Source organism: Armigeres subalbatus, chromosome 1 (genome assembly GCF_024139115.2).
Source record: "Armigeres subalbatus isolate Guangzhou_Male chromosome 1, GZ_Asu_2, whole genome shotgun sequence".
NCBI lineage: Eukaryota > Metazoa > Arthropoda > Insecta > Diptera > Culicidae > Armigeres > Armigeres subalbatus.
The window spans coordinates 233,310,765-233,441,942 of NC_085139.1; the positions used below are offsets into that span (position 1 = coordinate 233,310,765).

The 131,178-nt window shown below is 42.2% G+C and overlaps 1 protein-coding gene and 1 non-coding gene across 6 annotated transcripts; both read right to left on the reverse strand.

Annotated features, from left to right (window-relative positions):
• Positions 1-31,548: 31,548 nt before the first annotated feature.
• Positions 31,549-113,947, reverse strand: LOC134205875 (transcription factor kayak). 5 transcript variants are annotated; one of them, XM_062681537.1, is made up of 4 exons: positions 113,503-113,947; positions 109,837-110,252; positions 33,380-34,272; positions 31,549-33,308 (listed from the first exon to the last, which is right to left on the reverse strand). In XM_062681537.1, exons 2-4 carry the CDS (start codon positions 110,113-110,115, stop codon positions 32,930-32,932), a joined length of 1,551 nt encoding a protein of 516 aa, XP_062537521.1. In that variant the 5' UTR covers positions 110,116-110,252; positions 113,503-113,947; the 3' UTR covers positions 31,549-32,929. The 5 variants fall into 5 exon arrangements, with proteins under 5 accessions (XP_062537521.1, XP_062537520.1, XP_062537524.1 ...); XM_062681536.1 differs by having other exon boundaries at positions 109,837-110,257; XM_062681540.1 differs by lacking the exons at positions 109,837-110,252; positions 113,503-113,947 and adding exons at positions 34,371-34,502; positions 35,687-36,165.
• On the reverse strand, positions 84,573-84,646 carry Trnai-aau (transfer RNA isoleucine (anticodon AAU)). The gene has a single exon. It is a non-coding gene; the product is annotated as a tRNA-Ile (tRNA).
• Positions 113,948-131,178: the final 17,231 nt, after the last annotated feature.

The following is a 131,178-nucleotide window of genomic DNA, read 5'->3' on the forward strand; positions in this document are numbered from 1 at the left end:
ACTTATGTATCTCTGTATACATCTCGTCTAGCGGTACGAGGATGTGCTTCTGATAGAACTTGCGTGTTTCTTGAGGTTGGCACATCTTCTCCATCTCTTCACATCTTCATCGGGCGTTGCAGAACATTACAGGAAGCCGGATCTCTTGGACAATTAGCCGGGGTTCTCCCAAGCCCCAACAAAAACTTGCCCATTTTTCTGCCGAAGCTTTCGTTTACCAGATTTAATAGATCACAAATCGTATCGGATATTCCGCAATCTCATAAGTGAGGATATCCTACAACAAATGTACGTGTGAATTGATATGAAAAGATTTCCGTTTTCCTTTTACGAACAGAATATCACAAGTCAGATAAGAAGCCGCTGGTGCGTTTTGGCAGAACCACGACCAATTAACACTTTCAAGTATATTCTGAATCGAAACATAGTGATTCCCTAATAACATTTTGGTTTTATTACTTTATTGTAGGGTAAATCATGGTCTTCAAGAGCGTTATAAAACTAAAAATGTTACTTGGCATTGTTTTTTAATATTTTTTTAAAATTATTTTTGTTCCACTTCTTAATTTAATATCCAGCCTTGTTTTGCAAACGACCAGAACCGCCTTCCTATGTTTCAAACAATTTTCTCCGCAGCTTAGGAACACACATTTTTCCAATTTTCCTCATGTCACGCGATGTCATTTTTCTACCTTTACTCGTTAGAAAGAGAAGTATTAGATTGCAACTGAAACCAAACCAGAGTATATCCGAAAAGAAAAAAAGATAAACCATTGCCTTTTGATATTAAATTTAAAATTTTAATGAAGAGAAAATAAATCCTACAGAGTAAAATAAAAAGAAACCCTAACAGAAACTCTAGTGAAGTAGAGAGGAAAAAAGAAGCCCCTTAATCAAATCGATAGAAATCTCTTATTTTTTGTAAACGATGTTTGAAAGTAAGATTAACTTACTGCGAGAAGAAAGCTAATTAGGGAGATTAGAATTCAAAATAAAGGATATGAATGATATTTGCCATCCTAGATTATGCAGGATAGGACCAACATTGTACCACCACCTTAAGTGAACAGGTTAAATATATTTTCATAAATTTTCTTTTCAACAGTAATATTGGTGTTAACTACCAACAATTAATTATGTTTATGTAATCGTAAGGAATAAACCTAAAGCATTCGGAATTCTTGTAATCGCTCTCAGTTCGTATAGAATACTTGCAAGCAAATTTGTTGCTTCGTTGAAAAATGATAATTGATAAAGTATTAGCATCTGTTTTACACTGTTCCATAGTATCATAATATTAACAAAGCTAATAAATTTATTTTCTTATGGATTCTTAATAGTTGTTTGTTACTTACGGTTACATCGACAGTTCAATTGTAATAATAAATTAATATTCGTGAAAGAAGCTCTTGCAGGAATGAAGGCGTAGTTGCCGGTTTATTTCCCCTCTCTAAATGGAAACTTTTGTTAAGGTTTGCTTAGCGTACCACATAGTCGGAGCGTTAGCAAATAGTAAACTTTCAGTAAATCTTAAATTAAGGAATGATAAAACAAAAACGGATACTTCTTCGTTCGAAATTCGATGAATTCGATGCAAAGAACTCTCTTTTGAGACTAACGACCTTATTCCTACGAGACCTTGAAAACTTTTGATACCACACAAGAAGAGAGAATGTAGGGTACGTCGAAAAGTACGATCATAATTGAGAATATTTCGTATTCGATGTTTAATACAACTCTCCGACAACCGACTTATAAACCTTATGATGATCAACCTGGATGGTGCGAAAGCTATATATGTGTACGGTGTGAAGATGACGGAAATCTGATTTTTTACTCTATCTGTCTATTCAATGCGGGGCAAAAGTGCAAAGAAGAATTATAATAATTCCAATATATTTTTTCTTCTAATATCAAGTTCGTTAACTAATGGTTATTTGTCGAAAACCTTGGATGTGATGATATCAAATTTGCGAATAATTCAACCAGACAGTGCGATCGGTCTGGATCCGGATTCGGATTGCCGTCGACACGGAACGAGTCGCGATAACTAGTAGACGTATGTACTGGTACAGAATTTTATTTGTAACTTGCGTTAATCGATAGGTATATTAATTCTGAGGAACGACCAGAAAACAAGGGGTGATGAGGAGCATCATTTTTAATGTATAGTGTAAATGTGTAAAGTCCGAAGATTTCGAAATGTTGAAAACAGCTGAAAATGAAGCCACTGCGAGTTGTTGGACTGATTTCTTAAATAATAGGAACGAAAGAAAGCCTTGACTTGAGATTATTTTGAAACATGACTTGTACATTGTTGTATAATGGTCGATAATTCGTCCCAGACAATGCCAATTTCAGTTGGACGGGGCTCTGCCAAATCGAAAGATTACCTATTTTAAGGCTCAAGCTTTTGTTTAGCAGATTCAATTGATCAAAAATCGTATTAGATATTCCTCAATTCTATAACTGAAGATATCCTACATTAAATATACGTATGAATTGAATGAAAATAACACAAATCAGGTAGAAAGCCGCTTGGTGCGGTTTGGCAGAACCCCGACTAGTTGATGTCTACACTGCACTAGGGTCGCTATTTAGTACTGTTTCATTTAACTTATTCATTTATTTCGCTTACATCTAAACAGATAATCAACAGTTTGACGTCACAATACACGATTCTAGGCCACATTTCTCCATCATCAGTTGCGCCCCTCACTTGCTTAGTATGGTGTTCCTGTTCCGGCCACCTTACTCGCTTACCCGTAACGCTGGGTAGACACCTTTACGTGGTGTGTTACGGGGTAAGTTCTACCACGGTTACATTGCCAGCTGCAGGCAAATCGTGACCCAACGAATACCTTTCTCATTATCCAACTCTGTGGTGCTTATGAGGGTGTCGCTAAGTTGGTGGCCTCTCGTTAAGTAAGTACCACATCAACACTTCCTTCCTCTCCCTAGTTACGGTGAAAATAAGCGTGGCCAGGAGTAGTAATCCTCATGCTTTTGTTAAGAAAATTATTTTGAGCTTTTTAGTGGAATGTCTTCACTTGTCATAAGACAAGCTCATGCTTTTGTTATTTTGACTGGAATCAAGGACCACTCCCCTTCTTGATTTCTGATAGCATTCTAGATAAGGATCTCAAAAATAAAACATGAGTATCACTAGTGTCCAATCTACGAATTACACCGTAACAATGCTAATGCTATGCTGTTCCGTCCACCTTACTCGCTGCGCTCCACGCCTATTTGTTCCAATCGGCTCCGAAGCGAATGCCATATTTACAGGGTTGCTTTCCGGCATTCTTGCAACATCGTATCCTTCCAGCTTTTTCTACCTTCTGGATAGGGGAAGAGGCCCCAAAACGCCCGCCCGATGCAAAACGCCTTTTGTGGTTTCCCTCATATTTACCGTCATTAAGATGGTCGTAACAAAACTAGATCTAAAATTATGTAGGTTAGGCGAAAAAAGTTTCAAAATAGTGTATGGGAAGGTCGGAAAAACTTCAAATTTCCACATTTTGAAGAAACATCTAACATTTTGGCGAGGCACGCCCTAGTGGCTCTAACCTACAATGTACTTGCGTCTCCACGCACTATCCATACCAGAATGCTGATTCGCCGACGCGTGGTACTTTGTTCCCTAGGAGCTGCCAGCTAAAAGGCGTTATGCCTCATGAGTTTTCCGGCAACAGAATATCACCACTTTTTTGAAATGTGAATATTATCAATATGATTGAGATTTTTGACAATTTTTAATGGCATCAACTTGCTATCTTGTTTAACTGTTGCTTAATGTAAAAATACCCAGGAATAGCGTTACAAATAAGACAATAAAGCAGTATTTGCTTAGCTAGGGCATATTGCCCCCCCTTCCCCTACTGGGTTCGTCGGAAAGTTGGGTTGGTTCATCCTTCGCTGCTTCATACCGGTCTCTTGCACACACCTAAGCACTCAAATGTGCCTGCGGCTGCAAGTCTTTCTCGAGCATGGCCCAAGTTTTATGTCCGCGTGATTTTTTGTTTCGACTGCGCTCGGTTCCGCGCACCTTGTCTTCGAAGTATTCACCACCAGTCCTACTTTTGTGTCCTCACGTTTCAGGCGGGTGTACAGTTTGCCCACCTTTTCAAGTGTTCGACCAATATGATGATGTGATCCATATAATCCGCGAAACAAAGAACTTTAATGGATTTGTAACTTTGAAAACTTTAATGGATTTGTGCTCTTATATTCATGGCATTTTTTGAAAGATATGTCGTACTGTAGGGGAGACTGGCGAGACTTGATCCCCTTTTCGGATTTCCGATGTATCATAGCCAAAAATAAGTAACCATACGCGCTTTCCACACAGACTCTCTAATAAATATAGTATTTAGCTTTACTGATGTTTGACAGTCCTTAAATTATTGTTGTTATTGATACACAATGGATTTTTTGGAGTGCTGTCAAAAATCGACTTTTAAAATATTCGGGGGAAATTGATCCCTCTCCAAGAACTTGCTTTGATAAAATTATAAATGTGCCCTCAGATTTTTTAAATATTTTTCCTTCAAAATACGCGGAATTTTCGATTTACTGTGCGTATACATGAACGAATTTTGTCATTGAATTCGACAGCAAACGCAATTTTAAAATTTGGGGAGACTTGATCCCCTTTCTATGATATCTACACAATCAATAATTTTTCCTGCCAATCCTTCATCAAATCTGTCAAATCTACAAAAAAAATAAAGCCTGAGAACAGATTCATATTTTTTTGAATTTTTGTATGGGTGACTAATGGAGGATCAAGGGTCCCCATATTGAGGCAATAACTTCAAATCCAAATATCCTAAAACTTTGATAGAATGTTGACATTTTCATCACTACAGATCATTAAGCATATTTATGGCTTTGTGCTGTGAAAAAACGAAAGTATTTGGTCATTGTTATCAAAAGTTTTTCAAATTTTGCGTGGCCAATAAAAAAATCTTTAGGAAGGTAAAAACATACAAACCGCCCTGCAGAATAAATAAGGTTGTCATTCCAAAAAATAACTTACCACATAAAGGTCATTTGTCTAGAGGATCTACACTGAAAAATACGCTAGAACAAAACTACTTTAGTTCTCGATAAAACAGGGGGTGATCAAGTCTCCCCACCTTCCCCTAGAGATCTGCTCCGTTGTTGAGCGACCGTCGACGAATTCGGCTTGATAGTGTCCCACAAACTCGTTCACTATTGGTGACAGACGACGGTAGATGATTTGAAATATCATTTTGTATACGGCATTTAGAATCCAGCCTCCAGAACGTCGCCTTTCTTGGGCTTATGACCCCTTCCATCCACAGTGGAGAACACTCAACGGCTGAAGGTGTTCATTAACAGATGCCTGCGGTATAAAATTCGGGCCTGGTGGCCTCACAACTGGATCTCAAACTACGAGCTCCATCGTCGTTGTCATCACAGGCCGATAGCAACAGAAATTCGGGATCGGAAGTGGGGCGGGGTCGGCCATACTCTACGTAGGGGCGGAAGCGAAATCTGTAAACAAGCATTAGACTGGAACCCAGCGGGACATCGCAGCAGATGCAGACCCAGAGGCTTATCGCGGCGAAGCCTCAATAAAGAAATAAAAGAAGTCAACCGAAATCTAACCTGGCAACAGGTTAAAGCGATAGCCGGGCATCGCTCAGGATGGAGATCTTTCAAGTCGCCCTTTACACCACCGGAGGTGTACAGGATCCATAACTAACTAACTTGAAATCAATAAACAGATGATGTGTCAGCAAGTTGTACTCCCGGAATTTATCAAGGATTTGTCTCAGGGTAAACATTTGATCCATCGTTGATCGGTCCTCACAAAAACCTGCTTGATATTCGTCGACGAAGGACTCTTCAAGCGGTCTCAATCTGTTGAACAGAATACGGGACATAATTTTGTACGCCGAATTAAGGAGGGTTATTCCTCGGTAATTGGCGCACTCCAGTCTGTGCCCTTTCTTAAAGAGAGGGCAAATGAGGCCGTTCAACCAGCTAGCAGGCATTTCCTCGTCTTCTCATATTTTCGACATAATATGGTGCAGAACTTCATAAAGCTGCTCACTGCCATGTTTGAGAAGTTCAGCCGGGAGCTGGTCCTTCCCCGCAGCCTTATTGTTTTTCAGCTCTTTGACAGCTTTTTTAACCTCATCTAGTGTAGGCGACTCCACAGCTTGGCCATCGTCGCTAATATTTGTTCTGCTTACCGATGCACCGTCATTTCCACTATTCAACAAAGTCTCGAAGTGTTGCTTTCACCTGGCAGCCACTTTAGTTTTATCTGTCAGCAAATTCCCTTGTTGGTCGTTGCACATGACGGGAGATAGCGCACGCCATTGTCAGACTCATAGAACCTCCGCATATCGTTCTGCTCCATTTTTTCCTGCGCCTTGCTAATCACTTGTTCTTCATACTCTTTTTTCTTCCTGCGATGGGTTCGTTTTTCGGCTGCTCTTGCTTCCTTGTACCGATCTCTATTCGATCGGGTACCCGACACCAACATACGGCTTCTGGCAACGTTCTTCTCGTCTGTCACTCTCTGACACTCCACATCGAACCAACCCGTCCTGGGTCGCCTCTGTGCAGTGCCTACCACTTCTCGTGCTGTTGTGCTCACCGCTCCATGGATCGACTCCCATAGATCGTTGATGTTGTCGCTAACGTTGATTGCACTTAGCCGTTCGTCGAGCTTCTGGCGGTACTCAGCCGATACTCCTTGCGCCGACAATCGCTGGATATTGTAACGCATCGTTCGCTGTGATCTTTCGTTCGATACAGTTGACAACCGTGATCGAATTTTACTGACAACGAGGTAGTAATCAGAGTCAATGTTCGGACCTCTGAATGTCCGCACATCGATAACATCCGAGAAATGGCGCCCATCCACCAGAACATGGTCTATCTGGTTGCAAGTTTCACCTTTTGGGTGTCTCCAGGTGTGCTTTCGGATGTTCTTTCGTGCAAAGTAGGTGCTACTGATGGCCATCCCTCTGGCAGCAGCAAAATTTACTAGCCGTAGGCCGTTGTCATTGGTAGCGGAGTGAAGGCTCTCCCTACCGATTTTGGGACGGAAAAAGTCCTCTCTACCGACCTGAGCGTTAGCGTCTCCGATAACAATTTTCACGTCATGCTTTGGGCACTCTCCATAGGCTTTATCAAGACATTCATAAAACGTGTCCTTCACGTCGTCGGATTTATCGTTTGTCGGTGCGTAAACGTTGATTAGGCTGTAATTGAAGAATTTGCCCCGTATCCTCAACACACAGATTCGTTCGCCAGTGGGTTTCCACCGCATCACTCTCTTCATCTGCTTGCCCATCACTACGAAACCAACTCCATGCTCTGCTTTTTCACCACCGCTGTGATAGATGTTATACTTGAATGCAGTATTGGTCGTGGGGTCCACGGCTCGGAATTCACGTTCTCCGGATCTAGGCCATCGGACTTCTTGAATAGCAGCCACGTTCACTCCAACCTTCTGCAGTTCACGAGCCAGAAGGCTCACTCGTCCAGGTTCATTTAGGGTTCTGACATTCCAGGTACCGAGTTTCCAATCATAGTCCTTATTTCGTTGCCGGGTCGGTTGCCAAAAATAACGTTCTCTTTTTCTTCTATCTCCATTTTTCGTGGTATTTGAGAGGCTTCAGTAAGCTACCTTACCGGGGTCGCGTTACCTACATCGCGATGATGGGACTGCCACCTTAGGTATAGCTGACGCGATACAGCATTTCGTTAATCAGCCGCTGGGTACCAGGCAGACGCTGTTTGAGCCGCACCTCCTGGTGAACAGACGCTCGAGGCGTACCTTCTCACTCTAGCTGATGTCAGAAGGACAACAGTGCCCAGGCTGTACTACCAGCTAAGTACACAACCCTTAGCTGGCGGTCTTTTGTCATCGGACGACCCGTGGAAGCGTGAGATAGGGACTTATGGGGACTAGAGCTCTGATGGGCGCTCCTTCCTTGATGTCAACCCACCATTTTGCAGCCCAATGAATGAGTTATTGACAAACTACTAAATGATCGAACGCAGATTACTAAATGATTGATAACATCCTTGCTAGTGGGAACTGTTTTGGAACGCTGTAAACGGAGGACTTCCTCGTTTCAAAAGCGTATTCCACTTATTGTGCTACCCTAAAATGTTATTGGAAGTTCGAGGAATACTGTTGAGGGATTTTCATAGACCGACCATAGTGAAGGGAAAAAAGTGTGTCTCTAGTGGTCTTTTTGTGCGTTGATTGGCGACCATTCACATGAGTCTACGCATTACGGATGTTAGGGATAATGGTCGTTTGACATAATTCTGCCTTCTTTATGTCATGGGCTGTTCTTTGGGTCATTTATATATAACGTCCATTGTGCCTAACGGGTACACCCCATTCACATAATACTTGCTTACATAAAAAAAATATCTTTCTTTGGGCAAGATTTTCGAACCTCCTTGAATGCCTTTGTTATATCTTAACATAAAAAAAAAGTGCTAAGATAACAAACTTTTTATAGGCAAGTTGAAGTCTGTAATCCTTCCCGTATGCCGATTGTAATCCCAATCGGTGATGTTTTCTAAAAACAAAACTTTGGTTGAGGAGAAAGAAACATCCTTGAAACTTGAAAACACGTTCCTCAGCATTAATCTCAGCTATCTTAAAATCCAATAGTATATACTCTGGATCTAACGTATACTGATAAATTTCGTTCCATCAATGAACAAAAGACTGTATCATACTTTCCCGTGTTTTAGCATTAATACCAATAGAACGAACCGACGGTGTTGACCTTCGCCTACAGTTCCGTGAATTGTGAACACTTGAGCAAATTGTTGTGGAGCAGTTGAGAATGTTCCGTCAATTATCCAAATCTTGGGTTGTGCTTACAACACTGAATGATGTGTTGAAGAGAATAGAAAGATCGTCCCATCATTGCCATGGATTGACGATCACAAGAAAGGTTCTGCGTATCATATAGCATCTGGCGATATGCACATATAGGGACACGGCAGGTATTTCCGTCCATCGTCGTAGGGTCTAAAACCAATGAAAGCAACGTCCATTTGCCATAATTTCACTATAGTTGAACGTTTCTCCTGAGCTTACGATTTGGTACGGATGAGTTTAGCAAAAAAGTGTCTCTTCTATTGGTTTTTGAGACTATGACGAAAAGACGAAAATACCTGCCTTAACCCTATATCGTCACATTCTGATGATAAGAAAATTATTTTGAGCTTTTTAGTGGAATGTCTTCACTTGTCATAAGACGAGTTTATACAATCCCATTGAATTCCACCACTTAATTGTATCTTGACAGATACGTATTTCGACCTCAACAGTAAGACCGTCTTCAGTGTCTCGTACTTGACTCGACTTCGAGTCGAAGTCGAGTCAAGTACGAGACACTGAAGACGGCCTTACTGTTGAGGTCGAAATACGTATCTGTCAAGATACAATTAAGTGGTGGAATTCAATGGGATTGTATAAACTCGTCTTATGACAAGTGACATTCTGATGGTTATAAGAGCTCATCACGTCGTCACCGGCGTTACATTATACGACGTGGCTCGTTTTTGCTTATCTTTAAAACGAATTTTGCTTGAACCTTAATACTTAGGGAAGAAATCATGTCTTCAATACAGTTAGAAAGAACAATGTATGAAGAAAAGAAGGGTGAATTCCTATTTGCGCCTTTTATTTTTGACGATTGGTTTAAATAAATACCCTTGCAACGTTATTTTTCGCTACAGCTCTAATTATTCAGGTTTGGTTCAATCAAAGTTAATTGCCTATTTCCGGGGATTAAACCACCCGACTTGGACGTTAATTTACAATGTTATGGAAACTCATATGTGAATATGTACGTTAGGTGGAAGATATTGATTTGGAAAATGTATTGGAGGTAACCACTTTCCCTTCGATGGGACTCGAACCCATGACCCTTCAGTACGCTAGACTGGTGCTTTAACCAACTAAGCTACGAAGGACCTCTATTCAGGTTTGATTCATTTCAGGATGTTTGTGGGCCGATATAAGTGACCAGCATACATAAAACATGTTTTAATATCGGATTCTCTCAACAATGCTGAGCGATTGAAACTGACTTTTTGCCTTTCTCGTATACACAGGGCTGGTAACGATGAATGCCGTTCAAAATAGTGACTTTAGTGACCAAAGATGACGAAAAAGTGACCAAATAGTGACTTTCAATTGCAGAAAAAGTGACCAAATAGTGACTTTTGTATGATGTTTTGAACCGGGTATAGAACTACAAGTAACATTAGCATTGCTACTGTACAATTCGTAGATTGCAAACCAGTGTGTTATTTTTGAAATTCATATGTGGAATGCTATCAGAAATCAATAAAAGGCTAAAACAATAAAAGCATAAGAATTACAGCTACTGGACGCGCACATCTTCATCGTAAGGAGAAAGGGGATGGAAGCAAGAGGCCAGTGACTGCGACACTCTTATAAGTACCACGGAGTTGGATATTGAGGATGATATTCGTTGGATCAACCAGAAGCTAGCAATGTGACCATGGTACCTCATATTAAGTAGCACACCACGAGAAAGTATCTACGCGGCGTCACGGGAACGTGTAGAGAGTTACAAATTGCGTCACAAAATTATGTTGATAATTACTACAAAATTTGTTGTTTAATATGGCCTAGAAGTTTTTTGTACAACAGCTAAAGAATGATATAAAAATATGTAATTAATTCCTAGGCAGTGAACTATTTGGACTGGAAAGTACGATTTTACCTGTTATTAAATTATGGTTAAATAACAAATAAATAACTTGATTTCGTTTTTGAGATTTTGAACTCGATGTGGCATTCTTAGGAAAATTTTGAAAATCCAATGAAACCATGGTGTCTTATAAGAAATCCACAAATTAAGTAAATTTTAACCTTGATTCGCCACGAGTATTATGGTCTATGTCTCCTCCCAACTAACTGTTAAGATAATATGATATACCATGTAAAAATATCATACTTGAGAATTGCGACTCGGCAAAGTGTCACACACGACTGAGCCTACCAAATAAATAAACTGGTTAAAAAAAAGAAATCCACAAATTCTAATAAACTTTTGAATTTAGTGGCTTGTGCCGAAATTAATTCTACAATTTGTTTGAGACTTATTCCGAAGGGTCGCAACATTTATTTAACAATATTTAACCCGTTTAACAACCATTTAACAATCATAATGTACTTTCTGTCATCGACGCCCTTATCGCTCATTATTCTCCCTGACGTTGAGAAACATCAAACATCATTGTCATGTGATGAAACTGAAGCTGTCCACTATCTTTGTCACCGGAGGGTATTAACGCTCACCAGCAGGCGTGGTTCTGGTAACAAAACTCCTAAATTCTGAACTCTTTACTTGAGGTTCGCCTTGACATGAATCGGAAATAACCTCACAATTTTCACAACATACCTACTTACTACCAGATTCACATTTGATTTCGTTGATCATGGGCATGATGACCGTGCATTTCGTGGTTGCTACTCTGTGATTGACCAGAACAATCGCAACGGCGCTGGCCACGTCCTCACGGTCTATCGGGGATGGGAAGGAATTGATGATGCAGTCACTCGCCCAATATAAGCTGAGAACGCCTCTGCACTCGCCACGGTTCAAGCGGAATTTTATTGGAATTTAGGGGTTTTCATGGCAGAGGTTCGTCTTGGTTAACGGGTTTCCAATGTGGTAGTAATGAAAAAGTGCATCTAAATTTGACGCCAGAAACGAGCTTTTCCGCTTATGTCGAACCGAATATAACCGCCGAAGCTAGCCAAATATAACCACCAGAACTAATCAAGATGTAGGTAGAGGATAGTATATGGAAACGGAATGAAAGCCCATTTCTAGTTCTAGCAATTGCTAGAACATGAGAAATATATGGAAAGATACAAAAGTAGAACAAAGAGTGTTTTTTTATATATATACTATTTCCGTGATAGAAAGAGTATTGGTCAGTGTTGGAAAAAAACTCAAATTCTCAAATCTCATCCACGATTCAAATCAAGCGCGAGGCAAACCTCACCCGACTCACTGCCCAGAGAATCGTCCATGATTCGATTCGCGATTTGCATCATTGCGTGATTTTTGCGTGTTCTTCGATTGGGTATTGATACTTTTTGGGGCGAAATGTTTATTCAACGAATGAGCGAAACGATGCGATTCTGAGTGAAAAAACTCATGCGCGATGCCTCTATGCAGAATTGCAAACGAGGCGTCTCGTGCATGGGGCTGTGGTAATGAGATTTGAGCATGATTTTACCAACACTGGTGTTAGTAAAATCTCAAATTCTCAAAACTCATAGGCGAAATCATGAGTGAGTCAAATCGCATCAGAATCATAGTCCAGAGGATCGCTCATGATTCGAATAGCGATCTGCATCATTGCATGGTTTTTACATGTTCTTCAATGTTGAATGCATCGAATTATTTTTTTTCGCTTAAGACAATGGCTAATAACTCCATATGTAAACAAAATATATACGCATCGATTGCGTTTTGACGCTTTTTGGAGTTAAATCAGTTTTCGGCGAATGAGCGAAGCGATGCGATTCTGTCCGAGAAACTACAGAATCGCAAGCGAGTTGGCTCGTGTATGAAGCCTCGCTAATTGAGGTTTGAGTATGATTCTCCCAGAGAAAAAACGGAACGGGCCTGGGATTAAACCCACGACCTTCTGCGTAAGAGGAAGAAGTGATAGCCATATGACCACTAAGCCCGTTTACACATTTGATTTGGTTGATCATAATAGGTACAAATGATTTTTATTTTGAACTTTTTTACAACAGGCAATGCAAAAATAGTGACTTTAGTGACCATTTTCCGAAAAATAGTGACTTTAGTGACTTTTGGATGCAAATAGTGACTTTTTAGTGACTAGACTCAAAATAGTGACCAAGTCACTAAAAAGTGACTCGCTACCAGGCCTGCGTATACAAAGTATACGTGAAGGCTATATGTTCGCTCCAAAAACAAACTTTTTATAGGAGGCCCGGAGACCCATAGTGTTATATACCAATCGAATTGAGGTGATGTCTGTGTGTGTATGTGTGTGTTTGTGTGTGCGCAAAATAATCTCACTCATTTTTCAGGCACTTATCCTTAACCGCAAAAAGTTGCATTCGACGCGGAATCTTGTCCCATTGTTTCGTATTGAAAATTGGCTCAATCGGACTATGGGCTTCGGAGTTATGACCAAAATATATTTTTTACGGGAAAAATTCTCACTCACTTTTTAAGCACTTACTCTTAGCTGATTTACTCGCAACAAGTTTCATTCGACGCAGAATCTTGTCCTATTGTTTCATAATGACAATTTTGACAGATCGGCCTATGGGATTCGAAGTTATGGCCAAAATACTTTTTTTTACAAAAAAAAATCTCTTATTTTTAGGCACTTACCCTCAGACGATTTGCGCGCAGCAAGTTGCATTCGAGGCAGAATCCTATCCGATTGTTTCCTATTGAAAATTGGCCGGATCGGACTATGGGCTCAGAAATTATGGCCAAAATACTTTTTTTTTTCATACCAAAAGTGCTTAGAAATTACTCACTCGAAAAAAACGAGAAAGACACCATCACCGCTAAGTGGATTAATCTGTGTTTTTAATATGTGAATGGATTGCAAGACAGTGATGAGTAGATTTTATTTAAAATCAATGCTAAATGGTGCTCTACACCTCTGGAAAGTTTTCCGCCGGATTTTGGATCAAATTCCCGAGGTGTGAAGCTACCTTGAAGGATTTTCTCATCTTTGAGCGTAGGTGGCCATCACACGACCTTTCGAAAAAAAACCCAGATCGTCCGTAAAAATGGTCATTTTGAAAAGTTCGTCCTGAGCAGTGCATTTTTGCTAAACCATTTCTGACATGTTAGACTTGTCATAATACGAACCTTCAACATAGATTTAAACATGCCTTAAAGATTTTATTACTGACCAATATCAAAAAAGATTCCAATTCTGGACAATTGAAAATAACAAAAATAATCAAAGTACCCTACCCAAAGCCGGTCTGGGCATTAGAGAGATAAGAAAAAATAACTTTAAGAAAAAAAATAATCAAAAGACAAATGCGAAAAGAGCAATATGATTGAATTACACCCAGCTCTTTTTTTACACGGGTGGGTTTTAGTCGATTATGACCTTTAGCGTTAATGAAACTATGAGTACCCCATGAAAAAAAAATCACAAAAAATCAAAGAAAATTCATGTGGTATTTAAAAAACTGTGAAAAATCAGGCGAACCGGGAATTTAAAGAATACCAACCGTGTAAAAAAAATATTGGGCGTATTGATTTCCCGTGCAAAAACCCCTTTTCATTTATATAAGTGAGGAAAAATCGACGGGATTAACTAGGAAAGAACATTAATAAAATGGAATTTTAATTATATCCATGAATATTAGAGTGGGGCGCAGTTGTATGGAAAAACGCAAACTTCGTCCGATCAAGTGAGATCAAGGTTTTTCTGAATCGTTTTGGGACCCCAATCTACTGTGCAAAATATGGGCTCGATCGGTTGCAACCTCGCATGCCGAATCGCATTTTAAATTTACATGGAGATTAGTATGGAAAAACGTTCTTTTTTACATTTTTGCTCTTAGCGGCTTCAATTTATCATTAATCACGTGACTCAATACGTTAGCATATAGTCTGGAAGATGTTGAAAGACTTTGCCGAAGAAGGTACGTAACTGGAAGGTCTATAAAAATGTTATTACATTTCGAAAATTGATTATTCAAACCATATGCAAGAAATCAATGTTTCTGCCAGCACTACCGGACAACCTGTGGTTATCGAAGGGGAAAACTCATCTTCCTTCTTGTCGGATTTTTTTTCTTTATGAAATAAATCCGGATAGCTCCCATTAGCTCAATAGCCCTATAAGATCAATTATTTTGAAATAACACTCAGTTAAATTATTGTTCTACGTAGTATGGCAGTGCTGGCAGAATAAACGTTTTTTGCATATGGTTTGAACACTCAATGTTCAAAGCGTTATAACTTTTTTCGTGGACGTTCCAGCAACGTGCCTTCTTTGGCAAAGTTTTTCGGCATCCTTTGGGTTATACTTTAACGCAATGTGCCACTTGGTTTACGATGAACTGAAACCTCTAGTAGTAGAAATGCAAAAATATACGTTCTCCCATACTAATTTCCATACAAACTTTAAACGCGATGCGGAAAGCGAGGAAGCAACCAATCGGTCCAAAATTCAATGACCATGAAGCCCCACTCTAATGAATATGGTTCTTCTTCATCTTCTTATTGGCGCGTTTTACCGCACGGCTAAGGCGGGCCCCTGTAAATATGGTTGACGCATGTGAATAAAATTTATTTAATGTCAAATCTAATCAATTCACAGTCGTTTTTAATCGAAATTGATTTAAATGGGGCTAAAAGTAGTCTAACACTTCGGGAATCTCTTATTCAATGATTTCTCTCGTGCTACCATATTGAGGTAGGATTGAGGTACATTAATAAGACACGAGAGCAACTTGTGGTCCGTGTCAACTGATGATATCCATTTTGCGTTCACCTTCTTCAAAAATATTCTGGAGTTAACCTTCGTCATAATATGGTCGTTCTGGCTGCCCTTATTTCCTCTCACCCAAGTGACTAGATGGGACCTATCCGACATTGTGCTCCTCAGAGTGAGGTTGTGCCGCAGCAAGAAAAATCTCAGCTGCTCTCCATTACCGTTGGATTGCGAATGACTTACTTGTCTCAATCTTCCAAATCGTCCACTCTAATTTAGGCATTAGTATCGCCATTAGACACAGATTAGATTTTTGAGATTTTTAACGGTCGCAAGACAACGGCCTAAATCGATCAATTTTATGTAGTAATTGTTCGGGGCGTGCATATTAATGATATGTAGAGTAATCTTTTTCCACTTTGGGGTGACTACAACTACCAGCTGTAAGTTTTCAAACGTATTCTCCATTTTAACAATATAAATGTCTATTCCTTTCCGAAGAAGTAGAACCAAACCACGTATATGGTTCCCTCCATTGCCATGCCATTAATAGATATCAACAGAAATTCGAGAATGTAAATGGAGATGGACCGACCATACATTACGTATGAGCGAAGACGAAAGCTGCAAGCAAGCGCTGGACTGGAATCCGGCAGGACACCGCACAGTGATGCCAAGGCGGAAAAAAGTGAAAAAAATTGAGTTGAGCGTACTGCTTCAAAAGTATTTTTATAATTTTTCATAATGTTTGAAATGTCTTTCCTCAAAATTTCACGAAGATTGGTTGAAAATTGCACGCGGTGCATCATGTCGATCCAATGGCAAATCAAAGATGTTTTTTAAATTTGCTTGTAACATGTATGGCGAAGACTTGATGCTGTTCAACCTGATTTTTAACTATGAGCACGCAATCGCACGCATGCCGAATTGGGCTTATTTCAAAGCTTATTTATTCAGCTTTTCGTGGATATGATAATTGTTTTGCGCAAATCTGCGCAAATAGCATTTTTCTTCATAGCATTCTTGAAGTAAACATAAGCATTAACACAGTGATCAGAAAATCGTGGGAACTAAATTTTCAAACAGCTGTATCTCAAGCGTCTTTTGACCGATTTTCACAATTCTTTTACGGATGTCTTACCTATCTCATCTAGTTTCACCATACCGCTGTGTTATGTTTCTAGGGATGCTCAATTTTTCCCTAGAGGGGCGTGAGTAAGGATGTTTTTTTTTTAAATATAGTGAATTTCAATTTACATGACATTATTCAGTCGGAACAACACTTACAGGTTCAAAAAATGTTTCATAACACTATTCTAGCATTGACTATATTATGTGTCAATAAAATGTTTCTTCTGGACATCCCTAGCGACTCCAAAATGACCTCTATACTGATGAAAGATGATATGCAAATGTTGACGATGAAAACTACGGAAACCCGTGCCAATGGAAACCCGTCAAGTTCATGCAGGTCAGTAGAGGCCAGAGGAATGATATTCTACTCAGTTTTGCCCGAATCAGATGTTCTAGGATCTCCAAACTGTTTAGGAGTTCGGATCAATTGGTCTACCAAGTCAACTGAGCTCGATAGCTATCTGAAATCGACCAATCATGTCCACATAAGTCCTTAGTGCCCACGCGTATGATTTGCAGCACAGTTATACCCATACCAGATGTTTCAGGTTCTCCAAACTGTTCTGGAGTTTGGATCAATCGGTCTACCTGGTCAACTGCGGTCGATAGCTATCTGAAATTGACAAGTCGTGTCCACACACATCCGAAGAGCCCACGTGTATAGTTTTCAACTCAGTTATACCCCAACCAGATGTTCTAGGTTCTCCAAAACTGTTCTGGAGTTCGGATGAATTGGTCTACCAGGTCAACTGCGCTCGGTTCAAATCTGATTACAATAAGATGTCCATACAAGTATGTAGAGCCCATGCATACGATTTGCAACTCAATTATACCAATATCATGTTCGAAGTACTCTACACTGCTCTGGAGTCTATCAAGTCAACTGCGCCCAATATAACTTTGACATCAACCAGTCATGTCCATACAAGTTCGTAGAGCCTTTATGTGTCATTTGTAACTCAGTTATATCCAAACCAGATGTTATGCGTTACCCGAAATGTTCTGGAATCAAACGATGTACAAGGTAATCTGCGCTCGATACAAAAATGATATCATTTTTTCAATCATTCATGTTAATACATGTCCATGGCCACCACGCTTATAAATTTCGTTTCAGTTATACCCAAACCAGATGTTCTAGGTTGTCCAAACTATTATGAAGTTTGGAACAATTGGTTTAACAGACCAACTTTTCTTCTTCTTATTGGCATTATATTCCCACACTGGGACAGAGCCGCCTCGCAGCTTAGTGTTCTTTAAGCACTTCCACAGTTATTAACTGCGAGGTTTCATAGCCAGGTTACCATTTTTGCATCCATATAACATGAGGCTAACACGATGATACTTTTATGCCCAGGGAAGTCGGGACAATTTCCAATCCGAAAAGGGTCAGGTCAACTACGCTCGATGAAAATCTGACATTGACCAGTCATGGCCATATGGCTTTCGGAGGAGCTCCAAGGGTGAATTCCAGAAGGAACTGCTCAAGACGTTCCAGAAGTAACTTCCAAAGGTATTCAAAAAGGAACTTCTAGAGGAATTCCAGGAGGAATCTCCGAAAGAACTCTAAAAAGAACCTGGAGAATTCCTGGAAGAGATTTCGGAGAAATTCCTGGAGAAAATTACCAGAAATTTCTCTGGATATTGCTCCAGGAATTGCGTTGATTATTGTTCCAGGAATTTCTCTGGAAATTTCTTTAGTAATTTCTCCGGATATTCCTCAAGAAATTCCTTTCGATATTTCCCCTGGAATTGCTCCATTCCTCCGAATATTCCTCCAGGAGTTCCTCCGGATATTCCTCCAGGAATTCCTCTGGATATTCCTCCAGGAATTCCTCTGGATATTCCTCCAGGAATTCCTGTGGATATTCCTCCAGGAAATCCTCTGGATATTCCTCCAGGAATTCCTCTGGATATTCCTCCAGGAGTTCCTCTGGATATTCCTCCAAGAGTTCCTCTGGATATTCCTCCAAGAGTTCCTCTGGATATTCCTCCAGGAATTCCTCTGGGTATTCCTCCAGGAATTCCTTTGGATATTCCTCCAGGAATTCCTCTGAATGTTCCTCCAGAAATTCCTCTGGATATTCCTCCGGATATTCCTTCGAAAACTTCTCTAGGACTACTTCCGGAAGTTCCTCCAGGCTTTTCTATGGAAGTTCCTCCAGGAATTCCTCTGCAAGTTTCTCCAGGAATTCCTTTGGAAGTTGCTCCAGGAATTCCTCCGGATACTCCTCCAGGAATTCCGCCAGGTATTCCTCCAGGAATTGCTCCGGAAACATCTCCAAAAATTCTTCCGGACGTACCTCCAGGAGTTCCTTCGGAAATTCCTCCAGGAGGTCCTCCGAAAGTTCCTCCGGGAATTCCTCCGGAAGTTCCTCCGGGAATTCCTCCGGAAGTTCCTCCGGGAATTCCTCCGGAAGTTCCTCCGGGAATTCCTCCGGAAGTTCCTCCGGGAATTCCTCCGGAAGTTCCTCCGGGAATTCCTCCGGAAGTTCCTCCGGAATTTCCTCCGGGAATTCCTCCGGAAGTTCCTCCGGGAATTCCTCCGGAAGTTCCTCCGGAATTCCTCCGAAGTTCCTCCGAATTCCTCCGGAAGTTCCTCCGGGAATTCCTCCGAAGTTCCTCCGGGAATTCCTCCGGAAGTTCCTCCGGGAATTCCTCCGAAGTTCCTCCGGGAATTCCTCCGGAAGTTCCTCCGGAATTCCCCGGAAGTTCCTCCGAATTCCTCCGGAAGTTCCTCCGGGAATTCCTCCGAAGTTCCTCCGAATTCCTCCGGAAGTTCCTCCGAAGTTCCTCCGGGAATTCCTCCGGAAGTTCCTCCGGGAATTCCTCCGAAGTTCCTCCGGAAATTCCTCCGAAGTTCCTCCGGGAATTCCTCCGAAGTTCCTCCGAATTCCTCCGGAAGTTCCTCCGGAATTCCTCCGGAAGTTCCTCCGAATTCCTCCGGAAGTTCCTCCGGGAATTCCTCCGAAGTTCCTCCGGGAATTCCTCCGGAAGTTCCTCCGAATTCCTCCGAAGTTCCTCCGAATTCCTCCGGAAGTTCCTCCTGGAATTCCTCCGGAAGTTCCTCCGAATTCCTCCGAAGTTCCTCCGGGAATTCCTCCGAAGTTCCTCCGAATTCCTCCGAAGTTCCTCCGGGAATTCCTCCGGAAGTTCCTCCGAATTCCTCCGGAAGTTCCTCCGAATTCCTCCGAAGTTCCTCCGAATTCCTCCGGAAGTTCCTCCGGGAATTCCTCCGAAGTTCCTCCGAATTCCTCCGGAAGTTCCTCCGGGAATTCCTCCGGAAGTTCCTCCGAAATTCCTCCGAAGTTCCTCCGAATTCCTCCGGAAGTTCCTCCGAATTCCTCCGAATTCCTCCGGAATTCCTCCGAAGTTCCTCCGAATTCCTCCGAAGTTCCTCCGAATTCCTCCGGAAGTTCCTCCGGGAATTCCTCCGGAAGTTCCTCCGGAAGTTCCTCCGGAAGTTCCTCCGGGAATTCCTCCGAAGTTCCTCCGAATTCCTCCGGAAGTTCCTCCGGGAATTCCTCCGGAAGTTCCTCCGAATTCCTCCGGAAGTTCCTCCGAATTCCTCCGGAAGTTCCTCCGGAATTCCTCCGGAAGTTCCTCCGGGAATTCCTCCGGAAGTTCCTCCGGGAATTCCTCCGGAAGTTCCTCTGGAATTCCTCCGAAGTTCCTCCGAATTCCTCCGGAAGTTCCTCCGAATTCCTCCGGAAGTTCCTCCGGAATTCCTCCGAAGTTCCTCCGAATTCCTCCGGAAGTTCCTCCGGGAATTCCTCCGGAAGTTCCTCCGGGAATTCCTCCGGAAGTTCCTCCGGGAATTCCTCCGAAGTTCCTCCGGGAATTCCTCCGGAAGTTCCTCCGAATTCCTCCGGAAGTTCCTCCGGGAATTCCTCCGGAAGTTTCTCCAGAATTCCTCCGGAAGTTTCTCCGGGAATTCCTCCGGAAGTTTCTCGAATTCCTCCGAAGTTTCTCCGGGAATTCCTCCGGAAGTTCCTCCGGGAATTCCTCCGAAGTTTCTCCGGGAATTCCTCCGGAAGTTCCTCCGGAAGTTCCTCCGAAGTTCCTCCGGGAATTCCTCCGGAAGTTCCTCCGGGAATTCCTCCGAAGTTCCTCCGAATTCCTCCGGAAGTTCCTCCGAATTCCTCCGGAAGTTCCTCCGGGAATTCCTCCGAAGTTCCTCCGAATTCCTCCGAAGTTTCTCCGAATTCCTCCGAAGTTCCTCCGAATTCCTCCGGAAGTTCCTCCGAAGTTCCTCCGGAATTCCTCCGAAGTTCCTCCTGAATTCCTCCGGAAGTTCCTCCGGGAATTCCTCCGGAAGTTCCTCCGAATTCCTCCGAAGTTCCTCCGGGAATTCCTCCGAAGTTCCTCCGGGAATTCCTCCGGAAGTTCCTCCGAATTCCTCCGGAAGTTCCTCCGGGAATTCCTCCGAAGTTCCTCCGGGAATTCCTCCGGAAGTTCCTCCGGGAATTCCTCCGGAAGTTCCTCCGAATTCCTCCGAAGTTCCTCCGAATTCCTCCGGAAGTTCCTCCGGGAATTCCTCCGAAGTTCCTCCGGGAATTCCTCCGGAAGTTCCTCCGGAATTCCTCCGAAGTTCCTCCGGGAATTCCTCCGGAAGTTCCTCCGAATTCCTCCGAAGTTCCTCCGAATTCCTCCGAAGTTCCTCCGAATTCCTCCGGAAGTTCCTCCGGGAATTCCTCCGAAGTTCCTCCGAATTCCTCCGGAAGTTCCTCCGGGAATTCCTCCGGAAGTTCCTCCGGGAATTCCTCCGAAGTTCCTCCGAATTCCTCCGGAAGTTCCTCCGGGAATTCCTCCGAAGTTCCTCCGAATTCCTCCGAAGTTCCTCCGAATTCCTCCGGAAGTTCCTCCGGGAATTCCTCCGAAGTTCCTCCGGGAATTCCTCCGAAGTTCCTCCAAATTCCTCCGAAGTTCCTCCGAATTCCTCCGGAAGTTCCTCCGAATTCCTCCGAAGTTCCTCCAATTCCTCCGGAAGTTCCTCCGGGAATTCCTCCGGAAGTTCCTCCGAATTCCTCCGGAAGTTCCTCCTGGAATTCCTCCGGAAGTTCCTCCGGGAATTCCTCCTCCGAAGTTCCTCCGGGAATTCCTCCGAAGTTCCTCCGAAGTTCCTCAGGGAATTCCTCGGAAGTTCCTCCGAAGTTCCTCCGAATTCCTCCGGAAGTTCCTCCGAATTCCTCCGAAGTTCCTCCGGGAATTCCTCCGAAAATTCCTCCGGAATTCCTCCGAAGTTCCTCCGGGAATTCCTCCGGAAGTTCCTCAGGAATTCCTCCGGAAGTTCCTCCAAATTCCTCCGGAAGTTCCTCCGGGAATTCCTCCGAAGTTCCTCCGAATTCCTCCGGAAGTTCCTCCGAATTCCTCCGGAAGTTCCTCCGGGAATTCCTCCGAAGTTCCTCCGAATTCCTCCGGAAGTTCCTCCAGAATTCCTCCGAAGTTCCTCCGAATTCCTCCGAAGTTCCTCCGGGAATTCCTCCGAAGTTCCTCCGAAATTCCTCCGAAGTTCCTCCGGGAATTCCTCCGAAGTTCCTCCGAATTCCTCCGAAATTCCTCCGGGAATTCCTCCGAAATTCCTCCGGAATTCCTCCGGAAGTTCCTCCGGGAATTCCTCCGGAAGTTCCTCCGAATTCCTCCGGAAGTTCCTCCGAATTCCTCCGGAAGTTCCTCCGGGAATTCCTCCGAAAGTTCCTCCGAATTCCTCCGAAGTTCCTCCGGGAATTCCTCCGGAAGTTCCTCCGAATTCCTCCGGAAGTTCCTCCGAATTCCTCCGGAAGTTCCTCCGGGAATTCCTCCGGAAGTTCCTCCGGGAATTCCTCCGAAGTTTCTCCGGAATTCCTCCGGAAGTTTCTCCGGGAATTCCTCCGGAAGTTTCTCCGGGAATTCCTCCGGAAGTTTCTCCGAATTCCTCCGAAGTTTCTCCGAATTCCTCCGGGAATTCCTCCGAAGTTCCTCCGGGAATTCCTCCGGAAGTTCCTCCGGGAATTCCTCCGAAGTTCCTCCGGAAGTTCCTCCGGGAATTCCTCCGAAGTTCCTCCGGGAATTCCTCCGGAAGTTCCTCCGGGAATTCCTCCGAAGTTCCTCCGGGAATTCCTCCGGAAGTTCCTCCGAATTCCTCCGGAAGTTCCTCCGGGAATTCCTCCGGAAGTTCCTCCGAATTCCTCCGGAAGTTCCTCCTGAATTCCTCCGAAGTTCCTCCGGGAATTCCTCCGGAAGTTCCTCCGAATTCCTCCGGAAGTTCCTCCGAATTCCTCCGGAAGTTCCTCCAGGAATTCCTCCGAAGTTTCTCCGGGAATTCCTCCGGAAATTTCTCCAGGAATTCCTCCGGAAGTTCCTCTGGGAATTTCTCCGGAAGTTTCTCCGGGAGTTCCTTCGGAAATTCCTCCGGGAATTCCTCCGAAGTTCCTCCAAATTCCTCCGGAAGTTCCTCCGGGAATTCCTCCGGAAGTTTCTCCGAATTCCTCCGAAGTTCCTCCGAATTCCTCCGAAGTTCCTCCGAATTCCTCCGGAAGTTCCTCCGGGAATTCCTCCGAAGTTCCTCCGAATTCCTCCGGAAGTTCCTCCGGAATTCCTCCGGAAGTTCCTCCGGGAATTCCTCCGGAAGTTCCTCCGAATTCCTCCGAAGTTCCTCCGGGAATTCCTCCCGAAGTTCCTCCTGAATTCCTCCGGAAGTTCCTCCGAATTCCTCCGAAGTTCCTCCGGGAATTCCTCCGAAGTTCCTCCGGGAATTCCTCCGGAAGTTCCTCCGAATTCCTCCGAAGTTCCTCCGGGAATTTCTCCGGAAGTTCCTCCGGGAATTCCTCCGAAGTTCCTCCGAATTCCTCCGGAAGTTTCCCCGGGAATTCCTCCGGAAGTTTCCCCGGGAATTCCTCCGGAAGTTTCCCCGGGAATTCCTCCGGAAGTTTCCCCGGGAATTCCTCCGGAAGTTTCCCCGGGAATTCCTCCGGAAGTTTCCCCGGGAATTCCTCCGGAAGTTTCCCCGGGAATTCCTCCGGAAGTTTCCCCGGGAATCCCTCCGGAAGTTTCCCCGGGAATTCCTCCGGAAGTTTCTCCGAATTCCTCCGAAGTTTCTCCGGGAATTCCTCCGGAAGTTCCTCCGAATTCCTCCGGAAGTTCCTCCGAATTCCTCCGGAAGTTCCTCCGGGAATTCCTCCGAAGTTCCTCCGGGAATTCCTCCGAAGTTCCTCCGAATTCCTCCGGAAGTTCCTCCGGGAATTCCTCCGGAAGTTCCTCCAGAATTCCTCCGGAAGTTCCTCCGGGAATTCCTCCGAAGTTCCTCCGGAATTCCTCCGAAGTTCCTCCGGGAATTCCTCCGAAGTTCCTCCGGGAATTCCTCCGGAAGTTCCTCCAAATTCCTCCGGAAGTTCCTCAGGAATTCCTCCGGAAGTTCCTCCGAATTCCTCCGGAAGTTCCTCCGGGAATTCCTCCGAAGTTCCTCCGGGAATTCCTCCGGAAGTTCCTCCGGGAATTCCTCCGGAAGTTCCTCCGGGAATTCCTCCGGAAGTTCCTCCGGGAATTCCTCCGAAGTTCCTCGGGAATTCCTCCGGAAGTTCCTCCGGAATTCCTCCGGAAGTTCCTCCGAAGTTCCTCGGGAATTCCTCCGGAAGTTCCTCCGGGAATTCCTCCGAAGTTCCTCCGAATTCCTCCGGAAGTTCCTCCGGGAATTCCTCCGGAAATTCCTCGGGAATTCCTCCGGAAGTTCCTCCGAATTCCTCCGGAAGTTCCTCCGGGAATTTCTCCGGAAATTCCTCCGGGAATTCCTCCGGAAATTCCTCCGGGAATTCCTCCGGAAGTTCCTCCGGGAATTCCTCCGGAAGTTCCTCCGGGAATTCCTCCGGAAGTTCCTCCGGGAATTCTTCCGGAAGTTCCTCCGAGAATTCCTCCGGAAGTTCCTCCGGGAATTCCTCCGAAAGTTCTTCCGGGAATTCCTCCGGAAGTTCCTCCGGGAATTCCTCCGGAAGTTCCTCCGGGAATTCCTCCGGAAGTTCCTCCGGGAATTCCTCCGGAAGTTTCTCCGGGAATTCCTCCGGAAGTTTCTCCGGGAATTCCTCCGGAAGTTTCTCCGGGAATTCCTCCGGAAGTTTCTCCGGGAATTCCTCCGGAAGTTTCTCCGGGAATTCCTCCGGAAGTTTCTCCGGGAATTCCTCCAGGGGGAATATTCTGAGAAATTCCTGTAGGAGTTTCGGAAGAATCCCTGGAGAAAGATTTGTAGGAATATCCGGAAAAAATCCTAGAGGAATATCCAAAGGGATTCTTGGAGGAATATTCGAAGGATACCCTGGAGGAATATCCGGAGGAATTCCTGTAAAAATTGGAAAAATTGTTCGATTTGTGTTATTTGTGTTATTTGTCTTGTTTGTCTTATTTATCTTATTTGTCTTATTTGTCATATTTGTCTTATTTGTCTTTTTTGTCTTTTTGTCATGTTTGTCTTTTTTGTCTTTTTTGTCTTATTTCATTTATTTGTCTTGTTTGTATCTTCCACATATTTGTCTTAGTTTTCAATTCATTCAATTGCATGTTTGCAAATGTAAATACGCAGTTTTATAGTGTCACGCTACATTCAAAAATTCACCGCTCTCTGTGCTCATTCCTTGCTGTTCGCAAGGGACAATGTGCTGTTGGCCGCTCTCCCAAAGTCCCAAAATGATAATTTTTGTATGCAATTTGGAAAACTTGATTGAAGTAAAAAGACATTTCTGCAAAATTTCATGCGGTTGCATATAATTATTATTACATCAAAATGATCGTTGAAAAATTTAGAAACTTTTGTCAGTTGGGTTTTGCAAAATTCGGTTCCTTATATTTCAAATCAATCATTGGAGAAAGGTGTTGAGAAGCGAAAATTTCAGTTGTACAATAGTTCAGTATTGAGACATTCCTTCAAATTTGGGAATAAGTAGGTCCACTAAATTTTCTAGAAACATTCCTTGATAAATTTGAAATTCAGCTGGGAAACGCAAAATACCTGCCCAATTCCAAGTTATACACATTTTAGTTCGAAAAAAGCGCTCTACCGCGAGGGAGCTTACCTCAGTTTACAGCACATACAATACTTGCACAAATACCTTATAATTGGATCATATTGAATAACTCTGATCATTCAGGCCACGTACCCACGTACCCGTAAGCACAAAAACCCAAATTAATCCACCTATCGGTGATGGTGCCTTTCTCGTTCGTTCAAACGGATTAAGAAATACGTAAGAAAAGTTTAAAATAACATAAATATGTGGATAGGCCTTATATTTGTTTATATGCATTATACAATTTCTCGCCGAACGCAACTTGTTACAAGCAAATCGGATGGACATACATAAGTGCCAGAAAGTGATTTTGTATTGTAATAATGAAATTAGTATTTTGGCCATAACTTCTGATCCCATTGTCCGATTTGACCAATTTTCAATAAAAAACAATGGAACAGGATTCTGCTTCGAATGCAGTTTGTTACGAGTGAGTCGGTTGAGGATAAGTGCCAAAAAAACGAGTGATGGGTTTTTACGCGTTTTTGTATGAAAAAGTGTATTTTGGCCATAGCTTCTGAGCCCATAATCCTATCCAATTTCCAATAGGAAGCAATGGGACAATATTCCGCTTCGAATGCAACCTGTTGCGAGAAAATCGGTTGACAAAAAGTGATTGAAAAGACTTTTTTCCGAGTATTGTATGGAGTGGCATCACCGCAGCACAGTGTTCAATTTCGTCGATTTCACGATCAAAATTGACTAACTTTTAAACCGTTGGATTTAGATGTTTGGTGTCTTCTAGAAAGTTTTTGGGCGTGAAAAGACACATCTTTTGATGTAATGAGTTTGATGATCAATCCTCCTAGAAGTGAGATAAAAATTTACTTTTCGTCAGAAAAATAAATAGAGAATTGGTTTCTTCAGCAAAGTTGTAGAGTAAGGCATTACGAGAAACTTTGTAGAACATTCCGAAGCTCTATCTATTAAAGGTAATTAAATATGAGCGTTATCTGAGGATGACCCCCTCAAAAACAGTTTTTTAAATATAACTTTTTAACGTGATTTTTCACATTTTCACGATCTTCTACATTGTTATTTGGGCCAACAAAATACGCATTTTGATTACGATAGAAAGTTTCTATCTTTTAAGATAACAAAGTTATTCACGATTTTCCATTTTTTCTTGGTGAACTTTCACCTTAAGTAACTTTCTCCGGCGCAAAATGGCGCAGTCGGTTCAGGTGGTATCCGAAAGTCCTAGCCTTCTGCTACAACTGACATGTGAAACTCCTTGTAGGCAAGAGTAGGCAAGGTATGTTACATTCAGAAGAAGTGTCCAATATAACACCAACAAAAAGGCAAATAACGCAGCTCGCAACCTACTGTTAATGCTTTAAATGCATTTTCATTCCATAAAATTATAAGGAGAACTACTGTAAGCCCAAAGAGAAGCACTGGTTTTATTTGGTTCATCAAACACAATTAAATATTATCAGTATTGCTTTTATATTGAATTGAATTGACTGAAACGCAAATAAACAAAGATTCTGAAAATTCAATCAAAGTTCAATGCCTGCTTTCCGGATATTGGCCACCCGGAGTGGAAATTAATTATCATGTTTTAAAACTCAATTTGTGCATATGCACAACATGTGAAAGATTTAGTTTGAAACATGAATTAGAGGTAACCACTTCTTTTGGTGGTGGTTGAACCCATGACGAACTTTGACAGATCCTATAGACATTTTCGGCTTGGAAAAACTCATGCCTCGTTTTTTCACTTTCACTGGTTCGTCCCTTTCCGTTTCCTCATAAATTATCTTCCATCAGTTCATGTGAAGAGCTTCGTATTTGTATATCTATTTCAATTGAAACTATGTACTACCAGACAGCGTTTTTTAGTTTTTTTATGATCTTATCGTTTATTGGTTCAATTGTGAGATTTCGTCCGTGTGCTGTAGCCATAGTGTTGGGAATTCGGGCTTATCAGTACCATGAAGCTGCAAAAGATGACGGAGGTCCTTCATGGCTTAGTAGGGAAAGCATCTGTATAGCATACTGGGGTCGTGGGTTGATACCGCACCGAAGGAAGTGGTTACCTCAAATACATTTTTCAAACTAAATCGTTCACATGTTGTGCATATGCACAAATTGAGTTTAAAAACATAATAATTAATTTCCACTCTGGGTGGCCAATATCCGGAAAGAAGGCAATGAACTTTGATTGAATTTTCAGAATCTATGTTTATTTGCGTTTCAGTCAATTCTTACCGTAAAAGCAATACTGATAATATTTTATTGTGTTTAATGAACCAAAAAAAACAAGTGCTTCTCTATGAGCTTACAGTAGCTCTCCTTATAATTTTATGGAATGAAAATGCATTTAAAGCATCAATAATGTAGGTTGCGAGCTGCGTTATTTGCCTTTTTGTTGGTTTTATATTGGACACTTCTTCTGAATGTAACATACCTTGCCTACTCTTGCCTACAAGGAGTTTCACATGTCAGTTGTAGCAGAAAGCTAGGACTTTCGGATACCACCTGAACTGACTGCGCCATTTTGCGCCGGAGAAAGTTACTTAAGGTCACTCCTGACGGAATCCAAGATTAAAAGTGCTCGCGATTTCGGAGGCACACCACTCGATTCGGAGGCGGCGCACAACTGTCATTTTTGTTGATTTAGCTTTGCTGCGTCGCAGCATGCGTGAAATAATAAAAAAGACAGTTGTGCGTTGCTTCCGTATCGTGTGGTGTGCCCCCGAAAACGCGAGCACTTTTAATCTTGGATTCCGTCAGGAGTGACCTTAAGGTGAAAGTTCACCAAGAAAAAATGGAAAATCGTGAATAACTTTGTTATCTTAAAAGATAGAAACTTTCTATCGTAATCAAAATGCGTTGTTATCTTAAAAGATAGAAACTTTCTATCGTAATCAAAATTTTGTTGGCCCGAATAACTTTGTAGAAAATCATGAAAATGTAAAAAATCGCGTTAAAAAGTTATATCGAAAAAACTGTTTTTGAGGGGGTCATCCTCAGATAACGCTCATATTTCATTACCTTTAATAGATAGAGCTTCGGAATGTTCTACAAAGTTTCTCGTAATGCCTTACTCTACAACTTTGCTGAAGAAACCAATTCTCTGTTTATTTTTCTGACGATAAGAAAATTTTCATCTCACTTCTAGGAGGATTGATCATCAAACTCATTACCTCAGAAGATGCGTCTTTTCACGCCCAAAAACTTTCTAGAAGACATCAAACATCTAAATCCAACGGTTTAAAAGTTATTCAATTTTGATCGTGAAATCGACGAAATCGAACACTGTGCGCAGCAGAGGTAGACCCATGGGCTTGTGGCGACAACAAAGAAATATATAGGAAGTCGAAAGGAATCTGATCTGGGTCCAGATCAAGGCCAAAGCGAGTAGCCGCCCAGGATGAAGATCTTCAACGTTGGCCCTATATACCCCTTGGGATGCTCAGAACACATGAGTTAGTTAGTGAGAACCTGCGACATGATATGTCATCGGAATTCACTTCAGGGCAATTTGAGCTCTCATGATTTCCTGATCGCTGTTTTCAACACGTTAACCAAAACCACGTTCTTCTACATGTAATAAGATTCAGGTTTCTTTTAATGCAAGTTGCCACGCAAATGCTAGTATTCTAGTACAATCCTATATAATAAACAGATGCGATGAAATTTACACATCGTTTCTAGTCAGAAGAAGTTGATGCACCAATGCTCGACTTTACCATGCGTCTCCATATGCTTGTATGCCTGTATGATGATCCACATGTTCAATATCTATCTCAATGTTTAATGTTCTCCTGAAAAACACTTATGGGACATAAACATATCCGATTGTCGAACTTCTATGGACATAAAACATGCAAATAATTTCAACGTCAAAATATTCATAAGCGACGAACTCGTGAACAAATAATCTCGGAAGTCGATTTATAGATTCGAAACTTCTAATGCGGCAATGAGTATCATGAAAACTTGACATGGGAGGTCAGTTCATATAACCTATCCAACACTTTTAACCCATTCTCCATGGACGAACTTTTCTGAATCCAAACATGGCCGCCATCACGCTCACTTTTACTCAACCAACGTGACTATGTCGAATTCGTTTTTAAAGCTGGGTCAGTGCCAACCCGAACCCTGAATAAAAAAACATTTTCAGTTCCATCTGTCATTGGATATGTTGGTGTGCGTAGCATCGTGTTTGTTTTGATTCGAAACATATGATCCAGATGATCGCGGACATCCAGTGCACTGGCAGTGCGTTGGCCTTGACTGATCAGATCATGATAAATAAATAAATATGTTCAAGTGCGTGAACTAATTTTTGCGGAGAGTGGAATTTACTTTTGGGCGAATATAATTAGGGGAACTGCTCCTGGAATTCATCTCATGGCTCCGATATTCATCCCATCAAAAGCAAAACAATGGAAAGGAATTTGGATTGTTCATTATTTTTGTGATTTTTTTTCAGCAGTTGACAAAAAGCATGTTGACAAAAAGAGGCGACGAAATTGGTGCTGCATTTCTTTGTTTCCCGATGAGATGAATATATGTATTTATGTTCAGTGAGATGGAGATCGGAAAAGTTCCCCTATTAAATTATATTATATTATCAAGAATTCCGTATAGAATTCATGTAAAAGAGATTTTATATTTTACAAAAATTCATCTATTTCTACAAGTTTTTTTAAGAACACTCAGAAGCATGAAATTAAAATTATCTACCTCTCCTGATAAAGGTAGCCTCCACCTTCGGAAAATTTTCCGCCGGATTTCGGGCCCCGTGCATTTTCAATTTTCAAGAATCTCCCGGAGGAATTGCTCAAGGTACTTCCGGGGAATTTATGTACGAAACTTGCGGAGCAATTCCTGAAGGAAACTTCGAGTAAGCTCCTGTATTCCAGAAGGATTCCCTGAAGGAATTATTGTAGGAATTTCCGAATTAATTCCTGAAGCAACTTCAAGAGATAATCCTGGAACAGTATTCAAAGATATTCCTAGAAGAATTTCCAAAGGAATTCATCTCGAAAGGATCCCTTGGAAAACATATAGTGGAATGCCTGCAAATTCAAGAAAGAATTACTGAAAGAATGTCTGAAGTAATTTCTGGCAGAATTCCCAAAAAAAATTCTAAAACATAAGAAAGAGTTTTTGGAAGAATTTCATAAGAAATAATTCTATTCGGTATTCCTCAATTATATTTTTCTGACAATTCCTAGCGGATTTTGTGAACGGGTTTCAAGGGGAATTCCCAAACTACATAATTCCATCCACCGACCTATTTTAGGGCATAAAATGTGAGGAAAACCTGAATGAACTTATGAATACATAACTTCCCTAACAATTATTTTTAAAACTGAATCTAGACAACAGTACTGGATTAATTTCATTTAAAACTACAATTACAAATATCACAAAATTCTAAAAAAAAAAAGATTTTCAATGCGCATTTTATTTTAATAAACAGACAGTTTCGTTTCTCCCTTCTGCTTGTTTATTCCGCCCAGTCCCACCCACCCACGTGGTTTTGACAGTTGAAGTACATTTGTATTGGTGAACCCGGTGCGAAACCGTGAAACAACACAGTGCGAACCCGACAGCTTTGGGGTTGGAACTAGTGCGAACCTAGTTCCAACCTGAGCGAATAAAAAAACACTTTGACAGCACTTAGGTTGGAACTGGTTCCAACCTAGGTTGGAACTTTTTAAAAACGAATTCGACATAAGATTTCTACTCTGCGTGTATCACAGCAAAGCTAAAATAAAAGTTCGTTGTATGCTGCTCTTTTGTTTGAATTGGTTTGTGGCTTCGTTTGTTGTGGGTCAGTTTCAAGTAAGAGTTTCAGCAAAGGATTTCTTTCGTATTCTCACATGAATAATAAGACGTGTTCTTCTTATTGCAGCAGCTATTTGGTATCAATTGTATTCGTTATTATCAATAATATGGCTCTCACGTTCCCAACCTCTGCATGTATAAACTGCTCACCGTACTCTCCGGATATTCTCTGAATTCTTGAGCTCGGTATCACTTGTGTTGCCAGTACTTCTTCGATTTCCTTGTAACAAAAATACCCAGAAAAAGCCAAAAGCGACCTCTCAAAAGTGTACACTTCGCCTCAGAATTCCGTTCGAATTGTTCGATCGCGTGTAGATGAAATAAATTGTAAATAATTCTGCATTATTGCGTTCTGTATCGTTCACTTCTATGCATTACTCACTTCTCTTTCGTTATTCTATATGTTAAAAACTTTTCGTCAATGGGCTTGCGGCTAAATTTGAGCGAGCTCGTTATTAGCGAAATCATTTTTGATCTATAATACTTGCGATAGCACTGAATTTTTCAAATTGTTTACCCGGGTAGAGAGGAATAACAAAGCAAAAAAATCATAATAACAAATTTTGTTATGATATCTAGTCTAGAAATTACTTCGTTATACTTCGAGACAGCAAAATAACAATTTTATAAAACATTTTGCGATCATAACAAGATTTGTTTTTCATTTATCATCAATGTATTCAACATGCCAACATGTTGGTAGCTATTGACTTGTTGATGTAATGAGAAATAATAGTTATTCTCGAGTTATTTACCCGAGCAATGTCTGTTATTGGTTTTGTTATTTAAGCAATTAAATCAAATACCAATATCAAGTTTTGTAATTCAATTATTCATATATTGATGATTAAAACTTGATATTGTTTTGTTATTTTCTTCTACCCGGGTTATCAATTATGGTTACGACTACTAAAACCTAACGTGTTTACTTCTGTCAGAGGGTTAACTCAAAAGGTATTCTTTGTCTGGTGGAAAAAGGCACAGTATCCAAAGCATTTGCGTTTTCGTTTTCTTTTTAAAAGAATGTTTTTACATCTCTTTATTCGCTTAGTTACAAACTAAAATAATGATTCGTTTTGATGAATAAAAAATAAACAAATTAATAAATATTCTTTTTAGTTATCTTTTTCCAATTGATGGGATTGGGCTAAAATTAAACGCTAATAGACTTAAAACCAATGAATGAAATACAATTACTCCTACATCTAGTTACAAAATGGCGACCACTTAGATAGAATTTTTTAGACTTTTGTGTCTTTGTAATATTCCACGTGTAGAAAAATGAACCTTTAAAGTTAAAATCACAACGCCATCTTTGATATAGGACTTGGGCTCTCTCTGTCTCTCTCGTCGCATGCACGCTCTCGCAGAAACGTCAACATTAATTGCTTTTCCTGATGTTCCTCCTGTTCCGTGTTCGTTTGGCGGCTTTCTCACAGACTGCACAGCTTCGACGATTCACTGCAGGTGGGCGTGATCAGATCCAGTGGACCACGATTCGCCTGGAGGGAGATTGGGGCGGCGACCGGCGTTAGACCGGTACCGCCGTCCATCAGACTATCGAAGTTGAAGAGGCCGCTCGAGGGTGTCGATATGCCAATGCCGGCGTCCGAGGTGATGTTGCGCAGCGGGAAGGCGGTAGTCGCCCTCACGTCCAGGCTGGCTGGCCGTGCTGGGCGTCCGTTGGCAACGCTCATGGGAACCGCGCCCGGCAGCATCTGCCGCGGAAGATTCACACTGGTTAGGACGGGCGCGATGCTGGTCGGCGTCGGGGTATCAAGGCTATCGCCGTGGGAGGTCGAGAGAATTAATCTGAAAAGGGAAACGGAAAGTGGAAAGATTAGGTTATGTTCAAAAAGGGGGTTTCAGGCAGACTGGCTTACTTTTTGGCTGGTGGTTCAAGGTATTCTTCCGGCTCCGCTTTGATCTTCATGGTAGGAAGTTCCTTGTGATCCGAGATAACCGTGATAATGTTCTGATGGACTGTGTTGATGGGTTGCTGGACTAAGGAAACAGGTTTCCGTTCCAGTGGGCTTTGGCGTCCTTGGAAGCGGCAGTGCTCCCGGTGGGACTCGAGCAGAAATTCTAGGTCTTCTTTTTCCTGTTGTAGCGACTTGATTTCGTCCTGGAGGGCTTGTTTCTTCTTTTCTAACAGATCAGTCTCGTCTACGAGTTCGTTGGTGTGATCTTCACGCCGGCGACGGCAGCGTGCCGCGGCTTGTTTGTTGCGCTCACGGCGGACGCGACGTTTTTCCTCTTCTTCGGGTGAGAGGTTGCTGGCTTTGGCAGGGCGACGCCCACCCATGTTGCGACGAGATGTGGCAGGGGTGGAGGACTCAGAGTGTTGGCTTGGAGTTTTGCGGTTTCCGCCGGCAGGTGACGGACTTTGTTGCACCATGTTGAGCGGCATAGACACCATTTGAGAAACGCCACGTGCGACGCCGGCCGGCAGCTGCGGCTGAGCGACGGTCATTTCCCGCTCGTACGAAGTGCTGGAGGACTTCGAGTCCAGGTCCTCCGAAATGATGGGCGGCGGGGTCACCTGCCAGGAGCTGTTCGACACCGAACTCATCGACTCGCGGCTATTCTCCAGGTCTTGGCTGTGGTCCTCGAATTTGTAGGGTGGCGGAACGAACCCGGCCTGGCACGGAATGTTGCTCGAGGTATCGTTCGTCAGTTCCATAAACGTTTGCTCGATGTTTTTTAGCGTGGTCGGCGTCAGGGTGGGGGTCGTTTTGGTGGGCACACCACTGTGTATGCCGTCGAAGGAGGCGAACTGCAATGAGAAACGGAGAAGGAGTTGAATTAGGTTGGCTTTTATTTAAGGACGCAAAGTAATAGAAGGATTGGATGGCAAAATAACGTTAGCAATACCTGGTTCATAAATAGTTCCTTTGCAAGGAAGTTGGCAATTTCACAGGCATCCATTTTGATGGGATTTCTTAGTTAATTAACAATATCACTTATTAAATTTGTGTATTTTAAAAAAAGGTACGTAGCTTATATCTGTAAAATACGTGTTTCAGACATAAATGTTGAGATTTTTAAAATAAAAATTACAGGAAGTCACGTGTTTAAGATCATATGCACGAACAAGCTTTTATTGAGCTCTGGGTAGCTCATTCAAAGCGTTTCGTCCTTTAAAACCACGAAACGTTCTAACAAATATTTAGATCCGCCACGGGAAAGACCGATTGATTATCTCAGTTGCATTCAATCCAATTTTCCAAAACCTAAACGAGTTCAACTTTCTTTTCCTTCTCAAGTGAATAGAATGAAAATGTTATTAACTGGCTTGCTCAATCTAAACTTAGCATTCAGCAATCGCACATTCATAGTAACGCCATGAGTCGATGCTCTTCTAAATAGAACCAATAAATTGCATCACAGCTGATCAATCTATAAATATTTTCCATGTAACTACACTGTTTGTAAACAAATGGGTCAAACGATTTTCACTCGTTCTGAGTGTAATCAGCAATTAGATCAAAATCTTAATCATTTCGATTTTAATCACAGCAAGTCAAAGGCTCGAGTCTTTACATGAATCGCTAAAAGAATCGGTTGACGAAATCGAATCAAAACATTGGGTAAAAGTTCTATAGGTATCTTCCGCATACTTCGATGGCGACAACTCAGCTCACTGCGATCGTACTGGTCGAATAATGCATTACTAAGAACTGCAGAGCCGTTTTTCAGACAAGTTCTTAGAACTTATTAGTGCAATATTTTCCATTTTTTAAGCCCACTATCAGACGAATAAACAATTTATTAGCAGATTATAAAACCTAAACAGATCTGTATTGTCTGATAGTGCATTGCCAATTGATATTTGCTTGACGCACATCAATTGGTAATGCGATAATAAAAGATTGTAAAAGGTGTTCGTAGAATTAATCTCTAAAACACGTAACTCCTTGTCTTTCCTTTGCATCTAATTATCCCATGTAAAAAAGTCAGTTAAATACACACTAATTTTCCTTTAATTAATGTCTTTTTCAGAAACTCGATCAACAACACTTCAATCGGAGAATCTTCTCGCTGTGCTTAACGCGGTTGCGGTTCATTTGCAGCGATCGCACGCCGTGAATCATCCAATTATGGCACGTTCCGCTCAATTTGGGGACACACGACAAATGCGGGATCTACTGTCCAAAATAAGCCACAAACTATGCGCGCGGTTACGTCACCGGTTATTTTTTCTTGCGGTTCTTAAACGATTCTCGCTATCTCTACGCTGGCAGAACTGATGGCTAACGACTTTGCGCAAAACAAGAAGGAAGGGCGGTTTTCTTCTTCCTCGGCTTCGGATCGTGTATTTTAAGCCGTGTTAGACACGGTGCGGTCGTTTTCTCTACGATAGCTTGGATTCGTTGGATTTTTTTTTATATATTTCGGTTGTTCGTGTAGATCGTTTGGATCGAGCAACTAATTTGCCCGATTTTTGTCTCTCTTCGATTTGCGATCAGCTGACACGATATTTCAAGGGCACGCGTGCTTCTTTTCGCACTCGATTTGGTCGTTCGTTCGATATTTTATGGTTAAAAAATTGAAATAATAAAGAATCTACGCCGGCCGTTCCGCGGTTTCGCGATTCGGTTTTCCGCGCTTTCCGCAAAGGATTCTTCCTCGTTAGAAAAGTGCGGCTCAACGGACGGCGCGCGACGCGTTGGATGTCGTTTTCGTAACTGAAAGAAAAGCTGGGAAAGCGCAACAGCCCCAACAACTGGCACAGGCGGAAAATTGGCGAATTTTCATCGCTCGGGGGTTCACTCTCTCCCGCTCCCGCTATTCTAAGCGGCCGGCTCGCGCGAAAACATCCCCGCTGATGGTGTGATGCTTGCTACAATGGATTCGAAGAATTTCATCCTAAAAATAGACGCGAGTTCGTAGTAAATCGCGAACTCGCCGCCAAACAGAAGGTAAACAGCGTGTGTCTTCCGAGAAGAACCTGCAATTTGGTTTGGGGATGTTTGTAAACAATGTTTAGCGTTTTGGAGCAAGTCATGTATTGCGGAGATTGCAGCTGCGACAGTGCTGCCATCAATGTCATAAACAGATCGTAAAATGAATTTTGAATTACATATTCAACCTTTTGTATAATATTACAATGCGTTAAATTAAAAGTGATCTATAGTTATTGTTGATCCTGTAGTTCTGACCGAGTTGAACGTGTGGAGGCTTGTGAATGTATTTTTAGGCACAAAAAATGCGCGAAATTCTTTCGCTTCAACTGCTAAGCTTTGAGTTGAGTTAGTGTGAGTGGGTTCAGCGTTTAATTTTCGCTTTTGCTTGTAATTTCTCATTAAACCATTTACTTTCGAGATGAGTTTAGAAGAGATGCGAGAAATCAACGTCACATGAGTTTGTTTACACGTTGTGAGAGTACAACAGTGATCGAGTTGTTATTGCGCACACGATTTGAGAACGTTTTTGCTTGCCACTGTATGTTCGAAGTTAATTTAGTTGTTTCATGTTTCTTCATGTTTTCAGATTACGAAGTACAATGAACAGTTGATTGTTCTGTTAGAGCTATGATAAGACCTGAGCTTAAGAAGAAATGGTCGCAAAAATAGAGCTCGTGGAGGCAGCAATATTGGAAAAAGGACTAAACGTCAAAACGCTAATCCTGAGAAATGTTTTCATATTAAAAAATCAACTAAAGCATGAGACTGTGAATGTGCTCCGTCTGGTAAGTAGTCTTGGTTTATTTCATATGCAACTGATTTTTATTATAATTGTTTACTAAACAGGTAAATAGGTAAAGGAAGGAACTTTGCCAAAGGACTATCCGAGAACTCCGCTAACGATTTATCAGATGTGCGTGGTACAGGAGCGTGGTACAGAAAGTGACAACAGAGAAAAGAGTACTTCAAGCAAAAGTTCACAAACTGCTAACAACGTGGTGTCCATGGCCATAAATTGCCAAGATGCTGAAACTGCGGATTAGGTGCACAGAGCTAAGTGAAATTGATACCCATGACATTCCAAGGTTGGACGCGATGATTGGCGTTTTCCCTCAAAGTGTGAATGACGACATTGACATGATTCGTGTTTTCATAGAAAGCCAAAACGGCGGTTTAAATACTGGCTAATGAAGGATCATTCAACGAAAAAGTCTGTATGAAAAACACGTTGAATTGCTAGTCAACGTTGAATAGGCCTTCATACAACATTTCAAACAAAGGAACTTTCTCATCATCTCTCCACAAAAAGGTATGTACAAATCTGACACAAATTAGATGGTTGAATCGAATAACGATGATCCAAGAAGCTGTGTCCGTGCCTTGATCAAAAAGGATATTAGTGTTCCGTAAACGAGCGGAACAGATGGAGACTCGGTGATGGCAAATTTAATATCACAAATTCACGGCTTTATTCTGGGAAAACTGAAATCTTATGCTGCTGTGGGCCCCCGATGGACTGAAAAACTTCCAAGGTCTCAAATGACCAGAAACCGTCCAGGACTTGAAGTTCTCAGATCTTATGAATCAGACTCGTTCTGGGTCTTCAAAGTACCAGAAATTAACTGGAACACTGAACAAACCGTCTTGAGCTTTAAAAAAAAAGACAAGATGTGCTTCACGGTGGGGGTAGATAGCCGCAATTTTGTTTTTTTTTGCACTTGTAAGTGCAAAAAAAACTTGTTTTCATTACTTGCAATGATTCGAAGAGAAGAGCTGCCTGCTGCTGCTTCTCTTTCATCGCTATTTATTATCTATTGAGAGCGTTTTCTGCAAACCGTGAAAAAGGGCACATTTTTTTGATATATGGACATCAAACCCCAATGTAGTACCCGAGCAACACATTTATTATAAACAATTTCCTGTGACTTATATACGACCGATTTGGATTGGATTTGAATATGATTTGGATTGGTTTTGGACTGAATTTTATTGGATTTGATTGAGATTTGGATTGGATGTTGATTATATTTTATTGAATTTGAGTTGAATTTGGGATTTTATCAGGCTTCGGTTTTTGAATAAGGATTGAATTCGAATTTAGAATTGGATTCAAATTAAATATTATTTGGATTTAGGATGGATTAGAGCTTAGATTGGATTTGAATTGGGCCGCATCCAATACAATTTAATTTGGATTGAATTTGAATTAGATTTGTACTGGTTTTGAATTTGGATTACATTTGAATTGGATTTAGATTGGGATGGGATTTAGATTGGATTAAGATTTGGACTGAATTTGGATTAGATGTGGAAGGGAATTGGTTTGAATTTGGATTGGATTTGAGTTGAATTTGGGATTTTAACTGGCTTCGGTTTAGATTAGGATTGAATCCGAATTTCGAATTGGATTTAAATTGAATATTAATTGGATTTGGATTGGATTGATAATCTTACTTGGAATGGGTTAGAGTTCAGATTGGATTTGAATTTGGATTGGATGTGGATTGAATTTGGATTGATTTTGAATTAGGTTTGGATTGGTTTTTAATTTGGATTAAATTTGAATTGGATTTAGATTGAGATGGAATTTAGATTGGATTAAGATATGGATTGAATTTGGATAAGATGTGGAAGGGATTTGGTTTAGATTCGGATTGGATTTGGATTAAATTTGGATTGGATGTGAATTGAATTTTAATCGATTTGATTTGGATTTGGATTAAATTTGAATTGGATTTAGATTGAGATGGAATTTAGATTGGATTGGTTTTGGATTGGATGTGAATTGAATTCTAATGGATTTGGATTGGGATTGGATTTGAGTTGAATTTGGGATTTTATCAGGCTTCGGTTTAGATTAGGATTAAATTCGAATTTCGAATTGGATTTAAAATGGAAATTAATTGGATTTGAATTAGATTGATAATCTAATTTAGAATGGATTAGAGCTCATATTGGATTTGAATCGGGATTGGATATGGATTGAATTTAAATTAGGTTTGCATTTGGATTGGTTTTGAAGTTGGCTTAAATTTGAATTGGATTTAGATTGAGATGTGATCTAGATTGGATTAAGATTTGAACTGTATTTGGGTTAGATGTGGAAGGGATTTGGTTTGGATTCGGATTGGGTTTGGATTTATTTGAATTGAATTTTAATGGATTTGATTTGGATTTGAATTTGGATTGGGATTGGATTTGAGTTGATTTAGGGATTTTATCAGGCTTCAGTTTAGATTGTGGTTGAATTCGCTATCGAATTGGATTTGAATTGAATATTAATTGAATTTGGATTAGATAAATAATTTAATTTAGAATAGATTAGAGCTCAGATTGGATTTGGATTTAGATTGAATTTCAATTAGATTCGGATTTAGGTTTGTTTTGAATTTGGATTAAATTTGAATTGGATTTAGATTGAGATGGGATTGAGATTTGGATTAAGATTTGGACTGAATTTGGATTAGATGTGGAAGGGATTTGGTTTAGATTCTGATTGGATTTGAATTGGATTCGGATTGAATTTGGATTTGTTCTGGATTGGATGTGAATTTGGACTGCATTTGAATTGGATTTGGATTAAATTTGTATTGGATTTGGATTGGATTTCATTGGGATTTGGATTAAATTTGGATTGAATTTAGATTTGGATTATATTTGGATATGAATGGGATTTAAATTTGATTTGGATAGGTTTTCGACTGGATTTAGATTGGATGTTGATTGAATTTCATTGGATTGGATTTGAATTTGTATTGAATTTGGATTGAATTTGAGTTGAATTTGGGAGTTGAACATAGGCTTCAGTGTAGATAAGGAATTAATTCGAAATTTGGATTGGATTTAAATTGAATTTTAATTAGCTTTGGATTGGATTTGTAATCTAATTTAGAATGAATTAGTACTCAAACTGAATTTGTATTTGGATTGGATGTGGATTTAATTTGAATTATATTTGAATTAGATTTCGATTGAATTTTAATCTGATATAAACTTGAATTGGATTTAGATTGGGATTGGATTTGGATTGAATGTGGACAGAATTTAGTTTGGATTCGGATTGGATTTGAATTGGTTTTTAAATTCAAAATTGGTTTTTAAATTCAATTAAATTTGGTTCTGATTGGTAATTTTAATTAAGATTGGATTAGGACTTAGGTTGGGTTTCAATTTGGATTGGTTTTTGGTTAGCTTGAATTGAATTTGGATTAAATTTGGATTGGATTTGGAATGGATTTAAATTGGGTTTGGATTGGTAATCTAATTTAGATTGGATTTTTTTTTATCTTTTTTTAGGACCTTTTAACTTGTTATTCAGGTCCATTAGATTGGATTTGAATTTTGATTGGAATTCAATTGGATTCGGACTTCGATTGAATTTGGAAAAGAATTGGATGTCAATTGAAATGGATTGGGTTTGGACTGGATTTGAACTGGATTGGATTCGAATTGGAATCAGAAAGAATCAATTGGATTTGGATTGGTTTTGGACTGGACTTAAATACGATGTTGATTGTATTTTATTGGATTTTGTTTGAATTTGGATTGGGATTGAATTTTTGCTGAATTTGGAATTGGATTTGGATTGAATTTAGATTTGGAATAGGTTTGGATTGGATTTGAAATGGATTTATATTGGATTTGGATTAGAATTGCTAATCCAATTTAGATTGGATTGTGACTTAGATTGGATTTGAATTTGGATTGGATTTTGATTGGATGTGGATTGAATTTGGATTTGATTTGAATTAGATTTGGACTCGGATTGGATTTGCATTTAAATTCAATTTTAATTTGGATTTGGAGTGGATTGGGATTGAATTCGGTTTAAATTTGGATTGGATTTGGATTAGATTCGGTTTGGATTTGGATTGGTATCGGATTAGATTTGGATAGGATTTGGAATTGATTGAATTGGATTTAAATTGGATTTGGATTAACTTGAGGATTTGGATTCGATGTGGTTTGTGGATTTGGATTGGATTTTAATTTGGATTGGATTGGGACTGGATTTGGGATGAATTTGGGATTTAAGTTTGAACTAGATTGCAGCTGGAATGGCTTTGGATTGGATTAAGATTGGATTTGGATTGTATTGGTAATCTAATTTAGATTATTAGGCTTGTATTTGAATTTAGATTCGATTTGGATTGGTTTTGAATTATATTTGGATATGGATTGGATTTGAATTTGAATGCAATTTTGTATATGATTGGGATTGGATGGGGATTGAATTCGGTTTGCAATTGGATTCAGATTTGAATTAGATTGGACTTGGTTTGGACTTGGATTGGTATTGGGAATTGGATTCAAATTAGATTTGGATTGAATTTGAATTAAACTTAGATTTGGATTTAGATTGGGTTGGTTTTGGACTAGGTTTGGATTGTTTTGGGATTAGATTTGGGCTGAATTTGGGATTGGATTTGGATTGAATATAGATTTGAATTAGATTAGGTTTGATTTTGGAATGGATTTAGATTGGATTAGAAGTTAGATAGAATTTGAATTTGAATTGCATTGGATGTGGATTGAATTTGAATTAGATTTGGATTGGATTGGAGTTGAATTTTGATTAAGTTTGGATTAGATTTAGATTTGGACTAGATTTGGATTGGATTTGGAATGGATTTGGATTGGTTTCGGATTGAATTTAAATTGTATTCAAAATTGATTGAAATTTGATTTGTATTGGATTGGTAATCAAACTTAAATTGGATTGCATTTATTTGGATTTGGAATGGATGTGAATTGAATTGCTTTTTGGATTGGATTGGATGTATGCTAAATTTTGGATTAGAATTGAATTTCAATTAGATTTAGATTGAATTGTATTTGAGTCGAATTGGTAATCTAATTAGATTGGATTAAGGCTTAGATTGGATGTGGACTTGATGGATTGCATTTGCTTTGGTAATCTAACGCTTTGACATCGTCATCCTGTTGACGTATTTCGAGTGTTTGCCCATCACTGTCTTTCAGCGACACCGTCTTTCGTGACCCGAACGAAATTTCTTGACTCGACCGTAAATTAGTCTCTCCGTTTATTCTTGGTGAAATATTGACGGCGATTATCTCCTACCACGATTGCAATGAATGCTTTCAAGCAGCGAAATAGGATATGTTTGGGTATTCTAGAAGAAAGGAATCGAGATAGTTCTGCTGTTTCAGCCTGTACTCTAATTCCTTGCCTTGGATTTGTAGCGGAAATTATTCCGCGGTGATTTGTTACCACAATGGCATCCGAAACATATTATTTGATAATTAGTACTCAAGTAAGTACTTCGATCATTCATCTGTGATATTGTTGGTCGAAAAACTTGAAAACTTGATACTTCGGGATGCAGTCAATGTTGTTTATACTGCTTGACCGCATTATGTACATTTTGGACCCATATTGTCCACACCACAAGTTCCAATTTACGCAGCTACTATCCAAAATGTATCGAAGTTTGGGCAACTTTGCTACAAACGTTCAAGAATATTTGGGCAGTATTTGCTTTAGAGTAGGTATCAATATTTCAATTTTATTGTCCAGGAAAGTGTCGCATCAAATAATAACAGAAACTGATTACGGCGAACACCCAGTAGTTCAGTTGGAAACTCACTTGTATTATGACTTCCACAGAATAACAATCATACCGCACCACAGATAATGGACTTTGATAACGGATGTAAATACACGGTTGCTAACGAACTACATGGGTTATTAACGCTATTTGCTCTCCATTTCTAATTCTGGACCGGATCGCTCCTGGTTCGGGTTTTGTGCAGCGCCAGATTGATGAAAGTAAAAAAATGTGAATCATTTCTATACGCTCTGACGACGCAGCGAAATCTGCGCTAATAGCACCCAGCCTGTCGAGTCTGGTGCGATTATGGCACCCGTGATCGTGCGCACGGTCCCTTCTTATCACCGCAAACTCTACGATTTGCTGACGTGCGAAATATAAATATCCCCTTCCGCCAATCTGTCGCATTTGCATTCCGTCATCTGGACGATGACGCCCCATTCGGGTAGCACTACATCATTAACAATTGGTCGCAATTGTTATGGCTGCCTTTAGCTTCCCAAATCGGTTCATTTCGAATCTATATAGTGGGCGTATGGGCCGGCAATCAGTGTCGCTATCGCTCTTGAATTCGAAAAGCTTCCGGTCATGAAGGAAAAAATCCCCCAGACGACATGACACAGGATGGTGCATGCTTGTTTTCCTCTCATTGGTGGCGATAAGTTCTGTAGATAGTAAGCAGATTGAAGAAGGTACATTCCCAAGTTCGTGAGCGTTTACAATGGCACAGCAATTGCTGACGTTTCCGTGTGCATCGCTTCACAATTTCGAACGCTGGCTTTTGCTTCCTCCCTTTGTCGTCGAAACTGCATTCTATTATGTTTGTTATCAGAACTTCCCTTCCCAGCATGATACGCCCATAATTTCATGGTTTCTTCCCTGCTGTATTTTCATTTATTTGAAACGGAAATTTGCCATTTTCATATTCGCCCGGAAACCAATCGACAGAAGAAGAAGCTAACCTTGAACGGAATGATTCAATTAACCGTAATTAGGAAGTTTCTTACCGAGTGTGTTTCCCGATACACTCGGATGCACTCGGCTCGGCTCCGGTCGTTAGTCAAACAGACCATCCAAAAAACAAAAACCGCATGCTGTGTGTAAGGAGCTGCACACGAGCACTTCGGTCGGGTATCTGTTTTCCAAATTCAATTGGCCATAAATTTAAAACCAGCAGCGGTGTGTCTTCTCTTTTTCGGCTACTGCAGGACCATGCCCGTGCGAAATTTCTCCTCATACGAAAATATTTACAACGATAATCAGTGCGAGATTTCGGAGAAACGGTCTGATCGACATTTGGATGGTGTCCAATGCCGGGAAAACCCCATCGCTGTCGTCGCCTACCGTATGGTTGGGCGTCTGCGATGAGTGTTGGAATATTGCGGTGTATTTATGTTTTGCTATGCGCTAAACATTTAGAGGTCAGTGGCGTGAAAACGTGATTTTGATGGTGAGATTTTTGCAATGGGGTATTACCGGTTAATCCATTTGATGCTACTGAAGCAGTGTTACTAGATTTAATGTGTTTTGTTGGTTTTATTTCTAATGAATATAATAAATACTTCTTGAGGGATATTTCCTACAAGATACATGCAAGCCGTTCCGGCTACAAACATATTATAGCCTGTTACTAATTGATACAAATCTATTTTCCATTTTAACTACCTCCCACTATTACAACAACTGTTGCAATGCTCGACCAGATGAAACAAAGAACTGCAGTAATTTCCCATTCAAGAGCTGACATTTCCTTATTGAAAACGGTCGCGGACTCTACTGTCCGTGATCAAAACAACAAATTGAACCTCGATGCCTGTATGCGGCCGAACATTGATCGGCGCTATATTGGTCAAATCGAAAGCAGCTTGGAACACGTGCAGCAGCTCTCGGACCGCTTACTATGGCAGTCCCATTTCTGTGACACTTAGCCACTCACTTGCGACTGAAACAAAGGGCATAAAAGTCAAGCCACGAATGACGACCGTAAATGATTATGTTTATGCCGCCGCCGCCCCTATAGGTTCTGCTGGAACGCGTTCGTGCATGTTCTAAGCAGGCGAGCCCGGTCGTGCGTGTGGCGTCTCCTACATCAGGTACCGACCGATGCGAAAGTGCTCCATGGCCAACTGCGAGACGCCAGACACCGGTGCCATGCGGCGTCGGCGACACGGCGCGTGCCATAAAATCAAACAAATATACTAAAATTTTCGCAATTTCATGACATACTTTAGGGGGCGTCGATCTCTGTCTCGCTGGTGCTTCGCACATTATATTGGTTTCGCTCCTTTCGGCTGCTAGAAGGGTGCCGTCACCGCCGTCCCCTGCTCATGAGGTGCAGTTCACTGCGGTAATGCCTTTTTGTGCTGCATGCAATGCCTGTAGTATGTCATTCTATAGTCATATATTCTTCGAGACTGAATCGACCGTGAACCACACCACCAAAAACGATAAAGCAGAGTAGTCTCCGACCAGCGACGATATGACTGAGAGCAAATAAATTCCTAACGAGTGTGGCTATCCATCGTCGTTATGGCACTCGACGCGTATATGTCAAAACGGGGGGTCCGCTGTAAGGTCAAATGGGTTACCACGATTTGCCATTTCTGTGCGCTGCTTCTCGAACAATTTTTTCGACGAACAACACGGTCCTTCACCGTTGCTTTGTTCCAGCGAGACACACCCTGTCTCTGGCGTTGTCAAATCATTCGAAATGTAATTGACTTGTTTTGCGTGACAATCACGCCAAATTAGCGCCTTGCTGCTGATGGAATGATGGCGCGAGTGAAAGTGGCACAAACGCTATCTCTCCTCCCACTTTACTTTGTGTGTGAAGCCATAAATTGGATCGTCCTTGTTGCTCGGCACGTTTGTTGTCGCTATCTGGTCTCCCTATCAGGGGAACTTTCAAGCTAACAATCAACAACAAAGAACACTCTTATGGCCGATGGATAAACAGTGATTTCTTTATTCATTTACTACGGCACCGCACAGCCGTCGGCAGGGTTACCTGCTAACGTTTGCAAAACAAAGTAGCCTATCGATGCGCGCAGACAACGGAATTTTCCCTGTGCGATCGTGCACAACACATACTTGGAGGAAAGGAACCGTATCCGGTTGAATGTCTCGTCTTCCACCCATGCACTGAATAAGGCGATAAAAAGTCGGAATTCAAACTGCGCACATATGGTGCCACCGTCGATCCGTCTCCGTGTCTTTGTAATTGGCACAGAAATCGAAACAAAATGTAAATAGGCGCTTTTGAATGTACACCTTAGTGTGGCAGTCAGTGGAAGTAGCAGCCATAATAACGACAAAAACACGTTTTAGCGACGTCATTCGCACATCGTCTTCGTCGTGGCTGTTGTTGTTGTTGGCTTCCCCTACACAGACGTTTCGGTTAATGTTATTAAGCCTGGGCAAAATTGCTTAAGCGCTTAATGAATGCCGTTTCTTGACGCAGCTGGAGCTGGAGGACAGCCGGATTCGCTGTTTTCGTTGCTCTCCCACACTTCGTTTGACGAAATGGGCAGTAGGTGAACAGGGTGCTCTTAGTAGGCTCTTGCATCATGCTTATAACTAGCTTTGAAACGATTACTATGATTTTAAAGTAGGGTATATGGCCCAAACCTTAGCCTAACATGCTGTGATTACCCACATTTATCATTGTAAATCTTCATATATTGAAACTCTAACCAGATTTATGCCACCAGACGACTTGCTTACTTTTGGTTATTACGCCAAGTAGTCAAAAACAACAATAATTGTGCAATATGTATTTCTTATTTAAGCCATCAAAAGTCTCGAACGAAATGGACTTTGGTGCATTATTGACTAAAAATCCTTTGTAAAAGCCGTAAGGTGGGTAATTTTAATGTGCTGCTTCAAATAAAAAATCTTAAACTATAATGTTCAGAGTGTTCAACACATCGTTCCAAAAAGCTTTGAAGATCCTAGGCTAACATTACCTCTCGTAAAATAAATTTGCAATTTGATGCTTTACGATTTCAGAACAACAAGAATTTATTTTAATATTGGAATTCTAAGCCTTTCTTCTTTCTTTCACTGGCAGTACCATTGAGTAACTTATGTAATGTCAATGTTCGTTCGAGCTGTAACTATTTATCTCAAGCTACGTTCTATTTTGATGGACCATTTTTACTATCGAAAATCAGTTCATAACGACTCTATGCTATCCACAGTTTGGCCACACAGTCCTCGAACAGACATCCTAACCCTGTCCTTTCGCACAAACTCGATTGCGCAGCAAATGATTGTTTTATCTTATCAGTCGCGTTCCGGCAAACAGTGTGCCCTCCATACCAATCCGATAACACCGAAGACGGCGGCCCCAAACTCGAAGACACACATTTGTGAACCCCCTTTTGCTATCCGACGGCAAACTGCAGAGTCGTACGACCACGACGACTAGACGTGACAGCCGTACATCGTCGCCACCGCTCTCCCCCGCTGAACTCCCAGAAACACTCCACCCTTTGCTCTCGTTAACTTCAATAATTTTCAACAATAGCGCTGATGTCATGTTTTATATTTCATTACACACTTGCACACACGGCTGTACCGGCACGCCGATATTTACCGACATTCCTAACTGCTTGTGTATGCGAAGTACCTTCTTCGCGTATTGCAATTATAGAGGACCACCAGTGCTTCCGCTGCAGTATGGAGCCTAGTAGTACCATTGCATTGAAATTACATCCTTCTTGCACCAAACTAAAAACAGAAACTGGCCAGGCCAGGGTCACTTACAATTTTACTAATCGGGGTCAGCGGCGTCAGCGGTTGATGGTTCATGTTGTACGCATTGAAGTAAACATCATTCAACAGTACATTATCGTCCCGCGTCATTTGGTCGGTTTGGTTTTCCTGCTCCAGGTAATCAACTGCCAGTTTACGCCAAGGTTTTGACGCTAACATTCATGCACCGCGGATTAGACGCAATTACTAGCGAAGTCTACCCCGAAACAGGTTCTCCCAGCTTTCCGGAACTCGTAAGCGTCACAAGGTCACGCACACACAACACTTTTCGTTTCACTAGGCTTGGGCTTAGGTTCCACTATAACGTTCCTGTTCTTCAAGAAAGTCCAAAATCCACTTCGAAGCACTTGTCTTTTTTCCAATCGGTCAAAATCACTTGTCTTGGCAAAACATCAAACTTGTTATTTTCTCAATCAAAACGTTGCTGTTCATCCGCTTATCCGGTCTGACTTAGTCGGCTCACGATTTCAAGTTTGACTGAAGGTATGCGTCATCATTGCTTTGGTTTTATATTGCTTGTGCCTTGTGCCGGGGCATCGTTCTCTCGCATGGAACGTGCTTTTTTACGCTCTCTCTATTCATCGTTCGTTCGGCATTGTTCTTGGTCTTTCTCACACTTGATGTACGTGCGCTCTCTCGCGAGTATTCCACACACACGCTAAACTTCATTAACCAAATTGCAATATTTTCTAAAGGACATTGCTTCCAATTGTTGCTTAGATCATCATGTGATAGCCACGTTCGACGAAATAACTATAAATTGCATATACGTGATTTGCCCACATTGCATTTCACCAGTCTTCAAGATTTGAGTGACATAGCAGTTGCACACATTTTGTTTTGACGCAGAAGATTTTGTTTGCACGACAATATTGTGTGTTGATAAGTTTTATCGTGCAGTAATTCAATGTACCATCTAAAATAGGAGAGCGACGCCGTTGGGAATTCCCCAACATCTCTCTTTGTCTCTCTTTCTGTACCGCTTTTCGCGTACCGTATGATGCGAAACAGACGTCGTATTCGACCCGCTTCCTCTACTTCCTTCCGCTTCGTCCTGCTTGCTACTGGCGGCTGGTCCCTGCCCCATATCACACTCGATTTCCAAGAAACGTCGATGAGATGATCAGCTAAATTCGCTCTGCTGTGTCGTCGCTTCGCGCGACTTTAGGTCATGCAGCGCCGTTCGGATATACCGCCGCACGCGGTCCTACCCCACGTCTGTCTGTTCGCTCTGTGGCGGCCATCCCCTCTACCACAACGCGTCACCTGCGCTTTGCCAATCTGGCACATATTGAATTGAAATTTTTTTTATTGCAATGACGGGGTGATGTTGTGCTTTGCAGCATCCACCAGTTCGCTCAGCATTATGCGAACACGATCGATGAACTTTAACTGCAAACTGCTAGGATGTGCCAATAGAACGTGCCGGCATCGGTACTGCGGCATGCAGGAAGACTTTTGGAAGTTTTCTCAGTTGTTGAAATGGCAGCGTGAAAATTGTCACATAAAAGGTTAAAAACGAGTGGTAAGTTACCACTGGTAACAGCAAAGGCAGAAGTTAGTTAACGCTTTATTTTCGTACACTTAGTAAATTAAAAACCCAAAAATAATTAAATCCAACTGTTATCAATTTCTTATCTTTTCATCATATCAATAACAAAGGAAATTGGCGAACATGCCTTTTTTCTTAAACTAGTTCTACGTCTCAATATTTTTTAGGCAGATATGCTAAGCTGATTTGCTCGCAACAAGTTGTATATCACGAGGGATACTGCCCTATGTGTTTCCTGTTGCAAATTCGTAAGATCGAACTATAGAATAGGCCAAAATAAATATTTCTCGCTAAAAAAGCGTGAAAAAGTCTTGCCCCTTTTTTTAGGCGCTTACCCTTATCCAGTTTGGGGTTGAGCACGGGGGTTTCTTGAAATGAAAAATGAGTTCTTGAACTGTTCGAATGAGGTACTGTATTTCAACCAGCTTTTTAGCTGTTAAGCAGCTTAAAACTGTAAAACGCATTTTATTTAAATTCCAGTATTTCCAAATAATAAACACTTACACACTTACAGTTTTCTTCAATCATCAAATAAGATACCCCTGGGCAAGTGGGACCTAAAAAAACGCTAGTTCAGCAAAATTGTTAACGCATACTTATAAAACAGTGTATTTAAGAACATTAACCACGGATACATCATTAAATGCTTCCATTGTTGAAATGTAGAGGTGTTGGAAGCCATTTATTCAATTACAAAAATATTGGTAGAGCTAGAAATAAATTTACCTTCAGGACCCACTTACCCCTTCAAACGGGGCACGTGGGACCTATTCTGTTTTCTACTGTTGAACGAAACTATTTTGAGGAATGTAGATAGATTGTTCATATTATTTCTGAACATAAGTTATTTCAAATCATGGATAGAGATTGGTTGCATGTCGGACTTTATTTTTGCAAGAAGAAAGGTATTATGATGTTAGCAAATATGAAAACAAGACAACAGCCGATTTACTGTTTAGTTGGCTTGTTGTCTTGTTTTTCGTTAGCTTACTTTTGTACCAAATGTATCAAATGGATAAGACAATATTTATTCACTTTTCGTATAAATAAATATTTCTCTGTTTAGAACACAAATTATTATATAAATCAGTACTTCAGAAGAAACGTTTTCATTCCCAGTGCGGCATTGGACTGAGTCAGACGCATATAGTTTACAGTTTGTATCTCTTCACGCGAATTACTCGAAAAGTGCGCTTTTGTTATTCGGCGCGGTGTGTCTTTTTTGTCGAGTTTCGCAAGGTGAAATCCTGCCGGCTAGAGGGAAGCGGGCTGCATTTGGTAAATCACCAACCGGTGATCAGTGCAGCGCCGTGAATATTTTTGGATTGGCTTCCATCATCATACGAGGACGGTCGTAGGTAGCAGCGAAGCAGCGACGAAAAGGCTAAGTACCTAAACGCTTTTCATTGTTCGCACATCATACCACGCTTCTGTTCACACAGCGTGGAGTTGGCTTCACTTTTTCTCGAACAGAAATAATCGCCCAGTGCAGAAAGAGTGGGCATTAGCCTGGTTCAAAAAATTGTTTTTTTTTTCTTAAATAAATTTATTGAAGTTTTTTTTTTCTTCGCATACATGGACGAAGCGAGTGGAGGCGATTCGCCTTCAACAGACAATGTTGTTCGCACGCGATTTTACCAGGCCACATCACCTGGTCCCTGGGTTGTTTATTTCCGGCAGAAAGCGAAAAGCCTTGATTTTCTAGGCATCAAGCGTGATTTGACGCGTCGTTTTCCGAAAACTGATTTTCATCAGATTAATCGGAACAAACTACGTGTAACCGCACCTACATATCAGGATGCAAATGCAATCGCAAAAGACCAACTGTATAATGTAGAATATTTAGTTTATGTGCCCTCGCGAGAGGTCGAAATTGAAGGTGTCATAAACGCAGCGAGCCTGACTTGCAAGGATGTACTTGCAGGAAAAGGTCGTTTAAAGAATGCCCTGCTATCTACTGTGGATATTCTGGATTGCAAGGAGTTGCATTCAGCTACCATGGTAGATGGTAAAAAAGTATTTTCTAAGTCTGGTTCGCTTCGGGTGACGTTCGCCGGTTCGATTCTCCCAAAATATGTAGATATTGAAAATATGTTATTTCCGGTGCGGCTTTTTGTGCCAAGGGTGTTTAATTGTACCAACTGCAAACAGTTGGGGCACACTGCCGAGTTTTGCGACAACAAGCCCCGTTGTGGCAAATGTTTTGAGAAGCATAGGGAGGAGGCTTGCCAACAACAAGCAACAAAATGTGCTTATTGTGGTTTGGATCCTCCCCATGGTTTGCAAGAATGCCCGGTGTACATAAAGCGCACCCAAAAAGTGAAGCGCTCCAAGCAGTCGTATGCGGAAATGGTAAAGTCGCAAGACACATCCGCAACTGCCAACGCAACGGCTGCTGTTTCAGCCGCCGTTCAAGTTAGTGATTTTTATGATGTCATTTCCATTGACGAATCGGACTCTGACGTAGCCGATATGGATGATTCTGCGGAGGTACACGTACCCGAAAAGAGGAAGAAACTGTCTTCCCAGGATTGCGCCGTAAGAAAACAAAATCATCCCTAGAAGCTTGCCGAAATCTGATGGTAATGGGGATTATTTAAAATTCCGAAGCAGCCGGTCTATACTGCTCCTTTTGACCCATGTTGCAGTAAGACATTCCGCCATTGCCTAAAACTGATGTTACAAAGAAACATCAGTCAAGGAATATCTCTGAGCAGAAAACTGCTACTCGCACTTCCAAGAAAAGAATCTCGTCCAAGCGAGGATTGATATCCTTTAAGGACCTTGTGGATCGTATTTTGAACTTATTCAATATTCCGAATTCATTGAGGCCAATCATTGACCTCTTTATTCCAACAGTTGAAAGTTATCTGAAGCAATTGACTGTTTCATGGCCCTTCTTGCAGGACTTGTATCTTTCGATGGATAATACGACCATACAAGATACAATCACTGTGCTGCAGTGGAACTGTCATAGTCTGAAACATAAATTGGACGTGTTTAAGTTTTTAATTCGCAACTCCGATTGCGATATATTTGCACTCTGTGAAACATGGCTTTCTTCTGAAGATGAAATCAACTTCCACGATTTTAACATTATTCGCCAAGATCGAAATGATCATTATGGTGGCGTTCTTTTGGGAATCAAAAAATGTCACACTTTCTACAGAATTCCCATTCCGACTGTTAATGGTTTAGAAATCGTCGCTTGCCAAGTAAATGTAAAGAATGAAGACCTTTGCATAGCTTCAGTGTATATTCCCCCAAATGCCTCACTTAATCGTCGGCATCTTTGGAGCGCAGTCTCTCTTTTATCATCCCCAGTTTTAATACTGGGGGATATGAATGCACATGGTATTGCATGGGGCGAAACTAGAGACGATAATAGAGCGCCAATTTTCTATGATTTGTGCGACGATTTCAACTTGAATATCTTGAACACAGGTGAAGTAACTCGAATAGGACCTCAAGGTCAAGAAAGTCGATTAGATCTGTCTTTATGCTCAAACTCACTATCATTAGATTGTACGTGGAAGGTAATCGAAGATCCCCATGGTAGTGACCACATGCCGATAGTCACCACAATCAAAAGTGGCTATCAACGATCAGTGCCAGTAAATGTTCCTTTCGACCTCACGAAAAACATTGACTGGCAAAAATTTGCATCGGCGGTAAAAATTGGTATTGAATCAACTGATATTCTTCCTCCACTGGATGAGTATCGATTCCTTACCGAATTGATTCATAAAAGCGCACTAGAAGCTCAGAAACGACGCGTTCCAAGTACATCTGTCATAAGAAGACCAGCCACCCCTGGATGGGATGATGAATGTACTAAGTTGTATTCCGAGAAATCTGATGCCTTCAAGGCTTTCCGTAAACACGGAAGGTCTGAGCTTTTCGAAGAGTATTTGAGGCTTGAAAGAAAGCTCAAAAATCTTCTCAAGGCTAAAAAAACGTAGCTACTGGCGACGTTTTGTCGAGGGACTATCACGAGAAACCTCAATGACAACACTTTGGAAAACGGCCCGCAACATGCGGAACCGCATTTCCACCAACGAGAGTGAAGAATACTCCAATCGATGGATATTCAACTTCGCAAAAAAGGTCTGTCCAGATTCCGTACCAGCAGAACCGCTATTTCGAGAATCAGTAGCTGATCCCGGTTCTTTGGGTGGGCCATTTTCAATGCTGGAACTATCTATGTCTCTTCTTTCATCGAATAATTCTTCCCGGGATGCGATAACATTAAATTCAACCTTCTGAAAACCTCCCTGATATCGCTAAAGACGATTACTTGACCTGTACAACTGTTTCATGGAGTACAACATCGTACCCCAGAATGGCGACAGGTCAAAGTAATAGCTATTCAAAAGCCTGGGAAACCAGCGTCTAATCACAATTCATACCGACCGATTGCCATGCTATCATGCATGAGAAAATTATTGGAGAAAATGATCCTTTCAAGAATCGACCATTGGGTCGAGCAAAATGCATTACTGTCAAATACTCAGTTCGGTTTTCGAAAAGGTAAAGGAACAAATGATTGTCTAGCGTTGCTCTCTTCAGATATACAGCTGGCCTATGCGCACAAGGAGCAACTGGCTTCAGTTTTCTTGGATATTAAGGGCGCTTTTGATTCAGTTTCCATAGAAGTACTGTCGGAAAACCTGCACAGTAGTGGAATACCAGTCATTTTAAATAATTTTTGTACAATTTGTTGTCAGTTAAACATATGAATTTTACTCTCGGCACCCTGACAACTTCCAGAAATAGCTACATGGGCCTTCCCCAAGGATCATGTTTAAGTCCCTTGCTTTATAATTTCTATGTTAAAGATATTGACAATTGTTTGGAAGAACAATGCACGCTCAGACAACTTGCAGATGATGCCGTGATCTTTCTAAGAGGTCCATGTGCAGCTGTCTTGCAAGGACCATTGCAAAGTACCCTAGATAATCTGACTGTTTGGGCCAGACATTTAGAGATCGAGTTTTCACCGCAATTGGTTGTGTTTACTAGAAAGCGGAACCCAGCTCAACTGAAACTAAAGCTGTTGAATGATGACATCAACCAATCTTTATCTTCTAAATACCTTGGGGTCTGGTTTGATTCCAAATGTACCTGGAAAACCCATATTGATTATTTGATAGATAAATGCCGGAAAAGAATACATTTTCTACGTTCTATATCCGGAACGTGGTGGGGTGCTCACCCGGAAGACCTCATCAAACTCTATAGAACGACTATTCTCTCTGTTTTAGAGTACGGCTCTTTCTGCTTCCTCTCAGCAGCTGATTGCCACCTAATTAAATTGGAACGTATTCAATATCGTTGTTTGCGTATTGCTCTCGGCTGTATGCATTCAACGCATAACATGAGCCTGGAGGTGCTTGCTGGAGTCACTCCTTTAAAGCACCGTTACTGGGAACTCTCACTTAGAATACTGATCAAATGTGGGACAAGTAACACACTTGTCTTAGAAAACTTCGATAATATGCTTGACCTGGTTCGTCAATCAAGATTCCTGAGGGTCTACCTCAACTACATATCGTCAGATCTTTGTCTTCCATGTTATAATCCACCTCGAGTTAACTTCATCAACGACAGTTCCTCCATTGAATACGATCTGTCCATGAAACACGCTATTCAAGGAATACCAGATCATCTTCGACAAATATCTATTTTTCTGAAAAATATGAACATGTCAATTGCAACAACAGATATTTCACTGATGGTTCTCGCATCAACGGATCCACTGGCTTCGGTGTCTTCAATGTAAATTCAACCACCTTCCGAAAACTTCAGGAACCGTGTTCGGTTTATGTTGCTGAGCTGGCAGCAATTAACTTCGCTTTGGGGATTATTTCCGATCAGCCCGTAGACCATTATTTCATCTTCTCGGATAGTCTTAGTTCTATCGAGGCACTCCGGTCGATGAAACCAGTTAAGCACGCATCTTACTTTCTTACAAAAATAAGAGAGCAGATGCGTATTTTGGTCGAAAGATCATTCAAGATTACCTTTGTATGGGTCCCATCCCATTGCCTAATCTATGGCAATGAGAAAGCGGACACGCTAGCAAAGGTGGGCGCACAGGAAGGTGAAGTTTATGATAGACAAATCTCGAATAACGAGTTTTTCCCATTAGTCCGTCAGAGTACTCTTCAAAATTGGCAAATGAATTGGTCACACAACGAACTTGGACGGTGGCTATTTTCTATAGTTCCTAAAGTTTCTGCGCGAGCGTGGTTCAGAGGTGAGGACTTGAGTCGAGGCTTCATTCGCGTGATGTCAAGGCTTATGTCCAATCACTATTCACTAAACGCACATCTCTACAGAATAAACCTTGTCGATAGCAACTTATGTAGGTGCGGAGCCGGTTACGATGACATCGATCACGTAGTTTGGTTCTGCTCGGAGAATGACGCCTCCAGAGAGCAACTATTGGATACCCTTGTGGCCTGGAGGTAAACAACCCTTCAGGGAAATAAGAGGTGTTTTGGGAGATCGCGATGTGGTTTATATGCAGTCCATCTATGCCTTTCTTTGCTCGGCTGATATCAAAGTCTAATGCCCGTGTTTATCTCTTTCTCAGTTTTTTTTTTCTCTTGTTCGATTCTGTTCTTCTGTCCCGTGTACCACGAAGCCCTGGCCATCCGGAAGATGTTCCCTGCTGAATTAAAATCGAGCACGACGCCATGCAAAACCGTCTTCAACGCAAACGCCCGGATGAGCAGCTGGAATAACCTAAATCCAAATCCTTACCCCGTCCATCCTGAATTAAGTAAAATATAACCTTGAGTCACCACGAGTATTATGGTCTATGTCCCTTCCCTACTAACGGTTAATGATAAGATGATACAAATTATAAAGATATCATACTTAAGAATTGCGGCTCCGCAAAGTGTCACACACGACTGAGCCTACCAAATAAATGAAATGGTTAAAAAAAAAAGAAACGTTTTCATTCAGGCGCAGTGTTTTTAATTTATAACAGAACAAAATTTCCAATTAATGTGTTACGCACTTTATTTATCTGAGAATTTGATGCGAAGTTTGAAAATAACAATACACAAGGCAAATCTAGTTGACCTATTGTAGAATAAATAGATTTGCACTGTAAACGGAAGAATATCGCATAGTTATAGCCATTGCTCTTCTTCATGCGGGAGATAATTTACAGAATGCAAAATACACATTTGGTAATTAACTGTACAATACTTTTTAACATCGAAATAAAACTGCAACTGATTCAGATCCATATGATATATGAATGACGAAGTTATTTCTCACTATAGTGTCTATGTCTGGTCTCTGGTCTCTCTCTGGTCTCGATGTCTATGTCTCACTATATGTCTATAGACAACCATCTAAAAACAGTTAAAATAGCTTTTCGGAAATGTTGTTCAAATATGTCCCACTTGCCCCTTTATTTAGTCTACATCTATACAGATAACATTGAATCAACAATTTGACGCCACAATACACGGTTCGAGGCCGCATCTCTCCATCCTCGAATACGCCCCACGCTCGCCAAGTCGTTCTGCACCTGGTCTGTCCATCTCGCTCGCTGCGCTCCACGTCGTCTCGTACCTGCCGGATCGGAAGCGAATACCATCTTTGCAGGGTTGCTGTCCGGCATTCTTGCAACATGCCCTGCCTATCGTACCCTTCCGGCTTTAGCTACCTTCTGGATACTGGGTTCGCCGTAGAGCTGGGCGAGCTCATGGTTCATTCTTCGCCGCCACACACCGTCTTCTTGTACACCGCCAAAGATGGTCCTAAGCACTCGTCTCTCGAATACTCCGAGTGCTTGCAAGTCCTCCTCGAGCATTGTCCATGTTTCATGTCCGTAGAGGACTACCGGTCTTATTAACGTCTTGTACATGACACATTTGGTGCGGTGGCGAATCTTTTCGACCGCAGTTTCTTCTGGAGCCCGTAGTAGGCCCGACTTCCACAGATGATGCGCCTTCGTATTTCACGACTAACGTTGTTGTCAGCCGTTAGCAAGGATCCGAGGTAGACGAATTCCTCGACCACCTCGAAGGTATCCCCGTCTATCGTAACACTGCTTCCCAGGCGGACCCTGTCGCGCTCGGTTCCACCCACAAGCATGTACTTTGTCTTTGACGCATTCACCACCAGTCCAACTTTTGTTGCTTCACATTTCAGGCGGGTGTACAGTTCTGCCACCTTTGCAAATGTTCGGCCGACAATGTCCATGTCATCCGCGAAGCAAATAAATTGACTGGATCTGTTGAAAATCGTACCCCGGCTGTTACACCCGGCTCTCCGCATGACACCTTCTAGCGCAATGTTGAACAACAGGCACGAAAGTCCATCACCTTGTCTTAGTCCCCGGCGCGATTCGAACGAACTGGAGTGTTCGCCCGAGATCTTCACACAGTTTTGCACACCATCCACCGTTGCTTTGATCAGTCTGGTAAGCTTTCCAGGGAAGCTGTTCTCGTCCATAATTTTCCATAGCTCTACGCGGTCTATACTGTCGTAAGCCGCCTTGAAATCAACGAACAGATGGTGCGTTGGGACCTGGTATTCACGGCATTTTTGAAGGATTTGCCGTATAGTAAAGATCTGGTCCGTTGTCGAGCGGCCGTCAACGAAGCCGGCTTGATAACTTCCCACGAACTCGTTCACTAATGGTGACAGACGACGGAAGACGATCTGGGATATCACTTTGTAGGCGGCATTAAGGATGGTGATCGCTCGAAAGTTCTCACACTCCAGTTTGTCGCCTTTCTTGTAGATGGGGCATATAACCCCTTCCTTCCACTCCACCGGTAGCTGTTCGTTTTTCCAGATTCTGACTATCAGTTTGTGCAGGCAAGTGGCCAGCTTTTCCGGGCACATCTTGATGAGCTCAGCTCCGATACCATCCTTACCAGCTGCTTTATTGGTCTTTAGCTGTTGAATGGCAACCTTAACTTCCCTCAAGGTGGGGGCTGGATGGCTTCCATCGTCCGCTGAACTGACGTAGTCATCTCCTCCGCTGCCTTGACTTTCATTGCCTGTACTCTCAGCGCCATTCAGATGTTCCTCGTAGTGCTGCTTCCACCTTTCGATCACCACACGTTCGTCCGTCAAGATGCTCCCATCCTTATCCCGGCACATTTCGGCTCGCGGCACGAAGCCTTTGCGGGATGCGTTGAGCTTCTGATAGAACTTGCGTGTATCTTGAGAACGGCACAGCTGTTCCATCTCCTCGCACTCCGCTTCTTTCAGGCGGCGTTTCTTCTCCTGGAAAAGGCGGGTCTGCTGTCTAACGTTCCACGTTCTGCCGGGTACCTTGCTGCAGCGCGACCGCCCGCGCTGCGTCCTTCTCCTCCAGAATCTGTCTGCACTCTTCGTCGAACCAATCGTTCCGTCGACTTCGACCCATATACCCGACGTTGTTCTCCGCTGCGTCGTTAATGGCTGCTTTGACTGTATTCCAGCAGTCCTCAAGAGGGGCCCCATCGAGCTCACCCTCTTCCGGCAACGCTGCCTCGAGATGCTGCGCGTATGCAGTGGCGACATCAGGTTGCTTCAGTCGCTCTAGGTCGTACCGCGGCGGTCGTCGGTACCGAACATTGTTGATGACGGATAGTTTTGGGCGCAGTTTAACCATCACCAGATGTCCCACTTGCCCCATGTATGTTAAAATTCAAGGGCAAATGAAAATTGCAGATTTTGGCTTTAATTTAAATATTCAAATCGTTTTCGATGTCACACAATTATTTAATTGCTCAAAACATTCACTTTCCACATCAATGATAAATTTAGAAACGGCTTTTTAGTTTGAAATCCATCGAAATAAAAAAAAGTAATGGATTTTCTCGGTAGTTTAAAGTCATGATCAAGCAATAGCATTAGTATGGTGCCTTAAATGGTTTTGATTCCAAATATTTTTGTGTCGAGTGAATTCGTTGATAGTTCTGCTTCATCTTCCTAGAACATTGTTACCATCAAAAACGTTCATCGATTCATCTGCAGTCATAGTACCCACTTACCCCGTATTTTCACTTGCCCCGGGGTACCTTATCACAATTTTCCATTTGGATGAATTTTAGAACAAATTGGTGACATCCACTCTATAGACACGGATAACGTCTTCTTCTTCTTCTTATTGGCATAACATCCCCACACTGGGACAGAGCCGCCTCGCAGCTTAGTATTCACTAAGCACTTCCACAGTTATTAACTGCGAGGTTTCTAAGCCAGGTTACCATTTTTGCATTCGTATATCATGAGGCTAACACGATGATACTTTTATGCCCAGGGAAGTCGAGACAATTTCCAATCCGAAAATTGCCTAGACCGGCACCGGGAATCGAACCCAGCCACCCTCAGCATGGTCTTGCTTTGTAGCCGCGCGTTTTACCGTACGGCTAAGGAGGGCCCCTCGTACACGGATAACGTGTTTTGTTCATAGTTACAAACTGCTAGCCTAATCATATTTTTTTAGTGAACTCATCAACGAACACAATATTAAATTATGCAGGAACATCTCCTCGAGACAGGAACAGAAAACGTTTACCAAATTTTATTCGCATTTTTTTTTCGGTTTCCTTCTGCTAAAACTTTTTAATTTTTTTTTATAGATTGATCAAAGAAACCATTTAAAGACTTGACGTTATCACAGGAAGCAAGTACATTGCACATAGCAACCAGGCAGCCACAGTACATAGCATCTACGATGCAGTAGGCTGTTCTCACCACAGAGTTGTTGAATTTTCGTTAATTCTAGAATGAATCCTGTGGGGGCCATAAAAGCTGTTTACCAGACCTGGGTTCATCCAGTGTTATACTACCAGGCTAATGCGTAATTTTTACCAGTTGTCAGTAAAGTGAATAAAATAGTGCCTAAAAGGAACCCGTCTTTTTTCTTGAGTATAAAGACCAACCCTCGACTGGAGGCAACCAGGCGCCTTATCATTTGGTTCAACCCGAACTGGATACCATCCTGTCAGTGAAACGGGCCCTTAGTAGCCGGTTTATCATCGAAGTGTTTCTGTCGGTCAGAGCAAAACTGACCGATCAGTGGAAACCAGATTCCACCTTCTCTGTTGAACAAAACGATCTCCACCAAAAGTGATAGTTTGCGGAATCATCAGCCGTAAAAGAAAATCGAACAAAGTTGCGAAAAAACACGTGTCGCTAGAAGGGAAAAGATTCTTGGATGCAGCCAAAAATATCATCCACCAACGTGACCAAATCAAGCGATAGTCAAAGACTCACAGTCATCACTCGGTCCTTAGAAGAAGCAGAGGATAAGCCCAGCAAAATGAATCCACCGCTGCTTAAAAATATTTTCGAAGAAACGCGAGTTGCGCTACCAGGAGTACGAAACAGTGCACCGTGAAATTTTAGCATTGACCCAGTCGTAAAAACTGGAACAGCAGTCTCTAAGAGGTCCAGTTTTATGTTTGAATGGTAAGGTGATTAATCGAATTTCCGAACGATGCTCGAGGCGTTGTACATGGTAACGATTCCGATTCCGACCCTCATGTAATTGTTGAAATTGAAACGCAATTGTTGGGATTGTGGCCCGTCGCAAAATAAAACCACAAGGATTTGTTGGAGTTGCTGAAGACTGTCAATCGCCACGTAGGCGGCCTGGAATATTAAGGCATCGCGGTGGATGCAATGTCCGGACATCTTTTGACGAAGATTATCGCGGCACGTTTGGATGACCGAACCCTCCAGTTCTGGGAGACGACTTATGAAAACGATAAGACCCCCGCTTCACAATCTGCACTCTATTTGTTATGCAACGAAGAACACCGTCATTTCTAGTGTCCATGTTTCAACAAGTGGTCACATATGGAACGCTACGAAACGGTAAAGGAGTTGAACTTGTGTTTCAATTGCCTTCGATCCAGACATTGATCCGTAGATTGTTCATCAAAGAAGACATGCTTCAGATATTAGCGAAATTCCCATGCACTTCTTCCCGATCCACTTTCGCAGAAAGAAAGCAAATGCAACCCTCAACAAGACCATTACTGAATACTACTGTTCCTAAGAACCATTACATGGAAACCAAAACCGCTATGATCATGACGACCTCAGTGATTCTAAAAGATCTCTGTACTCGAAGGGTACCTTGCCAACTGCTGTTGGAATCCGGTTATCAGGTTTCTCAGGTAAGCTTTATTCCGAAGCCCAATGCTGACCCGATTCGCGTGGCCGAACTTTTGATAATGATGTTGCAAGCGATGTTAGGCAAAACTATCGGGAATCGCACTTCAAATTGAAAAAAAAAAAAATGCTTTCGTTGTTCGCCCTTTGTGACGGAGTATAACAAATTCACCGAGTATCGGAGTGAGCTTATAAAGTACACTGTTCTTATCCGCCTTCGGAAGCTTTCTGTTGCGGGTAACTTGTTGAACAAAGCGGAATAATCACCTAAGGCAGCGGTTCTCAACCTGAGGTACATGTACCCCTGGGGGTACCTTTGCTGACCTCAGGGGGTACCTCGGACAAAAATGCGTAATGGCGGATGTAATACAATTCTAATAAACAATTATTGATGAAATTTTGATAATTGTATTTTTTTATTTCAAACCTTTGTATTGTACATAATAAGCACGGCAATCTGTAAATCAAAGCCTATTGAGTCATGCCCACCACAAACCGCACATGTATGAAGGGCTCCGGGACAAAAAACCTAAAAAATCTTCAAATACAATCTACTTGATTGAAACAAAATGTTGATCAATATATTACGAATATGTTTCTGAATTTGAAGGTTTGGAAGCCTTCCTTTGACAGACATGAAGGCTTTTTCCAAATAGCTTAGCTACTTCGTTGCAAGAAGCTGGAAGCCTCCTTCTATGCGTCTCGAAAGCCTTCTTTCAAGAGGCTCGGAAACCTTCTTTCAAGAGGCTCCTTTCAAGAAGCTTCGAAGCCTCCTACACGACTCGAAAGCCTCCTTTCAAGAGCCTCGGAAGCCTCCTTCCAAGAGGTTCGCAAGCCTCCTTTCTAGATGCTCGGAAGCCTCCTGCCAAAAGGCTCGGAAGCCTCCTGCAAAAGGCATGCAAGCCTCCTTCCAAGAGGCCCGGAAGCCTCCTCTCAAGAGGCTCGGAAGCCTCCTCCCAAGAGGCTCGGAAGCATCCGTACAAAAGGCTCGGAAGCCTCCTTCCAAGAGGCTCGGAAGCCTCCTCTCAAGAGGCTAGGAAGTCTCCTTCCAAAAGGCTCGGATACCTACTTCCAAGAGGCTAGGAAGCCTCCTCTCAAGAGGCTAGGAAGTCTCCTTCCAAGAGGCTCGGATACCTACTTCCAAGAGGCTAGGAAGCCTCCTTCCAAGAGGCTAGGAAGCCTCCTTCCAAGAGGCTAGGAAGCCTCCTTCCAAGAGGCTAGGAAGCCTCCTTCCAAGAGGCTAGGAAGCCTCCTTCCAAGAGGCTAGGAAGCCTCCTTTCAAGAGACTCGGAAATCTCCTTTCAAGAGACTCGGAAGTTTCCTTTCAAGAGGCTCGGAAGCCTCCTTCCAAGAGGCTCGAAAACCTCCTTCCAAGAGGCTCGGAAGCCTTCTTCCAAGGGGTCGGAAGCCTCCTTCCAAAAGGCTCGGAAGCCTCCTTCCAAGACGCTCGGGCATAAGCGTGCTAACAGCTCGCAGCCCATTGTAAACAGTCCCTGTGCAGACCTATTTACATGTGAGTGTTACTTTCTGAACGCAAAACTTTTCGGGGTTGATGAAGAAGCGTATTGTGTCGTTGACCACATTGACCACACAATCTTACGTTCTAATTTGGGAAACTCCAAACAGTTTCGGATCCTGTGATCGTTTTCTAATGCACAAGAAAGGTATTTTTAGAGATGTTGCCACTACATTCTGATTTTCATTACATTACAGTACTCACACATTTTAGCAAAAAGAACTGGTAAAACTGGTAAGGTTTATTATTTACTTCGAGATAAGATGAATTTGTTTCAGTAAAAGTGGAACACTTGCCCTGTGTCTTTAAAATTGTGCTCCACACCTTAAGCTCCTCCACCATTACCCCATTCGCGCTGTGTTCGCTCTGCTTTATCATCGTCAGATACTTTTCGCAACTAAATATTTCCGGCAAAATGCACGATAAGATAACACAACTGTGACTACAGTTTATTTGTATTGAGATGTTTGTTTTAACGGGCTCCTTATCCACATGTGGTACGTAATACGAACGAGGACAATGGTCGCCAACGCGCGCGGCAGGCAGCTGCAACCAAAGTTCGCTATTCCAGGAAAATGTGCGAACTAATCTGAATTATTTTGCGTGATGTAATCCATGCTCGCTCAATGAATCGTTTCGATTGATAAGGGAAGCCAATCGGTGCTGATGCTTTTGATTGTTCAAGTTGCATCAATTCCGAGAATACATACGTTTATCAATTTCGAGAAAGAAAATATTAGCCTCAGTGACGTTAGAAATTGGAGGTAAACAACGTTCTTAGGTATGAAGCAACTGTCTCTTTACCTTTATGATTGGTATAACCTTTTTTGTCTGTTTACGATAACAGTTACTGTTCCATGGGAATTTCCAAATGGAGTAACATCAATGTAATCGTTTGTTGAAAAACGCGATGACTGTTTACTTTTGGGAAGGTAAGCACCACTCATAATATTGTGGTTAAAGCAGTTAGTTTTGAACAAATTCTTATCTACTTCTGACGAACACTAGAAGAATCTTAGTGATTTTGGCTTGCGGGTATTCTGGATATCTCAGTGCTGGATAACCCCATGTACTATCCGAGCCAACACAAGATCGTCATCTTCTTCTTTTATGACTCTACAACTGGAACTTAACCTGCTTTTCAACTTAGTATTCCATTAGCATATCCTCAGTTTTTAATTGAAAGCTTTTCTATGCCCGCCATTGCATGAGTATGTATCTTGTGTGGCAATGGAGATACTATGCCCAGGGAGTCGAGAATGTTTCCCACCCGAAAACATGCTAGACCGGACTGAGAATCGAACTCGCCATTTCCGGATTGGCCATTCTACGCCTTCGCTCCCAAGGCTAACTGGAGATTCACATGTGATGGTGAATGTGGACAATTCTGGACATTCCGCTAAATTATACTAGTATTATAATTTTGGTTTTATGCATTCATATAGGAATATGCATTTTTCCTAATGTGTTTCATATGGTAAGATCATTAAATGGAAATATGTTGATAGTTTTATTATAATTTTTAAAAGTGCTTGACAATCTTAGAAATCTAAATCACGTCACGGTAAATGCTAGGCATGAGTGTTCCTTAGCCTCCTGCCCAGCAATTTCTATCCCTACCTCCCCATGGTGACGGTCAGAGAACAGACCCCCTGGCAACATTTTATTGATTTATGAACTAAAATCAATACCGCTGCTAATTCCGTTATTGGCTTCAAAGAACAGGATGGTTCTGCATATGTTGACTGTTTTCCTGTATCTAAATGTCGATATTTAGATCACTTAAATAAAACAAGTTTACTTAACACATCAAGCATTACAATACAATGCGTTGCGCTTCAAAGTATGCTTGGCAATATTTGCCCTCCAGATCTCCACTCTCCACAGTATTCTTCAATCCCAGAAAACAAACAGCAAATGTAATTCTCTTAATAAACATGGTTTCCTTAGCTAACGCCAGGCTATGCGTCATGTATCCCAAGTTGACAGAAGCTTAAGTTGAGAGAAGAGCAGCAGCATCCCCCGGATACTACCGGAGGTAACATCTACGATCCTAAAAAGGGTTTTTGACGTGAACTACGTCTAAGGGGAAGACTCGGATACAGGATGTAAAATGAAAATTTCCAAATTGCGTACCACGCGGATTCGAAATCATGTAAGATTTGTAACATTAATAAGTCCTTTATCTTTCAATGAATTTTAATGATTTATATACCTATCAATTGATTCGCTAACTCTTCACCAATCTGCCATTAGTTTGCCAGTATATATTTTGATTATCAACGCTAAAAATGTTTGCATCTTTCATGCATCCCTATACAGCGTGTTCCAATCCACGGTAATTGATTACTTTTAGGGTATTATCAATTATTGAACTGGTGTGGTCCAGCTGCTAGACAGTGAAGTTCATACTCCCTCACATAGTGGGAGGGGCTGCTAAAACTAGGTAGTAGTTTCGGTGGGATGGTTCCTTCTCTTCTATATAGAGCAGAATGATTTATTCAGTTTACTGTATTTGGTTTTACGTCGAGCGGTCGTGTCTTGTATACAACCCGAAGTTTTTTTTCCTATCAAACTATCATACGATACGTCATCCACCTCGTCCCGACGCTCAACCAGTTCGTGGCAAATTAGGCAGCCAGCTTCCCACCCGACCCCTCCGCTTTCTTCAGATATATATTTCTGCCTCCAATGGACGGGCTTGGTGGTCATATGGCTACCGCTTCTGCCTCATACGCAGGAGGTCGTGGGTTCAATCCCAGGCTCTTTCCATTTCTCCTACTTTGTATCTTTTCATATATTTCTCATGTTCTAGTAATCGCTAGAACTGGAAATGGGCTTTCATACCGTTTCCATCTTCTATCCCTATACCTACAACTTGATTAGTTCTAGCAGGTTACTGTTAGAATTCGAAATGAGCGAAAAAGTTCGTTTCGGCATCCAATTAGAATACTACAGCACCCTTTCATAACTATCACATTGGCAACCCGTTAATCAAGACGAACCTCTGCCATAAAACCTTAACCCCAAGATTCCGATAAAATTCCGCTCGTGGCGAGTGCAGAGGTGTTCTCGGCTTGCAGTGGTCGAGTGACTGCATCATCCATTCCTTCCCATCCCCGATGACCGTGAGGACTAGAGCTCTGTGCACATTGAGGTTGGAGAGCAAATCCCATGCTTCCATTCATTGGTTCCCTGTGCAATTGCGATTGTTCTGGTCGATGTCGGAGTAGCAACTACGAAATGCACGGTCATCATGCTCATGCTCATGGTCATATATATATATATATATATATTTCTGCCTCCAATGGAATATGAATGGCTATTTGGGAAATGGGAAATGGGAGCCACCTACAACAGCACCCCGGCAACATTTCCCAAATTCGTCCAGGTCGTCTTGCATGCCACTGGAGCGTCTATCTACTCTCAGCTGTGGTCGGACGAAACGCGTCGGGTGGTTAAAGCGAGAAGAAAGGCAATCCGTTCCTTTAGAAGCCTTCTCCCTGGGCATCGAAGAACGCTAAATGCGTTGCAACTTTACAAGGAAAACGCTACAAATACCGCTCCGTAATTTAAGCAGTCAAGTGGAAGCAATAGAAGGACTTTGTGAGAGAGTAACGCACTCAATAGCAAGCACAATTATTCCCGTATACATCTTGATGAGGACAATCGTACCACTTCCAACCCTCCGCAAGTTTCCAACACGCTCGGGGAATATTTCTCATCTTTGGTGTCGGTAAATGCCTATCCAGCCGAGTGGTTTTGAAAATCAAGAGGCGCGTCTGGAAGACCGCTGGGAAACGAATTGTGGTGTGGAAAATCACAAAGCGCGTCTGGAATACCGCTGGAAAATTGGTTGTGGTGTGGAAAATCACAAAAGCGCGTTTGGAAGACCGATGAAAATTGATAGGAATACCACAAAACGCGTCTGGGAGACTGCCGAGAAATGGGTTGACGATCTAGAAAATCCCAAGATGAGTCCTGATTTCGGTTGAGATAAATAGATCGTATAAATAGTGACATCATGCAATGGAAATTGTATAGATTCAGGTGTTAATACCGTTTAAATTTACGCTCTTTTTGGCATTCCCTTTATGTGCATTACTTTCGTGTAAATTTCAACAACTTTTTCTATCTGTGTATATTATACTTATCGTGGTATGTTCTTCTCTGGATCTAATCTGGAAAATTTAATCGAGCGTCTGTTTAACAAGGAGATATTGCTTACAACAACGACTTTTCCCCATGTTAGAGGTAGAAGATCATTGTCCGAGTATCAAAATAGAGCTCTAACCAAAACTTGAAGTTATTGAGAAAAAAACATTGTTTTCCCATTTTTCCCAAGGGGTCCCCCCTTGGAAAAACAAATTTCAAAATCGCTAGGTGGATTATTCTGGGTTTTATCTCTACCAACGCATTGTGCAACGGCACTTCCGAATGCACTTTATGTAGAGTGGAAGATATTGTAAACAAATACAATAACTGTAGCAAATAATTTGCAAATATAAATCGCACTGCAGTGATTTGAAAACAGAAATTCCTAAATTCGACACGGTTGTTTCATAAGGGCCAAAGTCGCAAACGTAAACAATGCCTTTACCTGCAAATTCCTCAACAACTAGGACCGTTCCCAGCTAACAACCACTTGGAACTGGTGGCGCTCCGCGCCTTCTATCGAACGGAAGTGGAAAATATCGCCAGAAGTCTCTAATCTTCCTGAAATCAGCATAAAAAGTCAATGTTTACGTTTGCGACTTTCGCCCTTTAGAAACAACAATGTCGAATTATATTTATCTCTGATCGCCTAAATGGATTTTTAACTGCAGTCATTTATGTTTTTTGGATTATGTTCTAAAATAAAACTGCATAAATGAATTCCAATTATCTGCAAATACATAACTTTTAAGGGTTGTCAAGCAAACAAATAAATAACAATATTACCTACTTGGCAGGCATTTATCATCATTTTAATTTACTCGATGAATTCGAAATGCACAATGTGCACTACTCGTGCTACCCGAAAGGGTAGTGCAGCCTTTGACTCACACGCAGCAGCGAGAGACCGCGCATCTTCGGCTCTATAGCTCGCAAAATTTGAGAGACGCGCACCCGAAGGTGGGTGCTGCACGAACATTTTTCGCACCGCTCTGAGTATTTAGACAATTCCTGCCCTCAAGTGACAAATATAGTGAACAGCTTCAGTTTCATCACATGACATGATGTTTGTTGTTTCTCAATGTCAGGAAGAACAATGAGCGATAAGAGCGTCGATGACAGAAAGTTATTATGATTGTTAAATGATTGTTAAATGGTTGTTGAATCCATATATGATTGTTAGATCCACCTTGCGACTCTTCGGGATAAAATAAGGGAGAGGGTAAGGGTTGAAAGAAACTTTAGAGCAAGTTTATGTCAGAAGTAATTCTGGCACAAGCCAGACTATATGGCGTTTTGACCGTGCGTAAAAACAGGATTTTCAAAAATGAGTTTCGGATCATTTGCAGGATGTTGTGAAGTAAAAAAATGCTTGATTAATGGCTTCTTTACAAAGAAAAACAAAATGACACGACGCTGCGCTCATTTTTGCTAACTAGGGTATTCATTTTTACTGTACTTAGCGCTCCTAACTCTGGTGAGACTTGTAAAAAAAATATAAAAAGATTTTGTTTATTAACAATTACGAATAGATACCCAAAAAAAAAAGTACTGTGAAGGTAAATTAATCGGTCGGATTTTTTAAAATCTAAAATAAAACAAAAATATAATTAGATTTAAAAATTTCTTCAACTCGAGATTATTTGGCCACCCATTTTTTATTAACTTAAAATCTTTAGTACTAAAATCTGCCATTTAGAAATTACAGCTTATTGGAATGTATGGATTTCTATTAGGAGACCATGTTTTTTATGGATTTTTAGAATGTTCCTCAAAATGCCACGAGTTCAAAATCTCAAAACCTTCATTTTAATTTGTTATTAAACCGTAGTTAAATAACAGGAAAAAACGTATTTAGGGTTTCTTACCCCATTCCCGGCCTAACATGCATACGACTGCATTATTTAATTGATATTTATGACAGGAAGCAACTTTTCCTGAATTTCTTGGGCCGTACAATACTGCAAAGGGGTTCACTTCTGCTTAAAAATAGCTTTTCTTGGTAAACATCGTTTGAAAAAGCTTTCATTTGATTTAAATTAACTTTGTGCAGCACTCATTTCAGTCATAGCGATTGCATATCCGGCCCACTTTCAAACCAGTTCCCGGCCTAAACAAAATTTCGCTCAATCTCTCAACATCTTACTCTCATTCTCTCTCGGGACGGTAGAAAATGCGACGTAAACAAAAATATACACGTTCAACGCCGACATGATGCCAGATGGTATTATTTATAATAATTTTTATTGGGTTGCAAATATATATTCACTCATCCAAATTACTTCCAAATGCCTAAAAACTATATTTTTTTCACTTTTGAAATAACATGATAGCGTCAACGTATTAAATAGTTTTCCTATGAACGATGAAAGATTTTTTTCATACTAAAAAAGACTCCTGGCCTTTTGGCAGCACGGTGCGGCTAGAAGTTCTTATGCCGAGGTGAATTTTCGTTCGGTTTTAGGATACATTTTTAAATGTATTCTAATATGTTTATATTAGTTGTAGTGAAACGAACAAATAGAAAAGATTAAAGTGCATGAGTTTAGAATTATTATGTGGTGATTAACAGCTTCAAGCAATGATTGTATCGAGAACTGTGACTATTTTCAGGTAGGTGTTTATATGAAAATACCGTTTTGTAAAAGTGGAAAGATTCACTCCGGCGCAATAGTGTAGCAACGGAGAGCGAATAATCGGAATCTACATTTTTATTTTCTATAATTGGATCAATTAGGAGTGAAATAAATGGTTGGAAAATATTGAGTATTGTGCGAAATAAATGGGAGACTGTTTTAAAATTATCAATCATAAACCTACGGCTTCCAAAAAGTATAAATCCTTAGTTTTCGGTGCAGTGAACCGGGAATCGGGTCCATAGGGCCAAGTAGTGATTTACCCTATTTTTAGAATTTCTTAATTATCTTCATTACTTTATATTTTTGGCAATAACGGAGTAGCAACCGTGGGCGGTCAATCATGCTCATTATCTTCATTACTTTATATTTATCAAACAAATGGTCCTACCAAAAATTTATTAGCTTTGTGCGTCCGAATGGTTCTCCAGCTGGGAACCGATTAGATCATTTTATATCATCCTTTTACAGAAAACTTCGAGCGCATATTAAACAACAAATGTTGTTGTAATTATCAACATAATTTTGGATAAAAACTTGTAACACAGTACCCGTTTCTCGTGACGCCGGATAGATACCTTCTCGTGGTGTGTTACCTAATATGAGGTATCATGGCCACATTGCTAGCTTCTGGCTGATCCAACGAATACCATCATCAATATCCAACTCCGTGCTACTAATGAGAGTGTCGCAGTCGCTGGCCTCTTGCTTCCATCCTCTTCCTCCTAACGGAAGATGGGCGTGACCAGTAGCAGTAATTGTCATGCTTTTGTTATTTTTGCCTTTTCTTGATTTCTGATAGCATTCTAGATAAGGATTTTGTTTGACTAGTTTGCAATCTACGAATTATACCGTAACAATGCTAATGTAACTTGTAGCTCTATACAAGGTTTAGAACTCCATACAAAAGCGCTTTTTCTGCAATTGAAAGTTACTATTTGGTCACTTTTTTGTCATCGTTAGTCACTAAAGTCACTATTTTAAACAGCATTCATCGCTACCAGCCCTGTAACTAAAATACACCGTGACCTTGTTAGTTCACGAATTCATGAACGCTTTTTTTCGCGTGTAGGGAAAAATATCAACCAGATTCCACGTTGGATACAACTTGTTACGAGGAAATTGGTCAAAGTTAAGTTGGAAAAAGTGTCTCGCATTTTTTACACACACTTACAGACATTACTTTAATTCATCGAGCTGTGTCGATTGATCTTCTTCTTCTTCTTATTGGCATTACATCCCCACATCTGGGACAGAGCCGCCTCGCAGCTAAGTGTTCATTAAGCACTTCCACAGTTATTAACTGCGAGGTTTCTAAGCCAAGTTACCATTTTTGCATTCGTATATCATGAGGCTAGCACGATGATACTTTTATGCCCAGGGAAGTCAAGACAATTTCCAATCCGAAAATTGCCTAGACCGGCACCGGGAATCGAACCCAGCCACCCTCAGCATGGTCTTGCTTTGTATCCGCGCGTCTTACCGCACGGCTAAGGAGGGCCCCTGTCGATTGATATACATATAGAATATAGATATAACAGTATGAGTCTTCGGACCTTCTATCAAAAGCTTGGTTTTCACGTGACTTTAACTGTGACTAATTTTACTATTCTACGAGAAGCAAAAACTTTTATTTTAATTGAAATCAGCAATATTTCGGCGATATTATCAAAAAAAAACCCAGATTAATCCACCTACAGTGAGATTTTGACCCTTCCTTAAGCCCCAAACGCAATACAACGGAACGGCGACGGAAACGGCAAATTTGACAGAAAATATATGGGCTAACTGTCAAATTTTCCGTTTCTGTCGCCGTTCCGTTGAATTGCGTTTGGGGCTTTAGTTATAAGGATTTTTTTTCCAGACTCCAGTATTTAAACCGAGATAAAACTACTCAGCTTCCCACGGTGATTTACCGTGAAGCTGACAAAATAATTGCCTACCCAAAGGCGGATGTCATGGGTTGAATGACAACTTAACGAATGATAACGTACTGTGCTTCATGCTGCCTATCTATAAGGTGCTCGACGGATTGAATAACTATTGTGACATGGTTAGTAACTATCGTAACGGTGGTTTAGTATATTGTACTCGTAATTTCCAGAGACCTCGATATTAATTAATCCAGAACTAACTAAATCAGTCATTGATCTGAGCGAAACTCAATAGCGTTCAATAATAAGATATATTTCGCCTTATGGATGCCTAATTTGGTAAAACTAAACTTGCTCAATACCTTAAAAATGAGCGAGATTTTTATGGTAGTAAATTTCAGAATTTGCACACATACGCACACATACATGCATACAAGTGATCTATTAGTGTCTCAAAACATGCTCACATTTGCTATCTAGCTTCCACTGAAGAAATTTTTGAACTCCCTTTCAATTTTTACGTTTTTTGCTTTTCTGAGAAGGTTTTCTTGTACATGCTTCTATATGTTCCTAAATTAAAATCATTTGTTTCTTTGAAACAAATCAGAAAAATAGGCATAATTCCATGTCATATAATTTGTTATAATTATATTTTCAATGTCAAAGTGTATTTGTTTAAAATATTACCATACATTTTATTTAATAATTCACGAGATTTCTTGATAGATCAATACGTAACACACCTGCGCACACTGGTTCAGGAGCCCCCAAAACGTGCGTTTTTTAGTTTTCGACCTGAAAACTACATTTTAGAGTCATGATGTCTTCAGAAGAGTTGAAGGATATTTCTTGGGCTTTCTTTTGATAAGAAAATATCAATGATCTATCCACCTTGAAGGGCGGTATGGAATAAAAAAATTACGCAGATGTACAAAAGCAGTGGTTGTTCTCTGCAATGTTATAAAGAATGTGAATTGGAACATCTTTTCTGAAGACACAATATTGGACAAACGGTTTTGTAAGGAATTAGAGCACGTTTTGTATGAATGACCCCCAAAAATCATATTTTGAGCATAACTTTTTAGAAAATGATTTTAGCACTATGGTTTATTCTAGAAAGTTGTGCATAATGACAAAAAACATGTTTGTCTAGAAGACTACTTTGATCTATCTTGAAACCTGTCAAAGTTATTAAGGAATCTTTAGAAAAAATAGTCAATTTTCACATCAAAACACCATGAAAAGCGGCAAAAAGCGGCAAGCCAAACAGCCACCATCTGAAAGATTCGGTTTTAAGCTACCGAATGCACAATGTTTTGTTTTGTTCCATCGTGTTCCACTATTGTTTTGAATCAAATGAAAATAGTCCTTAATGAACGTTTTTCAGTACAACTGTTACGTAAACAATGAATTATTGGCAGTGGCTGATTTTCTACCCGCCGCTGCCACATCTAGGCGCTATCGTATATGCGCAAATAGCCAGCATGAGTTAACCACCAGAAATTTATATGGCGAAAGGCATCTAAGGCGTGATTTATCAAAAGTAGGAACTTTTCACGAAAAACTATTTGGTACCAGTTGTGTAGGAAGGTGTTCGCTACTACGCCTACCAAATATTTTTTGATGAAGGTGCTTAATTTTGAGAAATCGAATCTTAGATACCTTTCGACATATTGATTTCGGAAAATTAACTCTTAGTGTGCCGCTGTAAGCACGCTCAAAGCAGGCGATTCATTAAAAAGTAGCTAACATGATTAGTTATTTATTGCATGGTTACAATCTCGACAAATGGCAGCCATTTGTCTTAAATGTATTGTTTTGTCTTGATGGAGATTGTTACTATGCAATAAATAACCAATCATGTTAGCCACTTTTTAATTGTTTACATAACAGTTGTACTGAAAAACGTACATTAAGGACTATTTTAAGTTGATTCACAACAATAGTGGAACACGATGGAACAAAACAAAACATTGTGCATTCGGTAGCTTAAAACCGAATCTTTCAGATGGTGGCTGTTTGGCTTGCCGCCTCTTGCCGCTTTTCATGGTGTGTTGATGTGAAAATTGACTATTTTTTCTAAAGATTCCTTAATAACTTTGACAGGTTTCAAGATAGATCAAAGTAGTCTTCTAGACAAACATGTTTTTTGTCATTATGCACAACTTTCTAGAATAAACCATAGTGCTAAAATCATTTTCTAAAAAGTTATGCTCAAAATATGATTTTTGGGGGTCATTCATACAAAACGTGCTCTAATTCCTTACAAAACCGTTTGTCCAATATTGTGTCTTCAGAAAAGATGTTCCAATTCACATTCTTTATAACATTGCAGAAAACAACCACTGCTTTTGTACATCTGCGTAATTTTTTTATTCCATACCGCCCTTCAAGGTGGATAGATCATTGATATTTTCTTATCAAAAGAAAGCCCAAAAAATATCCTTCAACTCTTCTGAAGACATCATGACTCTAAAATGTAGTTTTCAGGTCGAAAACTAAAAAACGCACGTTTTGGGGGCTTCTGAACCAGTGTGCTGCGTAACGCATACAAAGTGAAATTATAGACACTTCCGAAGGAAGGGTCAAAACGGTAACTTGGCTAAGAATCCTCGCTGTTAATAACTGTGGAAGTGTTTAACGATTAACGTGGCAATGTCCCAGTGGGGAACAATACCATTAAGAAGAAGAATGATTAGGTTCATCCTTTATTCTAATATTGCTTCGGAAAGTCTAGCTCAGCACTCGCAATTAGCTTGTGTCAGAATTCAGGTAAAGAAATATAGACCAACATTTTCAGAGGACGTAACAGCCAAAATTTAGTCATTGTTATTCTATATGGACGAGATACCGGAAAGAAGAAATTTTTGGTATTACACTCGTTCCGAATGCTGGTCTAGAAATCACCGAAGACGCGCCTGCGACATCAAATGCTAAGCAGCAATTTATGTCCATCTTCCGAAACAGGAGTAAATCCGGCGCCTAAAGCGGATACAATCCGACACGTGCCAATAAAACAGTTCTACATTAAAACTCAACCTGCGGATACGATAAACACTGAAGGGATAACGATGCCGGCGGGCACCGATGATGGCGACAAGCCGCTATATACCACCACCATACGAAGTGGCGACAGTCAAATGAGGTTAATACGGTCAGCGCTAGATTTTTGACCTTTGTTTGTTTCGGTTTTCCCTTCGTTATTCCAGCTTGGACAACTATGGTCAGATTGAATACGACAACAACGACACGGAAAAAGAATTAAGCCGCCAGGTTCCCCGATGTCAGGGTTCCTGTAACGCCCTCATTTGTTTTGTGGATATCGATCAATTTTCATGTTGGCGTGCCATGATTCGTTCTTTATTGGACCTCTATAACAATGGTGGTCAAATTACAAGATTCCCCCATTAGAACTTTCATTTGCGTTGGCCTTGTGGAGATTTTAATAGTCACGATTGTGCTGTGCTAGCTGTGCAATAAACCATCATCGGGAAGTCATCCATGAAAGCGGATAAATTTTCTCTAGACTGAATTAATTCATAACCCGTGCGAGCACTGCGTCAGAAGGACACCGGGTAACACCCCGGTGGTATTTGTCGTAGTCAGACTCTTGGCACCAGTTGACGCCTGGCTGGTGGAAAAATCGATGGACATTTCTTTTCTAGGGCGGTTGGTGCATTCATGTGACTTGGGAACGAAATTTAATCCCATTATTAGTGCTTTCACAAGAAATTTTTTTATTGCTTTCAAGCTCCAAAATTCGTTAAATCTTTGGACATTTTTCCCCAATGCAGGTAATTTTATCCTTGAAATTTAGAACAATAATCAGGTCTTATATTCAAACAACTTTTTTTTACTGATGTGACTAGCCCAAAAGATAGATCCTATTTCTAACCAATACAAATAGATCATTAAAACTATCGAAGGTATCTTAAGATCATCTGCTGTGCAAATAACAAACACCCATCATTTGCTGCGATATGACAGAACATCACAATGCCTTACTAGCGTGGTACAATGGTTTTATTACTTTGCGATGCCGGAAAACACCACTCTAGATTGTGGCGTGATACGAACGACCTACTCCAGCAGGACTAAGCTTGGGTGAAGACAACAAGAGAAAGGGGATTGCGTGTAGAAATGCACAGAATGAAGGCTGTAAGGAGATGACAAGTCTGACCATGATGTCGAAAATATCTACAATCGGTCATCAACCTTAGTTCTAGTTACAACGGTTGGTTACGGATTTTACATTTGCTTTGTCATAAAATGTGAAATCCGTAGCCCAGCGATGTAACTAGAACTCATGCTGAAGTTAAGCATATTAAATGTTTTTATTTTTTACTGATATCATGTTTCTAAATAAATATTAATTATGAAATGGTTGGTTGACACCCAAACGGCCAAGGAAGGCAAATTTTTAAATTGAAAAACCATAACTTCATTCGCTTTCAACCGATCAAAATGAAATTTTCGAACATAGTTCAGTTTTTATGCGACATGGTATTTGGGATATTTCGATGTTCGCATAAATTTCCTTGAGAAATTCCATCGATTTTTCTGGGGAATTTCTTGAAATTTATTATATTTTTATTATCCTCGGAATGTTTCTCTTAATTTTCATAAATATTGCCTCCGAATTTCCTTAGTTTTTTTTTCAAGTTGTTTGTTTTACTCTTTACTCCGAAGTCAGTCGATCCTGGCGCATCCTTGATCACCCAGGATGGTAAATGATAAAAAGCGTGCGCTTTGTTCGATTTGTTCAACGAATATAATCAGATCTATCATGTGATAAATGCATCAGCACATGCGATGTGGGCATCAGTATAGAGACATCACATCCCCACGACGTTAGCAACGAAAATTCATGTTCTGAAAAAGCTCATCCAGAAGCAACGCTATTCGTAGCATTCGAATGTTGCTGAGAGAGCCGTGGTGGATAACCGTTAGCGGCCGAGTGCCAACTATGTCCTTAATGGTCTTATTGGAAAACACCTGCGATTCATATGACCACCGGGTGTTTGTTTTTTATTTTTGAACTTACATTTTTAGGTTTAACTTGATCTCAATTCGAGAAATGAGACGCAGCCTAATTTAATGTCATGAAATAACTGTTTTCAAACAAAATATTTTATTTTATTTCCGTAACTCATATTGCACTCTCCGCTCCTCCCCGTAACGCTGGGTAGACACCTTTGCGTGGTGTGTTACGGTGTAAGATCTACCACGGTCACATTGTCAGCTACAGGCAAATCCTGACCCAACGAATACCTTCCCGAATATCCAACTCCGTGGTACTTATGAGGGTGTCGCTGAGTCGGGGGCCTCTCGTTAAGTAAGTATTACATCAACACTTCCTTCCCCTCCCAAGTTACGGTGAAGATGGGCGTGGCCAGGAGTAGTAAACCTCATGCTTTTGTGATTTTTAGCCTAGATTGAAATCAAGGACCACACCCACCTTGATTTCTGATAGCAATCTGAATAAGGATTTCAAAAGAAAAACATGAGTATCACTAGTGTCCAATCTACGAAGTACACCGTAACTATGCTATGCTCATATTGCACTCTCCGCTCCAACAAAGCTGTGCCTTAGTGTATAGGGCAAATGGACGTAAGAATATCAATCAAACGTCTTATGGATATTCACCACAAGAAAATGGGCACGAATTTTAACATCGACTCATGAAATATGACTTTAAAAAAAAAAGATCGGAAGGCCTGTTCATTAACACTATTGTACGAGTAACAATCTTCCGAATATGACTATCCATTTTGACGTAGGACTATGTCTGTCGATTCTATATTGGAGCACATTTTGCGATTGCGAAAATCGAAGACCGTCATGAAAATATGATAGACTTTGAATTTCATAAAAAAATTATAACAACATTAGTTATTTTCACAAAATAATTGCCTACAGTTTTTGTAGACACCGGAAATCACCTTCAGTATAACTTAAACCCGCTCGATATTAATACATAGCTGGAACAAAGTTAATTGCCTACATTATGGATGGAAATCCGGCGTGGTAGCGTACCAGATTTCTATCCGTGATGTAAGCAATTACCTTGAAAGTAGATTTTTGTACAGAAAAATCATATCAACGATTGTTATAATGTTGATATGAAGGTATCAACCTCTGTTTTAATTATGTTACGGCTAGAGGTATTTTTGATATAATTTTTGTTATTTTAACAACGAACCAGCAAAATTTATAACACATTTTGTTACAATACTTTTTTGAAATAAATAACTCCCCTTGTAATAACTTTGTTATGCATTCTTGATCGGGTTTAGCAACCTTCTGGGTATTGGGTTCGCCGTAGAGTGAAGCAAGCTCGTGGTTCATTCTTCGCCGTTACACACCGTTCTCTTGCACACCACCAATATGGTCCTAAGCACGCGTCTGTCGAATACCACGAGTGCTTGCAAGTTCTCTTCGAGCATGGTCCAAGTAAACTAAGAAGGGGCCCCATATAAATAGGAAACCCAGCAAAGATGGGACAGATATGCGATAATAGGCAGTATAGATCGCGGTAACGGAATCATTGATAGAAGCATAATTCATAATCAATTCAGGATAGCGATCCGTGCATTGATTTCGATTTAGATTGCTTGTGGTTTTACAAGCTGTCGTGACTTCAGGAAGGCAGACGTCCTTCCGATAACAAAATCGTTTAAAAACTGCCTTATTCATGACAGGTGCGCCTGCATATACACTCAAGTAGAAATATCCAATTTAGCACATTTGGAATAACTTTCGAAAATAGTCCAATTTTGCTCGGTTCCATATCATACATTACATTCTCTACATTCACCTTCTCCTCTACTCTAACTGTAAAAAGAAAGAAACTAATTTATTATTTTCAAATTTTATATTTTTGAAAATAATTTTACGCACTCTAACTCTCGATAACTAGCAGCTGCTGATTCTGACTATGTCTTTATAGGTCGTGTTTTCAAGGGTCATACAATCCTTCCAGTATCGAACCAGAAAAAAAATAACAATCACCTTTATGCACAATTTTGTAATTCTAAAACTCCATAACCCGCAACTAGAGGTGTGCGCCGGTCCGACAATCGTCGGCGGCGGCGTTTGTCATAATTTTGGTCGGCGGCGGCGGCGTTTTCGGCGTCACGCCGATAGCCATTTTATCCGGCGGCGGCGGCGGCGTGGATCGGCGTGGCGTTTTTTTATTGCGCTCGATTTTTTTTTATTTTTCCGATACATTTTCAAGATATCTACGGGAGAATCTTTTGAATATCGTCGTAACAATCTAAGGGTCTGTTCACAAATTACGTAACGCTATAGTGGGAGGGTGGAGTCAGGCCAAGCGTTACGGTTCATACAAAAAAATTAAAGCTTTCATACAAAAGTAGTTACGAGCGGAGCGTGGGTGTTCGAAATCGGCAAAATTAGCATTACATAATTTGAGAACGAACCCTAATGTAGGTCCCCGGCCCAGATAACGTTTTTTCAACATATTCAAATGGAATTTATTTTCTAATTTTCCACGGAAGCTAGTTTAAAGTTTCCACAAGAAAATTTTGTAGAATTTTCAAGGGAGGGTCTTCGGAATTCCCAAAAAATATTAGCAAAAATTTTCTACGGAATAATCATGAAATTATTCAGAATTGTCACGGGAAATTGTTCCAAATTCCTACAGAAAATTGTTCAAAATATCCTGGTAAAGCTCTTCGAAAATTCTGTTGAATATTTTTACATAAAATTCTTCGAAATATCCGCGTGAAACTCTTAGGACATTTCATGATAAACTCCCTGAAATTTTAACGGGACATTTTCCGGAATTTCCACGGAAAACTGTTCAAAAAGAGGATTTAATAAATTCTTTGGATTTTAAAGGAAAATTGTTTGGAATTTCCATGAGAAATTCTTTGGAAGTCCTGCGGGATTCTTTTATATTTTTTTGGAAAATTAAGGGAGTTTCTTAAGATTTCTTCGGTAATACTTTTGTATTGTCCATAAGAATTTCACGGGAAATAATGCAAAAAGAGGAAGGGTCGTTTGACCGAGAGTCATTCGACGGAAAGCTATTTGACCGAAAAACATGTTACGCTGAAAGTCATCTAGCCGAATTCCATTTGGCCGAAATTAATATTTGAGCGAAACGGTTATTGATTCGAAAACCGTTAATTTCATTTGACCGAAAGCGAAATTTGGCAGAAGAACCCGTTTGCCCAACAGGTCTTTTCGGCGATTTTTTTTTTTTTGTGTCTTTATTAAGGAGACTTTACATTTTCGGCGAATAAGTCATCTGGTTGAAAATGCCATTTTGCGGAAGGTCACGGTAGATCTCAGCAATTTGTTAAACTTTTATCGAAATCCATACAGCCAATCCCCAGCAAACATTTTTTTGTTGAGATATCTGTGAAAGTTGCTGAAAATCTGCAAATAGTTTACAGATAGCCATTTAACAAAGATAATTTATGTCGGGATATCTGTTTGTTTGTTGGGCACACGATTGTGCGGATTTTCCAGAAATAAAAATTGATTGTGTATGATCAAAAATCTCGATCCGTTTGGCCAAATGACAATTTGGATCAAATGGCATTTATGTCAAACGACTTTTTCGACCAAAGGATCAGTTCGGCCGAACGCCATTTTTGGCCGTAAGACCAAATGAAATTTTAAGCCAACGGTGGAGGACTGAAGTCATTTCAAAATTCACGGAAGTAAAGTTAAAAAAATCAGCTAAACGACCATTAAGGCAAACAGCATTTTCGGTTAAATGACCTATTTAGACAAGTTACTTTTTTGGCCATAGGATCAATTTTGCCGAATGAAATTTACGGCCGTATGTTCATTTTGGGGCCCTCCTTAACCATGCGGTAAGACGCGCGGCTACAAAGCAAGACCATGCTGAGGGTGGCTGGGTTCGATTCCCGGTGCCGGTCTAGGCAATTTTCGGATTCGGTATCGACTTCCCTGGGCATAAAAGTATCATCGTGCTAGCCTCATGATATACGAATGCAAAAATGGTAACCTGGCTTAGAAACCTCGCAGTTGATAACTGTGGAAGTGCTTAATGAACACTAAGCTGCGAGGCTGCTCTGTCCTAGTGTGGGGATGTAATGCCAATAAGAAGAAGAAGAAGATGTCCATTTCGTCTAAATGACATTTTCGACCAAACTAAATATTCGGCCTTGTGGTCTACGGCCAAACGGATCTTCCCGTCGTTTCACCGAAAGTCATTCTGAGGAAAGCCATTTTTTTAATTCCACTTGGCCAAATTAAACGTTTGTCCAAAACGGTTGCTAGGTCGAAAATGGTTTGGCCGAACATTTCATTTAGCCGAAAGCGACATACAGCCGAAAGGGACATGGAGCTGAATTGGTAATTTGGTTGAAAAAGTTATTAGCACTAACATGTCCTTTGTCTGTAAATGCCGTTTTGCCGAAGTGGCCGTATGATCGAAAATGTCTTTTGATAGAATAGTTGGTCGAAAAAGATGTTTGATAGAAATGGTCGTTTGGCAGAAAGAGCCATCTGGCATGAATATGTTCTTTCTGCCGAATAACCATTTCGACCAAATGTCCTATTCAACCAAACGAATTTTTCGATAAAATGACCAGTCGATAATATGACCGAATGATACTTTCGTCCGAATATCCTTTTCGGCCAAATGATCAGTCTACCAACGATGGCATTTTCGTCCAAACGACTTTGTCAACCAAACGAACTGTTCTGCCGGCCGGATGTCCTTTTCGACCAAATGATTTGTTCAGTCAAATGGCGTACTCGGTCAAACAACCTTCGGCCTCGTGGACTTCGGCGTTCAAAAATTATATTTCAACGAGAACTTTTTCGGGTTTTAATGGGAAGTCTTCTGGAAAATCCTTCGGTATTTCCACTCGAAGTTTTTCTTCGTTTTTACGAAGAGCTTTTCGAAATTTCAACAGAAAATTCTTTAAAATTTTCGAAAAAAAATCTTTGGAGTTCTTACAAAACAATCTATGAAGTTTCAACGTTATGTTGTAAGGAAATTTTACGAAAACTACACAGGATCTTCGGTATTTGCTCGGAAAAATTCTGCAGACTTCTACAAATTTGAATCGGCGTGGAAAATAACAAATCAGCGGCGTGACAAAATTTTGACGGCGGCGCGCCGATACAAAATTGTCGGCGGCGGCGTGTCAAAAACTGTCGGAGGCGGCGGCGCACACCTCTATCCGCAACTGCTGATTTTGAAAATGATTTCATAGTTTGAGCATTGTAGGCTCATAATATCCTTTCAGAGTTAAATCAGAAAATATTAAACAGTCTTTTTTGTTCACATCTGTTCCAAAATTTACACATTCTAACTTTCGATAACTAAAGTTGCTGATTTTGGCTATGCCTTCCTGAGTCGAGTTTTCCAGGCTCATAATATCCTTTCAGCATCCAATCATAAAATATTAAACAATCTTCTTAGTACACACATTTATACATTCCAACTTTCGATAACTAAAGCTGCTGATTTTGGCTGTGGCTTTATGGGTCGAGTTTTCCAGGCTCATAACATCCTTCTAGCATCAAATCAGAAAATATTGAACAATTTTCTTTGTTCACACCTGTTCCAAAATTTACACATTCTAACTTTCGATAACTAAAGCTGCTGATTTTGGCTATGCTTTCATGGGTCATCTGGCACATCTGTTCAAAAATTTACACATTCTAACTTCGACAACTAAAGCTACTGATTTTGGCTATGCCTTCATGGGTCGAGTTTTTCAGGCCATTGACTCCTCCACAGTTGGATTTCTTCGCCCCAACTGATAGCGATTCCGGCCATCAAGCAACTCACTCCAGAATTGGGTTTTTTTACCCAACTAGGTCCGATGGCTATTCCGGCCATCGACCAACTCACTCCTGAGTTGAATTTCTTCGACACAACTAGGTCTGATAGCGATTCCGGCAAACCACCAACTCACTCCAGAGTTGGAATTCCAATTCCAATTCCATTCCGATCCAACTAGGCCCGATAGCGATTTCGACAATCGACCAACTCACTCCAGAATTGGATGTTTTCGACCCAACTAGGTCCAATAGCGATTCCGGCCATCGATCAACTCACTCAAGAGTTGGATTTCTTCGACCTAACTAGGTCCGATGGCGATTCCGGCTATCGACCAGCTCATTCCAGAGTTGGATTTTTCGACCCAACTAGGTCCGATGGCGATTCCGGCCATTGACCAACTCACTCCAGAGTTAGATTTTTTCCGGTCCAACTAGGTCCGATAGCGATTCCGGCTATCGACCAACTCACTCCAGAGTTGGATTTTTCGACCCAACTAGGTCCGATGTCGATTCCGGCCAATGACCAACTCACTCCAGAGTTGGATTTTTTCCCGACCCAACTAGGTCCGATAGCGATTCCGGCCATCGACCAGCTAGTTAGATTTAGAGTTAGATTTTTCGACCCAACTAGGTCCGATGGCGATTCTGGCCATCGACCAACTCACTCCAGAGTTAGATTTTTTTTCCGGTTCAACTAGGTCCAATAGCGATTCCGGCCATCGATCAACTCACTCAAGAGTTGGAATTCTTCGACCTAACTAGGTCCGATGGCGATTCCGGCCAACGATCAACTTACTCCAGAGTTGGATTTTTTCCCCCGACCCAACTAGATCCGATAGCGATTCCGGCCATCGACCAACTCACTCCAGAGTTGGATTTCTTCGACACAACTAGGTCCGACCAGCTCATTCCAGAGTTGGATTTTTTTCCAATCCAACTAGGTCTGATGGCGATTCCGGCCATCGACCAACTCACTCCAGAGTTGGATTTCTTCGACCCAACTAGGTCCGATAGCGATTCCGGCTATCAACCAACTCACTCCAGAGTTGGATTTTCTCGACCCAACTAGAGATGTCGCAAATTAATCGATTACTTCGATTAATCGATTCATCGTTGTGATAATCGATTAATTTTGAATCGATTTCTACCCAACGATTAATCGATTCTATAATCGACAAGAATCGAGAGTAATCGATTAGTCACTAATCGATTAATTGGGATTTTACGACATCTCTAGGCCCAACTAGGTCCGATAGCGATTCCGGCTATCAACCAACTCACTCCAGAGTTGGATTTTTTTTGGTTCCATATCATACATTACATTCTCTACACAAGCGTGAAAAAAAATCTGGGATAAATTAGCGTATAAAACCTCGTAAACCTGTCATCCTTCTTAAATCTTTCACTTGCTGTGTATTGCATATGTAAATCAAGTTTTTATACCATTGTAATTATTGTTTATTTCGGGTGGTCAATACCCGGAAAATAGGAAATTAACTTTGATTGAACTTATAAATCCCACAATCCGCGTGAAAAATCCATAAAAAGCGAGCTCAGCGTGATTAACTGAATTATCAAATATTTAGCTTCATTGATGATGTATTCATCACCTTCAAAATTATATTCCATTCGTTTCTTTTATGACACATATTATGTCGCACAGAAAAATGTCTCGGTAGCTCATAACATTTTTTTTTTGTTATGTAATAATATTTTGTGTTCCATGACGGTAACACATGCAACACGTGACCATCAACTGTTTTGATCATCCTCGATTTTTTGAAAATTTGATTTTCCCATCCCTGGTAACTATTTGATGTCTGTCAAACAAATCCTATCATCCCCGTGCGATTGAAAGAGAAGGATGAGTAAATGTCAGCAAGCTCTATAGGTATCACATTTTTGCACCCACCGCATCAAAACAACGGGGCCATAATTTCATGCGATAAGTTTGGTCCACTCAGTTGAATTCAATCAACTCACCAAAAGATGAGTTTTCAACCTTCAGCTTTCTTGCAACTCAAGTAATCTGTATGAAGGTGTTGTTTAAACATGAAATTTACCATCAAGTCGAGTCCTGTGCTCAAATGATTTGAACAGTCTAATCAAACCATAACCATCAATCCAAGTTAAAAAAAAAGTTTGGCTCCAGAGAGGATCGAACTCACGACCTTCGCGTTATTAGCACGACGCTCTAACCAACTGAGCTATGGAGCCATATAATCGCATGCATTCTCCGATCCTTAGTTAAACCAATCGGTTGGACAATAAAAATAAAATATGATAAGAAAGGAGCATTTCAATCGCATTTAAACGCCCAGCCATTATTCAGTGCGTCCAGCCTTCCGTCGGTCAGGCAGACACGCATCGCATAGAGTGCATACATCATAATGGTTAAGCTAATTATCGAACCATTCTTCTTGTCCCTCGTTTCGTAAACATAACAAGACTAGCACAACCTTTTCTTTGGGTATCTTTCGCAATTCGCATGTCTGAAACGGATGTTTTCCTATGTACCTACCCACCCGTGCCCACCGAAGTGGATTTCTCCTTTGGCACCCTATAGAGGTTGGTACCTGACCAAGCATGATCGAACACGTGTGACCATGGTTCTTGACCGAAGAGGAAACCTCTGCAGTATCGAGCACATGGCCAATGCACGTTTTCTGTTGCAGTGCCTTTTTGCGTCGATCTCGAATATTCGATTTAAGATAAGCAACACTGGGAGAGTAGGAGCATTCGATTATTTTTTCTCTTTTGAAGATCGTAAGCTCTCCGTAAAAAAGCGTCGCCGTAGCTTCTGCGGAGAGATATAAAGTTAAAGAGTAAAGCTGCCGTTTGCGAAGCAAGAGATATGAAAGGGAACGTCATATAGCTCTAGTGGTTTAAGTCGCACGCTCGAAATGACGTCATTCAAGATATTTTGCTTATTTCCGTTTGATTTCTGACCATGTTTTCTGTTTGTTCGTTATATGCTTTTCTTGCACAACTAAGCTGCATTGAATGGTATTTCGTTCAATAAAATAGCTAGAAGTGAAAAAAAGCATTTAGAAATTGACTCAGCTTTTCTGTATGTCCGTTTAAAAGTATGTAAACGTTATCATAGTAAATATTACAAATTACTAAGTAATGAAAATTATTTGATCCTCATCATAAAATATTAAATTCTGTTTTAAATTCTAATTAATGGTTCTTCTGTAATATGAAAGGAATCATTTGGGCCAATAAAACGAAGTAAAATTTCATAAGAAAAATGTCAACTGAAAGTTATTATCATTCACACTGGTAATGCGACATCACACTCAAATAGGTGGATCAATCAAGATTTTTTCAAGTTGTAGCACTACTTAATGTTGTTGACAACACAATTATGTTGATGGCGATGTGAGTTCGTGGAATATCGTATGACTTGGCGCGCAGTTTAGTGAATGGCGATCGAGCCAAGCACGTAAAAACCCAACCTCGAAATGCTAGTCTGGTGGCGGTAAGCGATTGCGTACATAGTGCGGTTTTGTTCGAGTGAGGCGTTTGTTTACGGCGCACTCTGGTTAGGCGAGTTTGAGAACGGTGGTTTACGTGCGCAGCATTCACGCAAAGGTGAAATTTCTACAAACATAGAGAGGTGCATATTTAACTAAAAATATCCTATAAAACAGGGCAATAGCTGTTGACTGAATGCGACTTAAAATCGATTAAACATGAACCTTATCAAAAAATATTTGAACTTTTCCACAAATGTCTGAATTTTATGAAAAAATGTTGATTGACTGAATAAATATGACCTTTTTAAACGTGTTGTTAAAAGCAATATTTGAAAGGCATTTTTGATCAAATCTCAATTTAATTAAATTTTCTCTATTGAAAGATCCTTTCTTGCTTCTCAAGTCAACGTTCCAGTTTCAAAAATATAAAAACTAGAATCTGTATAAACTTATGTATAATTTACGTGTACTTATTTTGAAAGCCGAACAAGTTCGTGTTCGGATGCGCTAGAATCGAACACATTTTAATGTAAATTGAATTAGTCGATAAAGATAGCCTCGACCATCTCAATGGCACGATTACTATTTACAACGCACGCACGTAAATAGTAGCAACCCTGCAACCAGAGACAGTCGATATGGCAACGTATGAAATTATATAAAATTATGAAAATAATACTGGCACCACTTGAACTTTCTGCTTACTGCGTATGGATGAAAAATGTGAACAACTCGAATTGGAGCCGCTTTTGACGGTTCGATTGGAAACAAGATGGCGTCTGTGCCGATCTTTTATTCGTATTTTTCTCTTCAAAATTCAAATAGAATAGAACGTCAAATTTTAAGTTAATCGAAGGATTTTTTTTTAATTTTTACTCACTGGTGGGCTTCGTGGCCGTGCGGATAGCGACGTCAATTGTATAGACGCATGTGCTATGGAGTGTGGGTTCGATTCCCGTCCTTGTAAGGAAGAAATTTTGCGTGATCGAAAAAATCTCTACTGGTCCACTGGGTGTTATGTGTCCTGTCCGTTGTCTCTTGCTAGGTGTTAAGTGTTCAGTCTGTACGACCTCTGTTCGAAGACGGTGTCCCTGTCTTTTTTTACTCTAATAGTAATAAGTTATATGTTTTTCAGCATATTAGTAACAGCCACTTATTATAAGATTGGAAAATGAGACTTATGATTGCACGTTTGATCAAGGTATGTTGTAGATTTTGTAGTTCTGTAATTTTGATATTTTTTAACTAGGAATTATGAACCATTTCTACTTTATTGTGTGGCGTTTTTCATGGCTAGCTTCAAGCAACATGGATATTGGATCTACACGCAGACTTGCGAAGGTCATCGGTGTTGGCACCGCGTATAGTTCGCCGAATCGATTGCGTCGCGTCGTGAATCCGGGTTCATCGGAAACTTGTTGAAGGTAAACAAATATGGGTTTGCCGAAATTGTTACTAATATTATTAGATGTGCTAAGTTGATAAACGTGATATCTTCCGAGGAAAGGGGATTTTTCTTGTTGGAAATCCGGGCGAGAAATTTCAATGTAAATAAGAATTTCATGGAAATCGTGTCTGTTTAGAGTCAACTGTTTGATACACTTTTCGGGAATTGATAGAATTAAGTTTATTTTGCTGCATAGACAAGCAGACATAACACTTCCTATATTTATGATTTTACGATTCAAATGCAACTGTCTTACGACAGTCGATGTGTGCTCAATTTATTAGGATTCGTATTTTATTAGTTGCTAGTTTCGTGTATCAGGTCCGGAAATCAACGTTCGAATCCAACAATGTAATTAATGATACGCTCTCGTAAATTTACGAAGAAAAGACAAATTAACACCAAGAATGCTCATAGTATGCCACATGAAGTTGTTAATAATTGAACAAAAACCCGACTTAATCCACCTACAGTGAATGGAACCCTTCTTACACTTTTGAAAGGTTATGGGTGCATTGCATTACAATTTTTTTCTATGCATAAACATGAACTTTAATTGGATAACAAATAAACGAAGTTTTATGCTCGAAAAAAAGTTCGAATCAGTTGGTAATTTTTTTTTCGGATTTCAGAGATATCAGCAGCAAGTGTGAAAGTCGTATATTAATAAAAAGCGAAATTAGCTAAGAAATCACTAGTGATAATTTTTTATCGATTTCAATGTAAAAAAAGGGATATCTTTGGATTTTTTTTAAATTTTCGATAACAATACACAAAGGCTGCAGATTTGATTTGCAACCAAGCCCGATGATTTGCAACCGTTGAAGCCCGAATGAGTTCAAATCGAACCATAGATGGCTGAGATATTGATGTGGCAAATTTTTATGTTTTCTAAAAATATGCCTCATGTTCGTATTTCACAGATATCTCTGGAACCCAATATCTGATTCCAAAAAAAAATTAATCGGTTCTATCACGAAGCCATAGCTTTCGTATAAAAATGAAAGCGTGCAAATCGGATCACAGACGGCAGAGATCATTATGTGACATTATGTTGTTAGTTTTCTGAAAATGCACTTAAGATTCGTATTTCACGAATATCTCTGAAACTAAATTTCCGATTGCAAAAAAAATTCAATGCGTTCGATGGCAAAGACATAGCTTTCGTTTAAAGATAAAATCATGCAAATCGATTCACAGACGGCTGAGATCTAGATGTGACATTATTTTGCACTTAATGTTCGTATTTCTTAAATATCTCGGAAACTAAATGTCCGATTGCAAAAAAATTTCAATGCGTTCAAGGGCAAAGGTATATCTTTCGTTTAAAGATAAAATCATGTAAATCGGTTCACAGACGGCTGAGATCTAGATGTGACATTTTTTGTAACGCACACACGCACACACGCACACACACACACACACACACACACACACACACACACACACACACACACACACACACACACACACACACACACACACACACACACACACACACACACACACACACACACACACACACACACACACACACACACACACACACACACACACACACACACACACACACACACACACACACACACACACACACACACACACACACACACACACACACACACACACACACACACACACACACACACACACACACACACACACACACACACACACACACACACACACACACACACACACACACACACACACACACACACACACACACACACACACACACACACACACACACACACAGGGCAGCAGGGACTTTGTTCAAGGGCTTGACGACCCTCCCATGGCCACTGCGAGTTAGGGGCCTGTCTAGGATGTGGTGGGGTTTGACAGTGGGCTCTGTTGAACCTCTATAAAAGCTGCATGTGTCTGCAAGCAGGCCCTATCACAGCGACCGTGCGCCGCTCAAAGCACACAAGCCCAAGAGGAGTGCCAACTGGCACATCAGGATTCATACCAGTAAGATCCTGATTATGGTATACTGGTCACGGCAAACGACATTGGACGATTCTCGGTTTTTGGATAGGATTAGGCGTATATGGGCTGACAGTCGAGCTATTCTGTTTCTTGAGTAAAAAAGAGTGACATCTTTTTGAAACGGCAGGCAGGCTAATGGTTCGACTGCCTCCGTCCCGGTAAACAACCTGGCAGGCCTCCGGTAACGCTCAACACCTGTCACCTAGACTGGTGGGTAGTAGGTTCAGATGTAACATTCCTGATCTACGTCGATCCGGCTCTGAACACGGTGCATTAAGGCACCGGAGTCAACCCTTGCATGGACCTCACTGTTTACAAAGGCACCCATGGGATCAAGCCGGGCCGAGATTAATGGAGATCATCCAGTTGAATCTCAATCATTGCGACACCGCACAGCAGCTGTTGTGGCAGTCGACAACAGAAGCAATGTGCGACGTGGCAATTATTGCTGAGCCGTACCGGATCCCTTCTGACAACGGCAACAGGGTGGCGGATGCTACGGGGATTGCGGCTATCCAAGTGATGGGCAGATTCCCTATCCAAGAGGTGGTAGACAGCTCTAACGAAGGTTTTGTTGTCGCCAAAATCAACGGGATCTTCGTGTGTAGCTGCTACGCACCGCCACGGTGGACTTTAGAGCAGTATAACAGGATGCTGGATGCACTCACGGAGAAGCTGATCGGCCTTAAACCCGCAATCATCGGAGGCGATTTCAATGCTTGGGCAGTGGATTGGGGGAGCAGGCTGACCAACGCCAGAGGTTATAGTTTGCTGGAGTCGCTTGCAAAGCTGGAAGTCAGACTGTGCAACGAAGGTACCGTTAGTACATTTCGCAGAGACAGCAGGAGTCCATCATTGACGTGACGTTTTGCAGCCCGTCGCTGGTGAGAAACATGAACTGGAGAGTTTGTGAGGACTACACTCATAGTGATCACCAAGCTATCCGGTATAGTGTTGGAACACGGCTACCGACGACGCGGAGAGGGATAAGGACTACCGGGCGAAGATGGAAAACGAAGGACTTTGACAAGGAGCTTTTCATCGAAACACTTCGAGTTGACAGCGGCGCAATAAATCTGGAAGCAGATGAACTGACGGAAACGTTAGCGAGGGCTTGCGATGCGTCGATGCCAAGAAAACTGGAGCCATTAGACAGCCGACGCCCAAATTACTGGTGGAACGAATCTCTTGCCAATCTTCGTGCTGCCTGTCTCAGGGCCAGGAGACGTTTTCAGAGGGCAAGGTCTGAAACGGTAAGAGAAGAACGTAAGATAGTTTTCCGGGAAGCTAGAGCGGCTTTCAAACGGGAGATCAAAGTCAGCAAGTCCAACTGCTTCAAGTAGTTGTGCCAAGAAGCTGACGCTGATCCTTGGGGCAATGCTTATCGGGTGGCAATAACGAAAATCAAGGGTCCAGCGACGCCAGCGGAGATGTGTCCGGACAAGCTGAAGATCATCGTGGACGGTCTTTTCCCGCAACATGATTCTACGATGTGGCCGCCTGCACCGTACGAAGATGAAGACCGTGTCACCATTGCAGGTATGCAAGTCTCCAACGACGAGCTGTCATCAGTGGCGAAAGGTCTGAAGAAGAAGAAAGCTCCGGGTCCGGATGGAATTCCAAACGTGGTTTTAAAACTGCGATACTGGCGTTTCCAGATTTGTTCAGGATGGTGCTGCAGAAATGCCTAGCAGATGGTTACTTTCCGAATAAGTGGAAGATTCAGAAACTGGTGTTACTGCCGAAACCAGGAAAACCGTTGGGGAGTCCAGCTTCGTATAGGCCCATATGCCTGCTGGATACACTGGGGAAGCTTCTGGAAAGGATTATCCTTAACAGGCTGACGCAGTTCACGGAGGGTGAGATCGGCTTGTCGGAGAAGCAGTTTGGATTCCGAAAAGGCAGATCGACGGTGGATGCAATTAAGGCGGTCGTTAAAGTTGCAGAGAAAGCATCCAAGAAAAAGAGGTGCGGCAATCGGTTCTGCGCCGTAGTAACAATTGACGTCAAAAACGCGTTCAACAGTGCCAGCTGGGAGGCCATCGCCGTAGCGCTGCATGGAATGCGGGTTCCTGGCTATTTGTGTAGAATCCTTAAGAGCTACTTCGAAAACCGGATTCTGGTCTACGATACGAACTCGGGGCAGAAGTCGATTAGGGTTACGGCGGGTGTTCCGCAAGGCTCCATACTTGGCCCAATGCTGTGGAACGTTATGTACAATGGAGTGCTAAAGCTGAAGTTGCCCAAAGGCGTGCAGATCTTCGGATTCGCGGATGATGTCGTTCTAACGATAACCGGAGAGTCGCTGGAAGAGGTAGATATGCTGGTGGCGGAGACGACCGACGCAGTTGAAAACTGGATGAATGGGGTCAAGCTGCAGCTTGCTCACCACAAAACGGAAGTGATGCTGGTCAGCAACTGCCGAATCATACAGCGAATGCAGATTATCGTCGGAGAGCACGACATACCGTCCGTGCGGGTTTTGAGACATCTAGGAGTGATGATCGACGACCGTTTGAATTTCAACACCCATGTCGACTATTCCTGCGAGAAGGCGGCAAAGATGGTCAGTGCGCTTGCTAGGATCATGCCGAACGTTGGCGGACCGAGAGGCAGCTGTAGGCGTCTTCTGGCGACCGTATCATCCTCAATACTTAGGTACGGCGTTCCAGCCTGGGGAGCTGCGCTCAAGACGAAACGTAATCGTAGGAAGTTGAATAGCGTGTTTCGTCTAATGGCCATTCGAGTGGCGAGTGCGTACCGAACAATTTCGTCAGAGGCAGTTTGCGTTATCGCAGGGATGATTCCAATCTGCATAACCTTAGCAGAGGATATCGAGTGCTACCAACGGAGAGGTACCAGAAATGTGAGGGAGACGATGAGACTGGACTCAATGGTGAAGTGGCAGCAGGAGTGGGACAATGCAGACAATGGAAGGTGGACCCACCGGCTCATCCCCAATGTGTCGACGTGGGTGAACAGGGAGCATGGAGAGGTGAACTTTCACCTCACTCAGTTCCTATCCGGACACGGTTGTTTCCGCCAATATCTGCACCGATGTGGCCATGCGTCATCGCCATTCTGCCCGGCGTGTATCAACGTAGAGGAGACTCCAGAGCACGTGTTATTCGATTGTCCGAGGTTTGCGGAAGCACGTAGAGGAATGCCTGCCCTAAGCGTGGACAACATCGCAGAGCGAATGTGTCACGATGAAGATACGTGGAATGTGGTAAGCAGAATCGTGAGGCAAATATTGTCTGAGCTGCAGCGTAGATGGAGAAGGGACCAGCAAACAAGCGTCGGCTCGGAGGAAAATCCAGCATAGTGAGCAGTGTTGGCCTCGGGTCGTCGGGGGGCCGGTGAACCGGAAGTTTTCTGCCAACCGGAATCGTCGGACCGACTTCGGCACTCGATCAGTCAACCTGCTGAAGAAAGAAGAAAGAAGAAGGAAGTGCTTCGGGTATGTAGGGCACCGCCAGTGCGGACGTTATCCACCACCGGAACTGTCGGACCACCTCTGCAACCCGAAGACGAAGTCGGCGCAATGCGCGAAAGCGTCCCCTGCGATAGCCGCCGGTAGTCGGGGCACCATCAGTGCGGAAGTTTCCTTCACCGGAACTGGTGGACCACCCTCGACGCCGGGGAAGTCAGGAGGATTCGAGTGAGGAAGTTTGCGGCACGACCGCCGAGGATCGAGACAATGTAGCAGTGGATCTCAGCAAGCCAGTCGGCGAACTAGCCTAAGCTAGGGGCCGGAATTTTAGAAGAAGTGCATGAGCACAGCCCCCCCCGAAGTAGTCGCAGCATCCAGTGGTCCCGGGGGGATCGAGGCAAGGAGGATAAGGGACCCGGTTTATCCGGGAGGCACATTTTTAGCAGGTCGGGAGGAGCCCATCCCTGTTCGCCTTCGAGCATAGTGTGGATGCTCGAGGTGTCTGTCGCGCAGATTTTTGATGGCCTTTAACCATTGTAAAAAAAAAAAAAAAAAAAAACACACACAAACACACACACACACACACACACACACACACACACACACACACACACACACAGACACACATACACATGCTCAGTTCGTCGAGCTGAGTTGATTGGTATATATGACTTGGGTCTCCGAGTCTCGGATAAAAAGTCGATTTTTCAAGGGTAAAAACACAGACAAACAGACGTAACACTGAGGAAATTCCCATCGACCATGATCTCAACGGTCGTTTTAAATTCAACTGCTTGCGAGTTTCACATCCAGGGGCGCGCGCATCGTATACCCTTGCATTTGACACCTGACACTAGCGCCTTCTGTTGACATTGTCGTACTAAACTTTGTTTCGTACAACATGCACGTTAGGTGGTGGTAAAATAGCTGGTCGATGGATTTTAAAACAAATTGTTCTAGCTGTTACGTCTGTTTGTCTGTGGTAAAAATGTGTTTTTTGTCAGAATACATATTTTTGGACTAAGATTCAGAATATATAAAAATCTCATTTTAGCCAAAAATGTCACATATGCAGTTTCTCAAACTAACGGTTCAATTGCTGATCAGAAAAGATATCCTCAGTATTTCGTTATTTGGATGGCCCTTGAACGAACGGTCGATTTTACCAATTCATGAATTGCCAAGCAATAAAACCTCCGTCCACCAACACTTTCTCTTATCCCGGGACTCGGGGTATAATGAGCCGCATAAACATTCTGTTTAATCCACCTCTCGTACATTATAAAATTTTCCGAGGGGAAGGGTCTTGAACGACCATAGAAACATTTCTTGTCTTCAACCACTTGTCTCGACCACTTTGACGGAATTTCCGAAGGACCTGCACTGGTCAAACAACTCCATGAAAATGGTCCACGCCACTCCTTTCTTGCTCAGAGTACGATGACAGATAGCATTAAAAAAAACTCAAAGGTACAACCCAATCGGGTTGTACGCAAAGGTGACGTAGAACTACGTAGCTGTACAGTTGTTCAAGCCAAGGGTGGATCAGTTTTCGTTAATTATCCTGTGCTCCTGAGCTTGAGTGAGTATCACGAACCCTGATGATGTATAGAATTTTTAGATCAACATTTGAAAAGGATGATAAAAATATTTTTTTTAAATAATCGAGGATGAACAACACTCTCAAGCGATCACATATCCAAATTATCAATTGATGAAAAAATCTTGATTCCAAGCATTGGTAAATGCTACTTTTGAACTTTCCTACATTACACCAAAACACAATGCCATTGAGCTTGATTGTTGACATTAAATTGGTATTACAGTCGACTCTCTACATCTCGATGTTCTACATCTCGATATCTCTCCATGTCGATGGTTTTCTCAATTCCTTCAATCTACATATATTTGAGCTTTCTATATCTCGATGACATCCTTATCTCGAAATCCCTTTATCTCGATGTGTTCTGATCATATTTCGTTCTGGATTCACTCTCCTTATGTCGATATATTCAAATTTTTAGGCTACTAGACCCTCTTTGGACAATAACAAACACATCAACAATAGGAAACGACATTTATTTTGTTGTCGTTTTTCATATCAACGAGCTTTTTTGGAACTAGTAATCATTCCAGTTTTCCGTCCATTCCTCGATCTTTTTCCATCTGGATGGTCCCTTCAATATCGAGATGTGGAGAGGCGACTGTAGTTAGATTTACAATAAAATGATAAATTGGTGTTTATTATCAATCGATTCCAAAATTTGAAAAGTGATCGCCGATGACAACTCGCCTACTTTTCATACCTGAGAAGTTATCAAATAATAATTGCAATGATTATTGTACGAGAATGATTCAGCGCAACCCTGACAGAAAGTGTAGCGCTGCAGCCATCATCGACGCAAACAGGAACTGCAGCGGTGTGCTTTACTATAGGTGTGGACCAAACCCTAAAGTAGTATTTGTTCAACGAGAATTCGCTCTTTTGAGAGAGAAGCTCTCAGCTGGGTTACCGAAGTTGGCCAAAGTCGACCGAACGTGACGTCACACCTGGCATACACAGTCCAATTTTAATAACAGACGTGACGTTCCGCCCGCCCGTTGGGGGTGGCAGACTTAGAGGACTAAGTTAGTCTAAACCCCCGGTGGCTCATTACAGAAAAGCCCATCTTGAAAGCTGAGTTGTCAACGGCGTTTGGTGATCATCAGGAAGTTGGAATAGTTTGACAGTTTATTGATAATAATTATTCCTTCACGTGAGTTGCGTCGGACTTTGCGTTTACTCCGGCAGACACCTAGGAATCAGCAAAAATGCATCCAGAACTCATCCACTGAAGCAGCGAAGAAGATACCGAGGCCCTCTTTTGGCAGCAATAGACGTAAGTGAGAACCAGCCGTCAAACGCCCCCAAGCTTTCGAGAGAAAACGCGCGTGTAAGTTAACAGAAACGTATTGCACCAGCTAAAAGCCCTGTGAGTTGCATTAATTCGACGTCTATGCTGGCTTGAGGTCTTCAGTTAGCCTTGCGAACAAAGGCACAGAATCCGGAGATGGCGAGATCGATTCTCGATCCGATCTAGGATGTTTTCGGATGGGAAACATTCTCGACACCCTGGACATAATATATCTATTGTCTTTTCCACACAATATATATACTAATGCAATGGCAGGCATAGAAAGCTTGCAATTATTAACTAAAATATGCTAATAGAATACTAAGTTAAAAAGCAAACCAAGTTACAGTGTGCTATGGAAGTAGAAGCTTGCGATGCACTTACGAGATTGACTGAAGAACCCGACGTAAAAAACCGCGTGAATCCCAAAATATGTCTGAATAAACGCGGAAATCCCGAAATTCGAGTGAATAAAAAATCGCATAAGTAGCGACTCGTGTAAAAAAACGCGTAATAAATGACTTCAGTGTACATCGGGTATGGAGCGTTGACTTTTCCTGGATCGAATGGTCTAAGAAAATTGAAAATCCTTTGAGAAACGGCTGAGATGTTAACAATCAAAGTCTATCATATTTTCGTGACTTTTTTGGATTATTTGCAATCGTAAAGTGTATCACAATATAGAAAAGACAGACGTAGTTCTACGTCAAAAAACGTTCTCTTCTAGAATGAATTTCACGAATTTACCACTATTTCGGATGTTCCGGTTCTTCCGGAGGACCTTCGGCGGTCACTCAGGTCCGACAATCATTTTTTGCCCAGAAAACTTTTTTTTTTTAAATCCCGTTCTTTTCTAGAATTAGCTATATGAATTGACAACCTTACGGATGTACCGGATTTGCCGGAGAACCTCCAGTGATCACATTAGTACACGAGAACCAGTCGCGACAATTTTTTTTTGCTCAGAGGACGACAACAAAAAGAATTGAAAAAATCGCGCTCTTCTATGATAAGTTCCATGAATTGACCACATTTACGGATGTTCCGGATCATCCGGAAGACATCTTTGGTCGCTTAGGAACATGAGAACGGGTCACGACAAGTATTTCTTGCTCAGAGCACAATAGCAGACAGTTTTGAAAAAAATGCGTGTCATTACTTGATCATGTTTACGATTATTCCGGATCTTCCAAAGGACCTTCAGTGACCACTCAGGTCTGTAAGGATGGGTCACGGTAATCATGTTTTTGCTCAGAGTATGACAACAGAAGAGCAAACGGATTGATTCAACGGCAACAGACCCGGCTACGAATAAAGGACAACGATTGGTAAATCGGATCTTGGAACGTGAGAACTTTGAATAAACCCGCACGTGTTGGGCTCCTGGCTCGTGAGCTGCAGCAGGTCGACGTGAGTGTGGGAGCAATCCAGGAAATACGGTGGCCCAGAACTGGAGAACGTGAATTCCGGGCGGTAGATCCCATAGCAAACACTTCATTCAAGTACCACATCTACTATAGCGGCGGTGACAGAGCAGAACGAGGAGTTGGCTTTATGATGATCGGGCAGCAGATGAAGCGTGTTATCCGGTGGAAGCGGTGTAACCTTTGCTGCTGCTAGAGGAATAGCAATCAGCAGTACCTACTTCGCACGTAAGAATATCCGCAAACACACCTGGCAACATCCGAGTGGAGACACATGCTCGCAGATAGATCACGTGCTGATCGACGGACGACATTTCTCGGATGTTATGTACGTGTACGGTCCTTCAGAGATCCGAACATTGACTCGGATCACTACCTTGTTGCAAACATTCGGGTACGACTTTCCAGCGTCACGAATTCACGAAACGAAATATCCAACGCTTGTCAGTTGAAGGAGTTGCTGAACAGTACCACCAGGAGCTGGAAGAAAGAAAAGGAGATGCCACCGGATCTGGCGACGTCAACAGATTGTGGGAAAATATCCACGAAGCTGCGACTACAACAGCGCAGGAAGTGTTGGGCACTGCACAGCGACGCCAACGAAATGGTTGGTTTGATGAGGAGTGCCAGCGAGTGACGGACAAAAAAAATGTTGCTAGGAGTCGAATGCTAACGGCTCGTACCCGTTCCAATAAAGAGCGGTACAGTGTAGCAAGGGCAGACGAGAAACGAATCCACCGTAGAAAAATAGGCAACACAAAGAGAGTGTGATAGCTGAAGCGCAGGAAAAAATGGATAGAGACGATATGCGGAGATTTTACTTAACTGTCAATGGCGCGCGGCATAAGACTGCCCCACCCGGATAAAAAATACAATAGAGTTTCAATAAAATATCATAACAATACAATATATTTATTTGGTGAACATTAAAATCTATTGTTTTTATATCATACCAATTAAAGTGCCACATTGTTGTTCCGAAAGACGTACAATACATTCTATTGCCAGAAAAATTTTGGCAATAGAATTACAAAAAATTCAATTGTAATTGCAAAAATTTGTTCGAGAAAAAATCGATTTTTTTATTGTAAAGATACATAACAACCCCTATTTTCTATTGTAAAACTGCCATTTACAATAGGCTTTCTGATGGAAAACAATATTCTATAATGTTATTCTATTGCGAGCCACAATAGAGTTTGCCGTAATTACTAATAATTTCAGCGTACTGTTACAATAATTTATATTGTAATTCTTTTGGATTTTTTTTATTAGGGCAGTGCCCGCCATGTGCAATAACCGAGAGGGGGATTTGCTGATAGACAAGACTATGGTGGCAGACAGGTGGAAGGAGCACTTCGAAGATTTGTTGAAACGGTGGTGTATTAAGGAGCAGGATGCACATAGTCGGCGATGGTCAAGTTGTGGAACCACTAACGCTGAACGAGGTAAAGAAGGCTCTAAACGAACTGAAAAACAGTAAAGCTGTTGGGAAGAACGAGATCCCGGTCGAGCTTCTCAAACACGGAAGTGAGCAGCTGCATCAATGAATCCACCACATTATCTAGAAAAGATGGGAGGATGAAGAACTGCCTGCCGGCTGGTTGGATGGCCTGATATGCCCAATCTAGAAGAAAGGGCACAGACTAAAGTATGCCAATTACAGAGGGATCACCCTTCTGAACTCGGCGTACAAAATACTGTCGCGTATCCTGTTTAACAGACTAAGACCGCTTAAGGAGTCCTTCGTCGGCGAATACCAGGCAGGTTTTCGTGAGGGCCGATCAACGACGGATCAGATATTTAGCCTGCGGATGATCCTTGATATATTCCGGGAGTACAACTTGCAGACTCACCATCTGTTCATTGATTTCAAAGCAGCGTACAATTCGACACGGTTGTTTCATAAGGGCCAATGTCGCAAACGTAAACAATGCCTTTTCCTGCAAATTCCTCAACAACTAGGACCGCTCCCAGCTAACAACCACTTGGAACCGGTGGCGCTCCGCGCCTTCTATCGGAAAGAAGTGGAAAATACCACCAGAAGTCTCTAATCTTCCTGAAATCAGCAGAAGAAGTCAATGTTTACGTTTGCGACTTTCGCCCTTTTGAAACAACAATGTCGAATTCAGTGAAAAGAAATGAGCTGTGGCAGATAATGTCCGAACATGGTTTTCCGGCTAAACTGATTAGACTGCTACGTGCAACGCTGGATGGCTCGAAATCAAGTATTCGGATTGCAAACGAAGTGTCAACTTCGTTTGTAACCTTAGACGGATTGAAGCAGGGTGATGCACTTTCGAGGGAACGGCATCACACGGTCGCATATGCTCCTGGGCTTTGCGGACGACATCGACCTTATTGGAATCGATCGCAGAGCAGTAGTGGAGGCTTTTTGGGCAAAATGAGATTATTATATATCCTGAATCCTTGTTCAGGAATGTATGAAATTTATTTCGTTTGTTAGAGAAACTACATAATATGTGCACGCCACTTTGAAAAGCAATTATGGAGTACCGCTTAGAGACCTTTTGTACTTGAAGTGGCCCAGCGTGTTGAGTTTTGCCAAAAACTATTTATCTGTATCGAAGAATCGAATTTTGATGTTTTCTCGAAATTGTGTGAAAAGGATCTTATGCAGTTTCTCAAACAATCTTCCAATTCGGTACCAAGTTACATTCAGGCATTCGCCTCAGGACCGATTAAAAAAAGGGATACCAGATGAACGATATCATTTTCTGTGACACCAACGCTGCCTATGATCGTATATCAGTCCCATATGAATTTTCATCGTATTCGAGTTATAATCTGTAACGGTCATATTCATCATAGTACTATCGAATCCAACTGTTTTAGGAATGCTTGTTTAGGGGAAGTCGAAAAAAATATCAAATCAGTTTGTCTCAGATGGAAAATGGCCGCATATGAGTCCATTTTTCCTTGATGTTTGCCCCCTTTTTGTCCATTTGATGTTTTTTCATATGAGACTATGCGACCATGGGCAGAACGGCCCAGGTCTAATGACTTATATTCCTTACTGTAGTTTTCGGAAGGAACAATCAAATCAAATATAATATACTAATATTCCTTTCTTATCGCCTATCAACAAATTTTGAAACATTTTTTCATACTAGCTTGAGCCAGACTATCTCACATATTGTTGCAATCTAATGCATTTGCCTAGCTTAAGTTTTATTCATGTAGACAATGATGTCAGATGAATGTACCAATTAATAAATAAATAAATGAATAAATATTAAAAACTGTTATGGAAAGTGCTTTGTTGTTTTCCTCACGCACAAAATCAGTACTTCGAACATTCCCAATGCACCCACATGGAAAACTAGCAATCGCAACCGGCAGGAAAGATAACCATTATCCTGCAAACAGTACGCCTTCCAGAGATAAACAACCGTAAATTGCCAGACAATAATCGAACCCCACTGACCCTAAAAGCGAGATAATATCTTTTGTGGTCGGTCGCCTCACTCTTCAGCCAGCAGAGCTGCAGCACAGCGCCTTCCAAACAAAGAGGCCTGGCTACGAACGGACGACGGCGACAATGAAAACAACGGCTGCGGGATGGAATTCCAATTTGTTTCCCTTCTCGACCCACCTTCCGTAATACCTCGCGCACTATATGTCTTTACATTTCGAAACAATGTCAATCTGAGGACGACCAAAGTGCATTCCCTCATTTTTACGACGGACGGTCGCATTCGACGACATATAGACGAACATCAGGCTAGCCCAAAATAATAAAAATCATTATTTTGTCCATAGTTCGAACATGGATGACCAAATAGCGAACCTTAACTGCTTGGCATTAAACAGATTAAACATTTATTAAACCTATCACAATATTCAATTCTTATTTGTTATTTCGATGGAAAATACATATAATATACATACATTATGATTATCGTAGTAAAGAACACCTTCTTACATAACTGGTACCACACCCAACCAACCAACTTTCAAAGAAGGATCAGTCTGATACGATCAATGAAAAAAAATCAGAGGACTTCTTTTGTTACTGTTGTACCTTATTATTCGATTCCAAGCTCAATAACGAACTAAACACACATGAATGCGCATAAAAGTGTGGTTTCCATCGCGAACGAGCGCGCGCGTTAGGGAAGTGCAGGAATGTGCATTATCGGCTCAATAAAATTGCGCCTGTGCTGCTGTCGACCGACCGAACGCTAATAATCGGCTCAAACCAATTGACTCGAGCTACCTCGTCTGGCGCTGTTTCTGTAATGGGATTCCGTTTTTCTCCAATGACTTGTTCTAAGTCAAAACTACCTCCCGGCGATCGGTAGTTTACCATACAAATGTGGAATGTACAATCTCGTCTGTCGTACTTAGCAGCAAATTGCCCTCCATCGAGCATAACTTTGCCTTATCGCGGCAGCGACAACTGCGCAGACGCAAGGACGGCTTGTTCTACGCAGAAGGCTTTGCGATGTGGTTCAAAAATAGGAAATGTATAGATATTTAATGCAATCGGATCCATTATGCATTATCAGATCACAGTTTGAGCGTAATTATTGATTGATTACGATTCACTGCACTACAACTATCGAGGTAAACTTGGTACGGGGAAAATCTTTCCATAGTACTTGTGTTGTGTGATGAATTCCTTATATCGTTAATAGGTAGATCGCTATCATTAAAACAGAAAAGTTACTGTAGAACGTGTCCTCTATTATACAGTCGGACGTCTTGGCAACATTAATGTTTTATTTACGATAACAATTATCAATACCTTCACAAACGAATCAGCAATGTACCTTGAACAGCTTGTTTAACGCATGTTAGATCAGATCTTTTTTTATTAGTATCTGAGAGTTTATCCAAGTCTTCTAATACATTCGATAGAGTTCCATTGCATCATATATCAAATGTTATTTATCATTCGACAATCTAAATGAATTGTTTTACCATTTATCCTGTTTTAAATCAGAAAAAATATTTCAAGTTCGTTTTTTAGTGGAATGTATTCAACCGCCTAAGACGAGTTTAGCACTTTCCATTTAATTCCACTACGTTTTGTTATCTTTGCAGATACGTACCGTCGTGCGGGGCTTCTTTTGATAAATCAGGGGCTACTTTGGACATTTTAAAACAAGAATTGTAACGAAAATAACTATAAAATTGTCATTATCACCAATCGGGTGTCTTGTTTATAGTTGAATGGTAACTTTCTGTTTCAAATTTGGTATTTTTTCCGTTTATTTTTTTCAAAAAATCAAAAATCCAAAGTAGCCCCCGGAATTAAAAGAAGCCCCGCACGACGGTATTTAAATATTTCATGTGGTAAACCTGGTGGGACCTTCTCAATTTAAAAAAAAAAATATGCGTACCAGCGTACTAGTGACATTATTATATATTGATGTTATGCGTAATAACGTCTTTTCTTCTTCTTTTTCTTCTTCTTCTTATTGACATTACATCCCCACACTGGGACAGAGCCGCCTCGCAGCTTAGTGTTCATTAAGCACTTCCACAGTTATTAACTTCGAGATTTCTAAGCCAGTTTACCATTTTTGCATCTGTATATCGTGAGGCTGCTGTATCGCGTCAGCTATACCTAACGTGGCAGCCCCATTATCGCGATGTAGGTAACGCGACCCCGGTAAGGTAGCTTACTGAAGCCTCTCAAATACCACGAAAAATGGAGATAGAAGAAAAAGAGAACGTTATTTTTGGCAACCGACCCGGCAACGAAATAAGGACTATGATTGGAAACTCGGTAACTGGAATGTCAGGATCCTAAATGAACCTGGATGAGTGAGCCTTCTGGCTCGATAAACGGCAGAAGGTTGGAATGAACGCGGCCGCTATTCAAGAAGTCCGATGGCCCAGATACGGAGAACGTGAATTCCGAGCCGTGGACCCCACGACCAACACTGCATTCAAGTATAACATCTATCACAGCGGCGGTGAAAAAGCAGAGCATGGAGTTGGTTTCGTAGTGATGGGCAAGCAGATGAAGCGAGTGCGGTGGACCCATTAGCGAACGAATCTGTGTGTTGAGGATACGGGGCAAATTCTTCAATTACAGCCTAATCAACGTTTACGCACCGACAAACGATAAATCCGACGACGTGAAGGTCACGTTTTATGAATGTCTTGATAAAGCCTATGGAGAGTGCCCAAAGCATGACGTGAAAATTGTTATCGGAGACACTAACGCTCAGGTCGGTAGAGAGGACTTTTTCCGTCCCATAATCGGTAGGGAGAGCCTTCACTCCGCTACCAATGACAACGGCCTACGGCTAGTAAATTTTGCTGCTGCAAGAGGGATGGCCATCAGTAGCACCTACTTTGCACGAAAGAACATCCGAAAGCACACCTGGAGACACCCAAATGGTGAAACTTGCAACCAGATAGACCATGTTCTGGTGGATGGGCGCCATTTCTCGGATGTTATCGATGTGCGGACATTCAGAGGTCCGAACATTGACTCTGATCACTACCTCGTTGTCAGTAAAATTCGATCACGGTTGTCAACTGCATCGAACGAAAGATCACAGCGAACGATGCGTTACAATATCCAGCAATTGTCGGCGGAAGGAGTATCGGCTGAGTACCGCCAGAAGCTCGACGAATGGATAAGTGCAATCAACGTTAGCGACAACATCAACGATCTATGGGAGTCGATCCATGGAGCGGTGAGTACAACAGCACGAGAAGTGGTAGCCCGAGTAGCACAATCTAGACCAATTTGGTTGCAACAACTCATATATGACCGGATTTCGTCGTACATAAGTGACAGCAACTCCTTTATGACAAGTGTGCTGCTTGGGAGGCACTGCACAGAGGCGACCCAGCCGATCCTTGCTATACCATATTCATCTGAAGTTGATCTTCTATCGCGCCGGTGCCCCGGATACTTTTCAGGCTTTTGCAAAGGGCCCATAGCGGGTTAGGATTTTTCCCGAATCGCGCGTCTTTCCGGGTGATCGCGACCCACGAGTGGGTTAGTACGTGAGGGAGAAGCAAGTGTTTACTGGTTTCAGCAGACAACGAAGCGTAACCTCAAAAGTGCAGTGGAATAATTTGCAGACGTTAATTAATTAATATCTCATCACGTCCAGGAAAAGCGAAAGAGTTTTAGTGCACCAGTAACTGTTAAACAGGATCCAACGGCCCACGAATCCAAGTTTGATTGAGGAAAAAATCAGCATTTTCAGTGACGCCTGTATGTGTCAAGTCCATACCGCATCGCCAGAATGTCGCTGGCGAGCGGGCAACCACACCGCCCAGGGGACCCAGGGGGCCCCGGTGGTGGTTACTACAGTCCAACAAACTTTGTAAATGGTGAGTACACTGGAGCACGGTTTCCGAATTTCATGGACAGGGATGGTACTGCAGGCCCCCTGCAATACTTGAAAATGGAGGCGACCTCCGGCTCGATGCCACAAGATCCTTTTTTGCTACGGCTTTCGGTAGAGAAGTATCTAAACGCACCAATCGACGATGCATTCAAGGAAAATCGAGGTAGTTCATATGTACTGAAGGTTAGGAGCCGTGCGCAGTTCACAAGACTCTGCAAGATGACGAATCTGGCTAACGGAAATGAAGTCAAGATTAGCGAACATCCCCAGCTCAACCAATGACAATTCGTATAGTATCCTGCTCCGATGCAATGACCCTCGATGACGCATACCTAAAGCAGCAACTGGAACCCCAAGGCGTGAAGGATCTGCGCCGTATTAGGCGACGCAAGCCAGATGGTTTATTCGAAAACACGCCGACGATAATCCTCTCCATCAGCGGTACGGTTATCCCCCCCCCATGTGGACTTTGGCTGGTCCCGTTGTAGAACCCGGAATTATTACCCGTCTCCGATGCAATGTTACCGGTGCTGGTCTTTCGGGCACACTGGAAAACGGTGTACTGAGCCCTTCCGTGTATGTGGGAGATGCAGCAAAGTACACGAAGAGGACCGCACTCACGCATCCAAAGAAGGAACACCAAACCAAATCACCATAGACCGTCCGATTTGCAGTGAAGCCTCGTTTTGTAAGAACTGCAATATAAATGACCACTCCGCTTCCAGCCGGAAATGTCCAGTTTTTGAAAAGGAAGTTGCGATCCAACACATTCGAATCGACAAAGGAATCTCATATCCTCAAGCGCACCGTGAGTATGAAGTCCGATCAGGGGAAAACCGGAATACTAATTCATACTCGACCGTTGCTGGTGGTAGTGAACGTTGCGTTACCGAACGTCTCGAAACTGTCCGAGAACATGGGACCATAGAGGAGTTAGTACGTCAGGTTGCCGAGCTAACCGAAACGTTGCAATCACTCCAGGTAGACCTAGCCAAAAAAGATCAGATTATTGAGAAACTTTTGTCAAGTAATCCATCGCACTCCAGCCAACTTCAAGACGCATCTCAAAAACTACATGTGGATGACGATATGTGCCACTCCCAATCTTCCACCGACGAACCACTAGCCGGAAATCATAATCTCGATAGGACAATCAGTCAGTCAATCGAAAACTGGGTCGCATGCAATGCCTCGTTGAAGGCTAACGATCAAAAGAGTAAGAAAAATCGCAAACAACGTTTGAACAAAGACGGATACGTTTCGGATACTAGTATGGTATCCCAGCACTCGAAACACACCATTACATCCACCCCCTCGAAACGAGGCCACGGGGAATCATCTTCCTCCGGTGGCGAATTTCCAAATCGTGCTCCGGGAGCCAAGCGAGCCAGAAAATCTGGCAAGGCGAACGCGAGCGGAAGATCCTCAAAACAGTAGTCAAAGCAAATGCTCGGTCCTCCAACTAGTAAATATCTCCCAGATAATCGTATAATCGTATAATCGTATATCTTCACTCCATAAAGCCATGAGCACAACGTCGAAACTACGGAGTCGACCGAGCGACACAGACCATCCACCCACCAACCCAAGACTATAGTAGCAGCTGCAGTGAAGGCTTCGGGTAGTCGGGGCCCCAGCAGTGCGGCCGATACACCCCAACCGGAACTGATGGACAACCTCCGACGCCTGAATGTCCTCCCTGCTGGGACGCAACAAGGTTCAAACAACCATCCCCCGAAGGACGACGAGGGAGTCAAGCTCGTAGTACCTGTATGTAAAAGCCCTGCAACTCCACCTTGGGCTAGTCAACGACTTTCTTCGTGTGGAGGTCTACACCGAATGCAGCTCGAGACGCCAAACCCCTCGAAGGACAACGCGGGAGTCAAGCCAGTCCTAAGGAGGAACCCTCCTAGAAGATGCCAAAAATCAAAAGCACCTGAGATCCATCATTACTCAGGATTTTCCTCATTTCTTCCACTTACGACAGCGGAAGCTACCAACTCGTCTGTGTATGATGCGCTACATAGAACACGATATGGCCAAACCGCAAATATCCGACCCGCTTCTTCCAAGAATCCCCGGAAATCAACTGGATATAAATCAGTACAACTTCCGAAACAAAATAGCTCAATACCCACTTCAGGCTCGCATATATTCCCTAACTCCAACAGATCGTTTTCAAAGCACAATCAAACAAATACTCCTCTTTTTTGCTCCGTTGGGACATCTCTGCCTTTGGTGGGTAATGCCACTTCGCCTACTACTGGAAGAGCTCTGTCTTGTTCGGCCCGACACTCTCAAAGCTGCAGCGAGTCGACTTTCGCCATTCAGTGGAATATCAATGGTTTTTTCCACAACCTGCCGGACCTTGAGATGCTGATTCATAACTCAAAACCTGTGGTCCTGGCACTTCAGGAGATCCACTGAGCAACACCTGCAACAATGAAGAACACCCTCGGAAAGAACTACCAATGGTATTCTAAAACTGGATCTATCTTGTACCACTCGGTAGCCGTCGGAGTTTCTCCCGACTTAGCCGCCAACAAAAAAACCAGGGATGATGGGCAGGTTTGTTTCCTTCAAGGTCAGGCCAACCGTGCCAACCTGTAGAGCACGTCTTCTGTGATTGCCCTAAGCTGGAAAACGTTAGGATCCTCCACCAATTGGGAAGCATCAGAGACGTGCTCCAAAATGACAAGGCAAGTGAATCAAAAATTATGAATGTTCTTAAGGAATCCGGCATTTTTGCAGTAATTTAACCTCCTGTTTACCAGACATCCAACTCTACAAACCAGCGCATCTAGACATTCGACCAAATTGCAAAAAAACTGCAGGATAAGGAAGCCTAACCCATAGTAATATTAACATTAAATTTGAAACATTTTGGAAAATAGGAAAAGTGAATTAATTATTATAACAAATTAAAATTGTACATCAGACTATAGGGGAAACCCTTCAGGATCCCTATTTTTTTTACCTTCAAATACTGAGATGAGCCAGCCGCGGGCTGAAAATCTCATTAATAAAGACATTAAAAAAAAAAAAATAAATAAAAAAAATATAAGAAAACATATTTTGATTTTGACATCAAATTGAAATCATAATTTGTTTTCAAATATGAATCATCATGATTGAGAACATATTTTGATCTCATTTTGCTGTAGAATTCTAAATTCTATCATCTGTTATCAAACTGTGTACTCATTTTGTTATGAGAACCAATATCAAATTTAGTTTTCGATTTGCTCTCATCGATAGCAGGAATGGTTTTCGATTTGATGTCATAGTAAGATTTTTCTGCTATACATTTTGTTATTTTAACCGTTAAAACGACCAAAAAGATATCAAATTAAGTAATCATATTCGGCGATTTCACAACAGCAAAACAAGTTAACGATTTGCTCTAAAGCATTGCTCGGGTAATTGCCCGAGCAAAGCTTGAGAGCAAATCGATAACTAATTTCGTTGTTGTGAAATGTTGTTGTCAAATTTTTATAACTCAGGTTGATATCCTTTTGGTCGTTTTAACGGTTAAAAGTTAAAAATCTACAGCAGAAAAATCTTACTGTGACATCAAATCGAAAATTATTCCTGCTATCGATGAGAGCAAATCGAAAACTAATTTTGATAATGGTTCCGATAGCAAAATAAGTACACAGTTTGCTGTCAGATCATACAATTTAGAAATCAACAGCAAAATGAGATCAAAATATGTACACCAAAACCCTCGCCAGTCGCCGGATTAGCTGCCCATACGGTGGCGTTTGGGGTACGCGACTTAGCGTTACGGCTGCCTGATAGCGACTGACAACTTGTTCTTCTCGGAGGCATTCCTCCAACGTTACACGGATAAATGGCAACCGAATGATGCAACAATCATTGGATTCACGACACGGACAAATATACACAATGGACTCACGGTGAGATGGAACAGCAACGACAACAACAATGAATAATAAAAAATCTAAAAATAGATTCTGTTGTGATTCTGGCAGCCGAATACCACAGTAGATCTCAGTAGCGGTTAAGTAAAGCCCGCAGTCCACTGTTTGTCATAATGGCAAATATTTGTCAAGTTTATCCGGATATCTATCAGACTGATCAGAAATCGACATGGATATCAGCCCGAGCGAAGTCTGAAAATATAATGAGAGCATATAGAAAACATATTTTGTATTGATATCAAATTGAAATCATAACTTGTTTTCAAATATGAATCATCATGACTGATTAAATAATTTGAACTCATTTTGCTGTTGATTTCTAAATTGTATGATCTGACATCAAACTGTGTACTTATTTTGTTATCGGAACCAATATCAAAATTAGTTTTCGATTTGCTCTCATCGATAGCAGGAATAGTTTTCGATTTGATGTCATAGTAAGATTTTTCTGCTGTTGATTTTGATCTTTTAACCGTTAAAACGACCGACGAATGAGAGAATTCACCTCAAATTCAATCAAACTACCTATCACTACTTCCTATTACACCCAGGGGTTTTTTACACGGATTGGTTAATCGTTTACCTTGTGCATACCTTAAGCGTCAATGAAACAATGAGTTAAACCTACGAAAAAAATCACAAAAAATTAAAAAAAACATCAGGAGGTATTTCAAAAGCTGTGAATGTTCAGGATTACCGAGAAATTGATGTGGAATTCGTAAACAAACCTGGGTGTATTTGAAAACACATTATGTATACCCGAGCAGGAGCTCGATAACAGAAATTGGTATGAACTAACCTTGCATAAGAGGTAAAATACCAAAAAAATAATACCAAAAACTTATATGCAGAATACTTGAGGCATAGCATGCTTAGGTATTTCAATACCAAACGAATAATAATTGGTTATGCATTTGGTATTGAAATAAAATTTAATAACAGAGTATGTTATGGCTCAAGTATTGTGCATATTAATCTTTGGTACTATTCCTTTGGTATTTCACCTCTTATGCAGGGGTAGTTCATATCATAGTTAGGTATCAATAACAGAATTAAGTATTATTTAGCCAATTTCTCCTGCTTGGGAAAATAAGCTTAGAACAGCTTTGTGATTTCTTGGAATCTGATTCCATTGAATTGACTCAATTACGAAATTATTGAAAATGTTTCCGAAGCCTAACAACGCGTGGCCTGTTTCGCGTCAACGTGTTTTAACATGAATATTCCTTTTATTGCGTGTTTGCCTATGTAGCTATGTAGCAAGAAGAAAAAATAAACCTTACAATCTATTGCCATGAAATATTCATCCAAGAAATGTTGATTCCAAGGAATCATAAATTATCTGATGAATTTCAAATTTATGAACGCAATACCAATCAATTATTGCGATCGCCGCACAGCTGTCCCCTCAACAACAACAATCTGAATTGCAATCGCCTACTTACCGCTCGGGTCAAAATGATGCTGCTGGCTTGATGCGCCGGCTGTGGGACTCCCAGCGACAGTGACGTTAGTCCCACCACACCGCCAATCAACGATGACGACTTGATACTGCTCGAGGAGACTACTCCTCCACTATTGCTGCTCAGATCTTCCCCGACGACCGCACTGTTGCTGTTGCTGCTGTTACTGGTGGCACTGCTGCCGCCGACCGACGATGATGTGGAATTCTCGTCGGCCGTGGATTTGGGCCCGATACTACTTCTGCCCATTTCGGACTTCATGGCTGCTGCTGATGTTGATGGGGTATCCTGTTTCTTCTTATTTTTACGCTCCGCCGTGAGATAGATGTTGGGCCGGCGGTAGTGTGTTAATTTATTTATTATACACACTTGTCCACTCGGATTTCGTTGAAGCGCGGCTGTTCTGTTACATATGTGTAGGTTATATGTGAATGGGGATTAAAAGTGGCCACACGAAACTCAACACTGCTTAGTTTTACGCGTTGAGACGGTGGCACACAATGGGCAAACATGCAATTAAAAAAGCGGAGCTTCGATTGACGCCTGGGTAGTTTTGATATTTTTTTAATAACTGGAAATAACTTTTATCATTACAATTCTTTTTTTTAGCACAGAGATAGATGTATTGATAGTCTGTGGGATTACACTGTTGGAAGGAGATTCTCTCTATCCCGCGGGTTTCACGTAAGTGTCTCTGCTTACGGGTCCGCCACCTCCGTTTTTGGCCCTTCATACAGCAGTGCATTGAAAGCAGAATGGTTATTAAATTCGACTGTACTTTTGGGTGGAACCGTATGCAGAGCAAGACTCAAGCCAGGATGGTGGATAACTACTTACATACATACAAATAGAAAGATGTATTAAAATTTTTGCGCGATGTCTTTCAGAACATCTAAATTCATTTGGACTTTGGTAACGCCGTGCTAAGGACATTTTCTGCAATGTACAGGGCAACAGCATATGGAGGATAGACAATTAGAGAACAAGGTGATAATAACGTTTTTCTCTCCGTTGGTAAGGTTTACGTAGGTCACACGATCCATCCAAGCAAGCAAATCCGATGGAAGCGCCGTCGGTGGCTGATTGACCACTTGTAAAAAATTAAATTAACCGTTAAAATAGTGAACGATGGAACAGACAGATGGTATAGACGTCTGTTTCTATGTGCTAACTTCGTAGCTGGAGCGCTTATCCAATTCTCGAAGAACTATATGCATCGTACCACTAGTGTAGCTATGGTAATGCCTCTATCGTGTGAAGCCGAAATTATGCCTTTTTTTTAGATTGTTTTTTGTCGGTTATATGAAAGGTATGCAGTTTTGCAAAGTAGTTAAGAAAGCTTTATTGATGTCAGAAGGAAGTGTGAAGCAAGGCCGATAGCAACTGAAGTTCGGCAAAGGAATTGGGGCTGTATCGTAGTAGCCCAAGTAACATTTTAAGTTTTATTCGGCTCTAAGAATGGTTTGCAAGATCAATTTATAAGATCTAACAATAAAGCCGAGTAATACACGGCAACCTTCTGATGACCACTATAAGGATAAGATATTGCCAAGTGGCCCTCTCCAGATAACCACTATAAACCTATTATAAGAGCATTTAGAAACCCTTTTTAAACCACCCGCAAAAAAGGGAATTTGGCTGCGGCAGCTGTCAAAATGTTGCTTTAAAAAAAAGAGAAACAAATCTTTGCAGAAAAATAATAACAAAATGGATTGTTGATGAAAATTATGATGATGACAACAAAATAATATTTTATTTCAGGTTGTTTTTTAGATTCAGTAACATTGAAACGAAGTGCGCTTCCGATTTTATGGTCAAATGTTGTGAAAAAAATAAGGTTGGAAACCACGCGCCGGCCATATAACGTAGTTCAGGGAAATAAATCGAAAATATTGATTGCCACAACATCTAGGATGTCCACTAAATCGATTAGTATTGTTGCCCAAACTATTAATTTATAAAATTATTGATCGGAGAAAGTATGACAAGCGGTTAAAATTTCGTTCAATCATGCATTTCAGTGATATTTTTCACTGACTGCGAAATGCTGTTCCGTTTTCAATATGGCCATCATGGAATTTGATCAGAAAAATTTTGATTTTATAAAACACCGTCATAAACTCTTCGCAATACAAACATTCTTATGGGGGTAATTCATTTGACCACATTATGACCAAAAATTGTAGCTTTATTCGAGCGTTGAAAATTGGATTTATTACGCTCTTCATCACTACCATAGATCTGTTCATATGGTCAATAGGCATTTGACGTTTGAAGCTTTTTTCAGCAGATTTATGGGAGGTTTATTGATAGCAATAAGAGCGCCAATAAAACTGAGCAATCAGCTAGGTGATTGATGTCATAAGTCCGCAATAAGAATTAGATAAATCCAAGAAGCATGGAAATTGTTACTTGGGAGGGGCGGAAATGAAAACTGCAAATAAACATTAGATTAGAACCAGCGAGACATCGCAGCAGCGACAGATCCAGAGGCTCATGGTGGCGTACCCTGCATAAAGAAATTAAAGTCGACCGTAGTCCAACTAAGTAACAGATTAAGGTACTAGCTGGGCATTTCCCAAGATGGAGATCTTCCAAGTCGGCCCTTTGCACCATTCGGGGTGTGCATGACTCATAAATAAGTAAGCATCTCCACACTTTAAACATCCCCGCCTTCCCCCTTTAAGCATTGCTGCAACTATCGAATCGCAGTTAAAATGGATTGCAGTCTTCGAACGCAATAAATTGTGACTGGTTGGATTATCAGTCAGTTTTGGAAATATCGGGCTCATTCAGTAGCTGCTATTTTGCTGATGCCGATGAAGCTCCTTCGTAGCTAAGATGGTTAAAGCACGTGTCTAGCAAAGGTCGTGGGATCCAATCCCGTCGAAGGAAAGTGGTTATCTCTTTTTTTATCTTCTTGTAATTTCTTCACTGTACATATGCTCACGGAGTTTTCAAACATTGTAATTAATGTCCATGGCGGGTGGTCAATAGTCGGAAAATAGGCAGATTGAACTGAGCTTTGACAAATGCGCTATCACACACATTAAACATCTAATTATATCAGTTCAAATATGCAATATATTTTCGTGACGAAAAAAAAAACGGAAAATAGATTGCCAATGTTCGACCGTATGTGTTTGGTTGAATTTCAGATTCATTACTATCCATTTTAACGCTTGTTAAAAACAGAGAATGCCAACGGAGTTCCTTCGTAACTTAGCGGTGAAGTACCCTCTAGTAATGTGGGCAGATGCTGGAGTCGTATTGAAGAACACTTCTTATGAATTTCGTCTCCATGCATTGTGGATGTGTATCGTATTTCCAAACACCACTATGTTCAGAAACTTTCCTTTGGCTTGCAGTGTAAAAGATGTTTCCAGTTCATGGTTTGATTTTAACTTTTTAACATTTCGATCCAAACTATTATCTTCTCAAAGAATAAACCATTGTTCAGTTCATTGCCATTTGAATTTTTCAGCTTGTTCTTTGGTTTAAGGTGTAATCCGATCTGGTTTGTTGATTATTATCAGGTGTTTATGTCAATGGTACTATACATGGCATTCGGCTCTCGAAGCTCCATTTTGGCCAATGTTTGCCCACTGTGCGACGCGAACTAAACTTCAAACTTCTCGCTTCGATTACCTGCTGGTGCTTTCCCTTTGGCGGGGAAGTTTTTTCGCGTGCAAACAAACTGGCCAATACACTCTGATTTCGCGAATTAATTAATTCGGGGATTAACAAAACGGCACTCTTCTTGAAAAGTATCACAACCGAACAGGTCCGTTCAGTGTCGCAACCTGATCGCACTCGCCATAACGCTGTGTAGGTGCACGGTAGTGGGTTTCCTTTCACTTGCAGTTTTCGTTAACCCAAGGAATTTCTTATTGGGAAAAGTTGCCGCGGTTCGCGCCTCACACCGCACCGAAAACAAACACCCTTCGGTAGAATCCACTCACTTCCGGTTGGGAAATGCCACTCGATCCGATTCCGGGGAGGCTGCGGACGAATTCCGAGAAATATATTAACGAATCTAGCGCAGCCGAAACGAGCCACCACGACGAGAAATCGCTTTCCCTCACTCTCCTGTGCCAACACAACCGATGTCAATCGCCTCCGCCAAACACAAATAAATGGGCCCAATAATACAGGAGTTTATAGACTATGAGTCATCGGTTTTCACGTTTCCAAATGTATTTTACCCAGGCCCAAAAGAAAAACATTCAAAGTTGGCACCAACACGACACCTCGATGGCGAGCTATGTGACACGCACACATGCAATGAAACGGCCTCTATAGCGTTTTTCACGTTCATGAGTTGACGGTTCATCGAAATGGTTTTAAATGCTTATCAACAGTTTGTGGAATTATTTCCAATTTCAACCCAAAACTATCACATTATCCTTGCCAAGAAATAAAATCAATAACATTTTGATTATCATGACTCTGCTCAGCTCTGAAAAATTCATCTCACTCAGCACATTCGGAAAAATCTAGAACTTTTTCGGAATGTTTTCTCTGGACAAAATATTGCGCAACAAAATCAAAACAAATGTGTACATGGCCATAAATACAGAAGGCCATGAAATATTGCAAACATCAATACATTCACATACAGTAGGTATGTATGATGAAACCATTCACAACAACGATACCATGTTTTGCTGAATCACGCGTCGAGCCATAGATAAAGCTTCTCCGAGCGTTTCGCTTGCTTTGCCCGCGCGCGAAGCGAGTCGAGCAGCAATGACGTCAATTTAAGTTCAAACCGACCAATCGTGAGCCGTCTTGCCCGGCTGAGGTTTGCGGCAGTTCTCAACATTGATCGCATAGGGATAGTATCGGAAAGCTATTGAGTTTGGGTAGTGGAAAACTTAATAGGGGAAATGTGGAACAATACGCTCTGCAGAAATCTATAATATGTTGGCACGTTGATAAGCATGACCAAGTGATTTTTCACCAGAAAGAGGACATAAAGAACCTTCAATGTTCCACTCTTTGGCATTGTGGAGCTCATACCTACTCAACTTATTTGAATGCTCTCGACATAGTTTGGTTGGAACTACGTCTTCGATAACCAGACGGTGCAGGCTGTCGCGCAGCTGTACAGAGAACGAGAAAACATCTTCTTTCGGAAGCCAAGTAATTCCCAACATACGTTCTGTCTCACTGCACTTATCGATAACAAATTGCTTACTCGTGGCCTCGCTGCGTTCACCGATTCTTTGGATAACTTCCTTTGAATTTGAAAGCCAATGTTGCCAATGTTGCTAATTATGAACTGCTCTCACTTCATTCGCCAGTTGTACCGCTTCGTCAACGGTGTCGGCACTATCCAGGTAATCGTCGACGTAGTGGTTCTTTTTTACGGCTTCTGCTGCTTTGGGAAATTCGTTGGCGTGATCGTCTGCATTTACGTTCTTTACAAATTGCAATGAACATGGAGAACAGGTGGAGCCAAATGTGGCCACGTCCATGACAAACACCTGCATGGACTTATATCTGCGCTGATGGCCACCTGTTTTTGACGATAACGACTCAGTACAGCCGTTAGTGACGTGAGTAGGTCGGGCCCCTTTAACAAGACCGAATTGAGTGATACACCTTTAACTGCTGAGGCTGCATCCCACACTACACGTACTTTCTCTAGTTTCTTAGCATTTATGACGACACCCAAGGGCAAATACTGTCAGTTTCTGTCAGCTCCTTGTCCGTTGCTATGTGAGCGTAGCCCTTCTGTTGGTATGCAGCGATTTGCTGCTTAACGTTGGAATATAGTTCTGGTGATTTCTGTAACCGTTTCTCTAAGCAATGTAGCCGCCGCTCTGCCATTGGCCTACTGTCGGGAAACTCCACCTGGTCGTATTTCCACAACAACCCTGTCTGAAATCGCCCGCTGGCTGTACGGAAGGTAGTAGCCTCGAGTATTTCTTTTGCTCGCCGATCTTCAGTAGACACAAGAGCATTCGGTGTAGAGACCCCCGTGCCTTCAACACGGAAGAAATCCTTCACTAGATCATGCAGTCCGTGATCGCTGTGTCCACTACATACGTGAAGAACACGATGAGAGCCAACCTCTTCTCTTGACTCGATTACGTTCGAACACCAACCGATACGGGTTTTTGCTGCAACTGGTCCGTCAGTTTTCCCGGACGTAAAAATGTCATCGCTCTGAAAAAATCTTTTTCATCTCCCATATTTAAAAGTGTTTATGAAAATAAAGCTTGTCAAAGACAATTTCGACATTAGTGAATATAGTTTATAGAGTGAAAGCTCTACTGGAGTATCTCGTTCTGGAAAGTTTTAAAAGGAGTATCCCCAATCCCAACACTAGCAACGTAGTAACGAAAGATGGTTCTTGGGCCTTCAGATGGACAAAGTTTGGAATCTTTGATGAAGGGAAAAAGGCACAAGAGGCTACGGGCGGAGAAGGTTTCGAGTTGCTATCTTCCGGCGGCTTGCAGGTTGCCGGAACTTGAGCAGATTTACAACATGACGAAATATCATCTAACACAATTGACGCATCACGGATCGGAGTGCATTGTTCTGAGTGCTGCAAGGGTGAGGGTATTCCGGATGTATAGGTAAGTTACAGGGATTGATCCTTGAGCGAATGCCTTAAGATGTTGTCCCGCAAAATAGGTAATTGGATTTTTCATTTGTAAGACGTTTGGTATAGCAATAAGTGCGCAGCCTACAGATTGTTGCTGCGGATACATCTGTAGGAATATATTATCATGGTTTCAAATTACAGTATACCCCCGCTAACCCGACAAATTTATGTCCGGACTATCGAGATTTTTATCGTTAATTTGACTGTCAAATCCATACAAATGAACCAAAACAAAATCACAACACAAACTTGAAAATTGACAGCATAATGTGTTTGAATCAAATGGGTGTTGATACTTTTAATCCGGAAAATTCTGAATGAGCGAGATCCGGACTAACAAATCGTCGAATTAGCGGGTAGATACTGCATGTTTTAGAGAAGATGCTGTGCGATGTGAAAATCCCACATGGTAGAATCAATTAAAACATTTTCAAAAAATTGGTCATTTCCAGCAACAATGAGCATTACGTTGCGCGATAGTGTATAATGGATGATCGAAATGGATGATCGAAATGTACCGCGTTTCAATAATGATATGTTTTGTTTTCTCGCGTCAAATTTCAACATAGACCGATTTGTGTTTTATTTTTCATTACACTTTTGGCTAAGACTACGCCACCGTTATTAAAAAGTGATCTGTGTCTAATTCTGCAGTTTTTTTTCTAGAAGATAATCGGAAAACTGATAAAAGTGATTGCGCGTCCTATCGTGTTTTGTTTCTTTATATATCTCGACTTTCAGCCCAAGGCTGGCTCGTCTCGTAAACGTGCTGGGTTGACCACGCAGAACGATCGCGCGATCATCGAAATACTTTGTTCTGCCTTGAGCGGGTGAGTTTATCATTTATCAAATAAAAATCAGGACGCGTCCTACCGTGTTGTGTTGACCACGCAGAACGATCGCGCGATCATCGAAATATTTGGTTCTGCTTTGTGCGGTCGGTAGGTCAATTAATTAGTGCGCGTTCGTTTGTATTTTTTTAACGTTGATCAAACTACACGCTACACTCCGCATTCCGTTTACCAAAACGAACCCTGCTACAATACCTACCCCATATATCCAACATCCCTGTGATTTCTCGTGGAAGTGCAGATGACTCGTCGGCTTCCATCAAAGCGAGTATCACGTCAACATCTTCCTACCCATTCCTCAATTGACCTGCATTCGGACACGGCCGGCGCTGGTATTGCTTAATTTTTGGTCACCAGTTCTTACACATTGAAGATGATGTTAGTCCCAAACTTCATCTATTGGTTCTCTGTGTAATTACAGCTGACCTGGCAATAACGGAGGAGCAACCGTGGGCGGTCAATCATGCTCATGCTCATGCTCATGCTCAACTGGTCCGTCAGTTTTCCCTTCTCGTAGTTTCAAAGTGGTTTTTATTACGTTGGTATTATCTAAGCCAATTAGAATACCAGGAGATGCGTCGTAATAACTTTTCACTGGAAGTCCACGGAGATGGGAAAAATCTCTTTGCAAATCGTTGAAACTCAACGACTGCCGAGGAAGGTCCAAACTTTTGACTGTGTGCACATCGTTCAAAGTGAATCGTTTCTTCAACCCCGACCCTGAGATAAAAAGTTCAACACACTGTGACTGTTCTTCTATGCGTTTTATTCCGCTTGTCCATTGTAGGCATAGCGGCGTAGGTTTACCTACTATACCAAGTTGTCCAACGATCGAGCTTTCTACCAATGTTGAATCAGAACCACTGTCGAGGAAACCAAAGGTTTGAATAGATTTACCATTAGCGTGCAGAAGCACCGGGAGAATGCGAAAAAGTGTTCCCTTTTGAACATGCCGATGAACTGACATGGTTCCTGTGGTTGCAGTAATGCAGGTAGTGGTTTCTGTTACTTGTGGTTCTCCCGGATGGAGGAGGCGATGGTGACGTTGTTGACATCCACTCATGGCACATGTTGAGGCCTTACACGACCATCTCCCGTGCGGATACAGACATCTTTTGCAGAGACGTGCCTCATTTGCACACTTCCAACGATCGACAAGACTCTTTCGTTTGAATACACCACAATCCTTCGGTTTGTGCCCAGCAACTTGACATACAGCACACGAGCGATCCTGTTTTATTTCCAACACGCCTACTGTTGATCCTTCTTCATTGCTTTGCCATTCTACTCGTGCACCCTCCGTAGAATGGGGGTTTACGAACGCTTTCGTCCTCCATTTCAAACGATCAGCTTTCTGACAACCAGCATTCGCAATTGTCGCTACCGTGATCAAAACGTTCATGTGTTCAGAGAAAGCTCGTAGATCCGCTATTGGTACACGTTGCTTGTACAAAGCAGGGACTTGTTAGCGCAGCAGGGACTTTGTCCAAGGGCTTGACGATCCCTCCCCAGGCCATCTGCGAGTTGTGGGGCTTGCCTAGGATGTGGTGGGGTTTGACAGTGGGCCCTGATAAACCTCTATAAAAAGCTGCATGTATCCGCAAGTAGGCCCCACCAAAGCGATTGTGTGCCGCTCAAAGCGCACAAGCCCAAGTCCTAGTGTTAGGTGGGACGCTAAACAGCCCTGACACGACGGCCCTTCGACGAGACAGGAGGTTTGCGCAGGCCCAATAAGCCGCCTAGAAAACCAATAATTACGAACAATATAAGAGACTAGTCGACCCGGCAGACGTTGTCCTGCATAGTAGGCGAAAATGTGCGTTGATAACTGCCTATGCGAAATTCCCATTCGAATCGTTTTTTTAGTTTTTCACGATTTGTTCAACTTTACTCGTAATTTTCGCATTAGGAAATATCATATAAACCCGTCGGAAACTATAACGAATGTTTCTGCTGAAGAAATGAAAAAAATCTATCCAGCCGTTTTCGAGTTATGCGGATACGAACACAGACCATTTCATTTTTATATATAAGAAGAAGATAATGCGACTCGATATAATCGGCAAAGACCTAGGCGACGAATAAAGGATCACGATTGGAAGCTTGGAACATGGAACTGCAAGTCGCTAGGTTTCGCAGGTTGCGACAGGGTGATCTACGATGAATTACATCCCCGACAACTTCGACGTCGTGGCGCTGCAGATTTGCTGGACAGGACAGAAAGTGTGGAAAAGCGGGTATCGTGCGGCTACCTTCTACCAAAGCTGTGGCACCACCAACGAGCTGGGAACCGGCTTCATAGTGCTGGGAAAGATGCGCCAACGCGTGATTGGGTGGCAGCCAATCAACGCAAGGATGTGCAAGCTGAGGATAAAAGGCCGTTTCTTCAACTATAGCATCATCAACGTGCACTGCCCACACGAAGGGAGACCCGACGAGCGTTCTATGCGCAGCTGGAGCAGACATACGATAGATGCCCACTGCGGGTCGTCAAAATCGTCATCGGTGACATGAACGCTCAGGAAGGAAGAAAGGAAATGTATAGACCGGTCATCGGACCGGATAGTCTGCATACCGTATCGAACGACAACGGCCAACGATGCATAAACTTTGCAGCATCCCGCGGAATGGTAGTCCGAAGCACTTTCTTCCCCCGCAAGAATATCCACAAGACCACATGGAAATCACCTAATCAAGTAACGGAAAGCCAAATCGACCACGTTCTAATCGACGGTAAATTCTTCTCCGACATCACGAACGTACGCACTTACCGCAGTGCGAATATTGAATCCGACCACTACCTCGTTGCAGTATGTCTGCGCTCAAGACTCTCGACGGTGTACAACACGCGTCGGAGTCGTCCGCCGCGGCTAAACATTGGGCAGCTACAAGACGGTAGACTAGCCCAAGACTACGCGCAGCATCTGGAAGTGGCACTCCCAACGTTAGAGCAGCTGGGCGCAGCATTTCTTGAAGATGGCTGGAGAGATATTCGATCCGCCATTGGAAGCACCGCAACCGCTGCACTAGGCACGGTGGCTCCGGATCAGAGAAACGACTGGTATGTCGGCGAATGTGAGCAGTTAGTTGAGGAGAAGAACGCAGCATGGGCGAGATTACTGCAACACCAACTGTTCTATGAGAAGTTGAACCGTTCACGTAAGGGCCACGTGCCACAGCCCGATATGTGTAAGGACATAAACGGGAACCTTTTTACAAACGAGCGTGAGGTGATCCAAAGGTGGCGCAGCACTACGAAGAGCACCTGAATGGCGATGTTGCAGACAACGATAACGGTATGGTAATGAACCTAGGAGCACGCGCGCAGGACATGCGACTTCCGGCTCCGAATCTCCAGGAAATCCAGGAGGAGATCGGCCGGCTGAAAAACAACAAAGCCCCTGGAGTTGACCAACTACCGGGAGAGCTGTTTAAACACGGTGATGAGGCACTGGCTAGAGCGCTGCACTGGGTGATTACCAAGGTTTGGGAGGATGAGGTTCTGCCGCAGGAGTGGATGGAAGGTGTCGTGTGTCCCATCTACAAAAAGGGCGATAAGCTGGATGGTAGCAACTACCGCGCAATCACATTGCTGAACGCCGCCTACAAGGTACTCTCCCAAATTTTATGCCGCCGACTAACACCAATTGCAAGAGAGTTCGTGGGGCAGTACCAGGCGGGATTTATGGGTGAACGCTCTACCACAGACCAGGTGTTCGCCATACGTCAGGTATTGCAGAAATGCCGCGAATACAACGTGCCCACACATCATCTATTTATCGACTTCAAAGCCGCATATGATACAATCGATCGGGACCAGCTATGGCAGCTAATGCACGAAAACGGATTTCCGGATAAACTGATACGATTGATCAAGGCGACGATGGATCGGGTGATGTGCGTAGTTCGAGTTTCAGGGGCATTCTCGAGTCCATTCGAAACGCGTAGAGGGTTACGGCAAGGTGATGGTCTTTCGTGTCTGCTATTTAACATCGCTTTAGAGGGAGTAATACGAAGGGCAGGGATTGACACGATTGGTACGATTTTCACGAAGTCCGTCCAGTTATTTGGTTTCGCCGATGACATTGATATCATGGCACGTAACTTTGAGAGGATGGAGGAAGCCTACGTCAGGAGGAAGGAAGCGAAGGAAGGAAGCGGAGGAAGCGAAGTTAAACGGATTGGACTAGTCATCAATACGTCGAAGACAAAGTACATGTTAGGAAGAGGCTTTTTTTCGGTGGTGACGAAATCGAGGTGGTTGAAGAATTCGTGTACTTGGGCTTACTGGTGACCGCCGATAACGATACCAGCAGAGAAATTCGTAGACGCATAGTTGCTGGAGATCGTACGTACTTTGGACTCCGCAAGACGCTCCGATCGAATAGAGTTCGCCGCCGTAAAAAACTGACTATCTACAAAACGCTTAAAAGACCGGTAGTTCTCTAAGGACACGAGACCTGGACGATGCTCGTGGAGGACCAACGCGCACTGGGAGTTTTCGAAAGAAAAGTATTGCGTACCATCTATGGTGGGGTGCAGATGGCGGACGGTACGTGGAGGAGGCGAATGAACCACGAGTTGCATCAGCTGTTGGGTGAACCATCCATCGTTCATACCGCGAAAATCGGAAGACTGCGGTGGGCCGGGCACGTCGCCAGAATGTCGGACAGTAATCCGGTGAAAATGGTTCTCGACAACGATCCGATGGGAACAAAAAGGCGAGGTGCGCAGCGGGCAAGGTGGATCGATCAGGTGGAGGACGATTTGCGGACCCTCCGCAGACTGCGTGGTTGGCGAAGTGTGAAACGAAAGCTTTATGCACTTAACAGCAGCAGTTTAAGCGCCACTCTTTTTTAGGAGAGACTGCTGTTGCTTTTCAATAGAGGCCCGGCTTGAGACACTCGTTTGGGCGGGTCAATAGGGCTCAAACAGTCGTCGAATTCAGCGTTACCAACAGACCAACAGAATTTCCGTAAATCTACAGAGGCTAATTAATTTAGGATGAAATGAATTGGATTCTTAATAACGTTGCAAGAATTTTCATCACAATTCCCAACCACCCTGAGTGACGGCAAAAACCAATTAATTTAAACAATTCGGTACTAGGGACATATTTACATCTTTGTGTATTCTAATTTATTCTAGGGCCCTAAGTGACGTCACTCGTTTTACATCGAGTTCTTCGAGCTCATTGATAAAAAAAAGTTCAGATCTGACCTGGTGTGCTGTTGATAGGTTCAGCGACGGCAGCTGTGATGATAGGCAGCGAAGGTTCCGTTTACCAATGGCGGTGGCAATTCAGTAGATGGTGTTGTAGACTTGGGGTAGCAGCCTATCGCTACGGAATGGACTTCGACCAGCGGGCACCATACATCCAACCGATCGAGTGTCGCAGAGGTCCTTGGTGCTCTCACCTAATCCGCGAGTGGGTTGAGATCATGCACGGGGTGTAGGCACCATTTTCCAAAGGAGACGCCTGGTTGGTGGTTCGTGGTATTTGCTTGGTGTGGCGTGGTGAGCACATGGCACTGGCAAGTAGGCAACCGGTGAAGCGAGTACAGCTGCCAGTAGCTTAGGATAGATGGTACTTTCTATTCTCGCCACCAGAGGCGCGGCCGTCACATGCGGTGTCCGTCCGATGCTCTATGCTTTTCTTCATCTCCGTCGAGGGGTGAAAGGGGTGACTTTTCCCGAGGAAAAACGTTACAGGGCTATCCCAGCCACGCGGTGTAGGAGTGGTTTGACACACCGTGATTCGGCCGCCTCTAGACTGGCACCCACGTTGAACTGTGGGTCTTTTCACCAGGATTTGTCCTTTTAACAAACGCGTTACCCTCAGGAATCTAGGAGTCCGTTATCGATGTAGGCCGGATAATTTGATTTAACCGCGCACGCTAACTATCCACGGCACCAACAATTAGTCCAAATTCCTGACCTTTGGTTAATGGCCTCACTTTTATTCTACTTGAATCTTCTCGGGAGCTTATTCTGTGCGAATTAGTTCGACTTAACTGGTCAACGTTCACCACTCGAATAAAATTATAAAAAACCTTGCTGAATAAATTCGGCATTCAAACAGTGGCCTTGACCACTGGATGCTATTAAAATTCCATGCATTTCACCCAGGCTCTACCTACAAATTGAGGCTGTCTCATTCTGTCTACTATCAATTATGGACATGATCTCTTTTTTTTGTCCGTTTTGTACCAAGTTGTTTTTGAGATGCCAGCCCATCCTTTTTTAGAAATTTAGGCAACCTGTTGCGAACGTAATGAGATCGCAACTGTTCACCGAACCCTGCATATCAAGCTTTCAACAGTTCTCTTTTTCAAAGCTAGGTGGCGCAGCGCAATTTTAAAAGAGCAAGGCGCTACCGTGTCAAATGCTTTTTTTAACAGAAGTGTTTCGATTTTGTTACAAGTGCAGCCATGGACCGAAGACTTTTATGTGCAGCACAGGCCACTCCGGCCTTAGTCTGGTAATAAATAAATAAGTAGTTGAGCGGATGCCATGGGGTCAGCTTTGAGCATCTCGGCTGATATGCGATCGACCCCTGGGGCTTTATTCGATTTCAGGTTTTGGATGGCTATTTGAATCTCTAGCAGTGATGGAGCTTCGATATTGACGCGTGTTATACGTCGGATCCTTAGCCGTGCGGTAAGATGCGCGGCTACAAAGCAAGACCATGCTGAGGGTGGCTGGGTTCGATTCCCGGTGCCGGTCTAGGCAATTTTCGGATTGGAAATTGTCTCGACTTCCCTGGGCATAAAAGTATCATCGTGCTAGCCTCATGATATACGAATGCAAAAATGGTAACCAGGCTTAGAAACCTCGCAGTTAATAACTGTGGAAGTGCTTAACGAACACTAAGCTGCGAGGCGGATCTGTCCCAGTGTGAGGATGTAATGCCAATAAGAAGAAGAAGAAGATACGTCGGATCCTAGGCAGATCATGCCGAGGTGGTGGTGGCCTGGCTGGCACTTGTTGTTCGTTGTTCGTAGTGCTAGAACCAGCGTTTCAGTTTCAGAACCAGCGGTCAGTTGGGTCGGTCAATAACTGATCATTCGCGTCTTTCAAAGGCATCGTTGCATTCATATGGTGCACCATATGGTGCTCAGTATTGTTTAGAATCCCTCGCTGGAACTCGAGCCTCCCTGAAAAATAGGCGGTGTGTTCGAATTGGGCTAATGCGCTTTGAATGATACACGGTCGCATTGTTAAGACCTGCTTGTGGATTCGATACATAGGGTAACGGTACCAATAGTGGAGGTATTAGTAGATCCATAAAAGAAAATATTTTTAAAAAAATTCAAAATTATGGGAAATTTACAGCTTTAATATCTTAGTCAATAGATAAACTAATAAATATGCTAACAAAAATGAGATAGATGTCATTTAACATCAACAATTACTAAATATTGCTTGCGCCACAATGGGTACACTGTTCCTTTAGTGGCGGTAAAAATTAATTTTGTTTCCTATAGTGGTGCTATCCATTGGTTTCTTATGAGACTCGCCACTATTGGCACAGTTGCACCACTATAGGTGCAAGCGAGTCAATTTTGTTAAGGAAAATCATTGTTTTCAATAGTTTTTCAAGCGAAAACTTAAGGTAAGTTGCATTTAACAGGATATTTAAAGCACGACGCATCAACTGAAACCATCGTAAAGTCTATAAATATGATAAATCTCATTAAAACCCCACTACCTCCACTATTGGTGCTACCTCCACTAAGGGTACGGTTACCCTACTGCTTTTTATAAAAGTTTTATTTTTCCTTTTATTTCTCTCTTTTATCCAAATAAATTTGTGTTAGGTAGGATCTAAAATTAAACAGCTAACTATATTTGGCTTATCAGAGCGTTTAATATCCACCTCCCGTGCCTCGTGTTTTGAGGCACGTGTATTTGTCGATGAGATAAAGAACATCCACAGTATTGTTCGCTTATCATAATGCTATAAAATTCTAGTCAACATTTGTAAATCGTTTTATCATTGAGCTCAAATGCTTTCATAATGATTTGATAATTTACATACATCTGAACATTTCAGATTACCGACCCCGCCAGGTATAGGAGTTATAAATCGTTCGAACTCTCGGCTTCGAACGCTGCTGGCTGGTTGTTCGGTATGCCGGTATGCAAAGTGGAAAATGTGCGCGGTTTTTTTTTTTGCGCAGTCATTGTTTTATCAAACACCAACCACAACGATACCGACGCGTCGATTATTTCTCGGAAATAGGTGATGACTTCATCGTCGCCGTCCATCGTCGTGTGAATGGAAACCAAAAAGCTGCTGACTTTGCATGGTGGTGGGTGGCGAGCTTGCGATACGCGACTACGCGAGTCGTTGCACGAACGAGAAATGAAGACGAGTGCCGCGCGGTCGTCGTTGGTACACAACGCAGGTGCGATTGGAAAACGTTATCGTTATCAGAATGCATCGATTTGTTGATTGTTTATTTGATTGCTTGAAAACAACAAAAAACTGTTCTTGAACAAATTGTTACCGAATATTTCGATTTCTTCGATTCAGATAAATAGTTTTTGTCAAAATTCAACACCCTGAGGCACTGCCAGTGCAAAAACTGTTAGCAGTATTCCATAATTGCACTTCAAAGCGCGTGGACATATGTAGTAGACCTCTTCATGTTTTCAAAAAGTATCAAAAATTCTACCGATCAGCCCAGAATCACAATTCTTATGCTAAAATAAGCCTCCTGTCAAATTTTCTGCTAATTCGGATAAAACTTCGAGGTAGCTCAAGTCGATTTAGTGTTTTTGAGCTATCTTCAATTTTGGAAAAAAAAAAAGAGATAAAACCTCTAAACCGAAGCTTTTGATGTGCTCTACAAGTCTTGTGAACAATGCGACTCGTCCCGTTTACGTTTTGACCATGTTAAAGTGATTTTCAAGCTTTTAAGTGCATTAAAACACAGTATCCCCTAGAAGTCATTGTTACACAAAATTATTGAATTTATTACAAACCATTGCTAATTTATTATATTATTATTCCTCTTTTTACTCTGGACATTTGAGTGATATAATTGCCAATGTGCAATTTACCGTTAAATTATTAAAAATCAGAAGCTGGACATTTGTATTATTCGCATATGTATATTTATTTTTGGCTGTGATACATCGGAAATCAGAAAAGGGGATCAAGTCTACCCAGTCTCCCCTATGTAGTTTCTCAAACAAACGAAAAAAAATATTCTTGAACAAATTTTTTTCGTATTTTTGCCAGAATACGTATTTTTGGACGAGGATTCAGAATATATAAAAATCTCATTTTGACCAAAAAATGTTACAGATGCAGATTTTCAAACAAACGGATCAATTATATATTTACTGTTTTATTCCTGTGATTTTCGGGATTCCGAAGGGAATCCTTCCGCGATTCCGAAGGGAATCCTTCCGGGATTCCGAAGGGAATCCGTCCGGGATTCCGAAGGGAATCCGTCCGGGATTCCGAAGGGAATCCGTCCGGGATTCCAAAGGGAATCCGTCCGGGATTCCAAAGGGAATCCGTCCGGGATTCCAAAGGGAATCCTTCCGCGATTCCGAAGGGAATCCTTCCGGGATTCCGAAGGGAATCCGTCCGGGATTCCGAAGGGAATCCGTCCGGGATTCCGAAGGGAATCCGTCCGGGATTCCAAAGGGAATCCGTCCGGGATTCCAAAGGGAATCCGTCCGGGATTCCAAAGGGAATCCGTCCGGGATTCCAAAGGGAATCCTTCCGGGATTCCGAAGGGAATCCTTCCGGGATTCCGAAGGGAATCCGTCCGGGATTCCGAAGGGAATCCGTCCGGGATTCCGAAGGGAATCCGTCCGGGATTCCGAAGGGAATCCGTCCGGGATTCCGAAGGGAATCCGTCCGGGATTCCGAAGGGAATCCGTCCGGGATTCCGAAGGGAATCCTTCCGGGATTCCGAAGGGAATCCTTCCGGGATTCCGAAGGGAATCCTTCCGGGATTCCGAAGGGAATCCGTCCGGGATTCCGAAGGGAATCCGTCCGGGATTCCGAAGGGAATCCGTCCGGGATTCCGAAGGGAATCCTTCCGGGATTCCGAAGGGAATCCTTCCGGGATTCCGAAGGGAATCCTTCCGGGATTCCGAAGGGAATCCTTCCGGGATTCCGAAGGGAATCCTTCCGGGATTCCGAAGGGAATCCTTCGGGTACTCTAAAGGGAATCCTTCGGGGATTCTAAAGGGAATCCTTCGGGGATTCCGAAGGGAATCCTTCCGGGATTCGAAGGAATCCTTCCGATTCCGAAGGAATCCTTCCGGGATTCCGAAGGGAATCCTTCCGGGATTCCGAAGGGAATCCTTCCGGGATTCCGAAGGAATCCTTCCGATTCCGAAGGGAATCCTTCCGGGATTCCGAAGGAATCCTTCCGATTCCGAAGGAATCCTTCCGATTCCGAAGGGAATCCTTCCGGGATTCCGAAGGAATCCTTCCGATTCCGAAGGAATCCTTCCGGGATTCCGAAGGGAATCCTTCCGGGATTCCGAAGGGAATCCTTCCGGGATTCCGAAGGGAAATCCTCCCATGATTCCGAAGGGAAATCCTCCCAGGATTCCGAAGGGAAGTCCTGCCGGGATTCCGAAGGGAATCCTTCCGATTCCGAAGGAATCCTTCCGATTCCGAAGGAATCCTTCCGGGATTCGAAGGGAATCCTTCCGGGATTCCGAAGGAATCCTTCCGGATTCCGAAGGAATCCTTCCGGGATTCCGAAGGGAATCCTTCCGGGATTCTCGCGGAATCCTTCCGCGATTGCGAAGGGAATCCTTCCGGGATTCCGAAGGAATCCTTCCGGGATTCCGAAGGAATCCTTCCGGGATTCGAAGGGAATCCTTCCGGGATTCCGAAGGAATCCTTCCGATTCCGAAGGAATCCTTCCGGGATTCCGAAGGGAATCCTTCCGGGATTCCGAAGGGAATCCTTCCGGGATTCCGAAGGAATCCTTCCGGGATTCCGAAGGGAATCCTTCCGGGATTCCGAAGGAATCCTTCCGGGATTCCGAAGGAATCCTTCCGGGATTCCGAAGGAATCCTTCCGATTCCGAAGGAATCCGAACGGGATTCCGGAGGAATCCTTCCGGGATTCCGAAGGGAATCCTTCCGGGATTCCGAAGGGAATCCTTCCGGGATTCCGAAGGGAATCCTTCCGGGATTCCGAAGGGAATCCTTCCGGGATTCCGAAGGGAATCCTTCCGGGATTCCGAAAGGAATCCTTCCGGGATTCCGAAGGGAATCCTTCCGGGATTCCGAAGGGAATCCTTCCGGGATTCCGAAGGGAATCCTTCCGGGATTCCGAAGGGAATCCTTCCGGGATTCCGAAGGGAATCCTTCCGGGATTCCGAAGGGAATCCTTCCGATTCCGAAGGGAATCCTTCCGGGATTCCGAAGGGAATCCTTCCGGGATTCCGAAGGGAATCCTTCCGGGATTCCGAAGGAATGCTTCCGGGATTCCTAAGGGGAGCCTTCCGGGATTCCGAAGGGAATCCTTCCGATTCCGAAGGGAATCCTTCCGGGATTCCGAAGGAATCCTTCCGGGATTCCGAAGGGAATCCTTCCGGGATTCCGAAGGAATCCTTCCGGGATTCCGAAGGAATCCTTCCGATTCCGAAGGGAATCCTTCCGGGATTCCGAAGGGAATCCTTCCAGGATTCCGAAGGGAATCCTTCCGGGATTCCGTAGGGAATCCTTCCGGGATTCCGACGGGAATCCTTCCGGGATTCCGAAGGGAATCCTTCCGGGCTTCCGAAGGGGATCCTTCCGGGCTTCCGAAGGAATCCTTCCGATTCCGAAGGAATCCTTCCGGGATTCCGAAGGGAATCCTTCCGGGATTCCGAAGGGAATCCTTCCGATTCCGAAGGAATCCTTCCGGGATTCCGAAGGAATCCTTCCGGGATTCCGAAGGAATCCTTCCGGGATTCCGAAGGGAATCCTTCCGGGATTCCGAAGGAATCCTTCCGATTCCGAAGGAATCCTTCCGGGATTCCGAAGGGAATCCTTCCGATTCCGAAGGGAATCCTTCCGGGATTCCGAAGGAATCCTTCCGATTCCGAAGGAATCCTTCCGATTCCGAAGGGAATCCTTCCGGGATTCCGAAGGGAATCCTTCCGGGATTCCGAAGGGAATCCTTCCGGGATTCCGAAGGGAATCCTTCCGGGATTCCGAAGGGAATCCTTCCGGGATTCCGCAGGGAATCCTTCCGGGATTCCGAAGGGAATCCTTCCGGGATTCCGAAGGGAATCCTTCCGGGATTCCGAAGGGAATCCTTCCGGGATTCCGAAGGAATCCTTCCGATTCCGAAGGGAATCCTTCCGATTCCGAAGGGAATCCTTCCGGGATTCCGAAGGGAATCCTTCCGGGATTCCGAAGGGAATCCTTCCGGGATTCCGAAGGGAATCCTTCCGGGATTCCGAAGGGAATCCTTCCGGGATTCCGAAGGGAATCCTTCAGGGATTCCGAAGGCAATCCTTCCGGGATTCCGAAGGGAATCCTTCCGGGATTCCGAAGGGAATCTGTTGCCGTGGGTAATTCCGACGGGCCTGAAAGGGTGGATGATGCGAACGCGACCGACCTAGGATGGGGCGAACGCGTTTCGTTTTGTTGTCGTTTAGCGTCGCCGCTGCACATACAGTACGGGACGGACACAACAAGAGCAAAAAGGAATGAAGGAAGATGGTTTTTTCTCCATCGTATATGAAATTTGTGTATGATTGTATAATTGTGAAAGATTGAATGTGAATTTATCGTTGCTGGTGCGAGTCATCGTTAGGTTTAGTTTCCACTGTGTTAGTCACCGTCTTTTGTACATTGTACTACCGTTACTTACCAATCGTCCGCTAACCTACAGAGGTAAGGAGCAGAAAGAGGCTAGTTGCTGTGGGAGAAAACTAGTTTTTGAGTTCGTTCACCAACCCACTTGAGATCGTTTTCTTGCACCCGGAGGGTGTAACAGAATCCTTCCGGTATTCCGAAGGGAATCCTTCCGGGATTCCGAAGGGAATCCTTCCGGGATTCCGAAGGGAATCCTTCCGGGATTCCGAAGGGGATGTCCTAGGATGTGTAAGGAAAGAGTTAAGCCTTAGTTTTATAATGTATTTGCTTGTATTAATGCGACTGTTAAGTTCACGAGCCTTTTCACTTAACATCATATTAAAGAAAAATAATACATTCGGATGTTTTTATCAACATACTCTTTACAAAGGCTCACTCGTGACCCTTGATAACAATACCAGCAAAGAAATTCGGAAACGAATCATGGCAGGAAATCGTTCGCCGCCGTACCAAACTGACAATCTACAAAACGCTCATTAGACCGGTAGTTCTTCACGGACACGAGACCTGTACAATACTCGTGGAGGACCAACGCGCACTTGAAGTTTTCAAAAGGAAAGTGCTGCGTACCATTCATGGTGAGGTGCATATGGTGGACGTTACATGAAGGAGGCGAAAGAATCACGAGTTGCATCAGCTGTTGGGACTTGGGATAACCATCCATCGTTCACACCGCGAAAATTGGTGCTGGACTGGACTGCGGTGGGCCGGGCACGTAGCCAGAATGTCGGACAGTAATCCGGCGAGAATGGTTCTCGACAATGATTCGACGGGAATAAGTAGGCGAGGTGCGCATCGAGCAAGGTGGAGCGATTAGGTGGAAGGCGACGTTAAACGATGCAGTCTATCGAATTCTCGGAGTGTTTGAGTGGAAAATACTGCGCCCAACACTTGGCACGTGGTGGAAAACGGTGAATGGCGCAGACGCATGAATCACGAGTTGTATCAAGTGTACAAAAATGCAGACATCGGAAGGCTAATAAAATACGGCAGATTATAGTG

What these genes read in the sequence shown, in the direction of transcription:
- LOC134205875 (XM_062681537.1), bottom strand. Translation starts at nt 110,115, where the DNA reads ATGAAGTCCGAAATGGGCAGAAGTAGTATCGGGCCCAAATCCACGGCC. An exon ending in GCATCATTTTGACCCGAGCG is followed by an intron (nt 34,273 to 109,836) that starts GTAAGTAGGCGA and finishes TTCTCATTGCAG; the next exon opens with TTCGCCTCCTTCGACGGCAT. An exon ending in CTTGAACCACCAGCCAAAAA is followed by an intron (nt 33,309 to 33,379) that starts GTAAGCCAGTCT and finishes TTCCCTTTTCAG; the next exon opens with ATTAATTCTCTCGACCTCCC.